Raw genomic sequence first — 144,179 nt, 5'->3', positions numbered from 1 at the left:
TTAACGTTGCTTATTTATGGCTTTGTCATCATTGGCAATTATTCACTGTGCTTTTCAGTCTCTGCTGATGAGACTAGAAAATGTTCCTGTCACCACAGGAAACACGTAATTACCCTTTGGGGATTCTTTTCTTTTCTTTCTTTCTTTTTTTTTTTTAACGTTTATTTATTTTTTGAGAGAGAGAGACAGAGCGTGAACAGGGGAGGAGCAGAGAGATAGGGAGACACAGAATCTGAAGCAGGCTCCAGGCTCCAAGCTGTCAGCACAGAGCCCGACGCGGGGCTTGAGCTCACGATGAGATCATGACTTGAGCCGCAGTCGGATGCTTAATCGACTGAGCCACCCAGGTGCCCCTGGGGATTATTTTCTTGAAAAAAAAAAAACCAAAAAAAACTTGATGGAGTTTTTATTCCCCAAATAAGTGGACAGGAAAATCTTTACAGGATGCAATTGCAAAATGTAGATGAAACAGCCATAACATTGAATGTATTGTGAAACCTGGAGAAAACCCCTCAAATCCTATAACGAGAGTATCTTTCTGAAAGCTGGATCTTTGTACCCAGAGATACAGTTGGGCCCATTTATTACTTTTTTAAGGGCTCTGCCCACAATGTAGCTAGAAAACAAAAATTAAACAAAGAAAAATAAAATTAAAGGAAACCTTCAGCTCCAAATGCATATTAAGAAATGACTATTTCTCCCCAAACCAAGGTTACACCAGGCTAAATGTGGTGACTAAAGAAGGCCTTGTCCTCCAGGACTGGCCAGGCCAGAGGCAAGCTTGGGCAATAAGAAGCGTGTCCCTGGAACACTCACTCTGTCTCCAAACAGCTCCCTTTGCCCTTTGTAACCACCTCGCCTCCTCTCTCTCTCCTGCTCTCAGGGATCTCTCTGTCCTTGGCTAAATTTTGCTCTCACTTGGCAGCTAATTAATGGGTAAGAGGGTACATTTGTAGAGAAAACTGTGCTGCTAAGGATTTACAATGTCTTTATATGTTTCAACGTCTTTCAGTTATTAGAAACAGAGAGGAAAATTCGAGTTCGTAGAAAAACCAGTTTGGCTCTGGGTCAGTAAACCCATCTGGCAATTTAATAGAATCAAACCTCAGTAATTAATTTTGCATCGTGTTGTGTTAAACGACCCTAAGGATATCTAAGCCACAGAGATAGGAGAGGGAAGGTAAAAGTTAGCAGCGCTCTTGGAATTTTCTTTTCCATAGGGTCAAAAAAGGCATGGGATCTACCAGAGACTGGAAAAATTGCTATTTTCTCTTTTGATATTTAGTGTGTGGGGAGGACCACCACCAGGAGAACTGTAATTGGAAAGTTTTGGTCTTGTGGGGGTTCAAATATAGGCTTCATAGGCTTAAACATCAGGAAAATAGAGTTTAAGCACTAGTCACTTCCCACCGAGCATAAACAAACAGGCTGAAAGATGGTGGATGGAAAGCTTTAGTATGTCCTCTGGCCAAATTCTATATTTAACAGGGTGAAACCCACATTTGATTAGACTCAAGAGTAAAAAAAATTAAGTCAACATAAGAAAAATGTTAGCTTAGTTAAGTATGAATTTTTACTAAGATGTTAATTCTTTTACATCCTTCTTTAAACAGGACATTTTTCATAGTTAATTATAGCTATAAGTTATATGGTTATATTTTCCTAATGAAGAGTTTAAATTGCTGAGGTAGTTTCCTGGTGCTTTAGACCACAGATCTTCAAAATTCTTTGCATATGTAAGCCTGAAAGAATTTTGAAAAATATAGGGTCCCTTCAACATTTTACATTGATATCTAAACATATTTACCTTAGGTTTAAGTCACTGTGAAGAATGTACTTCCTGGTGTGTTGTAATTTGAATATACACTTTTGCTTTTTATCATGTCGTTGGAACTGTCAGTTTCACTCGTTCAGTTTATGAAATGTCATTTTCTATATTTATTTGTGTATATATTTTATTTCTTTATATATTTATTATATATATATTCCTATAGTTATTTACATATATATAATTTTTGAGGATAAGTCATAGATACATATCACTTTTTTTAAGTTTATTTCTTTTTGAGAGAGAGAGAGAGAGACAGTGTGAGCAGGGGAGGGACAGAGAGAGAGGGAGAGAGAATCCCAGGCAGGCTCTGTGCTGGCAGCTCGAACTCACAAAAACGTGAGATCATGACCTGAGCAGAACCAAGAGCTGGACGCTCAACCAACTAAGCTCCCCAGGGGCCACTATGTATCGCTTTTGAAGCCAGTTTTGTGGTCAAACCAATCAGCTAAACCAGACTTACTGTCTATCATTATAATATTTAAATGATTGGGAAGATATCATTTTGAATCTTAATTTCACCGTGACAGAGACAGAGGAGAGATAGAGAAGGCGTGGAGACTTGCCAAGAGTTTGTTGCCTAGATAAAGTAAGACTTTAGGGCTTTTTCCTGGGAGGTTGCCCCCTCAGAGGCAGTACAAGTTTTGTTATCCACTTGGAGGTTCCTCCCAGAGTTTTTAGAGCCCAGAGCAATGCGCCAAGATAAGACTCAAGTTGGAAGAGAACTATGTCTTCTGTGAGGTGGGAAATGGGTGAATTGAACATGGAAAGATCTGGCAGGCCTCTGGAGGAGGTCTGTTGAGGAAAGAGACAAGTGGAAGGTGAGAATCTGGAAATTGCATTAAAACAATCTAAGCGCCATCTTTTTAAAGTTTATTTATTTTGAGACAGAGAGGGAGAGAGCACGGGGAGGGGCAAAAGGAGAGGGAGAGAGAAAATCTTAATTAAGCAAGGCTCCATGCCCAGTGCCCAGCTCAGAGCTCCACGCAGGACTCTTGGTGGATCTTACAACCATGAGATCATGACCTGAGCCGAAATCAGGAGCCAGATGCTTAACTGTCTGAGCCACCCAGGTGCCCCACGCCATGTGTGTATGGGTGTTTTTTTTTAAGTTTTTTTTATTTTTGAAAGAAACAGAGACAGGGAAAGTGGAGGAAGGGTAGAGGGAGAGGGAGACCGAGGATCCCAAACAGGCTCTGTGCTGTCAGCAGAGAGCCCCACATGGGGCCCGAACCCATGAAATCGCGAGATCATGACCTGAGCCAAACCCAAGAGTCTGACTCTCAACAACTGAGCCACTCAGGTGCCCGGCCATGTGTTTTTAACGTTTATTTATTTTTGAGACAGAGAGAGACAGAGCATGAACGAGGGAGGGGCAGAGAGAGAGGGAGACACAGAATCGGAAGCAGGCTCCAGGCTCTGAGCCATCAGCCCAGAGCACGAAGCGGGGCTCGAACTCACGGACCGCAAGATCGTGACCTGAGCTGAAGTCGGACGCTTAACCGACTGAGCCACCCAGGCGCCCCCGGCCATGTGTTTTTAAAAGGAGACTCTTCATCTATGCCAGGAGTATGAGTACCCAGCGCACAGTCTGTTTTGGAAGAGAAGTGTCTGTGCTACAAAGATACAACCTACAAGGTAGCCTTCCAGTGGTGAGACACTCAAACAGCCGTAGGTATTCCACAAACTCACTAGGTCAAAGGGAACTATTTTAATGCTTCCCATTATCGGAATAGTTCGCATTCCAAGGCCTAAGTCTCATATTTGGACACAGAATTTCTAGAGATGAAAAAGCCTATGAGACACAACATTATAAAGCTAGAATAGTGGCAGCGAGGAAACGGCAATGAGATTATTTAATTATTATTTTTTGCCTCTGCCTAAGCAGCACGAGTCATCTTTTGATTTGATGTTTCCACTGAAGGTTCTAAGTTATCCTATCACGTTAAGCAAAAACTTAAAGTACTGCCACAGGTCAGAGGGGTTGAAAGCATGCAAAAATTGTGCCCGACTTAGAGAATGCCAAGTGTATGAAAATTTAAGCTTCGTAAAAGAAAAGCTAATATGTCAAAGGAATGCTTCGAAGGACATCCTTCGGGATTCCTCTATGTTAAGTAAGTTTCCATTTTACAATTCTTTCCCACAGAGTGTAACTTTCTCTGTTATTCTCCAGGAATTGTAAAAACATCCAAAAAGAAAGAACTAGTCCGGAGGAAGGGCCGGGTCTCTACTGGTAGTAGATGTTTGCTGCTTTTGTTTTTCTCGGCACTGCTGTCTTTCCTCTTCGGGTACTATTTCCCCATTTCCTCTGGAGGAAATTTCCATTTCCCTCACTTCTCACAGTTTGGGCGGCCACTTACACTCCTCCATCATAGAAGTTGGCATGTGGTATAGGTCTAGTTGGTTATACTATCCCATCCTCCTGACCATACACTGGTCCATGGTAGGCACATGCCCATGGCCGGCCAATCATATAAATTGGGATCACTTCGATGACGTTGCCCAAATACAAAAGTCCTCAGTTTTGTTCAGTTTCTTCTGGAAGATGATAAAGAATGGAATTTTTCCACTGGGGTCTAATATAGACCAGAACCTAGCAGCCTACGTGGATATACAGTGGACAGTGAAAGGTAGAAAGACACAAGTAAGGACATATAAATTATAAAAAGGGCACGAGCTTTCCCAGGCCCTGGACTGGTATTCAAATATTTACTTACATCACAGGTAAATCTGAGACAGGGAGGCTCCCCGTGACATATAGATGACAGGGTCTAAGAACCAGTGGTCAACAAGTAGAAGTGGCTGGGATGGATGAAACAGGAAAGGCCTGTTATGTCACTTTTAGGCAGGCAGCATGCCAACAGGCTTGCTCTTGCTCGCATGGATGGAATTTCCTGTGCTGAAGGGAAGTATGTCTGCAAGGGGAGAGGGATGCTAGGTTTTTAGAGGAGATGTAGGCTGGTTCACTGTCAAGTTTTGCAAGGCTGGGAGCAAGCTGGGGGATGGGATGGGTGTATGGAGGGGTACTGAGGCAGCTGTGATACCTGTGTTTCAATAGTGCCACCATGTGGCTGTGACACCAGCAACAGCCTAGCCTGAGCCCAATATTCCACCTTGATCAACCAGCTGAATTTCTAGTTTTCTCTTCTGGAGGTCTCTAGGTAGGGCTAACCATCCAGTCCCCGAGGTATGGATTTCTTGTGGTAGGAGATGGAGAATGGTTAGAGAGCAGGCATTACGGAGAAGAAAGATATTTTCACAATATCCCAGAAGTATTATTTGGATAACAAATGTAGATGGGTCCTCATTTTGATCCCTAGGTCAGAGAAGTGGAGGTCATAGGGAGTGGTGTACTGGAGTTGACTTGTGCCAATTTGCAAGAGCTGATTGTTACATTTGCAATAATTCTGCAAGCCAGTTGTTAAGCAAAGCTGTAATGAACAATTGATGACATGGGTCAGATCTAATGACAATAGATTTATTAGGAAAAGAGCAGATTGAGATGCAACTCCATTTGCCAAATCATAGTCCAACCGTAACCATAGGTTGGCTGCAGATACAAAAATTTAGCAAAACTCAACAAAAGCATTCTCTATGAACTCATTGGCTATGTGGAAGTTACAATAAAAGTTTTTGTTATTTATGATTTTATTGTTATTTATAAATTGTATGCCATGCATCCTTTATATTATACACATTTATAATAAACATATTTATACTTTTTTTTTTTTACCCCTGAAGAGTTGGCTGTTAAATATTTACTATCACACCATTGCTCATAGGTTATATGTTTATAATGGATTGCTAATAATAACAAAATATAAATAATGCATCATTTCATTCCACTCGCCCACTTAGTTCCAGACTAATATGACTTCATCCCGAATCATACACTATCAATGCTACAAAAAGGTCAGGCTGTTACTAATGCTTAAAAGGAATACTCATTCAGTTATTTCCTTGAATGTTTTGATAGTAAATAGGCAAGTAGATTCCTATAACGTCTATGGTAATACTTTATTTATTTTTTTAAGTTTATTTTTTTTGAGAGAGAAAGACAGAGAGTGAGAGAGCAGGGAAAGGGCAGAGAGAAAGGGAGACAGAGAGAATCCCAAGCAGGCTCTGCACTGTCAGTGCAGACCCCGACGGGGGGCTCAAACTCACAAACCACGAGATCGTGACCTGAGCCACAGTTGGACACTTAACCGACTGAACCACCCAGGTGCTCCTGTGGTAATACTTTAAAACAATTGTGAAATGCTAAGTGCTTAATATTTCCAAAAGATGACATTTTATTCCCACCCATATAGTTCAATTTTACATGACTACACAAGTGGTTAGATTTCACCACGGGCTACTTTCTCGTGGAAAAAGTAGACAGGTGAATCCTTGTCCATGATAACAACCAACGCAATTATTTTGAGGCTCTAAAAAAATCAGAAGGGTTAGGGAGCAGCTTCCCATTTGAATGGCAAACTGCACTGTTTGATCTGGATGCAATTCATATGATAGTAAAGGAATAAAAATCAAAAAAGGAAATAAAACCACAAGAATGAAGAGAGTAGGATGAGACTCACCAACGGATGACAGTTTTGTTTTGTTTTGTTTTGTTAATTTATGGAAGTCAGAAAAGAGATGGAACAATGTGATGGATTAAACAGAGGGAGGGAAGCCACAACCCAGATACAATCAGTGGCAGGAGGAGTAAATCTGTCTAGTGGAATCTCAGAGACGTTCTGGAGTTCGAAACTTGGAGTCAAACTGTCAAGTGAGCAATAAAACAAGATAAAGATATTCAAGGACTCAGAGCTCCCTTTCATGAGAAGTTACTCATTGTACCTGAGAAAAAACAAAGAGGGAAATCAGAAAGAAAATGACCTAGAATACAGAAAACATGGAACTACTCAGTCTTTAGTCAACAGATATCCGAAATGACTGCTAATGCTGCACGTCTAGAAATAAGTTTTTCCAAATTAGAGCAACTATTCAGTGGAAACTAAAAAAAATATATACTAAAAAATGTAATTAAAAAGGAATAAATTCTATGCTACACATAGAATAAATAAGGTGTTGGAAGATATTTGGATGTGGTGAAGAAGGCATGTTCCATTTCACAAAGGAAAAAAAAAAATAGAAAGCAAGGCAATTAGAAACTCCAGGAAAACAAACAAAACTCACATAAAGCCGCAGTCTGTTAATCAATCTAAAATATAGTATAATTTTGAGCAACTGGAGTGGTATAAGGAAAAAAAATCTATTTGACTATGATATAAAAAATGCATGCATTTTTTATTTTAATGGAAGAGGATAAGGAAAAACAATCCATTTGACTATGATGTTTAAAAAGTGTATGCATCCTATCAACGATAGCCGAAGTATGGAAAGAGCCCACATGTCCATTGGCTGATGAATGGGTAAAGAAGATGTGGTATACATATATACAATGGAATATCACACGGTGATCAAAAAGAACGAAATCTTGCCATTTGCAACAATGTGGATGGAACCAGAGTAAATTATGCCAAGTGAAATAAGGCAGTCAGAGAAAGACAAATATCATATGACTTCACACATATGTGGAATTTAAGAAACAAAACAGATGAATATAGGGGAAGGGAAACAAAAAATAATATAAAAACAGAGAGGGAGACAAACCCTCAGAGACTCTTAAATACAAAGAACAAACTGAAGGTTGCTGGTGGGGTGTTGGGTGGGGAGACGGGCTAAATGGGCGTGGGGCATTAAGGAGGGCACTGTTGGGAAGAGCTCTGGGTATTACATGTAAGTGATGAATCACTAAATTCTATTCCTGAAATCATTATTACACGATGTTAACTAACTCAAATTTATATATGTATCTGGCTCAGTGGAGTGGATCTGTGCTGTGTTGGGCACATGGTGCCCACTCTCATGTCCAGAGCTGAGTCCTAGGTGGGGACAACATATCAACTGCCAAGCAACCTGCTGACATTGGCTACAAGATCTTTACCTCCATGATGCTCTTCGCTGTACATGGGGACTACTTCTGCAGTGCCCAAGCCTACCACTATCCCCGGTGGCACCGCTCCCAATGCCAGGCTGCAGAAGAACAGAAGACCTCAGGAGTCCTGTAGAACTGGGGGGCTATTTTCCTTGAGCAGAGGGGCCTGAGGCATGCTGTGGAATGATCTCACCTGCAATCATTTCCAAGTCAAGAGAACCAGGGCCTTAATATTGCTGAGAAAAAGTGCCCATGTTTTCTCTGGTACTGCCAGTTTGGGGAGGCTGTTGAATCACAACAAGAATGGGAGGGTGAGGCACATCTACAGACATTAAATATTCTGCCATGTAAAAAACAAGTGTATGCATCTTTTATTTTAATGGCTACTGCCAAAGCCCTTGTAAAGGGGTTCTACCAATTTGACATAACCATTAAATTCTAAAATGTATATACTTTCTGACCCACTTATTATATTTCTAGAAATTTATCCTCACATGTGTACTCACATCTTTTTCAAATATGTCAATTTAAGGATGTTCATTTCACCATTATTCACAGTGGCAAAAAATTAGAATTAGTTAAATGAATTGTGGTGCATCCATACAATAGAATATCATGCAGCCTTTAAAAAGAATGAGATAGGGGCACCTGGGTGGCTCAGTCGGTTGGGCGTCCAACTTTGGCTCAGGTCGTGATCTCACAGCTTGAGGGTTGGAGCCCTACTTTGGGCTCTGTGCTGACGGCTCAGAGCCTGGAGCCTGCTTCAGATTCTGTGTGTATGTCTCTCTCTGCCACTCCCCTGCTCACATTCTGTCTGTCTCTCTCTCAAAATAAATAAACATTTAAAAAAATTTTTAAAGAATGAGCTAAATCTGTACATGTGATTTGAAATGATCTCCGTGAAACGTACCCAAAGTACAAAAAGCAAGATGTTAGAACAATGTGTATATTCAGCTTGTGTTTGAATAGAAACAAGAACATATACATATACATGTGTGAAATGAGTCCATGGTTGACTCTAGAGAGGTGGACGATACCTGAAATGAGATGGACATTCGCTTTGATTGTCCTTTCATGCTGCTTGAATTTTACCGTATGCTTGTAAAAATTTTTATAAAGCTTCAAAATACTTTTTTTTTCAACATTTTTTTTTAATTTTTTTTATTTTTGGGACAGAGAGAGACAGAGCATGAACGGGGGAGGGGCAGAGAGAGAGGGAGACACAGAATCGGAAACAGGCTCCAGGCTCCAAGCCATCAGCCCAGAGCCTGATGCGGGGCTCGAACTCACAGACCGCGAGATCGTGACCTGGCTGAAGTCGGACGCTTAACCGACTGCGCCACCCAGGCGCCCCTCAAAATACTTTTAAAGTGAGTGGCGCCACCTCTATTAAGAAGATGGCCTATTTTTTTAAATTCTTTTTTTCTTTTTATTAATTTTTTTAAACGTTTATTTGTTTTTGAGAGAGAGAGAGAGAGACAGAGTGTGAGCGGGGGGAGGGACAGAGAGAGGGGGAGACACAGAATCTGAAGCAGGCTCCAGGCTCTTGAGCTGTCAGCACAGAGCCCGACGCAGGGCTCAAAGTCATGAAACGAGAGATCGTGACCTGAGCCAAAGTCAGACGCTTAACTGACTGAGCCATCCAGGCGCCCCAAGAAGATGGCCTATTAAAAAAAAAAAGAAGATGGCCGAAATCTGAAATATTCTAGCACTTGGTTCATGGATCCTTGGTCATCGGTGTAGGGTAGGGGGAAATCGACTTGGACCTGGATTTAAAATGCCTTACAAGTATGAGCTACAAGTATAAGGGCTCTGTAGGAAAGGAAACCATTTGGTGGTCTATGCTATTTCACCATATTTTGCAGGTACATGGTTCAGGTGCATCTTGCAGGTGCATGGTTGAGTGTTGAGTGCCAAGCATGAGCGGGAACAGGTGATGGATAAATTATCTTTATCAGCAGCCCCATCACGCCTGAGATAGGCCCACAGAAAAAAAGATGGTTTATGATTAAATTGTATGACACTATCCCTAGCAGGCTTAGGGGACAGGAAAAGGAATAAGAGCTCCCTGGGAATCACTGACTTATCTTTTGGTCAAGAGTATCCTTTATTTGTCTGACTAATGAAAGAAGTTATGTTGCATATGGGACTATTAGATTCCCTAATGAGTCAAATTAGTTCTCTTGAAAGGGTCCCAGTGGCCCTCTCAGTTTGCATCCTGGCACAGCAGAAAGGCCTGGATCCAAGTTTGTCTGCTGGGACATATAACTGGCTAGAGTTGTATGGGAGGACTTCCTTTCTCCCAGATCACACTGCTGTCAGAGTTTTTCCACAGCTTTGCCAAGCACGGACAGATGTAGGAACAGTTGGCTATATGTTATGGGAATACTGTCCACGGAAGTCAGCCTCTGTGATACTCAGAACGGTTGCTTAGATATGTGTCAAACACTGTAGAGACTTTAGACTCTGCCTGGTACCAAAGAAGTTGGAACAGTGGAAAGGGCGAGGTCCCCAAAACTGGCATGATCCTGGCTTTCTAAGACAATACTCACCTCAGTGACCAGCCTCAGGCTTTCTTCCCTGATGTGTCTTTGCCATGGTGTGGGGCATCTGGAGAGCATTTGTCAGACTTGACTCTGTAGTTTTAAGCAGTTGATTCAGCTGTGCACCAGGAGGGGTACCGTGGGCACACAGTGGCATTTGGGACCAATCGCCTCTGATCAAAACCATCAGTGGGCTTTAATTCAATCAGGTTCCTGCTTGCTTTCCCATCTTTGGTTTTCTTTCTCATTCACTGTCTGGCTGCAGAACCTTTGGACTTGACAATATATCTGGGGGCTGCAGATTCAGACTCTTGGCTCTCCCTCAAGGACTTTGCCTTAAACGTGTTCTACCAGATCTCCTTTATTTGTGCTTCCTTAGGTATTCAAAAAAGAGTTAATTCCGCAGACCAAATGCTATCCTTTGAAAAGTATCCTTACAAGGTTAGCCCTTGGTGAGTGCCTGAGATCTTGGATTTGGGAAGGGTTCCCACCATCCTAACTAATAAGAATGGCTCACTGAACCTAAAGTGCTTGTACTGATGATGTGGTTAATGCTGAACACCTGCTTTCCTTCTGGAGTCTAGAATTTTGTCCTAGGTAGTGGATGCCTATGTGACCAGCCTCCAGTAAAAACTTTGGGGACTGAATCTCTAATGAGCTTCCCTGGTAGACAACATTTTACATATGTAATCAGAACTCATTGTTGGGGAATTAAGTGTATCCCATGTGACTCTGTTGGGGGATGATTCTTAGAAGCTTGCATGTGGTTTCCCCTGGATTTTGCCCATGTACCTTTTACCTTCACTGCTTTTGCTTTGTATCTTTTTGCTGTAATGGATGTCTTAAGAAATACCATTTTTTGAAGTTTATTTATTTGAGAGAGATAGAGACAGCATGAGTGGGGGAGGGCCAAAGAGAGAGGGAAAGAGATAATCGTAAGCAAGCTCTGAGCTGCCAGCGCAAAGCCTGATGAGGGGCTCAAAGTCACAGAACTGCAAGATAATGACTTGAGCCGAAACCAAGAATTGGACGCTTAACTGACGGGTTTAATTTGTTAATGGGAAGGTGACCTGATTTTTTTGAGACAGAAAATGAGCATGGACTTTAAAATCAGATTGCTTGGTTTTGAGTCCAGTGTGACCTTAGACAAATTAATTACCTCTTTATGCTCTGATCATCTCATCTTAAAATGTAAATAATAATTATAATTACTTCCTAGGGTTGTTGAAAGGAAAACCTGAATTAATCCATGTAAAGAACTTACAGTGCCTGGCATATGGTACACATTCAAAAAATTACAGATGTTATTATTACTGTTATAAGATATAATTACTGTTTTCTTAGAAAGTGAATTCACGGGATGTTCTACATACTTTAGGGCTATCATGATATGCCCTGATAACTAGTAAAGGAGATAAAATAAAAAAATCCAGGAGTTTAGCTATAAAACAAACAAACCTGAAGGATAGCTTGAAGGCTCACAAAACTGCGGTGTAACCAGTTTGAAGTTATTATCACATCTTAAGAATGTGTCAGTCAATGGGGCGCTTGGGGGGCTCGGTCGGTTACCGATGATCTCATGGTCTGTGAGTTTAAGCCCTGCATCGGGCTCTGTGATGACAGCTCAGGGCCTGGAGCCTGGAGCCTGCTTCAGATTCTGTGTCTCCCTCTCTCTCTGCCCCTTCCCCACTTGCACACTGTCTCTCTTTCTCTAAAAAAAAAAAGAAAGAAAGAAAGAAAGAAAGAAAGAAAGAAAGAAAGAAAGAAAGAAAGAAAGAAAAGGAAAGAAAAAAAATGTAAAAAATTAAAAGAAAAAAAGAATGTGTCAGTTGTTCATCTGTGGGAGGATATAGGGTTAGGGTCAGGAAAAGGAAGCCTTACCTTCTGCCTTTGACCTATTTTTGCTCCCAGCTGCAACGTCATTTCAGATGTGAAGATAAAGATAAGAGATTTGGGGGTTTTATTTTACTCCTGTCACTCCAGTTTCCAAGGTAAAGGGATCATCGCTATACATTTACCTCACCTGTTTCCTCTTGTTTTGATTTTATGCTCATGAAGCCATCTTCTAGATTCCCGTCAGGTCTCCCTCGGAGGGGAGAACGAGTTTACCACATGAACTTTACAATTTTCTGGCAAGTCACTGAAACAACTTCTGATGAATTAGCTTTCCGTGTAGCTTGGTTGTAGGGGGAAGGAATGTGCTGATTATGCCTGCATGGGTGTTGCTGTTTTAATTTACCTAGTAAATTAATCAATTTGCATTCTGGTGTCAGCTTTGGTCTCTTGTGGTTTTTAGCCAACTTGTCCCAGGGTGTCAGGGCCTGGAACTCCTAGGAAGTGAGAAAGTGACATTTCTAAGGCGTGGAAGCAGCTGCTCTTTTCCATGATGATACCACACATGCACTGTTCCGTTTTCAGAGTCATGCCTTATTTACAGATGTTTCCAAGGAACATATAAAGAAGGACAATGGCTTTATTAATCAAGGGACAACTTCCTGCTGCAAAAAAAGATTTCAGGGTATAGGGACTTAAATGTATAGTCTAGGTAAGAGGTTCAGGGCTATCCATGTAATCCTGGTCCATAAGAACAGAGGCCCAGGTTCCATTAGAGACGCAGGTTTTTTTCCATCACTCCCTGGGTATTATCTTCAACCACATGGTTCAAACTCAATACATGGGGGAATTAGAAAGAAAATGTCCAGGGCAAGGAGGTCCAACTTAATGAAAGATTTAGAAGTGGCACACAGCACTTCAGCTCATAGCCTGTTAGCCCAAATTTAGTCACATAGCCATATTTAGTTGCAAACGAGACTGGGAAGTTCTGTTCATCGTCATGCTCTGTGACCAAGAATATATAAAACACCTTGATTTCTTTGAATAATTTGTCTGAACCTGTAAATGATCCCCATGAAGTGTGTCCTAACCTTAACAAATGTACATTCTCAGGCACACTAGGGATATGTGCTTAGTTTTTAAAAATTAGCTCCAATGGGGCACCTGGGTGGCTCAGTTGGTTGAGCATCTGACTCTTGGTTTCGGCTCAGGTCATGATCTCACGGCTTCGTGGGTTCGAGCCCCGTGTCGGGCTCTGTGCTGGCAGCAGAGTCTGCTTGGGATTCTTTCCCTCTCCCTCTGCCCCTTTCCCACTCTCACTGTCTTTATCTCTCTCAAAATAAAAGAATAAATTAAAAAAAAAAATTAGCTCCAAGTTGTTCCTTTTATAGAACTCTTTTAAATTATAAAATATACCCACAAGAATGTATGATATATACATGTTTAATAATGACATTATTATTATTATTTTTAATAATAATAGTTAACATTTATTAAATTAACTTTCAAAAATCGTACAAACTGAAAATTATCCATATGTCATCCTCTCTCCCAATTCCCATAGAAAACCAATCATAATATTTTTCTGAATATTCCAGTAGATACCATCTTTTTTGAGTGGACATGGTTAGAACATTTAATATTTACACATAACATTTGTGCCTGGCTGTATTTGAATATTATTATTATTTTTAATGTTTATTTATTTTTTTTGAGAGAGAGATACAGAGTGTGAGTGGGGGAGGGGCAGAGAGAGAGAGGGAGACAGAATCTGAAGCAGGCTTCAGGCTCTTGAGCTGTCAGCACAGAGCCCAATGTGGGGCTTGAATTCACAAGCTGTGAGATCATGACCTGAGCCGAAGTCAGATGCTTAACTGACTGAGCCACCCAGGTGCCCCAATGACATTATTATTTAAAGAAGAATAAAACGATTGCGCATATCTATCGCAAGCTTAAGAAACCGAACTTCACTGAGGCACCTGGGTGGTTCAGTCGACGAAGCGTCCAGCTTTGGCTCAGGTCATGATCTCGCGGTTGCTGCGTTCAAGTCCAAGTCAGGCTATGTGTTGACAGTGGACAGCTCCTGACTTGTTCTTTCTCTCTCTCTCAAAATAAATAAATAAACTTAAAAAAAAGAGACAGAATTTTGCTAATAGCTTTGTAGGTTCCCATGTGCCTCTTCCCAATCATCCTGCCTCCCCTTCCTCCTGTTCAGAGGTAACCTCTACACCAAAATTGGTGTTAATCAGTCTCTTACTTTAACATTGTTTTACTACGTGTGTATATAATCATACAAAGAAATACTTTTTGTTCTGCCTGTTCTGAGCTCTATTTTTTCTATTGGGGTGCCTGGGTGCCTCAGTCGGTTAAGTGTTGGACTCTTGATCTCAGCTCAGGTCTTGATCTCAGGGTCATGAGTTCAAGCCCTGCATTGGGATTCACACTGGGCATGAAACCTACCTAGAAAAAAAAAAAAAGGTATTTTTTCTTTTGCGACTCACTCAACATTGTTTTTGAGGGTCATGCATGTTAGAACAGTGATTTGCATTCATTCTCACTGCTAAAATGACATTCCTTTTTATGCATATACCACTATGTATTTCCCTGTTCTGTTGGATATTTGGATTGTTTCCAGTTTTTTGCCACTGGAAGAATAATATTATGATTTTTCCTGCACAGGACTCCTGATGAACATATAGATACAGTTCACTAAACTGAATATTTAAGAGAGGAATTACTGAGTTTAGGCAACTTTACTGGGTAATGCCAAAGAATTTTCCAATGTTGTTGACCTAATTTACACTCCTTCTACCCGTGGTAAGAAAGTTCCAGTTCCTCCACCTCTTCATTGTGATTTTAATATACATCTCATGATTATTAATAAGATGCCTGTTTTTATCTTTTACTTCTTTTTCTATTGGTTGTTTATGTGTTTCATGTTGATTTGTAGGATTTAAAAAATTTATTGTGGTGGGGTACCTGGCTTGGCTCAGTTGGTGTCGCATGTGACTCTTGATCTTGGGTCTGTGAGTTTGAGCCCCACATTGGGTGTGGAGATTACTTAAAAAATAAAAACTTTTAAAAATATATTTATATTTTGGATACTGATCCCTTGATCGTTTTATGTGTTGCAAACATCTTTTCCCAGTGGCTTGTTTCTTTATTTTTTGCTATATTTTGATGAGCAGATGTTCTTAATTATAATGCTATTGAATGTATTAATACATTTTTTATTGTTTGTGTTTTTGTGACTTGTTAAAAAAATTCCTCCTGTGGTGCTTGGGTGGTTCAGTTGGTTGAACATCGGACTTTGGCTAGGTCATGATCTCGTGGTTCATGAGCTTGAGCCCTGCGTCAGGCTTGCTGCTGTCAGTGCAGAGCCCGTTTTGGATCCTCTGCCCCCACCCCCCACCCCGCCGCCCCTTCCCTGTTCGTGCTCTCTCTCTCTTTAAAAAATAATTAAACATTCGAAAAAAGAGAAAAAAATTTTTCCTTATTCCAAAGATACTCTTCCATATTTTCTTCAAATAGCTTTAAAGTTTTTCTTTCCATACATAACTCTTTTATTCATCTGGAATTGATTTTTGTGGATGGTGAGGTTGGGAAGGTAAAGAAAATCAGAGAGAAGAAAAAAACATCCTTAATCCTACTTTTTTCCTATGCATATATGTATATACTTAATATAATACAAAATTGCAAAACATTGCAAGAACAGTTTTGAATCTTGATTTTTTTTTCACTTAACATTATATAAGGGGAATTTTCCTGTACTACTAAACATTTTTAGGAAACAATATTTTAAATGTTTTCATAGGGGTGCCTCGGTGTTTCAGTCAGTTAAATGTCCAGGTCGTGATCTCGCGGTTTGTGGGTTTGAGCCTCATGTCAGGCTCTGTGCTGACAGTGGGGAGCCTGCTTGGAATTCTCTGTCACCCTCTCTCTCTGCCCCTCCCCTGCTCGCACTCTCTCAAAAATAAATAAGCATTTAAAGAAATAAATACATAAATACATAAGTAAATGTTTTCATAAACGTGTATGTATCTATAAGTTAGCAATCGATTTGTCTGTGAGTGACCCAAACCACAAAATAACAATGAGTTAACAAGACAGAAGTTAAATTCTCTTGGTTTCTACTATGCTTATGTCCCAATGGCCAGAACTTAGTTATATTGCCAAACCTACCTGCAACAGACGCTGGGAAATTCAGTTTTTATGCTAGTTAGCCACGTCTCCAGCTAGAAATTCTATTATCCTGCAGGAAAGGAAGAACAGATATTAGGGGAGAGGGCTCTACAGTCTATAGGTAACAGAATATGTTTAGTCTAGTCCTTCCTTTTTGTATACTTTTATTGTCCCTCCTTTTATAAATAACACTTCTATGAACATATCCTTCTATGATTATTTCTTTCTGGTAGATTTCTAGCGTTACAACCTATGGATCAGAAAGCATGCTTTTTTTAAGTGCTTCTTAAAAAAAATTGGAACAATAGATAAATATAGTCTCAATATATGCTTGACCAAAAGTTATACTTTTGATCTGAATGGGCACCCAGAATGTTACCTATGTCAAGATTCATTTCCCTAAGGGATGAGTACTTAGGGCAGAAAGTCATTGAGTAGACTGGGGCTTCTGCTCAACCCATGGTCATTTTCGTATCATCGGGTAATAGAAAACAGGAACCATAAGCGAACAAGAATTGGCAACTAGTTTGTCCCTCTGATTAGAACTGTAATCAATTCTTTTTTTATATAAAATTTTTTTAAATTTAATGTTTATTGATTTTGAGAGAGAGAGACAGACAGACAGAGTGTGAGCAGGGGAGGGACAGAAAGGGAGGGAGACACAGAATCGGAAGCAGGCTCCAGGCTCTGAGCTGTCAGCACAGAGCCCGACGCGGGGCTCGAACCCACCAACCGTGAGATCGTGACCCGAGCTGAAGCTGGACACTCAACCGACTGAGCCACCCAGGCACCCCTTGATCTATATTTTTAAAAGTTATTAGGGCACCTGGATGGCTCAGTCAGTTAAGTGTCTGACGTTGGCTTAGGTCATGATACTGTAGTCTGTGAGTTTGAGCCCCGCTCGTGCTCTGTCTCTCTCTCTCTCAAAAATAAATAAACATTAAAAAAAAAAGTTATTATACTCACTATACTGTGTTTGTAGGATTTTTCTGGAAAGAAAATCCACAGCTTTATTAACTGAGGCTTTCTACATGCTTTCTTTTGACTACAGGTCTCACATAGAAACTAAACGAGAAAGAATTTTTTTTTTTTAATTGAAGAGGAAGAATCCTGGGGATTATTCAGTGATAACCCCCAAACTATTATCTACCCGCATCCCCTCCTTCAACTCAGTCTCCTTACTTCTTCCTCTTAGCATTTAAATATACTCAGATGTCTTTCCCCTTTCAAATGAAAACAAATAAATAAAAGCCTCTGTTTGAATTTACTTCCCTCTCATTTCTTCCTTCCTTCACGGGCCAAGTTTCTTGAAAAAGTGGACAGTAATCACTGCCTTGATTTCTCCATTTTGCCATGTGTCATTCTCTTCTTGACGTACTGTGATCTGGCTCCATGGTTTCACTATATCTGCTCTCCCTTACTAAAGCCAACACTAACTCTTGGTTGCAAAAGCCTACAAAGACTTATCTTTGCACTTATCTTACCACTTATTTGATAATAACTGCCCCCTGTGAAATACTCCCCCCTTGAACTTTTTTCCTGCCTTGGACTTTTCTCTGATGCTGCTCCCTGTTTTTCTCCTCCTCTGGCCCCTCCCTCTGTTTTCACAAACTCTAATTCTTCCTTAGGGTGTTCTCTGGAGTTTTATCATCAACCGGGTTCCTTTATTGTTTTTTTTTTTTAATATTAAAAAAAAATTTTTTTTAAGTTAACTCTACCCATAACATGGGGCTCGAATTCATGACCCAGAGATCAAGAGTTGCTTGCTCTAATGACTGAGCCAGGCAGACGCCCCAACCATGTTCCTTTAAAACTCTCATAATGAAAATATAAAAAATAAGATGTTCATAATGATGCCATTTATACTCATGACCTACATTACCATCTATTAGCCCGTAATTTCCTTTTTTTTTAATATATGAAATTTATTGTCAAATTGGTTTCCATACAACACCCAGTGCTCATCCCAAAAGGTGCCCTCCTCAATACCCATCACCCACCCTCCCTGCCCTCCCACCCCCCATCAACCCTCAGTTTGTTCTCAGTTTTTAAGAGTTTCTTATGCTTTGGCTCTCTCCCACTCTAACCTCTTTTTTTTTTTTTTTTTCCTTCCCCTCCCCCATGGGTTTCTGTTAAGTTTCTCAGGATCCACATAAGAGTGAAACCATATGGTATCTGTCTTTCTCTGTATGGCTTATTTCACTTAGCATCACACTCTCCAGTTCCATCCACATTGCTACAAAGGGCCATATTTCATTCTTTCTCATTGCCATGTAGTACTCCATTGTATATATAAACCACAATTTCTTTATCCATTCATCAGCTGATGGACATTTAGGCTCTTTCCATAATTTGGCCATTGTTGAGAGTGCTGCTATAAACATTGGGGTACAAGTGCCCGTATGCCCCTATGCATCCCTTGGGTAAATTCCTAGCAGTGCTATTGCTGGGTCATAGGGTAGGTCTATTTTTAATTTTTTGAGGAACCTCCACACTGTTTTCCAGAGTGGCTGCACCAATTTGCATTCCCACCAACAGTGCAAGAGGGTTCCCGTTTCTCCACATCCTCTCCAGCATCTATAGTCTCCTGATTTGTTCATTTTTAGCCCGTAATTTCCAAATATGTATTTCTAACTTGGATTCTTCAACTGGCCAATTGCCCCTGGACATATCTATCTCAAACTCAACATGACCCAGTTCCCTACATGGGGCAATGACACTTTCATTTATTCAGTCACCCAAGCCAAAAACCTAGGGCTCTACCTAGAATATTTTTCTTTCAAGCGTGCTTCAACTTCCGGAAGTAATTGGCAATAACGGTTTGCCTCCCAGGTATATTTCATACTTGTCTTTTTTTCCTCTATGCCCACTGTCACTGCCAGCATGATTAGTTCCTAAGCATCTTTTATGGCTTTCATTTTACTATGGCTATGGCTCTCAGTATTCACTGTGCAGCAGAATCATTTGAAGAAATTAAAAACAAATTCAAATGCTCTATGACTTACTCCAGAAAATACTTGTGGACAAGAACTGAGCTTTGGTATTCTGAAGACAGTTTAACATGCATTTGGGATTGCAAACCACTGATTTATACTCTTTACAGATGTAGAAATCATCTGAACGGGAAATATCAGAGTGATTGAAGGCTACCAAAATTATGTCATGGGCCTCTCTGGTAATTATATCTTTAAACAGAAACCAAACAAACAAAGCAGAGCCAAAAATCTCTATTATGATTTTTGTTATAACTGGTATATGGCATAATGACATCTTTCTTTTTTTAATTCAGTTTGAGGTATTCCTAGTTCTTGGTATGATGAATGAATTTCAGCTGAAATATGGATATTTGGTATTATTATACTTTGGATCTTATTTAAACCACCTGTTTTAGCTGGCTTCCCCTGACACTTCCCTGGCAAAGGAATAGAGGGTGCATGGTCTTTGTCAATGCCAGGGAAGGGCAGAAGTGTAGGTTCCCTCTTCTGCCCATGTAGACATTGAGGGATTAGGGGTGGGGGTCCTCCTTATTGGTGGGCTAGGCTCCCACTAGGAGCTACAACTCCCCACTAGGCTTCCACTGATACTTCCTTAGCTGGGAGGGGTAAGAGGGCCTCATTACTGCTCCCTATGTGGCCTCCACTGGTGTTATAGTGGGGATGCTTGGCCTCCTTACAGGAGACAGTGGCGAAAGTCCTGACTCTTGACTCTCAGTTAGGTTTCTCCTCTGACTGCATCTCAACAGGGAGGAGGAGGGGTGTCTCATTACTGTCAGGTAGGGGTGGAAATCCAGGTTCCCCATGTAGTCTCCAATGGCACCGTGAGCAACGGGATGGGGACACGTGTGTGGAGGGGTACTTGTTATAATTCAGCAGTGGGGATAGAAGTCCTGGCTCTCGACTTGGCCATCTCTGACACCACACCAGTGGGATTGAGGTACAGGGGTACTGGGGTATTAGGATGTTGGGGTGTTTCATTATAGCCTATAGAGTGTGCAAGTCTAGGCTCCTTGCTTGGCCTTTGTAGGAATGGGGGGGGTGGGTCATAGGTTTTGACTGTTGGTGTTTATCTACAGCAGAGTAGTTATTTTCTAATGTCTTGGTAGGCTGTCCTTTTCTCATCCTCTGCCTAAAGGGGGTAGCCTTTTACTGGGGCAGTTCCGTCTGCGTCTCTTGGCATTTTTGGGTTTCTAGGTTTTTGTTCGTTCGTTTGTTTGTTTTTTAAGTAGACTCCACACAAAGTGTAGAGCCTAATACAGGGCTTGAACTTACAACCCTGAGACCAGCACCTGAGCTGAGATCAAGAGTTGGGACGCTTCACCAACTGAGCCACCCAGGTGCCCCAGGGTTCTAGTTTTTGGCTTCTCTAGTACACAATATGGGAGTATAAGGCTAAACAAACACCCAGGAACTTACCTCTGTGTTCCTCTTTGGGTCCTGAGGTCCCTAGCTAGTATGCTGTTTTTCCTCTACTTTTCGGAGTTTCTTAAATTTGTTTTATATATAATGTCCAGAGTTTTTAGTTGTACTTTTCCGGAGGGATAGAGAAAAGTAGACTTACTCCATCTTCCCAGAAGCAGAAGCGAAGAGCCTGTAATGTATTGAAACACAACTTCAAACAAAACTACTTGGCAGAGATCTAGGGAGAAGTTGCAATGCCCTTCAAACAAAGATATCAGGCAGGCAATCAAATAAAGCCAGCCAAAGGCAGTAACAGCCTTTGCAAACACAGTAATATCTGCAAGCACCTCCAGATAGTAATTACTTAAAAATCATAACGCTTATCATAAACATCTATGAAAATCTTAGAGCCTTAATTTGTGAATCAGTATCGGGCTTCTGGGAGGAGATATTGCACTACATGATGTAGGGATATGGAGAAACTGTGACTTATCTCCTGGTTCTGGTTAAGGAAAAAAGAGTCAAATATTTTTAATGCACTCATTCCGTTTTCAAAGCCATCACATTAGTGTTTTCTTTTTTTTAAAGAAAGCACAAATTAAAAAGACCTCATGCCCAGCTTTAGTTCTGCCTGCTCTTTTTTTCTGAGCCCCTTCCCCCTTTCTCCCTTTTGAGTCCTAGTAAAATGTTGTTCATAGGAGGCAACCTTGTGTAAAGAAATACTCATTTTCAAGAAAAGATCCCTATAAACAACCTAGAGAAACAAAAACAGTAGCTCACAATAAAAATGACAATAACAATCTGCTTGGATATAAAATCTCAAGAGGACTGGGATATAAACTTTAGGAGCTAGAGATGAATTGATAGGTTGTCCTGTGTTGCAAATAGCTCTGCTATGTAGGCTGACATAGTTGAAAGGCAGAACACATTTCAGCAGTTAATTATAGAAATCCGTAGGGCTATGTTTATTGGTTGCAGGAGGTTTATCCCAGCTAAAACCTAAATAAACTGCAAAGAGAGGATCTGGTAGGACATGCTCCAGAAACCAATAAATAGATTTGGGTGAGAACCCAAATCTAGGAGACTGTCCCAGTAGCTGGAATGATTTTTCCCCCTTGCTTCCTCCCTTCTTCCTTTTGGTTGGTGTAGGGTAGAGGGTTGGGGTGGAGAGACAGCCAAAGAAGGGAAATTGTTTTCATACCAGTTACAAATCTGAACCTTGCACTCTGTGCCAGGTTCTGGAAACATTGCTAGCATGCCCAGAAACATGACTGAATCTGCTTGGAAATTATTCAGTTCCTTTCCTTTCTGTAGGCACTTCCAACTCTTTGCTTTGACGTGAAGCAAAAATCAAGGTCAAAGTCAAATCTGTTGATTCTGCTACTTAGATTAAAAGGTTGGGTGAGCACAATCTAGGCAAATGATTAAGTAGAAAGAATTTAGGGAGGGGTGGACACCCTGGGATTTCTATTCTCCTAGCCACTCCTCACTGTTTTTCTTCCTGTACTACCTGTCCAGCAAAGGTTGCGAGTCTTCCTTTGCATGTCTCACAACCCTTCGCTGGGGTCAGTGGAGATGGAAAGCCCTGCAATTATTGCCAAAGGGTCCCAAGATTCAAATATGTACACCAAACACGGGCAGAAGAGTGAAGAAATATCTTTGACCCAAACACATTTAGACAACTTTCTGGATTTTCATTTATCCTTAGATTTTGCTTATGAAACGCAGAATTTTCAAACATTAGAGAAATACATATCAGAGAGTACAAGTTGCTAGTAATCCTACCCTTCAAAGAGAACAAGGTTCCCAACTTGTTTTCCTACTCTTTTTCAAATTTGTGGAGAAACTGTTGTGTTAAATAAAATCAAATTAATTTAAAAGTTACTACATTTATGGTAGATTTCTGTTGTTCCTCAACGAACAGATGCTCAAAATACAAATACTAACATCAGGAGATCCGCAAATTACTGAAGTTAAACATGGGTCCCTATACTTTAAGAAAAGCTAGGAATTTCTGCTCTTGCCTAAAAATTGCAGCAGCTGCGAACTAAAATTTCGTCTCCGTCTCAGTGGAAGCAACACACGCCGTTACACCCTCCGAGGGGCGGTTCTGCGAGGTCAAGAGCTCGTTGGAGGCTGCAGCGAGCAGCAGCCACCGCCTCTCACACACCCGCTGCGTTTTGATAAACAAGGAGACCCGCGCCCGCTGTCTGTAGAGGAAGGAGGAGCTAGGGGGCGGGGCCAGGCCCTTGATGTGGGTGGGGCTCGAAAAGCCTTCCTATTGGTGGTTAGCGAAGTGATGGGACCTGAGAATCTGATTGGTCTGGCCCCCTGTTCATAAGCGGATTGACGACCCCTGGCTCGCCGGGCCGCGCCTCTCGGCGTCGCGCTCCTCCCCTCGCGGGTGGGTGTCGACCCCGAACTGCAGAGCGCGTGCGCGCGCGGCCCCACGCCGCGGCGGATCCCGCCCGCTCCGCCGCGCACACTCGCAATCAGTGGGCGAGCCGGGAGCCGCGGAGGTCACCGCGGGGAGGCGGGGGGGCCGGGCAGCATGGCAGCCTACTTACGGCTCCGTGGAGCCGCCTCCGGCCTCCGGTTTTGGAGCCGCCGGCAGCGTCCGGCAGTGGCCAACCTTGCAGTGGGTAAGGACCTCGCGCCTTCTCCCCCAGTCCCTCCTCTGGCTGCCCGCTTCTCGCTCCCTGACGGCAGAAGAGGTGTTTTCACGGGAGGCGCTGCGGTTGGATCCGGGCTTAAAACCCCCAATTTTGGCAGGTCCCAAGGCCTGGCCTCTTCTGCGGCTACCTCTCGCACAGCTAGTGCTTCGTCCCCACTACCCCCGCCCGGGATCCAGATGAATGGCGTTCAGCGTCTTTTTTTCGAGACTTAAGGGGTGGGAAGAGGTGGGGGTAAGGGAGGAGAATTTGGCTCCGGGGCGTGCTTTTTGGAGTTAGGAATCCGAGGACAATTGGAGGGCCCAACCCCAAGGGCGACCGGCCATCTACCCCTGCGACTCCTGGGCTTACAGCTCCCGTTGACCTTTCAACTCCCCCCCCCCCCCCCCCCCCAGGGTGCACCCTGGCAGGCGAACCTTTGGCATCGGGGCTTGATTTTTGTTTAACCACCTTAATCGCGTAGGATGATGGTCTTACACAAGTGGTTGTGTTTACAAACCAGGTGACAAGTCCAGTAAAGTTTTAAGTCACTTTTGATTAGCAAGGCGGGCCGCCCCTGCCGCCCTTTCTTTGCACTGCTGTCAAATTATTAACCAAGACACTTTCAGCGTCCTCAAAATTGTGGCCTGAAGCTATTCTGTTCCTTCCCCCCCATACCGTTTTAAGTTATGACAGCTAATCATCGGCTTAGGAAGAGGCAGGTTTTAGATCCTCAGAGATCTAATCTTTTGTCAGTTTTCTGGTGAAGAGCTGGAATGAATTAGGGCATCGCAGCAGGATTTAGAAAGTGGTTCTTGATTCTTCTTCATTCTTCCTCATTCCTGCATTTCTACTACACAGTTCTACTAATTGAAAAATTGGTTGATTTGTGGGGATACTGCCATTGTAATAGTGGCAGTAATAGTTCTTTCAATTCCTGCTTTCGGTAAGAGTTTGAGAGTTTTAACAATGCATTGTTGAGCAGTTTCATACCCAGGATTTTTTTTTTTTTTTTTAAAGCCTTGGTATTAATTTTTTCTGATCACTTAAAACTGTAGCAGGCTGGGAACTTAGTTCTTAATAGCTCCCCTTCCTCCCGCTGGGTAAAACCTAAGAACAGTGAATTTCCTATCTGGCTTGAGACAGGCAGGCTCCATGTGATTCAAGAGAACAGATGTCTGATACAGAATCACCGTAACAAGATACAAACTCACAGAATCTGCTAAACTTGAGTGGAACCACTGTTTGAGCTAACATGTATGTATTGAGCTACAAAAAATATGCCTCCCACTTTGGAGATACTTAAAAAGTATATGTATTAGTCACTTCTCCACAGTACTAAATGTAGCACCAGTTTTCACATGAATGTGTTATTCTTTCAGTTTTGATTAGCCAGGGAAGACATATGTGCTGTTTAGTGGTTTTACAAGGTGTTCTAATGATATTTTAATGAACCTTTGATGTACCCTTTAGAGTTATGAAAGTTCTTTCAAAAGGGCCGGAGGCCTAAAACTGTCATACTTGCCTCTAAACTAGATGGGTCTACTTCACAATGCTGGCTAGGCATATAATCTTGTTCTTTAGGTTCTTTGACCCAAAGGTGTATGAATATAGATTTATGATAAATTTTAAATATTTCATTTTTTCGTGATGACTTAAAACTTCAACAATTGTTTTTACTCAGTGGAATTGTTTCAAATGTTTCTGTTAACTTTCCTAAATTTACTTTTATGTTAATTTTTTTTTGAAATTGAAGTCTTAAATTTTTTTTTTAAAGTTTTACGTGCAAATTTAGAGTCTAGGGACATAAAGAAAAAGAACATGTTCAAATAGTAACATTATTTAGTGTTCTGAATTATGTGGGATATTTGTTTCCATATTATGTTTAGGATGGTTATATCATGGATGATACCATTGGAAAGATCCATACAATTTATTTACTAAAAAAAAGAAAAGAAAAAAAAAAGACCTAAATGTTCCCGATTAATAGCATATCTTAATTTTAAAATGTTTAAAGCATCAAAAAGGAAAAATAAAAGAAATATTAGGCCGTACATATATTACTATTTTATCACCATTTATTAAAAAGTTTTGTTTTGGGGGGCACCTGGGTGGCTCAGTTAAGCGTCTGACTTGTGCTCAGGTCATGATCTCGCGGTTTGTTAGTTCGAGCCCCACGTTGGGCTCTGTGCTGATGGCTCAGAGCCTGGAGCCTGCTTCGGATTCTGTGTCTCCCTCTCTCTGCCCCTCCCCTGCTCACGATCTGTCTCTCTCTGTCTCTCAATAATAAATAAACGTTAAAAAAAAAATAAAAAAAACCCCTCCCAATTATAGGCCCTTTGTATTTATTGTGACTCATCAGCATGTACATGGAAAAATAATTTCTATCAGGTCATCTTAAAATGACCACCTAACCAAAGGTGGAATGGGAAAATTAACCAGCATCATGTGCAGAAATGGGAATAAGTTTTTAAAATTACTGGCTCTTTTTTGTATGTATGAAATCTGTTTTCGGTTTTCAATTTCAAAATATTCTCTATTTTCAAAGGAACACATACTATAAATGAAATATGTGGCATTTTTCCCTTAAACCTCTAGGGTTGTATACGACACTCTGAAAAGCTCCGTGTTGTCCTTGGACCGAAAGTTGACCTTAGGCTGGTGAGATTACGTAGGGAGGATATGTATTTCTAAAATGTCTTGACTGAAATGATAAAGGTCTTTGTAGAGTAAGTCACCACCCTTAGTTTGGTAATGGTATTAAAGCAAATAATATAGTTCTGACATAATATCATGTGATAAAGTAGGATACAAAGTCGTGTATACCATATAATCTCACAATATAATGAGGAATTGCACTTAAAAGACTGGAAGGGCTGCACAAAATGCTAATAGTGGTTATTTTTGTGTAGTCAGGTAAGCTCTTCCCCTTACCATGATACTTTTCATATTTTCCAGTTTTCTTCAATTTTTGCATTTTGAAATTTAGAGTAGCCTGGTTTTTGGTAGTACTGAATGTTACCAAGACATGGATAGCTTTGCCCCTGTCTCACTGGAGAAAAAGAACATAACCTATAAATTTATATCTGTGGATTTAGAAACTAATGTTGCCAAATTTTGTAGCTGGTTTCTTTATCATTCAACCAATGTCACCTGTGTATTGTGTTGACTGATTTTCTGCCAGCCCGATTATAGCTTTGGTCTAATTCTGCTGTTTCTACACATTGATGTGTGTGGCTTATTTAAAGGAAGATATATTATTTAAGTTTGAAAGCTTTTAGGGTAATAATTCTATTATACTAATTTGAATTTCTACCTTTTTGGGAGCATATTCTTTTTTTAAAAAAAATGTTTATTTCTTTTGAGAGAGAGAGAGAGAGAGAGAGCACACACACATACACACACACACGTGTGAGCGGGCATGGATCAGAAAGTGAGGGAGAGAGAGAATCCCAAACAGGCTCTGTGCTGTCAGCGCAGAGCCCGATATAGGGCTTGATCCCTTGAACTGTGAGATCATGTCCTGAGTTGAAATTAAGAATCAGGTGCTTAACCAACTGAGCTATCCAAGCACGCCGGAAGCATATATAAATATTGTCTGAGCACTCCTGATGCTTCATCTTAACTAAGAGCTTCTTTCTTTAGATAGAGAGCATCCCCGAAAATACTCTCTATCCCTTTTTCTAACACTCTGGCCCTCCTTACCTGCTAGGCAAAATGGGAATTTGGCCTAGGACTTGTACCCCAGTGCTGCTGCTTGACTACTGGATAGTGAAAGTAACAAATACTTATTGACTCTCATGTGCCAGTCACCATTTGACGCTTTACATGTATTATCTCAAGCAGTCCTTAAGTATCTTCAGGTAACCTGAACTAGTTACTCTTGTTGATAAAACTTAATGGTTAAAGTTAAGTAACTTGTCAGTTCAAGGGCCATACATCTAAGAAGTGACCTTGCCTAGATAGGAACCTAGGTCTTCTAAATTCAGAGTTCTTAAATAGGATCAGTAAATACTCTCTTCTCTTTTGACATTAAATCATATAATTATACTCTCCTTTTCTGTCTTTGCTCCAAGCAAAGGTGAAATGAAGAGAACAACTGAGGCCATAGCTGGGCCTTGACTTGAACAACTTACATCAACACTCTACTTCAGCTCATCCAAAATATCATTGCTAGACATTGCTATACTGTCAATATTTCAAAAGTTGAACTAGTCTTCTGGTTAATATCCGCCCCCCCGCCCCCCCATTCTGTTAACCAACATGCTGTATATCATCATCCTTACACTTGGTCCTGTGACCCCCTTTTCTTCCCCCAAATACATAGACACTTTTCTGCTCCCTCGTTTCGTTAAGTTCCTCTCTAGGTTTGTCTCTATCCAGCTGACACTTCAGACTTATTTATAATCAGGGATTTCAGCAATGCCTTTAACAGCATTCTGGGTATTATTTTTTCTCCACCTCCTGCTCTTATTCTGGGTAACTTCTGTTGTCTGTGACCTGTGTTCTTCTTGGCTGCCACTTAAGTAGTGTTACCGATAGTCACAGAAATTTGCTGATTAGATACAATCCTTTTGCTAATTTCTAGTTCATTCTCTCTTCCATATTCAGATTACTCACAGCATTTCCAAATATTTTATTCAGGGCTGTCAGTCTGTGGAACCAGTCAGATGTAGAGAGATGGCATCACAATGATTGGTTTAGTTATTTTTTTTTTTTAAGCTTACTTATTTATTTTGAGAGAGAGAGAACCCAAAGCAGGCTCCACACCGCCAGTGCGAGCCTGATGCAGGGCTTGAACTCACACACCACAAGATCATGACCTGAGTTGAAGCTGGGATTCTTACCTGATTGAGCCACCTAGATATCCCATGATTGGCTTCGGTTATTTGGAACTTGACCCTGGGTCTGGGAGGAAGGGATGTTAGAGAGTCAACCTGCAATGTTTAATGGTTGCTGCAACACATTATCTTTGCTGGATCTACTTTATCACCATCTTTATGTTGTAATTGCTTCAGAACTGACTTTTATCCCCATATGCCCATTTGATGAAACCTCTCTCTAGTCATTCACTAATATAACATTATTAAGCACTCATTATATGCCAATTCATCTATTTTACTTTATTATAAAAGTAGTTACAAAAGTTATATGCACATGGTAAAAACTCAAAAGATTGTAAAAAATAGTCTTTTCTCTAACTCTGACCCATCATTCTACCTCTCTAGATGTAACTGTCTCTTACATATTCTTACAGAAATTTAGTAAAAGTTAATGCATATGTATTCTTTTCTCTCCTTGTACATGGTATGTTATTATGTATAATGCTCTTTATCTTTTTTTGGCTAAATGACCTATCCTGGAGAATTTTTCATTATACTTTTAGATAACACATTCTTTTGAACATCTGTATAATCTGTCATTGTATCGATTTTCTGTGGATTAGCAAGCGTCCTCTTAATGTATATTTGGTTTTTATGAATTAAGTGTCCTGTTAATGTGTTTTTAGTTTACAGTTTTTCTGCTGTTACAAATAATACTATGATAAAATACATTTTTGTGTTCAGAGTTTATATGTAGTATGAGTCAGCAAATTATGGCATATAGCTGGGCCCCTGTTTTTGTAAATAAAATTGTATTGGAATACAAGCACAATCATTTGTTTATAGCTTGTCTCTGGCTGCTTTAAAACTAGAGTGGATGAGTTGAATAGCTGTGACATAGGCCTCTTGGCCCAGAAAGCTGAATTTTTACCTGATCCTTTAAGAAAAACTGTGCTGAGCCCTCAGTATAACATAAATTCCTAGACATGGAATTACTGCGTCAGAGTATGTGCATTTTGTTTTTTTTCTTTTTAAAAAAATTTTTTTAATGTTTATTTATTTTTGAGAGAGAGAGAGAGAGACAGAGCATGAGCAGGGGAGGGGCAGAGAGAGAGGGAGACACAGAATCTGAAGCAGACTCCAGGCTCTGAGCTGTCAACACAGAGCCCGACAGAGTACATGCATTTTAAATTTAAATTTCATAATAAAATTCAGTTGTAGATCATTTTTTTCAAATTGCCATCCAGCAAGCTAACCTCATATGTAATTCTGCAGTGTGTGTGCATGTTTTCTTCAGTCCTTCCTTGCTAGTAGTCTTACCAGAGAAAGAAATTTGTTCACCTGATAAGTGAAAAACAGTATTACATTGCTTTGTTTTATACTATTCCAATTATGATAGAATTGAGTGTACTTTTAAAATTGTGTCATCTACATATTTTCTGTTGTTATTTTGTGATTTTTGTCTACTTTAAAAATGGATTATTCATAATTTTCTTCTAGATTTTAAAGAGCTGCTTGCATATAAACTAAAGTAATGCTATTTCTATTTTGTGTTGCAAGTGTTTTTCCTAGTTATTTCTATTTTGTCATGTTTGTGGTATTTTTTCCATATAGATATGCTAAGTTTTTTTCCCCTTTGTTTTATTATGAAAAGTTTCAAGCAAAAGTATTCAAAGAATAATACCATGTATATCAATGTACTCTTTGGTTAGAGTCAACAATTGCTACCATTTTGCCATATTTACTTTATTTTTTTCCAAATATATTCATATCCTGCCTGTATCATTTAAAAGTAAAATGCAGATATCATGACACTTCAACCTAAATAACGCAGGGTGAATCTCTGTAGAATAAGGACGGTCTTCTCCATAATGAAACTATCACTGAAGATAATTAGCATTTCCATGACATGCTTTTATATCCAGTTCGTATTTAAAATTCCATAATTTTCTTAAGAAGAGTATCTTTTATAGCTTTTTCTTTTCTTTTTTTCCAAATCATGATCCGTTCAAACTTCACCCATTGCATTTGGTTGATGTATCACTTTAATATCTTTTATTTGAGAATTGTCTTGTTTGTTCTGTAAACATGTTGATTTTTTAAAAACAGCTTTATTGCAGGGCATTTGGGTGGCTCAGTCAGTTAAGTGTCTGCCTCTTGATATTGGCACTGGTCATGATCTCATGGTCGTGGGATCAAGCTGTGGCAGGCTCTGTGCTGAGCGTGGAGTGTGCTTTGGATTCTGTCCTCCCTCTCTTTCTGCCCCTCTCCTTCTCATGCTTTCTCTCTCAGTCTCAAAATAAATAAAAACAAACTTAAAAAAACAGCTTTATTGTAATATAGTTGACTTATAATAAACTGTACATATTTAAAGTACACAATTTGATGAGTTTTGACATATGTATTTACCTGTGAAATCATCACCTCAATCAAGATAGTGAACATAGTCGACACTCTTCCAAATTTCCTCCTGTCCCTTTACATACACAAATACTTGTAGTTACGTATTTTCACTGGATATAGATTCCTACCTTGACAGTTGTTTCAGTACTTTAAAGATGATGCTGTACTGTGTTCTCACTTGCTTTGTTTCTGACAAGAAATCTGCCTTATCTTTGTTCCTCTGTATATAATATCTTTTCCTCCGGCTGCTTTTGAACATTTAGATTATGATGTATCTTGGTATAGTTGTGTTTAAGTTTCTTCTGTTGGGGTTCATTGAACCTGCTGAATTTTGTGGTGAAGATTTATAGTTTTCATAAAATTTGGACATTTAAAAATTAAAAATTTTTAAATATTTATTTTTGAGAGAGAGGAATAGAGTGCGAGTCGGGGAGGGGCAGACAGAGAGGGAGACACAGAATCTGAAGCAGGCTCCAGGCTCTGAGCTGTCAGCACAGAGCCCGTTGTGGAGCTTGAAATCCTGAACCGTGAGATCATGACCTGAGCTGAAGTTGGACGCTTAATTGACTGAGCCACCCAGGCGCCCCAATCATTTTCATCTTACACATGGTCATTTTCATCTTGCAGAATTCAATTTTGGGTCTTTTTGTATCTTCCTATCTCTACTTTTAGAATATATGAACTACAGTTCTTACAACTTTTAATATTCTTGTCCTCTAATTTTAATATCTTTGTCAGTTCAGGGTTGGTTTCTTTTTGACTTCTAAATGTTGACATTCATATATATATATATATATATATATATATATATATATATATATATGTACACACACATACACGCACACATACATACATATACACACGTATATATACACATCCCAGGCAGGCTCCACCCTGTGAGCTCAGAGCCCTGACATGGGGCTCGATCTCATGACCATGAGATCATGACCTGAGCTGAAACCAAGAGTCACACGCTTAACCAACTGAGCCATGCAGGCTCCCCTGTTCTTCAGTCTCTTTAATTCTACTCTCATTTGGCAGTTTTATCAACTGCCATGATTTCAGTTCTCACCTTAAAGCAGATTGTTACCAAATATGTCTCTTTCTCATTCTATCTCTGAGATGATTATAATTAGTTATAATATTTCTAAGTCTGTGGGACATCTTCCAGCTCATTGACAATTCACAAGTTACTTTAATTAAAATGGAGATGGTCCTTTTTCGATTTCTCCACTTAGGTTATTGATAGCATTATTTTCTTGCTGTCACCTTTGATCTTTTCCTTATTTTAGTCCATAATCCAATCTACTGCTATGTCCTTTTACTTCTTTGAAACATCTTGAAATATTTCTCATTTCTGTCTTTTCTATGGCCACCATCTTTTATTAACTCTGACCTTATTTATGAACTCAATGTTTGCCCCCCCCCCCCCCCCATATGTTGAAATCCTAATCCCCCATGTGATGGTATTAGGATTTGGGACCTTTGGGAAGTAATTCGGTTCTAAGGGTGGAGACCTAACGAATGGGATTAGTATCCTTAGAGGCAATAGAGCTCATCCTGTCACTCTATGCTCTGTACCATTTGAGGATATAAGAAGATGGCCATATACAAGCCAGGAAGTGGGCTCTCTCCAGACACTGGATCTGTTGCCACCTTGATCTTGGATGTTCTGGCTTCCAGAACTGTGAGAAGTAAATGTTAGTTGTTTAAGCCATTCAGTCGATGGTATATTTGTTACAGCAGCTCAAACGGACAAAGACAGACCTATAGTAGTATTGCTATTATATTTATGGTAGTCTTTGTATTAGTTCCAATAGTTTATTTTTGCTATTGTTACCCTTGAGGAGACATATCTAGAAAAATGTTGCTAAGGCCGACAGTGTCAAAGAGATTGCTGCCTGTGGCACTGCTTCTTGCTTACAAAATATAGTCAGATTGTTTAGCATGCTTCCCAGCCTTCCACATGATGGTTGCATTGTTTGTTTCAATCTTAATTTTTGTTGTTTTGTTTCTTTGTGCATCCTCTAGGAAGAATGGAGGGCAGTGTCATACAGTGGTTAAAAGTGAAGAACTTAGAGTGAGACTTGACTGGATTTGAGTCTTGGCATTGCAGTTTAGTAAGGTCTTGGGCATTTTATTTAAATTCACTAAGTGTCACGGCTTTCAACTGAAAGGCATAGTGATAAGATATGATGACAGTGCTATTTATAAAGTGCTTAGTATCTGGAAAGGAATCAAATTGCCAAGAATATTCATGTTTACTGTTACTAATTTTTTTTCTTGGCTTTCCTATTTCCTTGCATATACTCATGTTCCTTTTTTATATGGAGTTCCCTTCCTTCCTACTCTCCTTTCCATTTGAAATCCTAAAATACTCAGGTCAACTGCTGTCTTCTTTAAGTGCCAACCAGATGAATTCTCCATTATGTCAGCACTGTTTTTTATACTTCATCCTTGACTTTCTTGTATTAGTGTTCATGTACGTAGTTTATTTCCTTTTGGATTTTAAGCTTGTTGAAAGCAAGGACTGTATGTCATTGTGTCTCCTGTGGCATCTGGCATGGTTCATCGGAGAGTTGCTTCATATTTGTTGAGTGTGTGAATGAATTGTGGTTCTGCCATACTTATTGTTTGACCTAGAGTGAGGTGCCTGTTAAATGGACTGTCTACAAATCACAGTCTTCCTAATTTCTAATGTTTTTAGTTAAATTACACCTTTCTAAGCTTAATACCATTGTCTGGCACAATAGTTATTAGCATTATTAGTTATCAGTGTTAGAGTTCTCATACAAAGTATACTTCTCATCTATTTAATATCAAAATAAAATTTCAATTAGGTGTCATTTCTCTGTCATTGAACCCCTGGTGAACCAGAAAGTCAGACACAGGACTCCTATTATACCCACAGTGTTAAACTTAGCACTGCTAAGGTGATGTTGCACAAGAATAATGCCCATATTTAATGGAAATGTTAGAGTCAATCATCAAGTGTAGGAATTAAATAAGCTTCTAACCCAAGAAGACCTCTATTTCTTTTTCTTTTCTTTTTGTTAAAGATTTTATTTTTAAGTAATCTCTACAATGTGGGGCTTGAACTCACAAGATCCAGATCCAGAGTCACACTCTCCACCAGCTGACCCAGCTAGGTGCCCTGGAAGACCTCTATTTCTTAAGCTTTAGGGCTTCAAATAATTTGCTTTCAGTCAGGCTAATTGCATTTAGATTACATTGAAGGAAGAGCAGGGATTCATCAGTTGAGAGGACCTGGAACTGAAAGGGTGACAGTGATTAGTTGGTACGCTACACAGTTTTATCATGGGAGTCTTTGGGAGACAGCAGAAATAAAGCTGGGAATGACCAGGGAAAGGGCAAGTGGAGTTATTTCTTCTCTCAGTAGTCTGGGAGCTTTTTGAGGGCAAGGACTGTATGTGTCTCGCTTCTGTCTTTGAACTCTATCATAGTATTTCATGCAGCAAATATTTGTTGAGTGGAGTCCTAAATCTAGAAATGAAGAAAGAGTGTCTAAGGTTATTTTCATGGCAATGCAAAGTCCCTTTGCTCTCTCTTTCAAAAGGCATTACTTTGAATTGTGTGCCCCAGTATGGTTTCAAAAGGCCTTTTGTGAAAAAAAAAAAATCAAATGAAACAAAACTTGCATGCAGCTCTTTAAAAACAATTTTTTTTCCCCTATAAATGGAAATGCCACTCCTCTGAAAGTGCATGGAGTTGTTAACCCCAGTCACTGAAACTGTTACCCTTGCCATTTAAGGCCCATGGAAGCATCCCTGTCTTCTTTCCTGGAACCTAATTCATAAACTGGTGACTTAGTTGAAATACATTCTCCTGGGTTTAACATTTTACTAAGATTCTTAAAATACCATTGGAGGGGGTGGTTTCCATCAATGTGGGTGTAGGAAGGTAAAAAACTTTTCCATTCTTGGACCTTGTCCAAGATAGATGTTTTATTGAATACCTTCAGTGTTTCATACACATTTAAAGGAGATAATATAGATATGGGGAATCTAGAATACTTCATGTAATAGTTAAAGTACTTAACATTTTAGAAATGATAACCTTTTAAAATTTATTGTTAAAAATGATAAATGGATGTTATAGAGGTAGAAAGCAGGAGAGAGTGCTTAAAACTATGTAGTTGTTTCCTGCAGAACTAAATAAGAAGTGTGTCCGTACATGGTTGATGTCTTTATTTTTTAAAGTTTATTTATTTATTTTGAGAGAGAGAGGAAGCAGGGGAGGGGCAGAGAGAGAAGGAGAGAGAGAGAGAGAGAGAGAGAGAGAGAGAGAGAGAGAGAATCCCAAGCAAGCTCCACATTATCAGTGCAGAGCCCCTTGTGGGGCTCAAACTCTCAAACCATGAGATCACGACCTGAACGGAGATCAAGAGTCAGATACTTAACTGACTGAGCCACCCAGGCGGCCCCCATGGTTGATGTCTTTAAATGTGATTAGATCATTAGTTTAAAACTAGCATTTAACAAAAAAATTTTTTTAAATAGAAAACATATAGGGGCGGTTGGCTCAGTCGGTTAAGCATCTGACTTCGGCTCAGGTCACGATCTTACAGTTCGTGAGTTCGAGCCCTGTGTCAGGCTCTGTGCTAACAGCTCAGAGCCTGGAGCCTGCTTTGGTTCTGTGTCTCTCCCTCTGCCCATCTCCAGCTCTCACTCTGCCCCCCTCTCTCTCTTTCAAAAATAAATAAACCTTAAAAAAATAAAAAAAAATTAAAACAAAATAAAAACAACAATTGACTTTCTGATATTGAATGAATGTTTACAATAAAAAAATGTCACTGCCTCTGTTGAAAGTAATTTATTGAAATCAGTGTGTTCTAGGTCAATGGCATCTAAGACTCCAGTTGGATTCATTGGACTGGGCAACATGGGGAATCCAATGGCAAAAAATCTCATGAAACATGGCTATCCACTCATTATTTATGATGTGTTCCCTGATGCATGCAAAGAGTTTCAAGATGCAGGTGAACAGGTAAGGCCTTTTCTTTATATTTGTTGTAGATTTTAATGTTTAAAAATAGGGGTGCCTGGATAGCTTGGTTGGGCGTCCACCTTCGGCTCAGGTCATGGTCTCATGGTTCGTGGGTTTGAGCCCCACGTCAGGCTCTGTGCTGACAGCTCAGAGCCTGGAGCCTGCTTGGGATTCTGTGTCTCCCGCTTTCTCTGCCCCTCCCCCACTTGCACTCTGTCTCTCTCAAAAATAAATAAACATTAAAAAAATAAATAAAAATTAAAAATAAATGTATGTTTCAATAAGTGACAACTTAGGAGTATACCCAATGGAATTGTAAACCTATTTCACTGTTGATTTTATACATATTATGTATTTGTTGTTATATATATATATATATATATATATATATATATATATATATATATATAGTTGTTGTTAACTTTGATCCAACATCCAAGTGTGCAACAAAGATTGAGAGGGATCTATTCTTGGGCAGGTGACTTGGAGTGTTTCCCAGGTTAGGTCAAAGGGGCTTGCTTTGGCTATGTGTTAGTTTTCTTTCAGTAGCATTATGGACTGTGCTGTGAAACCAGATAGTTTGGTGGAAATAGCTTCCTATGTTATTGAGGGCACAATTTGTCTTAGGACAAGAATAGGCTTAGGTGTTATCATCAATAGCTAAATTATGGAAAAAGCCCAAATGTCCATCAACTGATGAATGGATAAAGAAGATGTGGTGTATATACATATACATACACAATGGAAATACTTGTCATTGATTTAAAAGAATGAGATCTTGTCATTTACAACAACGTGGATGGAACTGGATGGTATTAGGCAAAGCTAAATGAGTCAGAGAAAGATATCATATGATTTCACTTATATGTGGAATTTGAGAAACTTAACTGATGACCATACAGGAAGGGAAGGAAAAATGAGAGAAAAACAGAGGGGGAGGCAAAACATGAGACACTCATAAATACAGAGAACAAACTGAGGGTTGATGGGGGTGGGGCTTGGGGGGGGGAGGGGGAAATGGGGGATGGGCATTGAGGAGGGCACTTGGGATGAACACTGGTGTTGTATGCAAGTGACGAATCTTGGGAATCTACTCCTGAAGCCAGATTAATACTGTATGTTAGGTAACTTGAGACTAAACTTAAACAAAATAAATAACTTCGCAATAAAGAAAAAATAGGCTTAGGGATAGGAAACCTAGTTTGAATCCCAGCTTAGATACTTCCCTGCTGTCTTAGTGGGGGCAAGTTAGTTCACCTCCGCTGGTTTCCTCATCTGTAAAATGGGAATGTAGACAACCTATGTCATTAGAGTATGAGGCTTAAAGGAGAGAATATATGTGAATGTACTTCATAAATATTTTATGGCAGGACTTTATGAATAAATATGTTATTGGCCATAAGCCAGGAGACAACCTAGAAACACTGTGTGCCCTAATGGATTACAGAGCTGAGTTAGGACAGACCTCTAGTGTTTTGTTTTTAGGCTATCGTTTCAAGAATATTTGGACTAGAATATATCCTGTTAGATGATAGCATCCACTGGTCAGGTCTTATTTGGATTTGTTAAAGTTTATCAATAACTCACGTGACGGGAGATCATGTATTAGTAACATGAATTTGGAGTTTTGTTTTTTGAGATATGAAGGAAATTCTTGTACAAGTTGTAGAGTGGTAACTAAGGGCTGAGTGTAATCCCAGAATTGGGAGAATACTAAAAATTTCCTGAGAGATACAGAAAACAGTGAGAGGAAAAATAAAATTAAACAGCTCACTTCTGGATGATAGACTTGATGGAAATGCTAAGAAATGTAATGCTTATGCACAGAGCAAGTTTAGGTTTCCAGAGATTTCTACCTTAGGGCAGCACATGCAGGTCGAATACCTACTCTAGCCGTGCACATAGTGCTGTGGAGAATGAAACAGGTTGAGTTGGATGTGGCAGGGTATTAGGTGCGTCTCAGGTGGCAAGACTAAATAATATGACAAGGGAGTTTCTTTAAAATTGTGTTTGGACTTTAATAAAGTACTGAAGCAGTTTTTGATGAGGAACGAATAATTAACTGTTAAGAGTCCTTTCATTTCACACAGGAACTATAAAAATATTGTAGATAATCTTTGCTTACCTCCAAACAGAAATGGCATAGACTGAAATGAAAGTCACAGAGACAGGATCTCTCAGATCCCTAAATAGAAACGAGAAGATTCTAGGACAGAGACTAGTCATTGGATTTTCCTTTCCCCCACCCTCTTCCTTGAGATATATAAGTGGGTGTGAGGAAGGAAAGAAGATGGATTCTGGGCAGCTACTCCTCCCAGATTAGTGAAGAGTGAAGACTTGCCTCAGCCTCTTGTCTGTAGCTCCCATCCCTGCCCCCGGCACACGGTGGGAAAAGTTCTGTGGATGGTTCACACTGAGGAAACAGCCCGAAAGAGAGAATGCTCTGTTCCCGCATCTTCTCTCCCTCACATCTCAGGTTCCCCTAAGACCTTGGCTCTGTGAGGTCCTCTGAGTGTTGATTGTAAGAGCAGTGGACGGTAGGAGAATGTGAAACTTCGGTGAATGAAAGGAGAAAGATAAAGGCTAAGAAAGCTTTGGGCCTGAGAGGAAAATACCATGCCATAATAAAATGAAGACATTTGTTGGTAAGTGATTTGTGCCGCCAGCCTAAACAACATTTTGAATGGTGGCAGTGTCCTTTGAACAAGTGTGATTTCCTAAGAGCACTACTTTGAAAGGTAATGTTAATATCAACGAATAAGTTCTGGTATATTGAAGTGTCAGTGTTATTATTTCATAGCTATATTTAAATTTGTAAAATGTTGGGCAAAAGAAAAAATGAGTTTCATTCTGCTGCTAAAAAAGCAAAGGCCAGATTTGGAACGGGATGGAAAAATGTAGGTGAAAATCTTGAAACTTCTTGCCGCCGTGCACAACAGTGTAACGGAAGGTTTAATGGTTCAACAGTTCAGAGCCTATTTGTGTTGACGCTTCCGTTTTGAGAACACGTGTCCCCTGCCTTTCTCCCAATATTGCTGTGTCAGGTGAAGCTGATAAAATGGCAGCCAAAGAAAACAAGTCCTCCCCACGCCCCCCCCCCCTCCGTCCCACCCCCCACAAAGGTTGCACAGACTGGCTAATTGGTTTCTAATGTTGACTGTGCTTTCAGTGGGAAATTTGCAGGGAGAGAAAGTCCCAAAATAGAGATATCTGGATCAAAAAGCAACCAGCTGGTTCTAACGATCTTTGGACATTTCCTCGAAGAAGTGCTTTTTCTTTTTTAAAAAGCAAAAAGTGGGGATTTGGCATTTGATGTAACCTAGAGTTGGGCGAGTGGTCCGAGGCACAGTCGAATTTGGGCACAGGTGTAATCAGATTCCTTTCTGTCTGCCTCTTGTCTCTGCTTTGCTCAGCGGCTCACCCCTCTCCTCAAGGTGCAAGATGGACACCTGCTGTATCAGCTGAAGAAATGCTTTAGAATGTTCTGATCCTGCTTCAAGCCTTAGCTAGTGGTAGAAGGGTTATGAAGGAACCCTAGATGGGTTATGAAGGAAATAAAGACTTGACATGATAAAAATCTTTGACATGTTTGATGGTATTTAATCAATGTATTTGTGCCTTTAAATGTTAACCTATTCTAGGGGTGCCTGGCTGGCTCAGTCGGTAGAGCATGAGACTCTTGATCTTGGGGTCATGAGTTCAAGCCCCACGTTGGGCACAGAGTTCATTAAAATAAAAAAAGTTTGGGGCGCCTGGGTGGCTCAGTCGGTAGAGCGTCCGACTTTGGCTCAGGTCATGATCTCACGGTTCATGAGTTCGAGCCCCACGTCGGGCTCTGTGCTGTCAGTTCAGAGCCTGGAGCCTGCTTCGGATTCTGTGTCTCCCTCTCTCTCTGCCCCTTCCCCACTCACGCTCTGTCTCTCTCTGTCTCTCAAAAATGAATAAACATTAAAAAAAAAATTATAAAATAAAAAAAGGTTGACCTATTTTGAAAGGGCATTTATAATTGGTTAAATATGTTATTTGTGGTCATTTCCATAAAAATGTGGGTATTCCTCTTTCAATATCCTTTTATCATATCCCTATTTCTGTTGGAAACTCAGGTTTAACCTACAATGATGCATCATTTCAGCTTTTAGAATCTTTTATGAGAATGTAACCCATGGTAGTTATCAAGCTTTTGTATGTTAGAAATCATGAATTGATAAATTGTGAATTCAGTGATATAAAAATATAAACCCTGGAGGGTTTAAGCTTTGCCTGGGCTTAAATCTCGGCTCTACTATATGCTGGCTGTGTGACTTTGGACAGATTATTTATTTAACCTCTCTCTGCTTAAATTTCCTCATATTATAAAATGGGGATAATAACACTACCTTTTTAGTCCTGGAGAACCTAACACATAGAAAGTGCTGTCTTTGCTGTCGTTATGGTGGTTGTTATATCTCTACCATTTTGGTGTCATCACTGAGTCCAGAGTGCTTTGGAAGAGAGCTAGAGACATATTTTTAAATGAAAGAATGATGGAAAAAATTCAAACCGAACTAGGAGATAAAGTGAGTTGACAGCATCCCAGGTTAAGGATATATTCTGGTCTGTTCCTTCCATCCCACTTTTATTTTGCAAAAGATACTGATTTCTCTTTTTAAGCAGTAGCATCAAGGGCATACGACTTGTGCTTCATTTTCATTTTTGTTGTCTAGGAATTTCCTTGGAGATGCTGCTGATCTATGCCAAAAGGCTTGGGACTTATATCATTTCTGTGTGCGTTTTCTGCTGGATGAACGAGGCTTAATTAGATGGTCTCTTCTTTTGTTTTCTCTTTAAAAACTTGGACACTTCATCTTGTTATTCCTGGGTTGTAAGGCCGAGCATGTTTGGTTAAGTAATTCTCTTGGGATGTAAGCTGGCATCCACTCGGTTCTTGTTAAATGAGAACTTTAAAAGCCTCTTGCTGAGTGGGCTCCATCATGGTTGACCAAATGTTTCAAGATGTAGGCACAAACTGTTTTTGTCAGTTTTTCAAGTGTAGTGTAATTTTGAAGTAACAGTATGCTTTTCTATTTGGAAAGATTAAAAAACGCGGAGTGAATGGTTGTCTGCTTCCGATGGTTATGTGAAAAGGAGGTGCTGTTCCTTTAGATTACTCTGGGCCTACATGCTTTCATCCTCCCTCCTTCCCCCAACCCAGCAAAGCAGATTTTGTCTTTAATTCATCCCTTCTTCTATGCATTACATACCATTACATGCCATTGATGGGTCCTGGCATACAGATGAATCTAAATCCAGAGAAATAGGCGACAAAAATTCTTTTTTAAAAAACATTTTTAAAAATTTAATTAATTGATTTATTTTTTAAATTTACACCCAAATTAGTTAGCATATAGTGCAACAATGATTTCAGGAGTAGATTCCTTAATGCCCCTTACCCATTTAACCCATCCCCTCTCCCACAACCCCTCCAGTAACCCTCTGTTTGTTCTCCATATTTAAGAGTCTCTTCTGTTTTGTCCCCCTCCGTGTTTTTATATTATTTTTGTTTGCCTTCCCTTATGTTCATCTGTTTTGTCTCTTAAAGTCCTCATGTGAGTGAAGTCATATGACATTTGTCTTTCTCTGACTAATTTCACTTAGCATAATACCTTCCGGTTCCATCCATGTAGTTGCAAATGGCAAATTTCATTCTTTTTGATTGCCAAGCAATACTCCATTGAATATATACATACCATGTTATCTTTATCCATTCATCCATCAGTGGATATTTGGGCTCTTTCCATACTTTGGCTATTGTCGAAAGTGCTGCTATAAGCACTGGGGTGCATGTGTCCCTTCGAAACAGCACCCCTGTATCCCTTGGATAAATACCTAGTAGTGTAATTGCTGGGTTGTAGGGTATTTCCATACTGTTTTCCAGAGTGGCTGCACCAGCTTGCATTCCCAGGCGACAAAAATTCTTAAAGACTAAAGATATTGTGATACACATGGGAACAACTCTCCTATACTTAAAATTGAGATAATGGAAAAATAGAGACATCCTAATTCATAATAATTTAAGAGTGAGGCAGTTGGAATTAGCAAGAGATCTGTCTACATGGTTATGGCAGGGCAGAGCCATGGCCCAGAGTCAGACAGGGAGGTGTAGAAGCATCTTGCTAATAATGCTGGACCTTTGTACTGACCACTGTAGATGCAGCCTATCCAACCTCTCCCACAGAGGCTATACCTTCCAAGAACCTAAGGTTACTAAATGTGAAAATTTCTTTGCCTAAGTTTCCTTTCTACTCTGGGATAGAAACCCTTAAAGAGAACCCAAATCACTATTCTTATAGATTCAGAAACTGAAGCCAGAGAGGTTAAGTTATCTGCACAAAGTCACACATTGGCTTAGTGGCTGAGCTGCAACTAAACCTGGGTCTCTTGGGGTGCCTGGGTGGCTCAGTCGGTTAAGCATCCAACATCGGCTCAGGTCATGGTCTCACGGGTGGTGGGTTCAAGCCCCTTGTCAGGCTCTGTGCTGACAGCTCAGGGCCTAGAGTCTGCCTTGGATTCTGTGTCTCCCTTTTTCTCTGCCCCTCTGTCGCCCTCTCTCTCTCTCTCTCAAATAAATAATAAACATTAAAAAAAATTTAAATTTGGGTCTCTAGCTTCCCAAATTAGTGTTCCTTTCAGTGATCCATGCTGTCTTTGCTTATCCATTCAATTAGTAAATGTAATTGAAGGGACTCTAATTAGTTTGGCTCCTAAAGACTTCTGTGGTTAGTGTCAGACTGGCAACAAGGTTTGTCGTCCCCCCTGCCCGCCCCCCAGCTTTTGAGTCATGGCCAAATTTTGTCAATTATTTCAGAGGCTTGAAGACATCACGTGGAAGTCAAGATGATTTGAATAGCTGGACACACATGTCTGTCTATCTGTCTGATAAACACGCCTTCTGTAGTGCAAATTAGAGACTGTTATAATGTACCAAATGTAGATAGTCATTAGATACGGAGCAGTTGTGGCCAGTGCAGTGGTGACATTCCAGCTATCAGTATCATTGTGTGTTTTTTCCGGACCTGTGAGCTTTGACACCACTTTCCTATATAATTGAGGGGTTAGCAGTACTCTGGCAACCCAGGCATCCCAAGAAGCAGATGCTAGGGATGCAGGGGGCTGATTGGGCACCCCATGCACTTGGCAGTTGCATGAATAGGCACTGCCAGTTCATGGGTATGAGAAGCTTGGAGGTGTGAAGTACATTTAGATCTGTGAACTAATTGTTGGTGTCCCTGAGGGCACCTCTCAAGGAGTTGTCTAGGTGAAATCGACTTTCCTTCAATGGAAGAGACTCACCGAATTCCTAAGGGAGAGTCTGAAATTGACTCTTAGACCTCAGGGCTTACCGCAGTCCCTGAAAGATCAAGAGAGTTGGAGCTGATCATGGAAGGAAAGGCCACTGAAAGGTATGCCATCGTCTTGCACTGTTTGTATTACTTCATTTAAGGAGGGATGAACAGAGGAGGCTGTCTGTGGAACCCGTCTTTTTGATGCAGTCCAGGAGTAGAGAAATAGGACTCCTATAGCTTTTCCTTTTTTTATACTCATCTTCCTGAGCTGTTTTTCTTGAGTACACTTGAACTGTTTGCCAGCAAAGAGTCTCCTTCTTTTGAATCTCAGCATTTGGGCGTAGGAAAGGTTTTTACGTAACTGGAGTATTTCTTCGTAATTGCGTGGAAAAAAATTTTTCTTTCAGAACTTTTAGGGCAAATCCTGATGAGGTATCAAAATGTACATGTTGAATGTGCTGCACTGTAGACTCTAAAATGCCATATTGCCTTTAGAATGAAACACTGGAAGAGAGAGAATATCTGTTTTTTTGTCTTGGGGTGTGAGATATTTTATGTTATCGTTTGATATTAATATACAGAATGCTAGGATACTTGACCGCCTGCAATTTTAAAATAGGACTTAGGAAATTATGTTACAACTGCATCTAGAATTTGATTTAGGAGCTAATAGTCTTCTAGGGAAAATTGGATTGTGGTCACTTCTAGCTCACAATATTGAAATCACACACTGCCTTCCCATTCTTTCCCTCTCATCAACTGCACATCAAAGACGAAAAGAAAGCATTAGGTATAATTCTGCCATACGCAAAACAGAGGCATTCCCATTTCCAGGATGCTTACGTTTCCTTCACGTTTCCTAGCAGAAAATATGTCCATTTTTAATACATATGTACACCATTCTACAGAGAAATCTGCAGTTATCCCCCGGGTAGCCGTTTGTCTTTTTTTAAAGAGAGAAAAACCTTTAGAGGAGCTTTTGTCACAATTGGGGTGGTGGATTCTTCCTGTTAAAGGAGAGTTTGACCCAAGAAGTGAACTCCCAGTCTCTTCTGACCTCTTCGGTTGCCAGCTGGCTGGCGAGGCGTATCAGGGTGCACATGGGAGAGAGCGCAAGGGTTTGGGGGAACGTGGGTGAGGGCGTGTACATCTGTGCGTGCATGCACACGTACAGAGGATGGACGGTTACCTTCCTTTACGGTATGTTTGTAGTCATCATAAGGCAGAAATGAGGGCGGGAGTGAGAGAGCGGACCTTGATGCCCGTTTGTATGTCTTGTGTCTGTAGTTTCCACATGTGTCCTGGTAGCTTGGACGCTCAGCCTTTATGATGGTACTTACAGCTGGTACAGTTAAGTGCTCGTGTCCTTGTCCTGACCTTTTCTTTTCTGTACAGGCTTCATTTTTTTCCCCCCCTTGAAAATGGAGACTAGAGAATGGTAGTAAACGGGACTTGAAATTTTACTGGGGGATTTTGCTGCCTATGAAATCACCGGTGAAGCCTATACTTTAGCTACCATCCCCGTTGCACTAGGATGTTTTTCGTAGTCAAAGCATCTACCAAAAAGTATGCTGTTTGAGAATCCAAGTTGGAGGAATCCATGAGAAGTACGTCTGTTCCCAGGACTGTTGGGTTTTGCCCTTTCCCCCTCAACTCACTTCACACTTTTTAAAATAAACAGTAGATTTGATTCCATAGAAACTGCATCTATATGTGTGTAACGAATAGCTTCTCTATTTTAGGCAGTAAGCTTTTTTTTTTTTTTGTCATTTGGAAATAAATTAGTTTTATTCACTGTCACTGTTGTCAGCATGCATAAAAAGTGAATCCTACTTGGGCTCTTGAAACTGCCTCCGTTTTAAGTTAAATAATGTGCCTTTGTAATTTTTTTTAAAGGTAGTGTCTTGCCCAGCAGATGTAGCTGAAAAAGCTGACAGAATTATTACGATGTTGCCCACCAGTATCAATGCAATAGAAGCTTATTCGGGAGCAAATGGAATTCTCAAGTATGTATCTCTCAACTGTGGAAATTTTCTTGTTATCGTAGTTCATGAATTTCATATTTGTTAACACTTTAGGAAATTACAATGATGTCCGTTAAAACTTTCTATACTGTTTTCTTGTTTCTGAAAAGTGAATGGTGTGGTTTCTCTCTCATTGTAAAGGGTTTCTTTTTTCACTGAAAGCAAGAATGTGACTTTTGGGAATAATTTTTTTTTTGCTTCTGTTTCTTTCCTTAACTCTTGGATTAAACATATGCTTTCATTGCTAACATGTTTAAGAGACTTTTAAAGCTTGCATTTTAAACTGTACAAATGTTACAAGCATAATTTTCTTATGGTTTATAGAAATTCAGGAAAAGGTTTCTATGAAAAATAAAACCAAACATTGGAAAGAACACTATTATTTAACATTTTATTATATTATAAAAAGTTATTGTATGTCCTCTGGGTTAGTACATCTGTAGTAAGAACTTTGAGAAGTTGGAATTAAAGGTTAGCAGTAGCTCTTTAAATAAAATATAATTTGGGTCAGAGTTTTCTAGCCAGTGCTTAGCTTCTCTGGCTTTGAGAACCTTTTGGTTAATTTCTGCCTATTGCCAAATCCTTGTGGTTGTGTTAGAATGACAGTGGTTGAATTTCCTATTTAATTTGCTGGTCTCTATGGTTCCTGTTTCTAACTTGTTTTGATGTTGAATTTCAGCAAGGAGAGAACAAACTGGTAGGTCCTGTAGACATACATAGGGCTAAAAGAAAGTGTTTAATTTCATGAAACTGTAATATGTGAAATTTGAGGTTTTTGGAAATTGAATTGTAACTTGCAAGCAAAAGACACTTGGCTATTAGACAGAAAACTGATAAGATAAATGTTTAGATTTCAGGGAAGGTTGAAAGACGCTCATTTTGGACAGAGCCTTGAGGCCCATGGTGTGTGTGGTCCTGAGGTGACTTAGTGGTCTCATTATCTAGTCTGTTCCAGTTATGGCCCTGCTTAATTGCCTGCTTATTTGCCTCTTCAGGAAAAGTTACTAAACTTTTGTGTGGTGACCGTTTATTAATATTCTTTGCTAAGGAATATGGTGGCCAGCTAGCAGAGCAGTTTTGTCTAGGGAGTGCTTTCATATATTGCGGCTTTACATTGGACTATAATTTGCTTTTTATGGGTGGTTCTTTATTTTCCTCTGGGTCAGGGTCATTTCCCCACACTCAGTGCATATGTAATTTTTGAGACACTTTCCCATTTGCTTCAAGATTTAAGACCCTTGGGGCACCTGGGTGGCTCAGTCAGTTGAGCATCCGACTCTTGATTTCAGCTCAAGTCATGATCTCAGGGTCCTGGAATCAAGCCTTGCATCAGGCTCTGTGCTGAGTGTGAAACCTACTTGGGGCTCTCACTCCCTCTTCCTCTGTCCCTCTGCCCTGCTTGCATTCTCTCTCTCTCTCTCTCTGTCAAATTAAAGAAAATATATTTACGATCTAAGGAATGTTAATATCACATAATTAAAATTAATTATTGGTAAACATAATTCTTATGTTTTAGGTTATATCAAGTGAAGCTCCACATACTTATAGTGACCTGTAATAGAGCATGCTATTTCTTTTCTATGGAATATACCATTGCATTTGGACCAGATCAATTCATATGTTTAAAATGGTTGTTCATCACATTTTGTATGCTATTTTTTCTATAAAAAGATTTTTCTTTCTTTCAATAGTTTTTTAGCAATGATTTTCTATTTTCTTCTTCAGTATTTATATTTATTCATTTCTAATTTTCTAATCATAATTATGATTACGTGTCATCTGGCTTAGTTGATCTGTAGTAAGGACTTTGGGAAGTTTGAATTAAAGGTAAGCCATAGCTCTTTAAATAAATTACAATTAAAAAAAATTTACAATTTAGGTCAGTTTCCTAGCCAGTGAAGATAGACATAGATTATAAGGGAACCATGTAGATAGATATAATATGTACTTACAGTACAAACAAAATTGTCTTATTATAAGAATGCCATTTAGTATTGATGTAAAATATGTTAGAGGAAAAGACTGTTTCCCCGCTTTGCCAATGTATATATATAAATTTACCATAAAGAGCAAAAAAACTGTATTTGTGAGATTTCTAGGTTCATTCCTATATTTTCCTTTCTGCCTCTTTGATGTTTTATTTTATCTTTAAAAAGCTGTAATTATTAACGAATATGCCACCCTCGAGCAAATGGCTGAATTTCAATGTTGTGTTTAGTCTACCTAGTGGAAAGGACATGGATATGTGAAATTGGCAACATGGCTTATTAAAGACAAATAAAATACTTTTTAAAGAGCCCAGCTATTTTACAAACAAAAATTTAAATCTTACCAAATAGACCTTTTAAAGTTAACAGGTGTTTTAAATTGCTTACCTATATTATTATGGTATTGTGTATTTCACCTAAAACCAGAATTTATAACATGTAGTTTATTAGATTATTTAGGTTTGTTTGAAAGAGTTTGGGTTTACTTTGAACTTTAATTGATCTGAAAATGAATTTGAGATTTTTAACCAGTTCTAATAATGTTTTTAATATTAAACCAAAGACCTCCTTGATATCTGGCAACTTTTAGTAGATTCTAATTCTATAGGTAGTTGCATGAAATGTTTATGCAGAATTGCAAGCTATATTTTTAAAACTATAAACCTATAATTAAACTATTACTTTTACCTATTTACTTAGAAAAGTGAAGAAGGGCTCACTATTAATAGACTCCAGTACTATTGATCCTGCAGTTTCAAAAGAATTGGCCAAAGAAGTTGAGAAAATGGGAGCAGTTTTCATGGATGCCCCTGTTTCTGGTGGTAAGTGGCAGCTAAAATCTATGCACACCTATTTCTGTTTGTCAGAAGAAGCAATTACAATTTTCTGGTACCCAAGACATATCCACATATTTTTAGACCTGTTATAGGAGTCTCCATTTCCTCACTGAAAACAAAAACAAAACAAAATCACTTCTGTTATTCCGTATGCTCAAAAAACATTGCTTGTTCTAAGTTCAGACAAAAGGATGTCACAACCTTGAAGAGTTGTGAATTTTTGGTCCAAACTGCTATGGGTTGGGCTAGAGCTGTTCCTAGAAAATTTAACTTTTCAGAACAGATTCAAGAAGTAACTAGCTTGAATCTTCTTTTAACTGTTACAGAAGTTGAGGAAATGGTAAAAAAGAAAAAATCATTTTGCAAGGGGAACTTTAGGCCCAGATGATTTTTTACAGGTGAATGTTACCAGAATTTCAAGGGGCAGATCATCTCCGTTTTTCTATGAACTTTTCCAGACAATAGAAAAAGAGGAAACACTGCTCAACTCATTCTGGAGACCCGTGTAACTCTGATACTTCAACCAGAAAGAGAGAGAAATGAGAGAGAAAAATTTTAGGTCTATATCAGTCATGAATACAGAAGTAAACATTTTTAAAAAGTATATTAGCAAACTAAATCCAACCATGCGTAAAAGAGATTAAACACTACAACCAGGTTTGTTTTATCTCATATGTACACAAATGACTTAATGTTAGAAAATCTATAAATATATTTCACCACATTAGCATACTTAAAAATCATATGATCATCTCAGAGGACAAGGATTCTCAGTAGTAAGATTCTAAAAGCATATTATTATATCAAATATTAATAGTGGGGATCTGGGTATTTTGGAATGGTAGGATTATAGGTATTATGATTTTCCATAATTTCCAAATTTTCCAAAATTACTGTGTAATCAGATACCATACACATACATGCATGCACACACACATACATATGTGTGCATAAATATACACGTATGTATGTAATTAGTTGAAGACTTGTTTCTAGCTTGAGACTTTCTAGAAAGGCTGGACTGAAGAAACCAGTCATTTGCTCAAGACCAAGACTAGATTTTTTTTTATTATTATTTTCTGTAAAATTCTAACGTAATCTGAGGAGGAAAATAAAGATTGCTAAATGGAAAGTTGTCCTTTATAAAATCATCATCTCCTTACAGTGTTAAAAAATAGCTAACAGCTAGTGTGGTATGTTGTTACAGTAATGACCTTTAATGACTCACATCTCTGAATCCACTCCGTGTATCCATTCACTCATTGACTCTGAGTTGAGCTATCTGACTTGCTTTGGCCAGTGGTATGTTAGCAAATGTTACACAAGGATAGACTTGAAAAGCACTTGGCCCTGTCTTGCTCATGGGGACTTCTCTGCTGTCACATAGAGAAGCCTGGATTAGCCTCCTAGAGACAGGCACTAACCACCAAGCGTACGAGTGAGGCCATCTTGACCAGCCAGCCAGAGTCACCTTCCCAGATGACTGCAGCTGTATTACTGAGCTCAGGCAAATGAACTGCCCAGCTACAGTTGTCCAAATTGCTCATCTACAGAATTGTGAGCAAATAAACCCACTAAGTTTGGAGTGTTATGTAGCAGTAAATAACTGATGGAGCCAATATAGTTGATATTTCCATTCTTATGTAGAAGTGTTTGTTGCCTAATGGATCGATCAGTGTGCCACCTGTGCTTACATAGTCTTAAGTGTCATAAACCCTTTCTGAAGGAGAATGATAGTACCACAGTTAAAATAAAGGCCAACTTTAATGCTAAAGCTAAGACGCTAAAATGAAGTTTATTATTAAGCCAGTCCAGAAAAGAGTTTTGTTTGCTGCAAACTGGTCCGACTTGTATCTCTGTATTCCTGAGTACAAAGGAGAATGTTTGCCTAAATGCTACTGAAGTAGCCACCCTGGTGGGCTGATATGAGATACCTATATTTCATAAGATCTGGAAAAGTAAGTTGGTAAAACTTCAGTAAATCTTACGGTGTTTTCATGGACTTGCTGGAGTTCAATATTAAATAGTATGTATAGCTTTTAAGTGTCTTTTGTGCTCTTAGAATTTTGATTAGTAGAAGGGACTTCAGTAATAACTTAATTTGACTTTGTTATTTTACAGATGGGAAATTGAGATCGCAATGAGGTTAAGTGGTTTGCCCAGAGTTCTCTAGCTTGATAGCCAATCTAGACTAGAATCTTCTCTCCCAACTCAATCTGAGGATCTTCCCACACACTGTTAGACCTTTTCTTCCTTTAGTCCCACCCTGTGGTGGCCTTCTCTTTTTCAAAGCAGTGGCCTACTGTTAACACCATTTCTAACAATTTTACCTAGTGGCTGGTCCTCTCTCTTCTGTCTTGCTAACTAACTAGCACTGCCGTGTAGTAAAACCTTTGGTGGGGAGGTGAAGGGAGAATTGCCTTCTTTTCTGACTCACAGAGATTGGCTTCTAACCTGGAAGAGGCCTAACAATTCTGTTCCCGTCGTTTGAGAAGCAGTGGTTGAGAGGACATTATTCTCAAATCTGGGGACCTCTGCAGAGATCAGAACAGTCCTATTGTATTCACCCCATCCCGAAATGTTTATTAACTGGCTTCTCAGGAGTCTTTTGTTCTGCTGATGAGTTGGGATAGAACCAGGGTTTTTTGGGTCTTTCATGTCTTTCATGTGGATCCAATGTTTTGTTTAATCAAATAAATGTCCAGAAAAAGAGAAAGTAGAGCAATATTTTGACACATCCCTAACATGTTTGAATGTGACTAGGCTAGGATCTGTTCAGAGGTTTAAGGAGATGGAGTTGACAGGATTATAACCGAAGGCGGTGAAGCTATTTTCCATGCCCTTCTTCTGTGTCCCCATAGTATAGTATCTTTGCCGCCCCAAGGACCATGGTGTGATTCTTGTTTGTGCCTGTTTCTTCCACTGCTAGACTCTGAAGAGGGCAGATGTCTTTCTCCACTTTCTATCTCCAGTGTATATCTCCTGGCGAGCATGTAATAAAATAAAGTATGATGGATTGCATTAAAGATCTTCTGGTTTCTAGTTTTTTAATTTCAAGATTAATGTCAAATATTTTGAGCTTTCCTGCAGTTGTTTCCTCACTCCCAGGCTGTACTCCAGCTTATTTATCTCCAGATCATTGACCTCTCTCTGAAGTTCAAGTATCTGCCTTGCATTGTAACATCAGTAAGATATTAAGTAATTACTGTGTTCAAAATGTTATATTGTAATATTAGATGCCATTGGGAAGTGTGATTATGATCACAGGGCTGGGGGTAGGATAAAAGAAGTAGAATAGTAATTCAGAACAACTTAAAGAGGAAGTTCTTGCATTAGAAGTTTAGGATTTAGGAAAATATACTAATAAAAATGATGTATAAATAGTTACACAGTGCAAAATAATGTAGCACAGCAGTCTTCTCAGTACTTAGCATCCAGAAAGGGAACTCTTCACTAACAGTTTGATCATAGCAACATGTCGGGCATTGTAAAGAAATACTGTCTTTGTCCTTTCTGGGGTGGCTATTAATACTTTGACTTTTACCTGTATGGATATATAGAGAAAGAATAATACCAGATTCGATTTAGACAGTTGATTCTGGGGCAACAGAAGAAGTTTTAGTTCTGGAAATGGAAAGTTTATGTTAAAGGTTAACTACAAACCTCATAGGTGATTGATTCTCAGTTTCATCCACGGGAACGAACTAGTGGAATTTGGAATTAGATTTTACAGTTCGTTAGTGACTATTCTTTAAGCAAAGAAAAAAGGAAATCTGTTAGTTCATACAATTCTCTTATCACCTTTAGTTTCAGTTTTTGTTATACTGTTAACAAATCCAAAGTTCACTTGATATTAGGCTCAGTTGGTTAAGCGTCTAACTTCAGCTCAGGTCATGATCTCGTGGTTCACAAGTTCGAGCCCCACATCGGGCTCTGTGCTGTCGGCTTGGAGCCTGGAGCCTTCTTCAGATTCTGTATCTCCCTCTCTCTCTGCCCCTCCCCTGCTCGCACTCTGTCTCTCTCTCTCCCTCAAAATAAATAAAAATTAAAAAAAAAGTTCACTTGATATTAGGGGTAGCCTAGAACTTTTAGGGAAAGAAAGGAACTCTAAAAATGAAGGTTTAAAAAAACTGAAGGTCTTGTGTTTTTTTTTCAGTGAAATGTACTTAAAATTATTATACAATTCCTGAAAGATTATATACTGTTTTCTGATTATACACTCTTTTTGTTATGCTGACAGTACCTTGATTGCAAGGGACATGCTTCACTCTTCATTTCATGCAACAAACATTTATTGAGTACTTTTATGTGGTGGGTATGGTCTAGGTGCTGGAGTTAGTGCTTTGAAAATATGAAAAGTCTTTTGTCACATGGAGCTTATGAGTTAGTAGGACTAGAGAGAGTAAACGAACAAAAATAATTTTAATGATAAGTCCTATGAAGAAAAAAAAAGGCAGAGTAAACAGTTAATGACACAGACTTAAGGGGAAGGTCTTTTTACATAGAGTGGACAGGATGCCTTCGCTGGGGAAGTGGCAGTTAGGCAGAGACCTGAAGGCACAAGTCTGGGGGAAGGGTATTTCAGCGGAGGAAGCTGCTCGAAGGGCTCTGAGGTATGAACAAGCTTGGTAGGTTTGTGGAACATTTATCTTTGTATCACCAGGACTTGGCAGGTAATTGTATTCAGCGTTCATTGAACTGACTCACCTATAAATTGACTCCCCGTATGTCTAACGCCATGCCTTCGTTTATCTGTGGTTATCAAAGTAAAGCTAACTAGGCTGTTACGGAAGTTAGCCCATGACACTAGCCTCAGATATGATGCCTTAATCTATTTCTCTATCTTGTGTAAATCACATCTGTATGAAAGTTGTAATCCTTTAATAGTCAAATGTTGTTTCGTCACACCATTTTGGATACATGCTCTTTTTGTTTGTTTTTGGAGAGGGTCTGCTACTGTAAGGTTAGTTCCAATTTGATCAGCTCTCGTGTATAATGAATGCTAGACATAAAGCAAATTAAAAACTATTGTTTGTGACTAATGACCAAATACTGTTCAGTGTGTTCCAAGGGCGTAATTAACAGCACTTAACTGTGCTTGAATAATTGAAGAAGAAACTCACTGATTGCCTAATCTGTCTGTAGAGTTGCCCAGAGACCTTGAGTTGAAGTGACTCTGAGGTGGCACTTGTGCTTAGCCCAAGGCTGTCTGAGCCGGCAAGCCTCATTGATTTGCTACACCGGATTGCTCCAGTTAGGGATTAATGTCAAAATTAAATAATTGAACTGGTGTGTATGTGTTTCCCTACCGGGAACCCAAATTTTATACTCTATTTGGCTGGGTTAAGTTTTAGTAATTTGTTTGAGGTGTTCTTAGAACACGGAGTAGTGAGCACAAAACCTATTAAGGGATTTCTGTTAGAGTCCTGGACTTGCTTGCTCAATTCCTCAATGAAAGTCTCACACACACACACCATTCTTGTTTTTAAAACAGTGAACTGGGCATCTACTGTTTTTCCACCAGATCTGTATCTAATTTAGGGTAAAGGGACCACAAAAACAAAACTTATTTCTATTTTGGCACCTAACACCATCATAGTTAAGGATTTGTTGGCATTTCATTAAAACATTTTCTTAGAGAGGTTTATAACTTGGCAGATTTACTTGCCTTTGGGCTGCAGCATTGCTATTTCTGTCCAAAAGTAAATGCTTTCACCAAATTTCATACAACTGAATTTGCGTGGGTATATGATGTGTGGAGAGGGAAGGGCTATCCCAAGAGGTCTTTTTTTCAAGTTGTCACAAGCTGTTCGATTAAACAGTAGTATTGTGTGCGGCATTTACTCTTACATTTTAGTCTTACCTCAGGAAGATTTTATTTTCTTAATGTTTGGAAATAGGTTGATTTAACATGGTTGAGATAATTCATTTTCATGAGTCCTTCCCTTTAAAGAATGGTACTACTATGATTTTTAGTTCTTTTTACATGACTGGCTTCTGTTATAAAATGTGAAAGCATTTTGTGGCGGGGGTGCCTGGCTGGCCCAGTCGATAGAGCATTTGACTCTTGATGGCCCCACGTCGGGCGTAGAAATTACTTAAAAAAAAAAAAAAGAATTTAGTGGCACCTGGGTGGCTCTGTCAGTTAAGCATCTGACTTCAGCTCAAGCCATGAGCTTGCAGTTCATGGGTTCCAGCTCTGCCCTGGGCTCTATGTACAGAGGGCCTTCTTCAGATCCTGTCTCCCTTTCTCTGCCCCTCCCCCGCTTACTCTCTCACCCTCTCTCTTTTTCTGTCTCTCTCAAAAATAAATAAAAATTAAAAAAAAGTTTAAAAAGTGTTTTATGGCATTGACTTTTGTAGGAGAGACTTGAATTACTCGGTCTTGAAAAATATTAGCTAAAATAAGCCTTTCCTTGGCCTGTTTTCGTGGTATTTAAAGCTTTAGTAACTCAAATAATTAAAAATTTTCCTTAACTTTGTTTGATGGACAGATGCAGTTCCTTGAAAGTGACCTAAAATTCATCAATGCCAGCACACTAGAAATGGGTTAATTATGTCAGCCGTTTACATTTACCCACAATTTTACTTATTGCCTTATATTCATTAAGTATCCTTTTTGCCTCTGGAGGATACCTTTTTTTTTTTTTTTTTTTTTGCCTAGGATTTTCTCCAGTTTGCACAAGTAGTTCAGAAATGTTTGGTAAATAAATTCCAAGGATTTCTTTGAAATTAGTCCCTAAGAAGAGGTGCCCATAAAAACCTCTTTTTACATTCTCTGGCAGGCTTAAGACTCCCTACAACATGTCACGGACAGGAGTCCCTATATAAGGTGTTAATGAGTTCTTAACACGTTTAGAGAAGACTGCTGACTCCCTGCCCAAGGTAGCATAGTTGAGGCAGCTTTAATAATCTGTCTCCTAAGAAAATAGTAGAAGAATGGCTTAGAGAAGGCCAGGTGATCAGTTCACTCAGTGCTCGTGTTACTGTTATCATTTATTGTGAGTAATAATTACTATTGCTAATAACAACCTAGTTTATTTCTCAGAATTTACGCTCTTGGAGTTTGCAGTTCCCCATCTCCAAATCTGCAGGCCAGGTTTTAATTGCCGCGCATTTAATTGCATTGACATTTCCAGTCAGGTAACCATTACCAGGGTCGATCCTGCCAGGCTCTGTCCTGTGGTGGAGGGACACTGTGTTCTCTTCACATGGTTATGTTGGAAAGTGCATGGATAAGGCAGGGGTCCTGTCTGAAGTAATCCTAGGGTATTTTTAATGTCCTTTAATTGCCATTCAGGATGTAAGTCAGACCAGACACAACTGGGTCTGGTCACAGTTCAGAACTGCCGTGTGGTGTTTATATAAAGGTAAAGTATATTTAGCAAATAAATCCCTGAAGCTATTCCTTATATAATTTATTTTTTATTAACATCTGTTGATTGCTAAGCAGTGTGAAATTAGTTCCAGTATACGTTGTGTATTATGTCTTTATTTTGTTTGACTTGTGATCCCTGGATAGCACTGGCGGTAAAGCGGGAGGAGGAAACGGAATTACGAATTTGACAAGGGCCTTGTCATTGCCATCAGACCATTATCAGACTTATTTGTGGTTTTCTAGACGTCTGATTTTCTTTTCTTTTTTAGATGTCTGATTTTCTTAAAGATAGCTTGATAATGTTAGCAAATGAAAAGTATAGTAAGTTGAATTTAAATCCTTCCCTCTCTATATTTGCTGTATGGTTCCATTTTGTTTTACATTGCTTTGGGTGTTTCAGTTGTGAGAATTTTAAATTTAGAGGCCCATTTCATAGTAAGGACCCTTCCATTAGGGCCAGTGAAGGGATGGCAGCAGATTTACCTTCTCGTCTTCCTTCCTAGTGATTTAAACTTGACCTGAAGGTAGAAGGTTTTTGTTGTTGTTTCGTATATAGGTCAGATTACTTGTATCACTGTGAGAGATGTGGACTTTTTTAGAGGAGTATTAAGAGTTTTAAGATTTGTCCCTGACATCTTTTTTATTGAGTTATTGACTGTTAGTTATGGTCATCAGAATGTTTATCCCTCGTGGTCTCTGGGACGGCATTGTTCTTAGGGAGGTCTTTAAAAACGAAACATAATATGAGGCTGGGCATACAAAGAGTTTTATCATTAATTACATTTCATTTCCCTTAATTCTTACGTGTTAGGGTAATACTTGTTCTCAAGTGACCAACATTTTTAATGTACTGTGTACGTATATTAAACGAGTAGAAAAACAGTCTTGGCAGACACTGAAATGGTTAATTGGCTTTTCCAGCCAAGATAGGTTTGTAAAACTTTCTGAAAATTAAGAAATGGGAGGGAAAGAATTTTTCTCTTCATTAATGCCATATTTTTATTAACCCTTTACCTATAAAGTGTAGTTTTAGGCCATAAACATCTTCTTGCAGCACTTTTTCATTAGACAAGCAGCTAGAGGAAGAAGAATAGTTGATTTACTGTGATTGTCAGATATCTGCAAACATTACAGTAGTTAAAAGAGTTATTTTGACATGACATCCTAAGTAGGGATGAGATTTTTTTCTAAAAGCGAATGATAATTTTGAGAAAGGAATCCAAGCAACAGCGTAATAATGACTTTGAGATGTGTTATCTTTAGTAGCAAACCTTTAAAAACAGCATTAAGAAATATTTGATGATTTCTCATGATCTTTAATTGGGCTGTATTTTTATATTCTTATTAGTACTTGTATAAAATCAACAGCTTTTCGTGATAAGGCATTTACATGTTAAATTTTGCATACGGCTCTATTAGAAATAGATGGAACAACACTGGATATTTTAAAATTAATAGGAATAGCCTAAATTTGATTCAGAAAAGTTACTTTATATGACATTCAAGGGCGAGTGGACAAGGGCAAGAGAGAGGAGAGAGAGGCAGGCAAGGCAGGAGCACGTGGGGACGAGAGCGCAGTTACATTGTCCTTTTCCATTTTAGCTGGTAGTTTGGAGTAAAACTGTAAAGTTAAACTTTTTGGAATTGTTACTGCCCCGAGTGGGAATATAAACTATATTGAACAAAATGTATTTAGCCTGTTAAACAGTCCACCTAAAACTATAGTTAATTAGTTTACGTTATTACATCACTTCTAGTAGAGGCTCAAACTGGTACAGAGTAAGAGGAGCTCCATCAGGTGAGCTGACTGCTACCCATATGGGGCTTTAAGATAATGATGAGTTTAAATTTCCTCTTAGAGCTAAGTGAGAATAAAACTGGAGGCAATAAATACTCTTGGCCAAAGCCATTAAATGAAAAAGCTGGGAATTCTCCAGCTCTTGACTTAAATTGTTTGTTTATCAGCTGGCGCCTAGTCTGGAGTCGAGAGCTGGAGATTTCTATCTGTGACAGAACTTTGAAACTCTTGCAGGACACTTTCATTTCAACTTAAGGTAACTTGAGTTTATAGCTTTGGCTTTAAAGATTACTAATGATTTACTCATTTCCTTACCATTTAACCAGAGTGGACTTTTTCCCAGGAAGGGATCTGTGTTTATTTAGGGCCTTTGTCTGCGGAGGGATTAAAAGGCAGCCCACCAGCATTGTGAACTTGATGGTAATAAAAGGTCACCAAAACACACCATAAAAACATTCTTACCATGGAATTAATTATACAGTGTAATTTTACAAAGCAGCTCGGTTACTCCATCCTTGCCGTCCCCCTACCCCCGTTCTTAAACATTTCATCTTTTAAAAATTGAAGTTTTGGTATAATTTAGGCTTTTGAAGCAATATTTTGCTGCTGTTATGGTATTTAAACATTGAAGCAATTGTCACCTGAGTTTAATTCCTTAACAATTTTAAGGTTTTTTAAATAAAAACGATCGTTGTTGTTAAACTGTGGGATGAATAACTTGTTTGGGAGAGGGTAGAGTACTCTAAGGGATGGTTGGAGTTTCAACAGCTCAGTTTCTAAAAACCTAAGACTAGTTAAGAGTTTTTTTTGTGCCACCAGGTGGCATTGCATCCAAACCTGCTTGTGATAAAGGGAGGTTTTCAAAATAAATTCCTTTTTGTTCAAGAGAGGTTGTAATCGTTTTGCTAGATTTTGCCTTTGAAGTTGGCTTAAAAATACATCTGATACCAAGGTTGATTAAATGTCTCCAAAGACCTGAAGAGATTTCTGAATGCTGCAAATGTTTGCTTTTAGGTGGTGAATATTGAAAGTAAAATGTTGATACATGAGCAGAGGATTGCTAGTTTTTTTTTTTTTTTTAGGTAAAGCGAACATTTAACAGTTGGTTATTTTTGTTTTGCTTTTCTAAACACCCGAGAGAGGATCCTGCCTATAAAAACCCTCACAAATGTTGCAGAGACTCCCCAATTCGGCAAATCACCCCTTCCCCCAACGCACACACACTCAAACCCACCCCAGCCCTTATAAAAAAAAAAAAAAAAAAAAAAAAAGTGTCAGCAGGTTTCCCTGTATGGGAATTTTTAAAAAGAGGGAAAGACCTCTGAAAGGTGCAAGTGGGTCCTTCTCACAAGCCTAACTATGAGATTCATTAGGCAGTCCATGCTCATGTGTTAAAAGCTGCTTTTGGGAAAGTAAATTCTTGCAGTTTCCTGTACTGGTTTTGAGGGAGTCTTTATAGTCTTTCGAAAACAGCTCATTTTAAGAAAGTGATAATGTAAAAGCAAGAAAAAAAACCCCTCATTATAAATTTTATAAAAATATAATTTTTAAATTAAAATATACGTTGTTCTTTTTTTATGAACCTGCATATATTAATAAACTGTACAGAAACAAATTATTTAATACAACCTATCTAGGTGCTATGATATGTTGAATAAATAAAGTTCAGTGTGCACTCTGTTGATTTTTACCCTTTTAAAAAGTGTATTCACCATGCAGAGATGTTTAATGCTTAGCTTTGATCATTTATCAAAAAGCTTTATGAAATTTTACTCATTTTATATTCCTGCCTCTTCTGTCGAGGCTTCTTAGAAGTGTGCACAACCTGTTTAAGAAATGTATATGTTTTCAAAGTAAATGTTTGACCTCCCACCTTGATGTTCCTGCTTTTAAACACACACACCCATACCCCCCCTTCTCTATATTTTGAATAACTTGATTGAAATGTGTGTTGTACTAAAACTAAATATATACAAATTTCAGTATTACAAAAAGAGAATTGTGTTTTAACAATTATAAAAATTTAAAAGTGGCACATTTGAAAATAGTCTAGACAAAGGTACTCAAGACATTTGACCCTGAATATTTTACTTTTAAACTTGATACAACAGTCTGTTTCTTAGCTTTGTTGTATGCTGATATTCCTACTTATTTAACATCAAAAAGCTGTAGTGGTTTCTCTTTATAGATTGTGCCTGTGTTCTGGAATTGCCTCCTGCTGCCCATGAATTGCTTCTTGGCTTGTTTTGTTAGAATTTCTCACCAGGGTTTTTGTGAGCTATGTAGCCAACATTAAAAAAAAAAAAAAAAAAAAAAAAAGAATTTGATACAGTAGACTGGATTAGTAAAAATTATACTTACTATTCATAATGGTAACTGAGTAAACCTCTTGGATCAGCATATCAGTTTTATGTAATGAAAGCCCATGCAAATCTCATGTAATAATATGCATATATAAAATTGCCTACAATGTCTCTGTTTTTCTAGTTATTTCTGTAATATTAAATGACTTTTTTTGCAGAAATTCCAGAAACCTACTTTTTCATTAAAAAATAATAGGAAAAAAATCCTTACTCGTTTCAGGGTGTGTGTAATTTGGTAATGGAGCATTTAGATTTTGGCTTCTTTCATTTCAGTTGGAAATAGTATTGGTGTAAGTGAGTGTTGCCATGGGAACCTCCACATAGATATAAAAGGCAAGACTGTCTAAGTGGAGGAGGAGGGGCGATGTACTAAAATACCACCGGCCTAAATGATCTATTTTATATGTATGTTGGGGGGTGTAGGGGGAGCTAGTTTGAGAAGAGAAGAAAAAGTGGTGCAGAAAGTAAATGTTAAAAGTTAAAATCATGTACTCATACTTATGGAATCGCACAGTTGGAAGTGTTGTAAATTTGAAATGTGATTCTTAATGATTTGTGTCATTTGCGTGTGCCGGGAGTCTTTGCATACCTTATTTTTAAACTGTTGACTAAACGTGTTTAACTTACGTGATTTTAGATAAAATATTTAATAAAGTGAAATTTGGTTGGAAGGTTAGGATTTGGGTCTCTGAGATGGTTTTAATTGTAACTTTATTAAAGATAATTATCATACTTTATTCTTTTTCAGATATCTGAACAATTTCTTAAATCTACAATTTTTGGAGACTTGGCTTTCAAAGGAAAGCTGGCTTTAGAATATTTTTAATATTAGATTTCAACATTTAAATACTTTTAAATATTACTCAAGGAAACAATGACTTACTGTATTTGCATGTATAATGTATGGTTTTCTGGAAAAAAAAAAAAAAAAAGGATGGAACCAGCAAAAGCAAGCATCAAATCCTGTCCTATCCTTTTAGCAGCGCATGTGTTGCTATTAATCAAGATGGTTAGAGAACGGCCAATTTAACTGCATATAAAATAACATTTTTGGTTTTTGTATATTTAGGTTACAAAGAACAGTGAAATTGTGCCCAACATGAGTTAGCGTGGTAAAAATGCACCATCATCATTGTACTTTTAACACTATAGATTCTGGTTGTCAGATGCACGTGTAAAAAAAGAAAAGACATTAACCTGGGGAAAACTGTTTAAACTTACCTTTTTAGTGAGTCCAGAGAAAAAGTGAAGCTGCCAAGGTAATAAAACATCCAGAAGTTTTTAAAATAAAAAGGGTAATTTAAATTAAAAAAGGGAGGCGGGAGCCGGAGAAGAAAGAGGCTAAAAAAGACAGCACTCTGCTCCCCAGGCCAGGCAGCATCTGATGTAAATTAACCCCAGTGGAAGTGTATTGTTTCCAACTCCGCAAACAATGCCGGGCATCTCTTCTAGAGGCGTGGGTGTTGGCGTGGACAAGAGGGTGTTGAGAAGTTGAGAGTAAGAGGTGGCGAGTTTAGTCATCAGGGGATTCTGTGGCATAGAAAACAACAGGGTTGAGCGCAAAGAATGAAAAAGTATGTTTGCATATAAAGTTAACCAAGTTTAACCTTCAAGAGGTATGAAATAATTCATAACTGTGAGAGAATGCTTAGTTGTCAATAATCTTTTAAAGAGACTGAGACCTTAATCTGCAAAGTGTTCAGCAACCAAGATACCCACTCCGAGGTGTGCTTTGGCGTAGGGTATCTGCTTAGTTTTAGACTTCTTAAAACAAAACAAAACAAAACAAGAAAAATACATTTCTTGGAAAAATAGATAATAAAAGTGATAAAAAGTCAAGCTTATCAACAAAATAAGAGAATGAAAGTAACAGCAAAAACATCTGTGTTGTTTTTCAGTTTTTGTCTCCTGCCCCCCCAGCCCCGCTCCCATCCTCCAGCTTCCTTGAGAAAAAAATATGACTGTTTTAGAGTGGAAAGCATAAAATTGTACATGGCCTTATCAATAAATGGATTCAAAATAGCATTACTTTAATTTAACACCTTAAAAAAGTTTCATAATATAGAATTTTCTAGGAGACAGCAACTGATATTTATTATTAAGTACCTTTGGTGTTTCAGGCTATGATGCTGGGTAGTTTATGTATTTTAAACCATTTAATCCTTATAGCAGCCTCATGAAATGCAGATTACCCTTATTTTTTAGTGAGGAAGTTGAGGCTTTTTTAGGAAGGGACCACATGACAACATGTACTTACTGTAAGAATTAGCCTGATGTAGCAAAAAGAAGGCATTTTAGGTAGAAGATTTTAGAATATTGTGACAGGACTAATAACTTCAAGTGTGGCACTTGTTTAGGTAGCTAGGCTTTGATTTGTTTATTTAAAAATGGAATCAGTAGAAATGCTTTTTCATGCTCCATTGATAGCACCATTGAGTGACATACTCCGCCTCAAATCAAAATATAGAAGGAATTAGTAGTCGACTAAAAAAGTCCATGCAAGTAATTGAAAGCAGTTTTGTTTTTGGTCTCATATGCTTGAATCTAGTCAACCACAGGAATAAGAGACAAGAAAATGTGGAACCGGAAGTAAAAGCCATTAAGTTTTAAACCTAAAATAACTTCCTTGGAAGGTCTTTTAGAAGTTGGGTGTTAAAAAGAGCCAAAGGGTATCTTATACAGGACAGTTTCACATATGCTTTCTCTTTTAACTTGTGTTTTAAATTTGTTATTTTCCAAAATAAATTATTTAGTCACAACTTTTTAAATACCAGAAATTGGCCTTTGTAAAATATCCATTTTCAGTGTGCATGTAGCCTTTTTTGGTATATTTATAGTATTCGACATTAAGACTTAAGACTGATAGTGTATAAAGCTTATTGTGCAATAATAATAATAATGAAGTATACTGTTTAGTCTTATTTGACATTACACCTACCATTTGGTGTTTTACTGAATTATAATGTGTTGGGAATTGATGATTTTTATCTTCTCAATATTTTTTACCTTTCTCAATATGCACAGTTCTTCAGTCATATTACTAAAGAAATCCCTCTCAACAGCTTTTAACAAAAAACCTTTAACAATAGTGCAGGTGTGTGTGTGTGTGTGTGTGTGTGTGTGTGTGTGTGTGTGTTGTGTGTGTTTTAACAGTTTTATCCTGAAGGTAACTCTGAAAGATACTTTCTGCACCTAGTTCAGATTATGTTAAAAACAGTGAACAAACAAACCCATACTCATCATAGTCTAACTATACGACACAGGTTTCACTGAAGGCTGTAAGGAGATCTGAGGTTTATGACATTTTGCTTTGCCACTTTTTCTCTGAATTTTAAAAAGAAACCAAGTTTGCCGAAGTTTGAAATGCTAGTGCATATTTGGAGAATAAACGGAACCCTGAGAATTTTAGGTGTTTAAATGGTCTGATACGTCTGGTTTCATCCTTACAGATTTCTAGCTCCAAACATGATTGGCGGTAGTTAGGAAAGACAAATGAAGAGGAGGAGCCCTTTCCCTCATAGTGGCATGTTCAACAGGGAAAAACAAACCACTACTCTTGTTACTATAGCTTACAGCAGTGAAGAAGAGCCTCATACCAATTCTCAGGGGTTTTTTTTTTGGTAGTCCTGTGTGAAGCTTCTTTTATTTCACTTTGCTCTCTTTCTTCTTTTTTTAAATTTGTTTTTAATGTTTTTATTTATTTTTGAAGGAGAGAAAGAGACAGAGCATGAGCAGGGGAGGAGCAGAGGGAGAGGGAGACACAGAATTCGAAGCAGGCTCCAGGCTCTGCGCTGTCAGCACAGAGCCCCATGCGGGGCTCGAACCCACAAACTGTGAGATCATGACCTGAGCCAAAGCTGGACGCTCAACCTACTGAGCCACCCAGGCACCCCTTGCTGTCTTTATTCTTAATATTTCCCACTTGTTATATCCAAATTGTTTCTAGAAATGCTTACTAGATAGATTGTTGTGAAAGGAAAGGGTAGAAAAGGCAGAGCAGAGAATAGTGGCAAGAAATTTCTGGCAAGAAAAAAAGCGCTATTCTGACTCTGGCCCTTACTGGGGTAAAGTTCCAAGAGAGTAAGGATTATTACTGGTCAGCAAATCATCCAACTGGATAGTGATGAAAACTGGAGTTTAGCCAAATGTATTTTTGTGTGGTTTTCCTTTTTTCCTGCTTTTGGTTGTGGGTCATCTGATTATGACAGGATGAAGTTCAAATTTAGTTTTGCTTAACCTCAGTGATGTTATTTTTCTAACCAAAGTGGCCAATGATAATGAGATTCTTCATCAGAAAAAAAAAAAAAAGAGCAATTCTTGCTCTTTATCTGTATATCAGTTTTATTTTTATTTTTTTTATTAAAAAAAATTTTTTTTAACGTTTATTTATTTTTGAGACAGAGAGAGACAGAGCATGAACAGGGGAGGGGCAGAGAGAGAGGGAGACACAGAATCCGAAACAGGCTCCAGGCTCTGAGCTGTCAGCACAGAGCCCGACGCGGGGCTCGAACCCACGGACCGTGAGATCATGACCTGAGCCGAAGTCGGACGCCCAACCGGCCAAGTCACCCAGGCGCCCCTCTGTATATCAGTTTTAAATGGTGATGTGGTTTTTGAAGATTGAGGTTGTGATTTTTAAAAGGGTGAACTGTGATATTTCAGGAAGTATGCTAATGTGAGCATACAGCAGTGCTCTTGTGTTCTTCCAATGTTAATGGGGAAACTGTAGTAATGAGGGTGAAGAAAAGTAAGGACCCCAAAAGAAAAATATCCATTTTGTTTTTGTTGTTTAAGGGAGAGAACTAGAGAATTTATAAGTACTCTCAATTATATGTGGATGTAAAGTTTAAAAAAATGGGGAAAGAAAGCGCTTTAGAATGCTAATTTTGATGTCCATGCTGAACATCCTTATGAAGTCTATTTACAAAACAGTTGAACCCCAAAATCAACTCGAAATAAATTCCCAAGTAAGGAGTTGCTGGTTTTTATTTTACTTTGCAGTATGTGTCCTGTGGATATGAGGCTCACAACTGGGGAATGAGTTTTGGGAGAAGGTGCTGTGGAAATGAGCTGTTTGTGGTTTCACGCTCTAACCATTTAGTATTTCCCACTTATTTTCCATTGAGAATCATAGACGTGCATCTGTGTGGGTGTGAATCTTCACCTGGCACTTCTCCTCTACCCTGCCAGACAAAATGTTAGCATATAAGAAATAGGAGGTTATTTTTCTGGTATTTTCCTTCACATCCCATAGTAACTTAAGTTGAATTTTTTTCCAATCGATAACAAAAATGAAGGTTGATAGACTTACCTTTTACTTATGTCTGATTTTAAATGTTCTTGAATTTTTTATATGATACCACAGTATGCACAATTACAAAGAGAGGACCAACAGATATCTACTTACAATTTTTCAGGCAAATCTTTTGTTTTTCATGCAAACATTTTTTTTGAAGGGAGAAAAAAACCTTTCTGAATCCACCCCCCAGTTTTTGAGTCATTGATACTTAATTTTTATTTGCATTATTTTACTTTTCCCTGCTGCATTTTAGTCGTAATTTTAAAAACTAAAAAAAAGTAAATGTAAAGGATTCAAAATGAAGTTTAGGATGAAAAATTTATCTAATTGCTTCTGTGTTTTGTTTGTTTGTTTGTTTATTTGTTTTCTGTGTTTCCTACTGAAATTCCTTCCTTTCAACCCTTCTTTAAATTGGACTCAAGGAAGGCATTTAGTAAACTTTTTTTCCTGGACCCCAAACCACAGCTTTGATGGACTCTTAAGGTCATCTACTCAGATGTGAACTCATGTCTTTGATATTGTGTTTGCTTTATGATGGGCTCCTTAATCTTTCCCAGTGATGATTTAAAATGAATGAATGGGATCATTCTCATATTCTGTTAAGGTGTTCTGTATCTGATCTTGGTTTGACAGGGGTGATTGTGTTGTTGTATGTCTAGTTTGAGTTGTACTTACTTTTTCTTGATTGTGTTTCTGAATGGGCATACTCTTTGCTTTACTTTTCAGTGTTCACTCAATACATAATTATTGAATTGAAATGGCGATAAAGCCTGTGTGGGAAAGAAGTCCTCGTTTCCTGTCTTTGTTGGCACTGTGGGTTCTTAATCTCCTAAGAGTCTTGGGATGTAGATCTGTACATCACAACTAGGGGTGGGTAGTTTTTATGGCAAGGAAGAGGGAAAAAGATAGTATTGAAGCAATTCCTGTCTAGGTCTGCAAAGTGCAGATTGCATTTCTCTTTCAGTGGTGTTAGGTTTATGGCCCTTTTTTTGGAAAGTGCTATTAAGTGTTTGGAGACCTTTATCTTTCTCTGTTTTGTTGTAGCAGATGGAGTTGTCCTCTGGTGGTTTTGCTAGGTATGATAAATGTTGTACTAAAACTGCTTGGTGGAAGTTTGATCTGGAAAGATTACTGTTTTTTTGTTTTGTTTTGTTTTGTTTCAGTTTCCTGAAGAAAATGGAGTCATAGTACTCAGACTGTTGGAGGGCAACAAGCCCATCAACAGATCAGCAATAATAACATGTACTTTTCATTGATGCTTGTGATTTTTTCCTCTTCTTTTAAAAAGGTTTAGGAGTAAAAATGAGAAATGATCAGTTTTGTCTGCAATAATATAAATGGCAGAAATTATCAAGCCTTTTCCCTCAGAGCATACAGGGAAAGATGTCTACATGATGAAGAATTGTTCCTAGTTTGCAAAATAAGAATGGAAGCAAAGAGGTTATGCAATTATCTTGTGTTTCCAGAAAGATTATTCAAGGGATATGGTGTCCTTAGTTTTATTGCTAAAGAGACTTCTTTGTGCATATTTCTAATATTCTAAGAGGCGTGTCTCTCTTTGGCCATACTTTTTTTTAGTTTAATTCTGATTAATTTGACTAGTATAACTTTTATGATATCTACTTCTAATAGCTTTTATGCACATCTGTGGTTTATCCACACTGGAGTTGAGAGGTATTAGCCACCACTTAGATATTGTATTGAAACAAATGCTTGCTCCAATCCTTTTGACAAATAAACTTGTCTCTAAGAATAGGAAATCCTAACCTAACTACCTGGCTTTTGAAGACTTTTTTTTTTTTCCTTTCTTTTTTTTTTTTTTTTTTAATTTTTTTTTTTTTTAACGTTGATTTATTTTTGAGACAGAGAGAGACAGAGCATGAACGGGGGAGGGGCAGAGAGAGAGGGAGACACAGAATCGGAAACAGGCTCCAGGCTCTGAGCCGTCAGCCCAGAGCCCGACGCGGGGCTCGAACTCACGGACTGCGAGATCGTGACCTGAGCCGAAGTCGGACGCTTAACCGACTGAGCCACCCAGGCGCCCCTCCTTTCTTGAGGGATTCTCATTCTAGATCAACTGGATGCAATCTGGGTATAAAGTTGTAACCTGAACTGAATCTGTGGGGTGATGTGTAGATAATTATCATCCTCGATTTCAGTTATTTGCATTAATGAAGTGTTAACTTAGGGAATTAAAAGCTGACTCGTTTTTGTATCTGAAACTTCCTTTTCTAACTCCTTTATCTTTCATGTTCTAGCTTTGCTTTTATAGCAGCAACGTAGTGAAGGATAGTAGGAGTGTCCACAGTCTTGAGCCCCTTCTTTTCACTAGTGTTGAGGAAAAGTGGTGAACCATATTTGGAATACTAGGTAGTCTCAGTGGTGTCTGAAGCGCACTCAGGTCTTTGTGGTTACAACACCTGAGGTAGAGGATGCAAATGAATCTGGTTTATTCTGGCAGCGCTTCCCACAGTGGAGGGTTAGTAGCATGTGTACCTGTTGGAAGATTATTGGCTTGCAGTATCAAGTTTTTCCTTTTATTGAGGTCGCTAGGAAATCAAAGGTAGATTTTGGCACCCAGTAATAATCATCATCTTCCCAGCCTTCCCTCCTACTGTATGGTTTCCATTCTCACTCGTAGCTTTCACTTATCGTGTATTTATTTAGTCCTTACTGTCTGCCAGACACTGGGATACATGGTGAGTGTGAAGCACCCGCTTTCCTTCCGCTTAGTGCTTACAGTCCACGTGTTTGTGTCATAAACTATCTCAGCATCCTTTTTGGAGGAAAGGATATGCATTAATATGGATTAATATTAATTAATATGGGTTCCCAGGGCCATCAGCTTTTTTTGTCACACTTCTCTCTATTTAAAAAAATCTTCCTCTGTATACTTGTATTCCTCCTGCTTTTTTTTTCATGTTGTTTGCTTGTTTTTCCCTTCAGAATTTTTTCATGAAATGAATACTCTTATCTCCCATCTCTTCCTAAAACTTTTCTGTATTCTAGTTGAATACCTCATCTTTGTATTTTAAAAATATTTCATTATTTGATTCTGCGTATGCACACTTTTAAAAGACAAAAATGGGATTCTTTTTTTGCAACTTGTTTTTCATTTAATGTAGCTTAATACGTCATAATATATAAAACATTTATTTTATGCTTTTTAATTATTCTGAAACATTCTATTAAGTGGACAGACTTCTGCTATTGTGAAAAGGCTACCCTGAATATTCTTGAACATACATCTTTTCATGTACAGTATATGTATGAATTTATCAGTAAGAGAAATTCTAAGAAATGGAATTACTGGGTTAAAAGCTTGTGTATCTTAAGTTTTGGTTGATGTTGCCAATTTTTTCACCAAAGTTTAATCTATTAACAGCATAGGAAGCTATTTATTAATGTTCTTGTCAACACTGTCTTTACATTTCTCTTCCAGTCTGATAGTGAAAAAATGGTACAGCGTGGTTTTGATTTTCTTTCTTTCCTTTTTTTAAATTCCAAATTATGAGTTTGAGCTTTTTAAGAATGTTTCCTGACCATTTGTTGTTTTTTTTTTCAGCGATTGTGTCTTCTTATCCTTTGAATATGTTTTTATTGGATTTATTCATTCAGCAGATATTTGTTGAGTACTTAGGTGTGCTGGGCACTGTGCTAGGCATTGATTGCTTCCAGTTGATGTGTATGAATGTCAAATGCTCATTCATTTATTCAACAAGTATTTGTCAACTTATCTACCATGTACTATTAGTCTAAGCCTGGGAAAACACCAAAGAGAAGTAACCCCCCAACACTCACATACACATTCCTGCTCTTAGGGAGTTTATATTTTAATGAAAATATGTGTAGGGAAATATATACGTTACAAATCTATTCAGCCAGTTCTTTTTTCTGTATTCATTTTGTTTATAGTACTTTTTGAAATACAGAAGTCTTGAATTTTTAAAAAAAATTTTTTTTAACGTTTATTTATTTTTGAGACAGAGAGAGACAGAGCATGAATGGGAGGAGGGTCAGAGAGAGAGGGAGACACAGAATCGGAAGCAGGCTCCAGGCTCTGAGCTGTCAGCACAGAGCCCGACGCGGGGCTCGAACTCGTGAACCACAAGATCATGACCTGAGCCGAAGTCAGAAGCTTAACCGACTGAGCCACCCAGGCGCCCCAGAAGTCTTGAATTTTTATGTCATTGAATTTGTCAGTCTTTTAGGGCTTCTGACTTTTTTTTTCTAAGAGCTTTTCTTTTATATTGTTTTGCTTGTTTATGGAGTTACCATGTCACTGTTTTTAATTTTATTTTTAATTTTTTAAAATTTATATCCAAATTAGTTAGCATATAGTGAAACAATGATTCCAGGAGTAGATTCCTTAATGCCCCTTACCCATTTAGCCCATCCCCCTCCTAAAACCCCTCCCATAACCCTTAGTTCTCCATATTTATGAGTCTCTTCTGTTTTGTCCCCTTCCCTGTTTTTATATTATTTTTGTTTCCCTTCCCTTATGTTCATCTGTTTTGTCTCTTATGGTCCTCATATGAATTAAGTCATATGATTTTTGTCTTTCTCTGACTAATTTCACTTAGCATAATACCCTCCAGTTCCATCCATGTAGTTGCAAATGGCAAGATTTCATTCTTTTTGATTGCCGAGTAATACTCCATTGTGTGTATGTATGTATATATATTTTCTTTATCCATTCATCCATCGATGGACATTTGGGCTCTTTCCATACTTTGGCTATTGTTGATAGTGCTGCTATAAACATGGGGGTGCATGGGTCCCTTCGAAACAGCACACCTGTGTCCTGTGGGTAAATGCCTAGTAGTGCAATTGCTGGGTTGTAGGGTAGTTCTATTTTTAATTTTTTGAGGAACCTCCATACTGTTTTCCAGAGTGGCTGCACCAGCTTGCATTCCCACCAACAATGCAAAAGAGATCCTCTTTCTCCGCATCCTCGCCAACATCTGTCGTTGCCTGAGTTGTTCATGTTAGCCATTCTGACAGGTGTAAGGTGGTATCTCATTGTGGTTTTGGTTTGTATTTCCCTGATGATGAGTGATGTGGAGCATTTTTTCATGTGTCGGTTGGCACATGATGGGTTGTCTTCCTTGGAGAAGTGTCTATTCATGTCTTTTGCCCATTTCTTCACTGGATTATTTGTTTTTTGGGTGTTGAGTTGGTGTTATCGATTTTGGATACTAACCCTTTATCTTATATGTCATTTGCAAATATCTTCTCCCATTCTGTCGGTTGCCTTTTAGTTTTGCTGATTGTTTCCTTCGCTGTGCAGAAGCTTTTTATTTTTTTTTAATGTTTTATTTATTTTTGAGACAGAGAGAGAGACAGAGCATGAGCAGGGGAGGGGCAGAGAGAGAGGGAGGCACAGAATCGGAAGCAGGCTCCAGGCTCTGAGCTGTCAGCACAGAGCCTGACGCGGGGCTCAAACTCACGAACTGTGAGATCATGACCTGAGCCAAAGTCGGATGCTCAACCAACTGAGCCACCCAGGCGCCCCAGAAGCTTTTTATTTTGATGAGGTCCCAGTAGTTCATTTTTGCTTTTGTTTCCCTTGCCTCTGGAGATGTGTTGAGTAAGAAGTTGCTGCGGCCAAGATCAAAGAGGTTTTGCCTGCTTTCTCCTCGAGGATTTTGGTGGCTTCCTGTCTTATGTTCAGGTCTTTCATCCATTTTGAGTTTATTTTTGTGTATGGTGTAAGAAAGGGGTCCAGGTTCATTCTTCTGCATGTCGCTGTCCAGTTTTCCCAGCACCACTTGCTGAAGAGACTGTCTTTATTCCATTGGATATTCTTTCCTGCTTTGTCAAAGATGAGTTGGCCATACGTTTGTGGGTCCATTTCTGGGTTCTCTATTCTGTTCCATTGATCTGAGTGTCTGGTCTTGTGCCAGTACCATACTGTCTTGATGATTACAGCTTTGTAGTATAGCTTGAAGTCTGGGATTGTGATGCCTCCTGCTTTGGTTTTCTTTTTCAGGATTGCTTTGGCTATTTGGGGTCTTTTCTGGTTCCATACAAATTTTAGGATTATTTGTTCTAGCTCTGTGAAGAATGCTGGTGTTACTTTGATAGGGATTGCATTGAATATGTAGATTGCTTTGGGTGGTATCTACATTTTAACAATATTTGTTCTTCCTGTCCAAGAGCGTGGAATCTTTTTCCATTTTTTTTGTGTCTTCTTCAGTTTCTTTCGTTAGCTTTCTATAGTTTTCAGCGTAAGGGCTTCTCACTTTTATGACTTGTTTCGAAAGGCCTTCTCCTCGCCAAGATTGTAAAATTAAAAAAAGATTTACACATTTTTCTTTTGCTTTAGGTTTTTATTTTTAAAAATTTAAATTTTTGATTCATTTGGGATTTATTATGGTGGAAGGAATGGGGTGAAGATCTAGCTTACTTTTTCTTTTTTCTATTTTTTAAAAATATTTATTTATTTTGGGAGAAAGAGTTAGAGAGAGCTAGTGGGGGAAGGCCCTAGAGAGAGAGAGAGAGAGAGGATCCCAAGAAGGCTTAGCACTTGTCAGTGCAGAGCCCGATGTGGAGCTTGATCCCACAAACCGCAAGATCATGACCTGAGCCGAAGCCAAGAGCTGGCAGCTTAACCAACTGAGCCACCTAAGCACCCTCAGATTATTTTTTCTTTTTTAAATCAATGTATTGAGGGGCGCCTGGGTGGCTTAGTCGGTTAAGCGGCCGGCTTCGGCTCAGGTCATGATCTCGCGGTCCGTGAGTTTGAGCCCCGCATCGGGCTCTGTGCTGACAGCTCAGAGCCTGGAGCCTGTTTCAGATTCTGTGTCTCCCTCTCTCTGACCCTCCCCCGTTCATGCTCTGTCTCTCTCTGTCTCAAAAATAAATAAACGTTTAAAAAAAATTTTTTTAAATAAAAAAAAATAAATCAATGTATTGAAAAACCCATCTTTCACCATTAATTTTAGAAACTCCATTAATTTCATATACTCAACTCCCACATATATTTGGGCCTATTCTGAGGTCTCTCTACTCATATTTATATCTCCTTGTTGATTCTTTCATAAGTAGGACATTTTTTACTTTGTGTCGCTTTCTTTTCCTGTTTACCCTACCTGGGAGGGTAGCCTTTTATTGGTCGTTTCTCCTTTTCAGAATTCTCCGACTATTTTTGCTTGTGTATTCTAAATAGACATGAGAGTCATTTTATCATGGTCCTCCCAAAACATTCTATTAATATCTTGATTGGGATTGCATTGAGTTTATGGATTAACTTATGGAAAATTGATATATCTACACAAGCAAGTCTAAGAGTAACATTTATTCATTACTGGTATCTTTTATGTCTCTTACTAGGATTTTAAAGTTTTCTTCATGTGTATCCTGAACATTTCTTGTGCAGTTTATTCCAAAGTGTTTTTATCTTTATTATTGTTGTTGGTATACACGGAGCCCTCTCTTTTCCCTTTTTTAAAAAATATTTCCAACTGTTGTTTGCAAATATGAGAAGTATTGATTTCTACATATTAATTTGAACTCAAATTCCTTTTTGAATTCTCTTACGTTTTAGTAGTTGTTCAGTTGGTTCTCTTGGATTTTCCAGTTCTAAAAATGATAATTTTGCTTGTTTTCTAAATTTTAGATCTCTTATTTCTCACATAACTAATTACATTGGTTGATATTTCCAGAACAATGTTGAATAATAGTAGTGATAATAATGTTTGTCATGTTCCCGATATTAATAAGAATGCTTTTATAGCTTTGATCATAAACACAATGGTAGCATTTGGTTTGAGGGAGATTTAAAAAAATATGTTAAGGAAGTATGCCATGATTTTTACTTCATGTGTGTTTTCATTATTCATTTCCTCAACAGATATTTACTATGTTTCTAGTATGGGTAGACACTACCTTGGCACTAGAAAGTGAACAATCAGCACAGGCACGGTCCCTGCCCTAGTGGAATTTATAATCTAGTTGAGGGGAGACAGATACTGATTTTATCATGAAAAACTGTACAGTATTTTTGTTACTGTGGTACAGTGGGGATACATTGGGCCAAAGAGTATATAGATAGGGAGATTCTCTTGGGGGTCAGGAAGGTCTTGTTGGACAAAGTAACCATTGATTTGTGGCCTTCAAGAGGGAATGAATTAGGCACAGGAGAATATTCCAAACAGAGGGTGGCACATTTGCAGGGAAGCGTGGTGTCGTTGCTGCTCAAGAGTTGGGCTGGCCTTGAGTCTTGCTACTCATTTTGTTCTTTACACTAACAACACTGGGAAACCTTGAACATGTTAAGCAGGGAGGCAACATAATCAGATTTGGATTTTCTAAAAGAGAGTAAAAGCTGGGAGACAAACTGGGAGCCTGTGACGATAGGCCAGGCACAGGAGGATGGTAGCTTGAGCTAGAGTCATGGCTTCGGGAAAAGTGGTAATATGATTGTGTATTCGGTTGTTTTCCTCCAAGTACTTTAGATTTAGGCATTACAAGGTCAGCCTATGAAATTCACTACACTAAGAGTAACTCCTAGCTTGGACGGAGCCAGGTAGAGGTGCAGCTTTTGGGATAAAAAATAGACAAGTTGGTGCCAATAGTTTGCTTTATTGTTTTTACTCCTATCCTCCATTTCTTCCCATCTTTTCTCTTTTTGTTTCCTGACTAAAAATCCACTCCCTTTTCATCATATTTATGTTCTTTATTCTTCCATGTCCCTTCATCCAGCAAGCATTTATTGAGCAGTTCCTGTGTATGTCCTATACTCTGCTGGGTGCTGGGAAAGATATGAATGGGCTCTCAAGGTCATCATAATGTATTAGACGAGGCAGATGCATATTCATAAAGCAACACATTGTATTAAATGTAACATACACAACATTCAAAATGAAGTTATTGATCTAGTTAGGGACATCTCATGATTGACTTTTTGGAATAGATGAGGTCTAAATTACATTTTAAAAGATAAATAGAAATTTGCTAAGGGGAGAAAAGGAGGCCTGTTTTCAGGCCGCAGGAATACAGCACGTGCAAGGACACAGAAGCATGCAGTAACATGTTTTTGCTTAACTGTGGCAGTTTGATTCTTCTGAATTTTGACATTTCTGGTTGTAAGGGGAGGGGGAAGTGGCAAGAATGAGATGGGCCAGATTGGCGAGACACGGGAAGTTTCTTCTAGAATCACTGTATTCACAAAAGCATTTACATAGATTGGGGGGAGCGGGTAGAAAAGGATCGTATGAGAAATTAAGGGAGTAATATATTTAGTATTTGGAAGCCCCTAACTGCATGTTAAAAAGGTAATGTCTCTCTTCCTAGGCTAACAAGCAAATTGTTAGACTGTTTCAAGAAGGCAGATTTAGTTGTACTTTTGTAGAAAAATGCCCTCTTTGTAAATGCCTTCCATTGTGTCTTATGCAAATACTTGCAGGTAATAAAAGTAAATGATGAAAGCACCTGTGTTGCTCACGGAGGCAGCCAGAACTTGCCGGCAGCTCAGTGACATAGAAATGAGTTGACAGGGCCCAGGTCCTCCCCAAACTTATGGAGAGACCTGAGATTCAAGAAGTGTTTAAATGATAATTGTGATTTGTACTCAGTAGAATTTATATAGTGTCTCTGATTAGAAAAGCTGAAAGCTAAGCTTAAAATTGAAAATAGAAGACTTCAGTGAGACCATTTGGTACCAAAATACGATGGTGTTATCATTTTAGTCCCCTGAAAAGAAAAACTGATTCGGCTCTCTTGCAGTAATAGCATTTTCCCTGAGCTATTTTCTCCTTCTGTTAACCATTTCTCTGTTCCTTGAGGGAGATTATTCAAGGACAGAAACCACTAGGCTGCCTCACCGAAAGGCTGGAAATATAATTTCACTTGGCCATTCCTGGTAGTGTATTTTAACTGTGGTAAGAAAGTGCTGTTCTAATTCCAGGTGCTAATATTACAACCAGCCTTTGAAGAAAGTGATCGCTCTGGTGTACAGAATTACGTGAGATCCTTACCTAGGACTCTGAAGGAATTCACAGATAACCTTCAGAACTAAACAGCTGAGGTGTGGGTGTGGAGCTCTAAAGGGATCAGGTGGGTGGTGGCTAAGTGATAGCAGGTGTTCCTTTTCAAATCTGTGAAGTACTGTGCTTGTTTTGGGCTGACTTTGTTCCGTGGGGAACCTGTGCGTTTGTGCTTTATGCTTCTGAAAGAATCAAGAGGAAACCATCCAGATGATTTAGAATCTGGCAAACGGTATTTGGTGCTTTGTAAAGTGGACACATTTACATAGGAAGGAAGTTCTGATTAACTAATGGGGCAGCAAAGTAATTACAGAATGAAAGCAAATTGGGTATGGTCAGAAGAGCACTTTATAGTAGGAATCTGAAGACAGATTTGAGTTCATTGTTCCCACTACCTGTTGTGTGGCTTAGGGTAAATTATTTAACTTCTCTGAGCCTTGACTTTTCTAGGTGTAGCTAAAAATGGTTAGAATATTAATACCGAGTCTATCTGTGTTGATTATTTTGAGGCTTAAATGAAGTAACCTATAAGATGAAAACTCTTACCGATCTGTAAAAAGACGACCATTGAATCTCCCGAGTGAGCACATTCCTTACTGTAACGCCATTTTTAAGGCCTTTCCTTTTTGTGAAAATCAAATAATGGGATTTCTAGCTTTCCTTTTCTATTTCTCACCAAAACCCCACCTTCAGGGTTGACTTTACCAGAATGGTCTGGTAATCAGAATATAATCGGAGTGGAAAAATATACATTACTTAGGAATGTTGAAACCCAAATCAGCACTCTGATTCGCAAAACAGGACTTTTAGAGCTTTGACATGAGGCAGTTCGGTGTGATGCGAAAGGATCATGGGATTTGGAGTCAGGACTCAAGTTTACGTTGCTGACTACATGTATAGAAGTGGGCAAGTTCACTCATTTCCAGAAATGAACCATAGAATCCCTGCCATCGAGAAAGCCGCTGTCATAACTGTCCTCAGTTTAATTTGTATTCAGAGGCATATTTCCCAAGACTACATTTATAATCTGGTGATGGTCTTACACCAACTGGTTGATTTCTAGTTTTCTCTTAGTTTCTGTCATAAAATGGAGGCAGAGGAGTTCAAGTTAGTTTCCCTGCTGCAAACTGTCCATATGACCTTGAGCAAGTTACTTAACATTTCAGTTCCTCAGATTCTTCATCTGTAAAATGGACATTATAAATAAGACCTACTTCATAGGATTGCCTTTAGAGAAAGGTATCTATCTGATCCATAGTATGGTTTCAATAGTGTTAATTACTCTTATTATTTAGATCACTGTTGGAATTATGAAGGAGGAAAAAAATGAATTTCTCAGTTGACAAGAATTTGAGAATCTAGCAGAGTAGTTTAAGGATGAGTCCTAGTTACTGATTTTCTACTTTATATAAAAAGATTTGGGAGAAAGGTTTTTTTATTCACTGTAGGGGAGAAAAAAAATTTTTTTTTTCCTTCCTCTCTCCTGGGGCTGGGGCCCTGTAAAGGAGACTGACAAAGGACAGATTAACAAGAGAAAAGTGTACAAGTTTATTTAATATGAGTTTTATATAATAGGGAGACTTCATAAGGAAGACAACCCCCCCTCCCCTTGCATGGTTAAAGCTGTTTTTAGACCACGTTTGGCAAAAAGTGGGAAGTGGAAAAACATGATAGGACAAACGGTATCACGTGAGAGTAGTAAACTGGGGGAAACTTCACAAGGCCTGTTCATTGGGATTCCTCTCAGAGTCCCTCTGTCTTTGGAGATAAGGATGTTCCGTTTCTCTAGGTATAGGGAGGGTACCTCTCACATGAGGGTCTTATAACCTACCTCAGGGGAGAAGGGGAAGGCCAGAGAGTTCTCCCTGCATCTGCGGGTTCTCCGATTTCATCATATGTCAAGGTGCCATATTTTGGGAGAGTGTGTTTTGAGCTCTATCACCACCATAAAAATTAAACAATTAAAATAAATCTTCAGTTTCTCCTAATTAAAATATAAGCATCTTAGTGATTTCTAAATGTAACAGAAGTATACTTCACTTACCCTTTTTTTGTTAATTTGAATTTAGAAGTAGAAGTATATAGAAATATGCCATGCTGATGAAAATATTTCATTAGCTAAAAACACGTTTTCAATATTACCTCATTTCCTAATATTGTCATTCCCACGTTAAAAAAAATGTCTTACTGTGAGATAGCTATTTTTTCTTACAAATATGAATGGTTCCTGATTTGTATACATAGTATATTTATACTTTTACATACTTGAGTGGAATAATTTACTTTCTATTTCAATTTTAACTTGTGTAAATTATAGTTAAACCTTCATCTCCCCAAAATTAAAAGATACTTGGTTTTTAAAATCATTACAAGTGAAGCATTTGAGAAGCAGTTTTTTTTTTTTTTTTTTTTTTTAAATTTTTTTTTTCAACGTTTTTTATTTATTTTTGGGACAGAGAGAGACAGAGCATGAACGGGGGAGGGGCAGAGAGAGAGGGAGACACAGAATCGGAAACAGGCTCCAGGCTCCGAGCCATCAGCCCAGAGCCTGACGCGGGGCTCGAACTCACGGACCGCGAGATCGTGACCTGGCTGAAGTCGGACGCTTAACCGACTGCGCCACCCAGGCGCCCCGAGAAGCAGTTTTTAAAAAAATTTGATTTTAGGGGTATAAGGGTAAGCATATAGTCACTACACTTTTTCTTATTTGATCAAGATCAGGGTAAAAAAGTAAAAGTAATTAGAGAATATAACACCTTATGCTTTTAGAGTGTTGATCCCTTGGATGTAATTGAGGAAATGTTAGTAATTTCTAGAAGCAAAATGAAAGAAATATGAACTAGTAAATTATCAGGTAACAAGATGATTTTGTGATATGTTTGAATATACTATATATTTTACCATAGGTATCTAAAATACTATATATAGATACAAAGATACTGTATGCACTGATATTAAAAATATCATGTATATATATTGACTTAACAAAATTCTTTGCCTTGTATTTATCTGGGACCTCCTTTCCTTATTTCTTTCCAGGTTTAGTTAGAAAATGAAGGAAACCAAAAAACCAGTAATCCTCCTTCCCTTGTCTTACAGACTTTAAACCTGAAATATGTTCAAATTTGGCTTTTGCCTGGCCAGCTGTCTTCATTTTTTCACTTTTGCAGTCAACAATGAATTGTTATTTTCACAGTAAAGATTCTAAACATTCCTGTGCTAGAAACATTCCTTGGGGACTGGGGTCCAAATATCATTCTGCCACTCTGTAATACCTGTTTTAGCTAAATTTGTGTTGGTATTTGTATCATTGCATGATTCATAAGCAAACATTTACTTAGACTCTTTTCCTCCTAAGCTGCATTTAGAAATAGTTAAATGCCTTTGAATACTCCTATCCAAACAATCTCCAAATTATTCGTTGGTTAACATGAATTATTGAAAGAGAAAGAAACCCAATTGTAGGGTGGAGGTGAAGAGGGTACATGGAAAAAAGGGCGGAAAAATGCCTGGAGGGAGTGCATGTGGGGGGTGCATGGCTGGGGAGGGCGGAAGGGAGTGGGGAACGTAGGCAAGGCAGTGCGCCACCAACATGAACTTTACCTGAAATTTCTTGTCACTTCTTTCCTTTTTATTTAAAAGTGGGTATTAGTAAAAGTACTACTACAGCACTTTTCTCCTAATGATTCTTTTTTTTTTTTTTTTTGGTCCAGTATAACTTGTAATACCAGATTTTCCTTTCAGTCATTAAGATTTAAATTTCCTCTTTCTGCTAGTAAAACCATCTCTGTCAAGCGTGGGGAGGCTGCAGCTTTAACACCACCTCATGTCTGATTAGAAGGTTTTCCTTTGCAATTAATTTTCCTCTGCGCTCTTTGTGGAGAACAGTAGCCCACTGCAGAGAGGTTAGAATGCTGTGGACTTTGGCTGTTCAGCTTAATGATACAAGGGAATAGCAAAGCAAGGATAAATGAGGTACTTTTTGGTGAGCAAAAAATGTGAACTGACTGTCAGTGTGAGATTGGTTCTAGGAGCAGTTAGCCGGCAGTAATAGGGCACACTTGAGTAATTGAATTTGCATAACAAGGCTTGCTGAAGCGATCTGACAGGCATAGAGATTTGTCTAGCTAGAGAGCTCCAGATGGACGTGACCACGCAGCAGCTGGGTGGCACGTTCATCAGCATGGACAGCACTGCCCAGACTGGCAGCTGGACCCTGGCGACTGCAGGGCTGTGGCAGGCCAGCTGGTGGCTTCTGACAGCCAGTGGCCCTGTTAGAGAGCCTTTTCATAATGGCCTGTCAGGGTACTGGACCTGCGGGGACCGGCAGGAGAATGTCACGAGTCACCAGCGAGGGTTGTTAAGCTGGAGAAACCTGCCCCGGGGAAGTAGGGGTGGTCACCCACCGTGACATCCACAAAGCTAACACCTCCCAGAGTGATCCCGCTCCTTTTGAGAGCCGGTGGGCCTGTTTTTACACGTTTGCTCTAGACTGCAGTCATTCTGGATCATGTTGGATTCTTAAACCTCGAAACCAAGTTGGCCACCTTCCCGAGAGCCCATGTTATCCGTCAGTTGAGATGGAAAAGAAGATTGCTTTTCTTTTTTTTTTTTTTAATTTTTTTTTTTTTAACATTTATTTATTTTTGAGACAGAGAGAGACAGAGCGTGAACAGGGGAGGGGCAGAGAGAGAGGGAGACACAGAATCGGAAGCAGGCTTCAGGCTCTGAGCCATCAGCCCAGAGCCTGACGCGGGGCTCGAACTCACGGACCGCGAGATCGTGACCTGAGCTGAAGTCGGACGCTCAACCGACTGAGCCACCCAGGCGCCCCAGAAGATTGCTTTTCATGTTTTCCCCGGGTCCTTGCATATTTGCAACAAGGGCATGTTTGTTTTTTGGGAAACATGGGTCATCACTTAATAACTTATCTCAGATTTATTGCTCACAGGAAAAAACCCGACTTGTTTAAAGAATAAACTGCAAAGAAAATAAGTGAACTGGTATGAAGTCAATGTGTCCAGGTTACCCTCTCTCCTGTGGCCAGGTGGACTGAGTTTATGTGGAGGAATTCTGTAACCACCCCGTCTTCCCAGATTGGAATAAACACGGAGGGAGGCCAGCTTTGTGATTGCTATTAAAAAGTTTACATCTGTATTCTTAAAATGAGAATTTTGCCATCTGATAACATTCCCACTCTAAAAAATCATGTAACTGGACAACTGTTTTTAAGGGCAGGAAAACACTACTTAGAAGCATTTTCCAATGAAGCGAGAAACTTGCTGTTACAAGCTCCAAGCTCACTTTTAGTACAACCAGATTCTGGTGAAACACAATAGTGCACACTGGAGCAACTTGGACATCGTGGCAGCAAGAACAGTCCAGAAGAGTTACCGTTTTTAACTTTCAAATTGGCAAAGGTGCAGAAGTCTGTTTTTAGCAAAGGTAGGGGAAATATATAGCTGCATAGACTGCTATTGGGGATATAAATTACTTCAGCCAATTCAGAGAACAGTTCGGCTGCGTGCATCAAAACTTAAAAACATATATACTATATAAAAAAAATAATAACTCCTCTAATAATTCTGCTTCTAAGACTTCATCCCCCAAGTTAAGAATGTGTATCAAGAGGTAGCTCTGTGAATGTCCTTTTAGCATTGTTGAGAACACTGGTTCTCCATGTGTTCTCTGGTTCTCATGTGTTCTCGTGGACCTCCAGGGGGGCCGTGAGGTCAACATACTAACATTACGCACAGGACAAATGGGATGCTGGGTAAAACTACAGGCCCTTAGCACAAATCAAGACAGTGTCAGCGTACTCTTCGCCGTCACACACATGTAGTTTCACTTAAGAATGTCCTTGATGAAGCCGTAAAATGTACTAATTTTATTAAATCTGGGCCTTTGACTTTGGCATACACGTGTTTTTTTACTTGTCTCATGAGAAATGGAAAGTAAAGTATGCACCAAACACTTCTGCTGCAGTAGGTACTGTGGTTGTCTTGAGAAAGTACTTTGTGATCGACTTGCCAGTGGAAGCATCGCTTTTTTGTGGAACTCCGTTTTTATTTGAAAAGAATAACTGACAAGGCATTTTATACAAAAAGAACAAAGTGAGCCTCTTACTTCGAGGAAAGCAGCCGAGAGTATTGGTTGCCAATGATAAAATTGGACGTTTTAAGCAAAAATCAGAATTTTTGACAACTTGCATCTGATGCTTCAAGCCTGATGGCTTCCTAATGGTAAAGACTTATGATGAGATTTGTTGTGCTGTTAAAGAATGTGAATTCCTAATATTACAAATTAGGAGTCTGGAAGATCTGTGTAACCCACTGAACCACTATTTGCCAAAAGACCATTGGACTATGTCACAGAATTATGCTTGAATAAAAGATGCACTCAAAGTGCAAAATAGATCTATGTAGATGTAACAGACTAAAAAAAAGTTCATTGATAACCATTTGAGATTGCCCACTGCACTTGTCTTTAATAAACCACCACATGTCAAGCTTTGGTTTAATGTCAAAGCTATCCCAAATTATCTGAAAACATTATGGAAATACTTCTCCATTCATCTCCATATGAAGCCAGCTTTTACTTTATATACTTCAGCCAAAACAACATATATCTGCTGCTGCATTCAAGCTGCTACGAAAATCCAGCTGTTTTCTGTTAAGCCAGAATTAAAAAGATCTCCAAACTTGTAAGACAAAGATACTCTTCTCGGTAAATGTTCTTTTGCTTTGGAAATGCTTGTTATTTTTTGATAAAAGTATGTTAACATGTAGTGGTTTATTATTTTTGATTAAGAAATATTTTAAAATTTTCTATGTTTTCTAATACAGTAAATACTGACAAATATAATCCACATAAGCAAAACCTTTGGGGTCCTCAATAATATTTAAGACCCAAAAGTTTAAGAACCACTGATTTAAAGTTATGGCAACTTGGAAGAACCTGATGCCCAAGAGGAGGGAATTAATAATTAGGGATTCAATTACATGATGAGAACCAAAATGATAAACACTTGACATGAAAAACTTTTACAGTGTTTTGTTAGGAAGAGGGGGTTATAAAACAATATATGCAGTATGATTCAATTTTTGTAAAAAATTATTATAGATACCGTATTTATTATGAATGTATTCTACGACACTAAGGTATTAAGCAGTTTTCTCTGGGGAAGAAGGTAGAAAAGGTTTTAAGACTGTTGTTGGAAGCTTAGGCTGTATCACAAGATACTGTTTTCCTCCTGGCTCTTGATGAAGACATCTAGTTCTTTACTAGGTTTGTGACATTGTCCAAATTGCTTAAACTGAAAATTCTCCCCTTATTTATTTGTTTGTTTGTTTATTGGAGAGAAAGGGAGCATGCACAAGCAGGGGAGGGACAAGCAGAGGCACAAGCAGAGGGAGAAAGAGAGAGAGAATCTTAAGCAGGCTCCATGCTCAGCACAGAGCCCAACATGGGGCTCGATCCCACGACCCTGGGATCATGACCTGAGTTGAAAGCAAGAATCAGATGGTTAACTAACGGAGCCACCCAAGCGCCCCTCCCCTTATTTTAAAAATTGAGACAACAATAGCTACCTGTCAGGCTTGTTAAAAGAATTGAGGTGTACTATGTCTGGGATGTAAAAGTCGATCAGTATACACACTTGGCTCTAACATCTGTCTCAGCTCTAAATTCTGTACACCAGCAGTGGGTCTGTGACATTCAGTGGTCAGTAAAGCTCCTCTTGAAGTCATAATAAGGGTTCTTTGGAAACAAGAAAAGCATATATTACGTGAATATCACTTTATCTTGGTGAAAAAAAGTTTTATGGAATAACAGCTGTAAGACAGGAAGTAACATCTTATACCTGCCTTCTGGTCAAGATAGGTTAAGGGAAACTAATTTCATGAGCTGCAGTTCATGATAAGTCCTCAGCCAGGTACTTTTATAAAATAGCTGGGTGCTTTACTGACATCATGTCATTTAATTCTCACAATCCTGTGAGGTAAGTACTGTTTTTCCCCCCATTTTGCTAACGTAAAGACTAAGCAAAGAGGTTGGGGAACATGCCCTAGGCATTTGTGGAGGTGGAGCAAATTCAAACCCAAGCTTGGCTGACTGTAAGGTTTGTGCTTTTTACCCATGTAATAATACGCTACCTCTGATTAAAGAGAAATGAAAACCACCACACAGGCACAAGGAATGGCTGGCCCAGCTCCTCACTCTGGCAGACCAGCTGGATGGAGTCTGAGGTGGGGAAAAGCCTGGATTAAGGTTCATAAATTCTAAGATCTCTAGGACTTAAAGACTCGTTCCTCCATGTTCAATTAAAGTAAAATAACTTATATAAAACAGTGCCTGGTACATCAAAATCACTCAGTAAATGGAGGTGAATTATTATTAACTCTGTGACAAAGCCAGAAGTTTGGGTTCTTGTTCCTAAAATAAGGAAAAAAAAAATCACCATCAGTCTATGATCCCTTACTTAAAACTCTTAGAGCCACGTGAATTTTTTGATTTCTTAGGAAAGATACTAACCTTCTATTTACCATATATCATGTAACATCCCTAACAGTAGGGTCCAGGACAGCCCCCTGTAATCAGACATATTAATGATTTCTACAGTGAAATAAATGAATGTTCTAACTAAGAATAAGTGGAGCCTGTAAATAGCTTTGCAGCAGGGGCACCTGGGTGGCTCTGTTGGTTGAGCGTCCGACTTGGGCTCAGGTCATGATCTCGCAGTCTGTGAGTTCGAGCCCCGCGTCGGGCTCTGTGCTGACAGCTCAGAGGCCTGGAGCTTGCTTCGGATTCTGTGTCTCCCTCTCTCTCTGCCCCTCCCCTGCTCATGCTCTGTCTCTCTCTGTAAAAAATAAAACATTAAAAAAATTAAAAAAAAAAATAGCTTCACAAAAGTTCAGGTGAGGTTTTGCTGTAAAGTGAGTATAGAAAAAGCTTTTGCTTCTGGAGGTTTTTTAACAGTTGTAGAGAAGGGGTTGTGGACTCATAAGGCGTACGGTGACATTTCAAGGAAAGTAAGGCACGGATTACCTGCCAGTCGAGGAACAGAGAGTCAAGTGATAGTTCTGTTCAAGAGAGACTCTAAATCCTAAATCATAGCGGTAAGTCTTCCTGGCCCCTAATCTCAATTACTAATTGTACCCAAAGGGAGGAGACAAGTACCTGTTCTTTCATCTTCTCTCAAATGAATATGCTTCACTTTAAATAAAGCTGGGGACAAAATCAGGTACCTTTTTTTTTCTTGTAAAGGATTATACCTTTATCAAAGAAACCAGACGAGGCCAAATTTGTTTGACTTGGCCTGTTTCTCCAGATTTCTACTAAGAATAGACTTTTTCTTCCTTTGTGGCGAAAGTGGAAAAATGATACTGCGTGTCTTGGTCTTTACATGCTGAGAGCCCCACGCATGCTAACTTGTCCTGAACGAGGAAAGGCAAAATAGGACTGCAGGCTGTCCTCGGTCATTCCTGAACAAAAGCAGCCACGCCACCTTTTGTAAAAGAAAAAGAACGGAGTGATTTTGAAAGGAGGGAATTTCGGAGGTTAGGAGGATAAGCAATATAGTTAACATCAGTGCTTGAGGGAGAAGAAGAAAACACCTCTTCTTTATCCCTGTCTTCCCCATTTCCTTTCCTATCCATTTTATGTCCCGTGATGCGATTATAAATACTTAGCTCTCGTGTTCCTCTTTCCCCTTGTTGAATTTGACCCCATCCCTGACCGAATCCAGCCATTCATTTGTCCTGTACCTGCCCTTGAGTAACTGAACATGGTGGAGTAAGTGGGTGACCGTGTTGGCCTGGTTTCCCTTGTAAATTAATGATCACTGATCTCAAGTGGGCCCTGAAGGCTCTGGACAGTTCTTCATGTCCTTGTTCATTCACGCCTTCTCTTCTCTCTTCAAACCGCTGGTACCCTTCGCCACTGTCAGTTGATGGTCTTCCTTCTTACTTTCACCGAGAAAATAGTCCTCAAAGAACGTCCACATGATCCTGTCACCACAATACTAGCCTGCATGTACTCGCTCTGCCTTCCTTCCCGTTCCTGCACGAACCAGGATTTATCTGGGGTTTATCTAGAGCTAACCTCTTTCACTCTGTTTTCTACCCCACTTGCCTTCTCCCCACTTAAATCAGAATGTCTAAAAGTTGTGTCTCAAATGCAGTTTGAATCAGTTAACCACTCTACTAGACTACAAGCTCTACAAAAGTAGAGATTGGTTCTGTTTTGTTCGCTGCCGTATTCCCGGTGCCTAGATCAGTACCTAAAAGATAGTAGGCAGACTTGGGTCGAATGGCTAGATGAGTGAATGGATAAATGAATCTTTCTGAAAAGAAAAGATATAAATTACAGTATGAACTCTGAAGAACACAAAACATGTCTAATAAATCACTTTTCCTGTATTTTGCCAAATTGGAAGCTAAAATCTCTTCACCAAAAATCTGGTTTAAAGAGTTTTCTACCGAATTCCTACAAATATGCCTCTCTGAGAGTTTTTCCTAGAATTTTTAAGGCACATAATTCTAGTTATCCGCATAGTTTCTGGTTACTGGGAACGAAGATGCAAGTTCTTCAGATGGAGTTCATTGGTGGCAGTTTCACAAATGAGTGGATCTGTAGAAATCCCAATGTTCCTTTTACCCAGCACTGCTGCTCAGAATGGATGCAACTGCCTGCTCTATCCCTTTTTCTCATCTATTAAGGAGGCAAGGGATGATGATTCTTATATTGAGTTATGTCTATTGTGGTCTTAGTATAATCGATTGCATTTCATTTGTTAAAATCAGGGGAAGAGTTTAGTTTTTTTTTATTATTAAAGTTTTATTTTTATTTATTTTGAGAGAGAGAGAGCAGAGTGCAAGTGGGGGAGGGACAGAGAGAAAGGGAGAGAGAATCCCAAGCACTGATAGTTCGAACTCACAAACTGTGAGATCATCACCTGAGCTGAAGTCAGATGCTTAACCTACTGAGGAAAAGTCACAGGAAAAGCAACCACATGTATTCTAATTTGGTTTTCTATCACTTGGCACCAAGCCCTAATTTATAGAAATGTGGCTATTCAAACAGACTTCTGTGTATTTTGAAAATGTACACATGCAGTGTAGTTTTAGTATGGAAGTGAGCATTATGGGTTTACATGAGCTGTAACTCAGTAGCTTGCCGTGTGTCATAGAAACAGTCTGTCAGCCTTCCAGTTTTTCTTACTAATGTGACTCAGATAGTAGTAGGATAAAAATACCTAGCTTCTTTTTTTGGTGGTTGAGTTTTTATTAGATGGAACTCAGCTAGGTCATTTCCGTACATAATGCCCTGGTAGATAACCCAAGAACAAATACCATTAGTGTGGTTACTCATTTACTTGGGCAGCTCTTGCCAGGGAAGACTCAGAGCTATTGGACAGAAAGCATGTATATAAACCTGACTGTAAAAAGGGAGATACAGAATAGCTCAGCAATACAATAATGTAAGTTAACGAAGACTTATTCAATGTAGAGGACTTTGACTCAGATTTCTTAAGAAAGTATCTTTTGTAAGTCAAGCTGTATGTATTTATCTACATTGGTCTTGGGGTGAGAATTTTTCCTCCCTTACCTCCTGCCTTTATAAAAGACCGTGAAAGTAGAGTTCATGGAACATTTCTAAATAACCAATATATAGAGATTCCATTTATATGTGGATCAGTGCTCTGCTGTCTAATTAATTGTTCTGTTTCTAATTTCAATTTATAGGCTCTCCCCTCAACTCCTCAAACTTTTTCTTTTTGGCTGAAACATTCACCCACACCCAAATACTGTTAATAAGTCTCCAGAGAACAGGGACATTCTCCTTATGTAACTCCAAGACTACTATCATAGCCAAGAAATTTGACAGTGATTCAGTGTCATCTAATAAAGAGTCCATATTCATATTTTCTCAATTATCCTCCAAATAAGTGAGCTTTTTTTCGTTTCTTTGATCCAGTGTCTAGTAAATGTTCATGCATTACATTTCGTGGTCATGTTTCTTCAATGTTCTTTAATCTAGAGCTATTCCCATATGCTCCCTTTTAAAAAAATCTTTGATGCTGACACTTTTGGAGTCAATTATCAATTATGGAATCTTCCTTATTCTGGATTTGCCAAGTAATTTCCTTAATATTGGTCTCAGGTTAAACTCTTTTGGTTACCGTAGCCTGACTTAAATAAAAATTTTAAAAGGCTGACATTCAGTTGTAGAGAATCTTGACTTCTTCGGCCTGTTGTCAGATGCTTTTCTTATAGTCCGAACCTCTCAACCAGGTACAAAGAAGCAAGAGTTGATTTACTTTTTGTAGATGCTGAAAACCTAGCCTATTGTAATGAGGAAAATTTGGTCCTGTTCTTAGTAAAAATCAGCTGTCCATTGTACAATCTAATGAGTTTTCCTGAAACCTGATTAATAGAATGTGTGCTTTTCTCTTCTCTTGCCTTACAGGAATCTTAGAATGACAGCATTAAATAATCTCTTCTGAAATTCCAGGTTTTCAGGGTCACATACAGTCAGAAATGGCTCATTGTGTAAAACAGAAACAGGCTGAATTACGAGTGATACACTACAGTTGCACCGAGAAAAAGGAATCTTTCATACTAACATCCTTATACTAGTGCTCATGGAAGGAAGTATGGACATTCCAAAATTTGTTTTTAGATCCTTCTGATCTTATCTCTGGTTTTTTCTGAAACTCGTGTTTAAGAAGTAAGTTTACCAGTGAGCTTGTAACCAAAATGATATCTTACTCTAACCTTAGTGAATGCTGTCTGTTTAAAAAGATAAAGTAAATATTTTAAATGGCGCAATGAACTTATAAAATCATGTATCTCCAAAAGAAAACATGTTTTCCTTAGTTATGACCAATGTGTGTATTTAAATGTATTGTCTTCAGTTCTACCTTTTCAGAACCTTACCACCTCTCTTAGCAAATTTTGCATACTGAAATCTCTAAAAATATTGTTTTTACTTAAAGATTTGGTTTTTATATTTTCATACTAAAGAACAGTGGATGTTAATAACATTTAGGAGTGAGTTTTCTTTCTTTTTTTTTTTTTTTCTTTTGAGGTCAGCAGTGTTTATATTAATCAGGTTGACATTTCTTACTGGTGGGTCATGAACTGTTGATAATAGCATTAAATGGTGATTCGGTTCTTACAGAAGGTATAACTCATTATCCAGCTACTATCTTAAATCATCACAGGAAACAACGGGCACTCCTCACCCATGTGTTCTGTACAAATAGTACATGAAGCAGTATATATTTCTTTTGTTTACATCTTAGACTTATTGGAGGCTTAATCACATTATCTAAGTAAGCTATGGCATTGCCACTACTTTAGAGAACCAGGATCATTACCATGACTTATTTGAGGGGGATGAAGGTGTATACATACAATTCTTTTCATAACACACCCAAAGTCTTCTTTTTCATATTGTAAGCCTTTCTGAAACCTTAACAATGAGTATACCTGGGTAGCAAGTAATAAAATCAGATATGTTTACAGCATTCTAAGTTGGGTTTAACTTAAAGTGCTAGTATAGGCATTTGAATAATTTAAAAAGATAATCACTCTAAGAGAGAGATGATGCTTGGAAAGTTTGCTTTGTGTTATAGAGGTAGATTCCTTGAGAAACGTCATTATTTTAAAAACTCTAGGGGCACCTGGGTGGTTCAGTCAGTTAAGCGTCTGCCTTTGGCTCAGGTCGTGATCTTACAGTTCATGGGTTCGAGCCTCACATTGGGCTCTGTGCTGACGGCTCAGAGCCTGGAGCCTGCTTCAGATTTTGTGTCTCCCTCTCTCTCTGCCCCTCCCCCACTCGTGCTCTGTCTCAAAAATAAATGAACATTAAAAAAATTTTTTTTAAAAACTCTAAGAAAAATTTAAGAAATGAGCTAGGTTTTTTTTTTTTTTTTTAATTATTAGGCAATTTCCTTTCAAGATAAACTTGAGTAGTATGGTATGTGGTGATCTAGAATTACCAGTATCTTTGAATTTTAAATGAAAACGTGTTTTCAGCATGTCCCATGTGAGTACAGGCAGTAAGTAGATAGTAGCATGACTGCCCTGGTAATTTTGATTTAGTTTCTAATTAGATAATATATAATGAATGAAGTCAGTGTCCAAAGATTAATAAAATACCCCGAACATCCAGGTTGGGGTCCTACACATAGGGGCTCAGTCATGATTTGTTAACGAATGTGTTTCCGGAAGCAAGAGAGCTTTTTTAGCACTTCATTTTTGTGACACAGGATGTTATTTTAAAGAGAGAAGATTGAGTGAATGCATTATTTCCTTTTATAGAGGAAAGGGATATTAACATCTTCAAAGTAACAGCCTTATTTAGGGTAAACAGGTTCTTGGAATGTATGCTGAACTGATTCTTTAAGAGAAACAATATAGCATTAGAAAATTATGGGCCACTAGAGGTCACTGTTTAGTAATCAACTTTTAATGAACCAGAACAGTCGGGAAAGCCAATAAATTACACTGTGGATTTTTCTAATTATGAATTCATATTTAATCATTCAATGACAAGTTAACTGTGGCAGTGGTTCTATGTATTTTGCATATGTGGTTATGCTAATATACTATTACATTTCTCGGAGGCTGGTCCTCCATCATTAGAGTAGTACATTGCCTAAGGCTTTGTTATCTAGTCCTAATGACTAATTATGAGACGTAATTAACTTTGTTACCACCTCCACCCCTTTCATGGGCCAAAAGTTCTTTTAAAAATAAAGTCTCACTATAAATGAAATTTACGTTTTCACGATCACAGGTGTAACTGTTCTGGTCCATTCCTCCCTCTTTCCCTCATCTAAAGTCTTCATATTGATTCTTGGTTTCTCTTGCTCTTTGCTGTGTTTCACCCGATTTCTTTCCTCCCTCCTTTGGGTTCTTTTTCCACTTTAATGTGAATCAGCTGCCTTGTTTTCTCAGAGACTGAATGTTTCTTTTCAAGTTTCCCAGCCTTGATTCAGTGAGTAGTAGAATGTGACTCTTACTGCACACCTTAAAGGAATCCCAGGGCAGGCAGCTTGGGCCGAGCGAGCCAGCAAGGGAAGATTGGATGCTTGCAATCAAGTGCGCTGCCCTCGTTCTCGCTGCTGCTGCTGCTGCTGCTGCTGCTGCTGCCGCCGCCGCCGCCGCCGCCGCAAGCAGATGGCTGTCCTCAGCCTGTGCCGCCTGGAATTCATTCAGGAAAAGGCAGATTTCCCTACTCATGTGATAAAAATTTGTTTTCTTCCTTAAAGGTTAGGCTGGTTGCCCAAGAGGAGGCCTCTGAAACCTAGGGAGAAACTGAACACGTGCACATGTGTTTCCTTTTCTTGCGGACACAATTATGCATTCTGGGGAGAAAGCAGGCACATCAGCACATTGCTGCTCGGGTTTCCTCCGCTTCTTGCTGCCTTTACCACGCCTGCTGCTAGGCCTGTGCTGTGTGCTTATGTCACTCTCTGCATCAGACACAGAGCTGATGCATTGTTTCCCCAGGCCTGCCCAGTCTCCTCAGCCTGCCAGCCAAGGCCCTCCACAGTCTGGATCCGGCTTAGTTTTCTGTTGTTATTTTTTACCGCTTTTCTCCACATGCCTTAACTTCTAGCGAAACTAGACCATTCACGATTTCTGAAATGCATCTGTCATTCACTCAAGTCTCGGGTTCTTGTTTATGCTTTTCTTCTATTAGGATTTTAATCTCTTCCTTATTTTTTATCTGCCAAACTCAGCCCAAACAGATGCCACTTCCTGTGATTTCCTCTTTAGGCAGAGGTGATCCTTCCTATGAATCACCATTACGTGTAGGCACTTACCACCCCACTCGGATGGTAATATGTGCACCTGTATTCTCTCTTCAGCTACATTGTATATCCATTAACTCCAGGGATTCTTGGCAACTAAATTAAAAATACTACAATTCCCAACCAAAAAACCCATTTGTCAGGGTGTCTAGCTTTTATAAGGTTTGTAAGTTGTGAGATATCCTTCGCTGGAAATTTTTTTTCACAAAACACAGGCCTTTGTCCATTAAAGTGAGTTCTTTCTGAACTCGTGTAAACTAATAATCAACTTGCCTTTCTTGATTACCCACTTTATAATATCACTGGGACTACAATAGTTCTTTATTAAATCTCCTGGGAGAAAAATATGTTTTATACTTTGAAATGATGCTCCTTACATTGCATAATTCTGTTTTGAAGAAATTGAGAGTTTAATTAACAGTAACCTTTTGCTTATAAATGCTACAAATTTCTTGTGTTTCCATAAAAACAAAAAAATGTGGAGAACACATGGATTTTGAACTTGAACCATTTTTTCCAGCTGTTTTTCAATTATTATTTCCACATATTATAATTTCCATTTGTCCATAATGTGGTATGTAAATTCCATATTATTAGAGAAGTATCTGTCGTGGCAGAGTAATAAGTAAAGAGTGCCCCGTGCCTAAACCTGTGTGTGCACTTTATTATAATAGAAACTAACTTGCAATGGTTGTGTTTGTTTATAAATCAAACACAGAGAGAGTTACCTGTTTGAATTCAGAATGTACTTTTCCTTGGCAACATTTTCTAATATATTTAGGTCCCTGTTTTCAACCTCAAATATATTCAACTCCGAATATCCCGAAATGATGATGCTATTAACATTATGTTGCTGCAGGTAATCATTTCAGAGCTCCAACTTGGGATGCCAGCTAGGTTGCTAACCCTTCCTACCCTTTGAGAAAACCTGCATACCCTCTTTTTTCTCCTTCTATGCTGTAAAATTTCCTGTGGGGACTCACCTACTCTTTGAAAATTTCAACCGTCTCATCCCTGTATAGTTTTCCTCATACTATAGTCCCATCATAGACTGTTCTACTTTCTAGACCTGCATTTTTTTAATTAAAAAAAAATGTTTATTTATTTTGAGAGAGAGAGAAAGAGAGAGAGAGAGAGAGAGCCAGGGAGGGGCAGAGAGAGAGGGAGAGAGAAGCCAAAGCAGGCTCCATGCTGTCCGCGCTCAGCCTGACACAGGGCTCGATCTCACGAACTGCGAGATCACAACCTGAGCTTGAAATCAAGACAGTTGGATGCTTAACCGACTGAGCCACCCAGGTGCCCCCTAGACCTGCATTTTATCTCTTGGACCCCTTAAGTTAAACTCATTCTCTAACCAATCCCATCTTTTCTATAAAACTAGTTCTTCCTTTTTGATTCTCTTATTATAATGTACTACAGTTTCAAATGTTCTGATCTTTTTGGTTTGAACTCTGAAATCAGCACTATTCAAGAGAAATGTAATGTAAGCCACATGGGTAAATTAAAATTTTCCAGTAGCAACACTAAAAAGTAGTAAGAAACACAGCTGAACATAATTTTATTTATTTATTTATTTGTTTGTTTATTTATTTATTTATTTATTTATTTATTTAAAGATTTTATGTTTAAGTAGTCTCTGTACCTCATGTGGGGCCTGAACTCACAACCTCGAGATCGAGAGTCACATGCTCTACCCTCTGAGCCAGCCAGGTACCCTGAACATCACTTTAGTAATATATTTCATTTAACCCAATGTATCTAACTTATTATAATTTCCTTATGTAATCAATATAAAAATTATTGAGATGTTTTCGATCCTTTTTGTCCATAATAAGTCTTTGAAATCTGGTGTGTATTGTATATCTAAGGCACATCTTATTTTGAACTAACTGTATTTCAAGTTCTCAACAGTCACATGTGGCTAGTAGCTACCGTACTGGACACTATATAGCCTTAGAGTCTGTTCCATAGACTTCTTATCAGCCAGGGGTGCGTTGTGGGGTCTTCGTTGTCTGCCAGAGTTCTTTCAGTGCTGGCATGGAAATTTACGAATTTACAGGCTTGTCATCCTTCCCTTCTTCTATGCTCCTTCTATTCCTGTTGTGAGGATTTTTTATATACTGTGTTATATATTTCTTACATACTAAGTCATAGTCCTTGATCTCAGGAGCTCATACTCTGGTAAGTGAGGTGGACATGGAAAAAGATGCTGCATTACAATGCAGATTGATAATTGCCATAGGAGAGGCATAGATGAGTTCCACAATAAACTGACGCTATAGTTTGGGTTATTTGCATTTATCGCATCTGACTTCTAGGCCAGTTGCTTACCTGAAGGACTGAGAGGTGAACCTCATGCATTGTGGAGTTGGGTGAGGATGTTCCAAGAAAAAGAGGTAGTTTTCAAGGCTTAGAATTAGAAAAGCACATGGCGTATTTGAAGAAGATCAAGTTAGAGTCAGTATATCTGGAGTTTTAATTGTTCCGAATTCAGCTCTTACTATTTTTTTTTAATTAAAAAAATTGCTTTCAAATGTTTGTTTATTTTTGAGAGAGAGAGCATGAGCAGGGGAGGGGCAGAGAAAGAGAGGGACAGAGGATCCGAAGTGCGCTCTATGCTGACAGCAGTGAGCCTGATGAGGGTCTCAGACTCACAAACCGTGAGATCATGACCTGAGCTGAAGTCGGACACTCAACTAACTAAGCCATCCAGGTGCCCCAAGTTGCTTAATATTTTCTAAACAGGTCTCATACTTTTATGCCTTTTTGATTCACTTTGCCTGGAATTTCTCTTTCTGCCCCAAGCCACTCCTTGTCACCTTGTCATGATCTTAATCATCTTTCATGGCCCATATTTATCTGGTCTTTTCAGTAAAGTTTTGCCTACTCATTTTTACTAGTTTCAACCCACAAATGACTGTGATGTTTTCCTCCTTTGAGTTTTGAACACTTTTTATGGAATTAATTTTCTTAGTATTAAAGTTAATTTTATAGTGCCGTAACTCTTGTTTGGATCACAAAACTTAATTTGAATGGGAATCCTGTCTTAATTATTTTTGTACACCCAAAGAACCAAGAATGTGTCCCTCCTATGTAGAAGATACTCAGTAAATATGTTGATTTGTGTATGGTAGATATTTTTTATGAGATGTTTAAAACAAAAATGAATAAGTAAAGCACAAAATTAAAGTGATCTAGAGATTCCCAGTCCCTAATGTTCCTTTTAGATTACTTTCACAGAAAGTATTCATAAACTTGATTGACTGCTATATCTAGTGGGATGAAATTTCTTGATTTTACTTGTAAAAGTAGATGCCATAAAAGCAACATTCTGTTGTAAATTTTTAGTGTAATACAGGTACTAATGGTAAAGATGAAACCTGTTTTATTATCAGAAAGAGTTAAAGATATCCTGGCATAAAAATAAGGTGGAAATCAATCTTTCTTTTGACATTTAAAGACCCATTTTGTTTCTTTACGTAACCATCTACTGCTCCTGGCAGTATGGTGGTTTAGATATGTTAAAATACCTTCCTATCATAAAACACCCAGGTGCTGGATAAAGTATAAAAAGCATACTCTTAAGTGGATTTTGGATTCCTCAAAAAATAAGGGAAATCCTCAATGACCAAATAATTGAATAGTAACCTGAAATCAGGGTGATAAACCCAGAAGCTCTGGCTGCTCTGGGGGCAGTGTCGATTCCAGGAACCAGGGGCTTGGGTATTAATGTTCATGGGCGAAGAATCATGGGTTTAATGGAAAACTGGGCCTTGTGCTCAGACGAAGTGAGTAGGCTGATCCCTGCATCCTATTCTCTCCCTCCACAAAGCCAAAATCCCCAGAGGCTGTTCCCTCAGGGAAAAGGGTGGCCTGTAGATAATCTGCCTGCTGGTAAAGGGGACTAATTGGTAAATCTGTCTATGCTGGTTTTAGGTTATAGGAAATAAAATACATCAGTCTCCCCTGAATCTTTGTAACAGTAGGTCGGATCTCGTGGGTATAGAGTTAAGATTTAAACAGTGCATCTAATTGGGAGAACACCCAACCAATAAATTTAAGGGCTTTTGAGTTGGTAGGCCCTGTCACCCATAGAAAGAATAAAAACCCTTTCTGGAGAAAATCATCCTCAATCCAGGACTCTCAGAATTCACAAATATTAAGCTCAGTAAATATGAGCTCACCAAGAAGGGGGGGGGTGCCGGGGAGAAAGGAAAAAAATGAAAAAAAACAAAAACAAAAAACCAAGACACAGAAGAAGATAAGTCACTAGAACAAGTGTCAACAGGAACAAATTTAATCCCTGAGAACCACAGATACTGAAATTCTACAAACAATACAAAAAAACATTTGAAGAAATAAAAGATGGAATCAAAAATAAATGAACAAAGAAGAAAAGAATATCAGAAAAGACTAATCAAATTTGGAAAACAAAAACATTGAAATTAAATATCAATAGATAAGTTTAATGGTACATGGGAACTAAAGAGAAAATTAGTGAATAGGAAGAAAGCTCTAAAGAAATAACCCAAATTTAATACAGAAAGATTTGGAGATGGAAAATATGAATGAAAGTTAAGAAACAGGTATACATGGCTAGAAAGAAAAAGTCAAACATGCATCTGAGTAGACTTCCAGATGGAATGATGGTGAGAAATGGTCAACATGGTAATGTCTGAGAAGTTTCCAGAATTGACATAAATCCACAGAAACAGGAAGCACAAGATATAACAAATAGGAGTGTTTTTTTTTTTTTTAAAGAAATCTTACTAACTACATCGTTGTAAAAGTATAAAATACCAATAATGAAGGCAAAAAGATTTAAAACAGCTAGAAAGAAAAGACAGGTCACCTACAAAAGAACAAGAGTCTGATACCAGACTTTCTCCCAGCATTATTGAGGTATAATTTGTGTATAATAAAATTCACCTATTTTAAGTTTTAGAGATTGATAAGCTTAGACAATTACACATAGTCATGCAATCATCATCACAGTGAAATATAGAATATTTCTATCATCCCAGAAAGTTCCCTCATGCCTCTACACCCAGTATGGGCCTTGAACTTACATCCCTAAGATTAAGAGTTGCCTGTTCCACTGACTGAGCCAACCTCGTGCCCCTTCCCTCATTCCACTGATTGAGCCAGTCTGGTGCCCCCTCCCTCATGCCCCTATGTAGTCACTCCTCCCAGCTTTAGGAAATCATTTAAAGCCTTTCTTTCACTAAGTTTTTGTCTATTCCAGAATATGTAACAATATAAAGTAAGAGGGATTCATACAATATGTAGGGTTATGTGTGAATGGCAGCCTTTTTTTTTTTAATGTTTATTTATTTTTTTTTAAGAGAAAGAGAGCAGGGGAGGAGCAGAGAGAGAGGGAGACAGAATCCTAAGCTGGCTTTGCAGTGCCTGACACGGGGCTTGAACTCACAAACTGCAAGATGATGACCTGAGCCGAAATCAACAGTTGGACATTTAACTGACTGAGCCACCCAGGTGACCCTAAATAGCAGACTTCTTAAGAGCAACAAGGGAAGCCAGAAGACTGGAATAGTATTGTCAAAGTACTGACAGATAACTTGTCAACTTAGAATTTGCATCCAGCAAAACTATTCTTCAAGAATGTGGGGTAGGTTACAGTTCTGGTTAAGATGGAGTTAAAAACCAAACAAACAAAATAAAAAACACTGCCCTTTCCTACTGAAAGTGTTTGAAAACCTTGGACACAATGCATGAAGCAGCTATTTGAGACCTCCGAAAAGTAGGTGGTAGCAGGTGGATTGGAGAAGGTACAAAAGCTCTGCTAACAAACTCCCTGAAACCCTTCCCCTAACCTTTGTGTCTCCCAGCCTGGATTCAAAGGCAGTTGTGAGTTCTGGAACCATGCATGGGTACAAGCAAACAAAGTTCTAAGAGAAAGGATCTTTCCAGTGTAAGAAGCAGTAAGAGGGGCCCTATGGAAATTCACTGTTTTCACTCCCAGCATTGCCACACTGACAAGCCTTACTTGCAAAGCTGCGGTTTTACAAGTGTGGCAGGCATGCGCTTAATATTCTGAGCAGGGGAATCCTTCTCTCTGACTAAAAGAACTGTGGTTCAAAGAGTGGGGAGGAATCCCAATTGCTTTTTACTTTTTTTATTCTTCTTTTCCTTGGCCCCAGGTACATACGTGGTTTCAGGAATTGTAGGACTTTAGAGTCAGAGGGCCATAAAGGGAGGATTGGAAGTGGATGTACTGGAGTGTTAGTAGGGGGGAGTTCATAGGAGGGAACTCAAGAAAGGGATCCCATATGTTGTATCAACTGTTGGGATCTCCCAGGGCTGGGCAGCATGGATTTCATTCTAAACAGCATACCAAGGGAGGTAAGAACTTAACTGCGGGTTAGACAGCCTTCTGAGTATCAGACCGGCCCCTGACTGATGCACATGTAGAACATATTCAAATAGTACTGCCAAGACTTTGAAAACTGAACTGACATTGGGACCACAGCCCACAAAAGGCATGTTGCAATTTGTTTGACCCTAATCTGGTCAATTGCCTGGTGAAACGAACAGACAAAACCCCAAACACAATATTTTTCATAGAATTTGAACAAGACCCAGAGTCTCATAACACATACTATTCCAAAAGTCTATGATGAAAAATTACTTGACATAGGAAGAACAAGGAAAGTCTGATAAATTCTCAAGTGAAAAGACAATCAAGATGCCAATCCTGAGATTACCAGGCAGTGACTTTAAAACAGCTATTATAAATGTGTTCTAAGAAGCAAAGAAATAGAAGCAATAAAAAAGAACCAAATAGAAATTTTATAACTGAGAAATACAGTTAACTAGAAATTTGAAAAAAAAAACCCACTGGTTGTGTTTAAAAGCAGAGTGAATATGACAAAGGAAAGAGTCAGTGAATTTGGAGGCAGAAATGACGTGAATAGAAATTATCCATTCTGAACAATACAGAGGAGAAAACCTTAAAAAAAAAATTAGCAGAGCTTCAGGATCCTATGGGATAATATCAAAAAGTCTAATATTTGTGCCATTGAAGTTCTAAAAGGTTATGAGAGTGTGGTGCAGAACAAATATTTGAAGAAAAAAATGACTGAAAGCTCACCAAATTTGACAAAAGACAAACTTAGAAATCCAACAAACTCAGTGAGCCTGAAAAAGGATAAACTCAAAGAAACCCGTGCCCAGATATATCATAATCAAACTGCTGAAAACCAGAGAAAAAGAAAAAAAAACTCTTGAAAGCAGTCAGAGAAAAGTGATGCATTACAGGGGAACGATGATTGGAATGACTTCAGAGAAACCATGAAGCCCAGAAGGCAGCGGAACAACACTTTATAGTGTTGAAATCAAAATTCTATATATGGCGAAATATCCTTCAAGATTGAAGGTAAAATAGGGATGTTCTCAGCTAAAGGAAAACTACAAGAATTTATCTCCTGAAGACCTGCTCTAAAAACATTAGGTACTGCATCTAATAGAATAACCTCAAAACGTATAAAGCAAAAAAGTGTAGAACCACAAGGAGAAATTGACAAATGTGGGACACTGTCATGGTGGGACAGTTCGGTATATCTCTCTTGAGCAATTGATGATCAAACAACAACAACAAAATAAGGAGATAGCTTTGAATAACACGAAGAAGTTGGTCAGGAGGACGTATATAGAACCTCTTACCCAGCCATCGAAGAAGAAATATATTTCTCAAGAGTTGGAAAAATTAGGGGCACCTGGCTGGCTCAGAAGAGCATGTGACTCTTGATCTTGGGGTTATGAGTTCAAGCTGCATATTGGGTGTAGAAATTACTAAAAAAAAAAAAGTCTTGGAAAAATTATTAAAAATTAACCACACAGTATACCACAAAGCAAGTCTTCAATACCAATCTATATTTTATAGACTGCATTCTCTAACCACAATACAATTTAGATACCAATAGCAAAAATAAATAAAACCTTCGATATATTTGAAATTAAAAATCACATTTCTAAAGAATTCATGTTGTTTACTCAAAGAAGTTAAATAAGAAAAAATACTTAGAACTTAATAAAATATATATATTAAATGGGGATACACCTCACACAGGACTTTTAGGAAAAAGTAAATCCAAGTTTTGAATGGAAGTTGAAAGTATATTACAAGGAAGCAAGTGGAGTATGACAGAAAACTTCTAAAAATTAAAATTTCCTAAATAAAAATAAAATACATGTTGAAGGATAATATCAAACAATATCAGCAACACAACTCAAATAACCCAATTAAAAAATGGGCAAAGGGGTGCCTGGGTGTCTCAGTCGGTTAAGCGTCTGACTTCAACTCAGATCATGATCTTGAGGTTTGTGAGTTTGAGCCCTGCATTAGGCTCTGTGCTGACAGCCCAGAGACTGGAGCCTGCTTTGTATTTTGTGTCTCCTCGCTCTGCTCCCTCCCGTGCTCATGCTCTGTCTCTCTCTGTCTCTCAATAATAAATAAACGTTAAAAAAATTTTTTTTAAATAAGCAAAGGAAATAAAAAAGAATGAGATCTTGCCATTTGCAACTACATGGATGGAACTAGAGGGTATTATGCTAAGCGAAATTAGTCAGAAAGACAAATATCATATGGCTTCATTCATATGAGGACTTTAAGATACAAAACAGATGAACATAAGGGAAGGGGAGCAAAAATAATATAAAAACAGGGAGGGGGACAAGACATAAGAGACTCTTAAGTATGGAGAACAAACAGGGTTACTGGAGGGGTTGTGGGAGGAGGGATGGGCTAAATGGGTAAGGGACATTAAGGAATCTACTCCTGAAATCATTGTTGCATTATATGCTAACTTGGATGTGAATTAAAAAAATAAAATAAATAAAAAAAATAAAATAATGGGCAAAGGACTTGAGTAGACACTTCTCCCAAGGAGTATACAAATAGCCAATAAAACAATGAAAAGATGATCAACATCACTCATCATATAGAAATGCATATCAAAACCACAATGAGATACCACTTTGCTCTCATTAGAATCTAGGCTATTATGGGGCACCTGGGTGGCTCAGTCAGTTCAGTGTCCAACTTAGGCTCAGGTCATGATCTTACGGCTCTTGGGTTTGAGCCCCATGTCGGGCTCTGGGCTGATAGAGCCTGGAGCCTGCTTCAAATTCTGTGTTTCCCTCTCTCTCTGCCCCTCCCCCGATCACACTCTTTCTCTCTCCTTCAGAAAGAAAGAAACATTAAAAAAAAAAAAGAATCTAGGCTATTATGAAAAGACAAACAACAGAAAACAACAAGTATTGGTGAGGATGTGGAGAAACTGGAATGCTTGTGCACTGCTCGTGGGAAGTAAAATGGTGCACCCATGTGGAAAACGGTGTGGTGGTTCATCAAAAAAACATAGAAGTACCATATGATCTAGCAGTTTTACTTCTGGGTATATACCCAAAATAATTGAAAGAAGGGATTTGAAAAGATATTTGTATACCAGTGTTAATAGCAACAAGTTTCATAGCAGCCAGAAAGTAGAAACAACTCAAATGTTCATTGATGGATGAATGGGTAAACAAAATCTGTATACATGCAATCAAAAGTTATTCAAACTTAAGATGGAGTGAAATTCTGATACATGCTATAACATGGATGAACCCTGAGGATGTTATGCTAAGTGAAATAAGCCAGACATAAAAGGATAAAATATTGTATGATTTCTCCCTACCACCACCCACTCCCTTGGCAATCGTCAGTCTGTCCTCTGTATTTATAGGTCTCATTGTGCTTTTTGTTTATTCATTTGTTTTTTAGTTCCCACATATGAATGAAATCATATGGTATTAGTCTTTCTGTGTCTGATGTATTTCACTTAGCATAATACTTTTTTGGTCCATCCCTGTTGTCCCAAGTTGTAAGATCTGGACTTTTTTTATGGCTTCATAATATTCCATATTGTGTGTGGGTGTGTGTGTGTGTATTTACATACACACACACACACACACACACACACACACACACATATCTCCTTTATCCATTTGTCTATCAGTGGACACTTAGCTGCTTCCCTGTCTTGGCTATTGTAAATAATGCTGCAGTAAACGTAGAGGTGTCTATACCTTTTCAGATGTGTGTGTTCATTTTCTTTGGTTAAATACACAGTAGTGGAATTGTTGGATCATATTGGTATTTCTTTTTTTAAACTTTTTGATGAATCTCCATACGTTTTCCACAGTGGCTACACCAATTTACATTCCTACCAACAGTGCATGAGGGTTCCTTTTTCTCCACATCCTCACCCATACTTATTTCTTATCTTTTTTATTTTAGCCGTTCTACCAAGTGTAAGGTGATAACTCATTGTGGTTCTGATTTGCTTTTGCCTGGTGATTAGTGATGTTGAGCATCTTTTTATGTGTCTGTTGGCTGTCTGTATTTTGTCTTTGGAAAATGTCTTTTCAGGTCCTCTGCCAATTTTTAAATTGGGGTATTTGGTTTTTTGGTGTTGAGTTGTAGAAGTTCTTTATATAGAATTTTGTAAGTCATACTGTACAGATTTCTCTGATTTTCGGCACCCTCTGTTTTCATTAACAAATCAGGAAAAAATTTTTTTAACAAAATGCTATTCATCGTTTTCTACACTATTAGACTTCCTCTACTTCTCTTTTTGCTGGAAATTTCTTACTATCAATTTATTATATGGCTATTATGCAATGAACTCAGGGTCTAGGGGAAGCAAACAGGTAAACAACTATGATAGTGATGTGATCAGTAACAGGGATGCAGATAAAATGTGTATGGAGGATGCACAGAATGTGGGATGGAGGTTGGAAATGACATTTGAGCCGAATTTTTGAAGAATAAGTGGATTTTTGCTAGCTAAGCAGAGCCTGAGATGGGTGCTGGAGTAGGGAGTAAATGTGGATAAGCATACCAGAAAGACACAGCATGAGTGTAGGAAAGCAAGAAAGATGAAGTTCATCTTTTGCATGTGGGGAAAAGAAGGGGTCATCTTGTTTGGCTAGAGTGCCAGGTGTTGGGTGTCAGGGGCTGAGAAATTAATCTAGAAAGGCGAGCTGAGATCAAGCTTGGAAGAACCTTGCATACCATGCTGAAAAACTTCTAATCTTGGGGTAAGATGGAGATCTTGAAAGATTTCAAGGAGACAGATAAGATGAATGGTTTTCATGGCCTTGGTGAGAATTGGGTTCAAGGGAGAGTGTGCAGAGAGAGGAGAACCAACCAAGGTATTGCAATCTTTTAGGTGAAGGACGAGCAGAGCCACAACCAGAGCCAATAGCTGGATATGGAAAGAAAAGAAAAATTGGAGAAAAATATGTTCTGTTAAGATAGTAAATTCATGTTTTGATGCACCTTTTCTGTTCTAAGTGCATGAAAATCATAGAATATAGCAATCAAATACATAAGAAAATAAATAGGACACAGTTGTGCTCCAAGGTAAGACACCTGTCTCCGTGGACCAAAACCAGAGTGGAAATATAGTACATTGAGTGATACTAAAGCCATCAGCTAGCTAAGCTGTGGGTCCAGTAGTGGCTGGGAGTTCTGTTCCGGGGTAAAAAGTACTCCATGTGAGTAATGGGGGCTGGTCCCAGGCACACAGCTGGCAGACTGTGAAGCTCAAATCCCCAGCTGACCATGGCCCAGGGCTACGGTTTTTAGTAAGCTTTGAACCTAGGACATGGAAAGACATTACAGTGGTTAAGACCAAGCCCTGAACCAAGCCATCTGTTGGCTCCATGTCTGGATCCGTGGCTTCCCTAAAATCCCTTAAGAGCGGGCACCGAACCCCCAGCCACTGTAAGAACCGATCCTAAACTGGGGCCCGGGAAGCCAGAATAGACAACTGTAAAATCATATACAGGGAGAAGTGAGCACAGATGGCTAGGGTAGGGGGTAGGGAGTAAACAAAATTTCTCCATTTACAATGAGCTTGCATCCTGAAATTCTACACACATAAAAGATAGTTAAAAAATAACCCTACCTGAGGAATTATTAAATGATATACTTTAGTGAGGAGAAAGATTCAATCTAAGGAGAAAGGCAAAGAATATCAGAAATAATCATGAGCACAAAATGATTTTTAAAATAAAATTAAAAACTTTAAGTACTGACTATTTAAAAAACCTGTTTTGTGTGTTTAAAAAAAAGATAAAACTAAAACTCTGGACAATAAGATTTACAGCGTAGGGGGGAGTCGCGTGGTATCCTGTGGCTTAACGCATGTTAAGGTTCACATCATGTTTGAGAGGAGAATGGAATCCTGAAAAACCTTAGATGTTACTGGAGGAATTTATAGTTAGTGATATATGTTTAAAGTTTTTAAGGATTATCATTTAGAAGAATAGAAAAGTGATCGATAGATTCCAAAGCCCACAGGAAAATGAAAAGGAACTTAGAAAACTTTTATCAGTTCAGCAGAAGGTAAGGGAGGAGGAAAAATAAATTCAAGGGAAAATGAAAGTAAATACCAAAAATGTGCTAGAAATATGTCTAATCATAATAAATGTAAGCAAATTCACCTTTTTAGGAAAATTTTTAAATGTTTATTCATTTTTTGATAGAGACAGAGCAGGGGAGGGGCAGAGAGAAAAGGAGACACAGAATCTGAAGCAGGCTCCAGGCTCTTAGCTGTCTGCACAGAACCCAATGGGGGGCTCAAACCCATGAACCGTGAGATCATGACCTAAGCCGAAGTCAGACATCTGGTGGCAGTCATATTCTGGGGAACTGACCTTGAGAAATGCCGCCACGGGATTTGTAGTGTCTGTGGATAATAGTAATTACTATCTTAACTGAGATAGGAAATGCAGGAGGAAGAACCAGTTTGGGGTCTGCGTGAGGAGAGAATGGGAAGATAGAAGTTGTTGGAACATGTGGAGCTCATTAGATCGGTGTATTTTGTTTGTTTTGTCTTGGTTTGGGAGATTTTTGAGCCTAGAGACTATTACAGTGCTGCCTTGTAGTGCCTGGCCTGGTGCTGTGTGCTGTAGTAGGAGTTCAGGAAGGTGGAATGGATATATGAATTAGCTGAGATAAATGTATTGATTTACCAATGAGTGGAATTGGAGATGAGATTTATTTTCTAGGTGACGGCACTGAGGCTCCAAGCCACTGATTTGCACAAAATAATACTGTTCGTGTCAGAACCGGAGCTTGAACTGAGGTCTACTGTGTTCACCTGTGCAGGCCATGCCTCTCTGAAGAGACCTGAATTGAGGGTGAAATTCAGCTTGACCTCCATATGTCAGACTTGGTCTTCTTACCTCCTCAAGGCTACTTGCCTGCTTAGGGTAGAGCCTTTTTCTGATTTGCGTATATGCAAGGGGCTGCCTTTTTGTGGTTGGTCTACCTTGAATTGTGACATTCTACAGTTCAGACAAAGGCACCACCATTTCTCATGCCTGTAAGGGAAAGAGGAAATTAAATAACCGTAGCCTCTTGGCCTAAATTTGGCTTCGTAATTAGGCAGACCAGCAGCCCTCACTTTGTTCCCAAGTATTATCTTGGGATTATTGCCTTCTCTTATATCTTTGAGCCGTTTCACTTCACTTTACATCCTCTCATTTTACACTCCCACCTTTCACCCCAACCGGTGCCAGGACCCTAGGCGGTGTCTCATTTTTATGAATGTTGGCATGTGTGTATGTGGCACATATAACATGTTGGGGTTTTTTTGCTACTACCATGTTTGTGGCTTAAGTTTAAATACCATTTGTTATGGGTTTATCATCATTTGCTTCTTTTGTTAGCCTAAGCTTTTGGTTTAACCAATTCTTGATTGTAGGTCTTGTGCTTTGTTTAGTCTCATGTTTTTTTTCAACTTAACTCCTAGATGATCTGTCAGCAGAATTTGTGCATCCTTCCTGTCTTTGGGGAAGCAATCTGGCCTAGTGCAGTGAGCATACTATTGGAAATTGGAGGATCTTAATTTTACCTGTTTGCCTAAACTGGATATATTTGCTTATTGTCTATGAACTGTTATTTTTTAAACGGAGGTTATAAGACTAGTATGGCTTTCCTCAGTTTTCTCTAGATAACTACATTAAGGGTTCATAAAAATCATTATAATTAGGGGTGCCTGGGTGGCTCAGTTGGCTAAGTGTCCACCTTAGGCTCAGGTCATGATCTCATGGTTTGTGAGTTCGAGCCCCACGTCGGGCTCTGTGCTGACAGCACGGAGCTTATTTGGGATTCTCTCCTTTTCTCTCTGCCCCTGCCCCAACTTGCACGCATGTGTGCACATTCTCTCTCTCTCAAAGTAAATAAATAAACAGTAAAAAAAGTTACCATCTTAACCATTTTTAGTATACAGTTCAGTTCAGTAGTATTAAGTACATTCACATTTTTTGTGCAACAATTAAAGACCATCTATCTCCGGAGCTCTTTTTATCTTGCAAAACTGAAATTATGTACTCATTAGATAGCAACTCCATATTTCTCTTTCCCCCCAGCCCCTGACAATCACTATTTTACTTTCTAATTTTAATTTTTAAATTTTTTTTCTATTTCATCTTAGAGAAAGAGGGGAGAGAGAGAGAGAATTCTAAGCAGGCTTCATGTTCCACATGGAGTCCAGTGCAAGACTTGATCTCATGACCTTGGGATCATGATCTGAGGTGAAATCAAGAGTCAGATGCTCTACTGACTGAGCCACCCAGGAGCCCCAACTTCCTGTCTTTATGTGAATTTGACCATCTGGGTACCTCATATAAATGGAATCGTGCAGTATTTGTCCTTTTTTGACTGGCTTATGTCACTTAGCATGATGTCCTCAAGGTTCATCCACGTTTAGCATGTGTGAGAATGTCTTTCCTTTTTAAGGCTGAATAATACCCCATTCTATGTATACACCACACTTTGTTTACCCATTCATCCTTTGATGGACATTTGGATTGTCTCTACCTTTTGGCTGTTGTGAATATTGTGGCTATGAAAATTGGTATATAAATATCTCTTCAAGACCCTGCTTTTAGTTCTTCGGGATATATATATCCAGAAATGGAATTGCTAGACCATATGATGATTCTATTTTTATTTTTTTGAGGAGCTACCATACTGTTTTCCATAGAAGCTGCATCATTTTATATTCCCAGCAGCAGTGCTCAAGCATTCTAATTTCTCACATTCTCGCCAATACTTGTTATATGATTGGTTTTGCTTTAGAGTAGTCATCGTAATGGGTATGAAGTTTTCTTTGGTATTCTTACACAATAAATTCTGATTCATATATATTGAGCCTGAGTCTAGACTTGGAATGGCAGGTTGACTGTTGTCTTTGTACTTGACACACTGAACAAGTTACAACCATTGGCTGTTCATGTAGACAGGAGATAGGATGTATTAAAGGGTAAGGAGGGAAGGCCGTCATCTATGATAGGGTGATGCACATGGCTTATTTTTTATTTAAAAAACAAGGGGCAAGAAATATTCCTTTTTGCTATGATTCGTTCTTATGAAACCAGATAAAGAGTCCTCCCTGCTTATACTGTCAACATTCAGTAGTTGCCTTTATCACATATTTGGTCTCACAACACTTTGTAAGAGTTTTATTATGCAGGTTTTAGTACTTGAAGTCGACCACAAATATAATGAGTCTTTATTACTTCCTATAGGAGTGTTTTCCTACGCAATAAGGAAATAGGTCCAAACCCTGTGTAAACAGCAACATGTCCTTGATCCTTATGCAAATCTAGTTACTTTTCCTTAATGTTATGTTGTGCAGCATCAGAAATGGTTGCACAAAGATATGTAATAGCTGAGGGCTTAGAAAAAATGAGAGCGGACTAAGTCCAGCTTACATTTAGAAGTGCCACTTCTTCAACGATACCCACTCCACAATTCAAGAGTCCAGATTCTCACAGGGACTCCCGCGTGGTTCCCAGAGATAATAATTCCTTGTTAGTTGAGTGGAGCTTTTTAGCTTCTCTTTAGTTTCTTGCTATCTGCAGTTTACTCCAGTTTGCCGTGAGGTTATCATCTTGCCTTTTCTTACTCCTTCTTATTCTCTACCCTCCTTCTCTATCGGCCATCACTTCTTTTTACCTACCCCCAAAGTTGCAACAGTATAGAGTCTATGCGGACAGTCAGCCCTCTGTAAATAGAGGGCAGCTGATCTTGGCGCTTGTTTTTCCTCTCAAGCAGGCTGGAGGGAGACAACCCCAGAGTAGTGGTGTGGGATATGGCAGCCGTTGAATTACGCAGAATTTGGTTGTTGGCCTTGTTTTACTTTGTGACTGTTAATGCTGAATGCAAGGAGTGGATAGAAAATAGCAGATTCCTGTCAGAGAAAAATGTTGCAAATTACGCAACTCCTAAAGAAGGTAAAATAGAAGGACATGAAAGTTACGAGCTTATCTAACGAACAGACTTTTTTTTACTTGGCTTTTAGAAATGATTTTGAAAGCTGAAAGATACATTGTCTACAAAATGGAGTTTTTTAAATCACATTCTCCAAAGGCATTAAGTTAACTTTCTCCTTGGACACCAGGCATCAAGCTTTCGGAAGCCCAGAGTTTCATTGCGCTCCAACACCGTGCACCGTCTTCATCTGGGGTGAATGTCGGGGAGCTGGTTTTTACAGCGATTTTCAAAATGAAAGCAAACCATTTTGTTCTGTTTACCCCACCCTTTAAAAACCCCACTGTTTCTGTCTGATGGCTTCCGTACTGCACTCACTGGTCCTTCTCAAGCCAGCCCAACTCCATGCGGAACGTTCTGTTGCTCTTTCAGCATAAGCAGGTCTATTGTGATATTTATCTGAATTCAAACAAGGCTAATTAAAAGAGCTGCTGACAGTTGTTGTGATCTGACTTTGACTGCAGCTTGATGGTCATTATGGGTAAATAATGAACCAGGCCTGCAAATGTAGCAGCTGCCAACTTGGGATAGAAGAACGGCTATTGCTTCCAATTTAAGGATCTATCGACCGCTTCCCTTCTCCCTGCAGATCTTCTGCAGAAAACTAATGTTTTCTGCTGCTGTGTATTGTGGTTTCAGCTGTTTCAGATATAGCCTATAATTTCCCTCTTTAATATTTAACTTAGGACATTATTAGCTTTCAGAGTTAACAACTTTTCTATTTTGAAGAAGTTCAGCTTTGTCCTTACGCATGCTGTCACTAGCTAACCAGCTGTGGTTTATTTATACGTGTTTCATTTATATTATGCAGGAAACCGCTAGTCTTAGAAGAACAAGGTATAGCTTTATGAAGATGTTTCAAAATCCTGTGTAGATGTTTTGTTTTTGTTTTTTGTCTTTAGGAGCTAGATGCACGTCCCTTGCTTTATTTTCTTAAAGATAGACACCTGCTGCCACACCTCAGTTTTGCGTTTTGTTCACCTCACCAGTGACTTTTGAAATACTTTGGTGCAAAGCTCCATCAATACGGAGAAACCTCAGTGACTTTCATTACCATGCGATATTGAATGTATCGTCACTCCATCATGAGCTTTCCCGTGTCCTGTTAGCAAGTAGGGACAGGTGCATTAAAAGTAAGAGAAAAGGCACCTTGTATTCATAGATTAATACACTTTACTGCAGATTTCCCACACTTGTAAAATATAGCTTCTGGATTTCAAAGTCACATTCTAGAATTTGACACCAGGCCAGTACTTAATGACACATCTGTAGCATTTGTTCACCTGCCACGGAAAAGGCTATCTGCATTATGTAAAGCACGAGGACACGGTGGCGCTTTGTGCATAATGCAGCAGAGCTTCGAGATCTTGCTGGGAGGAAATGATCCCAAACATGCCCCTGAAAGACAAGTCTTACTTTGAAAAATAATGATGAAAAATTGCTTATTTCTCCCATGTATTTGTGTCTGTGTTTATTTCAGGAAAAACTAACTAAACTTTGTTTATCTGACTCTAGAATAGTGTTGAGAGTGTTTTTGCTTTTCTGTTTCCAGCATGGATGATGCCAGAAATAGTGTTAACAAGGGGTTATGTTATGCTGGCTTATGTTAAACCAGATCACCCCCTAACATGTGCAGAGCCATTCATCTGTGTCACCAAAACCCAAGAGAACATCTGACATGGACTCTGAAACAGAAACAGTGATCACTTACAAATCAAACATGGCACGCTCTAAACTGATTGTGCACGGCAATCTTTTCTAGAAAGGACAACTAATTGAACATGATAAAGTGTAAAGTTAATTAACACCCTTAAATTTGTTGATTACTTTCACGGGATTATATTGTTCGTTGAGTAGCAGCTTTCTGTCCCAGCTGTCGCCTTTTTCAGCGAATGTCGCTGGTAAACAATAGAGACACCATAACAAGTCGTAAATGGTCCCTGTGACAGCAGCCCCTTGTGAGGCTGCATCTGTAGAAAATGATTAGAACAATTGCATTTTAAAGACGGCTCACATTGCAGCCCAAGTCCCATTGGTCCTCTTCTTGATCTCTTTTGATGGCAGACTGGTTAAAACATTTAAGTTCTTTTGAGTAAATTAAGTGATTTACTACGTTTTGCTATATATCAATGAGAGCACCTTGGTGGCAGGATTTTTGCAGTATCATAAACAAATATAATTTGAATGTACTTTTTTAGATTTCTTCCCTCTCTAGATTTGACGGCCTCTTTCTGGTAGTTCTAGAATTGAAAATGATCTCCTTATTTGTGACTTGTAAATGGTTATTCTAAGTTATCAGCACTTGAGTAATGGACTTTCTATCATAATCCTTGGTTCAGCTTCTCAGTAAGGCTAAATTCCAAATTTCACTTCTTTGCTGTTTAGGCCAAAGACCTCACGGTATTCAAGCTGAGTAGATTTACTTGTTGTTATATTTAAAATTTTTATAGCATTTGTGTGATAACCGTGTAAAATACCTTTCCAAAGTATTCTTCCATTTGAGCTTCAAGGTAAGTATGGCAGGTGGTTTTATCAGCAATTTCAGATGGAGGAACCAAGATTGAGAGGTGTTCTAACTTCTCCAAGTGGGGCAGCCTTCAATTGTGACCTCGCTCCAGGTCTCTTAACTCAGAATACATGCTCTTCAGTTTTTTTGTGCCTTCCTAATAATGTGTGTATACATGTGCACTTATTATGCTTCTGCACGTTTGTGCAGCAGTAAGTGAACGTACCATTGCCACATGTAGAGAACAGTTCTCCAAAGTTGAGCTTTTTTGATAAGCTAGAGAACATTGTCTTACTTAGTCTTAATTAGTATTCTTGGTTATTTTAGTAGCCATTGATTTCTTCTCTGCCTACCTCCTAAACAGACAATGAACATTTATCACACATGTGATATATGCTGGGTGCTAAGATTCAAACAGCGCTTGCCCATAAGAATCCTTACAAGACATACCAGAAAAATCACTGATGAGAGTAGTATACATGCTTTATTACAAACATCACTAGAAATGTTATTAAAAAATAGAGAAAGGGGATTATGGTCATGCATTGCTCCTTAGAGTGCACATGAGTTGAGTCTTGAAAGATAAACAGGAGTTAGCCAGGCAAAGGGAGGCAAGGGAATCTCATACAAGGGAGTCACCTAGGAAAGATGTGGATGCATAAAAGGAAAAAAATCATTGCACATTCCAGCTACTGTAAATAGTTCAGTACACATAGCATGATGGTTTTTGTTGCAGGGAGTAGATAGGAAACCAGAGAAGAGTCCAGTTAGAGTCCATTGACAAGAAAAGTAAAACTTCAAAAAATCAGAAACCATTTAAGGACAAAAAAAGAGAAAGTTCATTGCTTCCCAGGACTCAGGACAGATACAGTAAGTTATGTAATTCTTCTTTTTGGTGAACACGAACATGCGAATATTTCAGAAAGAAGAACTTTTAGCAGAAAACAACAGTGAGGCGCTATGTAGAAATGCTGAGTGATAGTGAATAATGTCTTCAGCTGCTGGTTATGTTCATGTTGATGCATAATTTGAAACTTAAGCCTGTTTTGGTTCTCATAACAAAACTGCCAGACATTGGGACACAGATAAACGTAAATATTAGACTGAGGTGGTTGTTGTTAATGAGCTCTGTTGCAGGTGGGCTAAGATTAGAAAGAGATAAAAAACAAGAATTGAATTACTTTGAAAAAATTACTACTGCTTTTGTTGTGAAAATGTGACGAACATCATCTATTGTTTCACTTACTGTCTCCTGATTGAAGTTCCAAATGTGAATTTTTTAAAACACGTAACTCGATGAGGCTCCTTTATTCCTCTCCCAAATAGTGTTTGCCAAGACCTTGAAGATACTCAGACCCATATTTGAAATTTATTGTGAAATCTTATGGTTTCATTTTTGTATTTGTTCTTAATTCTGATCCTCAGTTTTCTGATTGTTTTCTTCTAATAAGCAAACTCACATTGGTTGTGAAGAGAGATAGGCTTTTATGTGTGTGTATTTAATTAGATAGTAGGCAGAACTCAGTGTCCGTGTATAAAACATACAAAATTATTTGCTCAGCTCATGTTTTAAACTGCTCTGTTTGATTTGCAAACAGATTCAGAATACCTATATTCTTATCAAAGCTTTCAAAGCCTACCCACAGTTGATGGCAAGACCGTTACTCTTTGAGAACAATTTGTTTCTTTTTCTACCCTTTCTCTTTCTGAGAACTCATTATTCTTTCAATGACGGAGGTCAAAAAATGGAAGAAAAGAGGGAATCAGGATTTGGTGGCGATTGTCCTTGTCCATGACACTTGGTATATGATGCTACCTTTTGGCATTTATTTCTGAGTATATGTCTCTTTTCCCGAATTATGGTTTAGACCTCTTGAGGGCAAAGACGGTGTTTCATACCTACTGTGACCTTATATTCTGGACTTTCTGGAATAGTTGTATTTCAAATATTCTCCTAAGCCCATGGGTTGGAGGAAATTGTTAAAGGCACCGAACAGTTAATTGCTGATGATACTTTTCTTCTTTGCACCTCCACGTGCCTATGTGTAGACCTCTCCTGTAGTATGCATCTGTCTTTTACTATTTATAATTGTCTGTTTGCCTTCTCTCTTCTCCCATCTCCATATACATGTACACACTCACCTCCACCACCACAAACACTAGGTTTCAAACTCCTTGAGGACAAGGATTGTTTCCTCTTATTCCCCAGGGTTTCCTCTTGTTCCCCACAGACAAATGGATCTCCAGCGGTCAGATTTTTTTTATGTCAACCATAAGTAGGAGTGGAAGGAAAGAAAGAAGATAGTTTAGATAATGGAGACTTCCTGTGATGCCTTTGAGAGAGAGAAAAAGAGAGGCTGACTTTGAGACTTTGATTAGATTTAAAGTGTTTCTCCGCTCTAAGGTTGATCGAAATTAAAGCAGTTCCCAAGAGAAGTGGTAGACGCCTGTGCCTTTAAAAACAGGGTGGTCCGGGCACCTATTTTGAATGATTTGGGCCTTTGCCTTTTCATCTGTACAGATGAATTCAGTCTTTCTGATTCTGGAGTCATGGGAAAAAAGCACTAGGGGCATCATCACAGGAAGGAGGCATCATCACAGGAAAGTGTCAGATAAAAGCATTAAAGACAACCACAAATATGTAGGCTTATTAGATTTAATGTGGTTACACGAGAAAACTCATTTTCTAATTCGGAACCATTCATATATCGTAGAAAATGACACGTGCCTTGGTTTTATGCATTAACATGATAAATGTGGTGGGAGGGTAGATATTTTGTGAACTTGGCAAGTTCAAATGATGGAATTTCAAAAGCTTAAAAGCAATTCAGTGATAATTTATCTCATCATCTCCCTTTCTAGATGAAACAACTTAGGAGCATTTAATGACTTGCTAGAATGGCAGCTGCTTGGTCTGTAGTCGTTAGCCTCTTCTGTGTCTCTGGGAGAACAGTTACCACCCAGTACTGCGCTCAGTTGTTTCCTTGCTCTCCCCTCTGTCATTGCCTCCTCCTGTCTGTCTTTTTGAACAAATGCTGTGTTTGGTGATGGACCAGACACCGTGCATATGGGGTGAATAAGCCAGTAGAGCTACTGCCCTCATGGAGCCAATGTTCATGTGGGGAATATGGACCCAAACCAGATAAATAGAAGAGTTAAAATAAATAGGTGGTAATAAATAGTGTGAATGAAATTAAAGCAGAAAAGGGGATCGAGAATGGTGGGGTGCCTTTTTCGATTGTCAGATTAAGTGGTCAGGTAAGGCCTCTCTGAAGAGGTAAATTTTGAGAAAAAAATCTGGATGCGGTGAAGGAAACAAGTGACGAATATCTAGGGGAAGAGCATTTTAGGCAAAGTGCAAGTCTTTGAGATGGGAATGTATTTGACTTGTTTCAGGAACAGTAGGAGTTCAGGATGGTGGGAAAGCACTGAGCGATGTAGACAATGGTATGAGATGAGATGGGAGAGGTGGCCAAGGGCTGCATCATAGAGGGCCTTGTAGGGCTTTGTAGGACTTTGAATTTTATACCGAGAGTGATGGGAAGCATTAGGAGGCTTGAGAGTAGGAAAGAAACGTGAACTAGACTTATGTTTTAAAAGGTTCCCTTGGGGGCACCTGGGTGGCTCAGTTGGTTAAGCATCCAGCTCTGGATTTCGGCTCGGGTCATGATCTCACAGTTCGTGAGATCGATCCTTGCATCAGACTGTGTGCTGACAGCACGGGGCCTGCTTGGGATTCTCTCTCTCCCTCTCTGTCTCTCTGCCCCTTCCCCACTTGCATGCGCACGCACTGTTTCTCTCTCTCAAAATAAATAAACATTAAAAAAAAATGGTTCCCTCTGGCTGCTTTATGGAGGGTAGACTATGGAGGCAAGAGCCGAAGGGAGAGCAAGTGGGAGGCTGTTGCAGTAACCCAGTGAGACATGATGATGGCTCAGTCTAGGGTGGCAGTGATGGGTGAGGAGACAAGTGGCTGGATCACAAGGGTGTAAATTCTTAGGAGCAAGGTCACATACACTCATGTGTATGCATACACTCATGTGTAATTCTAGGACTTATCACAGGACCTGATTCTTTTTTTTTTTTTAATTTTTTTTTTTTAACGTTTATTTATTTTTGAGACAGAGAGAGACAGAACGTGAATGGGGGGAGGGTCAGAGAGAGAGGGAGACACAGAATCGGAAGCAGGCTCCAGGCTCTGAGCTGTCAGCACAGAGCCCAACGCGGGGCTCGAACTCGTGAACCACAAGGTCATGACCTGAGCTGAAGTCGGACACTTAACCGACTGAGCCACCCAGGCGCCCCAGGACCTGATTCTTAATAGGTTCTCAGTTTTGTTGAACGAGTGAAACAAATGCGGCATTCTTGTCACCTTCCCATATACCCTGCTGCCGCTGAAAGGTTTTACTAGAGGTCTGCGCTGTAATTTTAACATCACTGTCCATGGACCACTTTAGTACTTCCTAACCTGGGCCGGCCTCCTTCCAGTGTTCATAGGTGTCGTCCAAACCCACTCGTGTTTAGCCAGAGAGGCTAAAATTCTCCTAGAGAAGACAGCGACTAAGACGACCAGATAGGAAAGGACTTGAGGTATCATGTAGGTAAAGATAAAACTCCCACTCCACAAACCCACGGCATAAAGTAGTGAGGCCTGACATCTAAGTAGCATGTCATATTTTACAGCATATATGTGTTCATATATTCACAGCCACTCTGTAAAGAAGTTATTAATGCTTTTCCCACGTTATATGCTGAGAATCACACAGCCAGTGAATGGTACATCCCCTAAACCACATATTCCATCTCCAGATTTTTACTCTTTCTATGAACTTACGAATTACTCTTTCTATGAATTTGTATGAATTTCTTATGAATTTATTTATCAAACAGCCATCTATTGAATGTATCATGCACTGTGGTAGATAATGGGAATGCTGACAGAAACAAGACCTCAGTGCTGATCTTGTGGGAGCTTGTAGTGTAATGGAGGCATCAGGTAAGAAAATCAAACATTGTAATAAGGTGTTATAAATGCTGTAATAGAATTAAGCACAGGATATGTTTTGATTTTGTATACATAATTAGTAAAATGTAGGGTTAAAATAAATCCCTCTCCCGGTATTCTAGAAACTGCCTGAGTTCTATGTTTTCCTATTCGGGGAAGTGGATTTGAATTAAAATGGCATGGCACTGTAATAAATTTATTGTTTATTATTGATAGACCTCAAACGCTGTACAGTGTCTTCTGAAATCTGTAGGATGTCTTACATCCTTTAGAGTTCCACCTTCCTAGATATTATTTCCTAAGCTTAAAATGGTTACGTTTATTTTAGGATTACTTAGGTCTTAATTTTTTGCCTTCACGATGGGACTAGGCTTCATAGTGTCACACGCTTAACGGAATATGTAAGGAAAGACAGGGTTTGGTCCCAAGGAATGCCAAAGCTTTAGAATTGCCCAGGTTAGACCCTTACATTGGCATGTAGGTTATGCAAAAGTCCTAGTAATTATGCCACCACAATGAGATGAGAGTAGAAATACCACAGACATCTGAGTTAGAAGATGAATTATTCTTTTTTGTGTGTGATCTTCTCGTGCTTAAGTAACTTATTTCTTCTTTTTGAAATATGTGTTTGAACAAGTGAGAAAGTACACCTGTCAAAAGATTAACCAGCTGAGAACCATTGTCAGCATTAATTTTCCTTTAATAAATGACTCTCTGAAGCTATTTAGCAATCCGTAATCTAGATACAAAGCTATTGACCTATGATGGATAGTGCTGGATTTGTTTGTAAGCTTTGACTTAAATCGTCTACTTAATTTTCCTAGGTCAGATCAACAGGATTAGGAATCAAGATGGTTATGTGGTTTGAATAAAAATGGCTATAGAAATTGAGCAAAATAATTGTAAAAGAGTAATGATCTACCATCTTGGTGAAGTAAATTAGAAACTAACAAAGTGACAATCACTTAAACTTCAACATTATCAGAATGTTCAAAGGACACAGACTGGCTAATTAAAAGCATTTGTTATAATTGGGTTTTTGTACATAATCATTTCCGAAGTGTGTCTGAAAATACTGTGAAATAATGTAATTTAACCTTATGTGTGAGTATCCTCGGCTTTCCTAACATGTGGGCACTTCCTCTTCCACAGTTATTTGGCTAACATAATGCTGACCCTCTTTTGCTTTTGATAACTAGTTAAAATAGCATAAACTAATAGAAAGGCTGCTTGATTTGGCAATAGCAAAATATTCACAATTTCAATGAAAGAGGAGTCTCTTCACTTGGGGTTTTTATATATAAAAACGGTGTATTTCATTGACTAAATTAAACTAAAAAGTAGGCCATTATTTGTAGTTATCGATTCTAATGGCCAGATTTGATAAATAGACAATGATGGTTTCTTTATTCCTAGCCATACTGTAAAATCAAGTGTAAAGGCAAAAACTGTACTAGCTTTCTTCCACACACTTTCCTGGTTTTGACCAACAAAACCCAACTTGAAAATTATGAATTAAAATTTTTTTAATACTAAAAGCAGCAATAATACTCTTGGTTTTCTTTTATAGCTGATAAAACGTTAGATGAATGAAGCTTCCCCTCCTTTTTTTAGGGACAAGTCTAGGGCATGTTTTGTGTGCTAACCAATCATTTCAATCAATGACCATGCATCAGACCTTTCTAAAGAGCTAGGAAGGAGTAGCCCAGCCACAGCTCGTTTCTTCTCCCTGCTCATATCACTAGGAATGAATTGCCCAAACGGTGTATAGGAGGAGGGAAAAGAAAAATCAAATAATACTGGGAAGTGCACATCAGATTTACCGGTCTAAATAAGCAACTGTTTTCTTTAACTTAAAAAAAGACTCTTACCATCTGAAATGCCTACTTGTTTGTGGGAGAAAGAGCCAGGTCTTCCTCTTTGTAGATCTCATCGGTAGATAGCATGTGTGGAGCAAGCAAATGGACTAAAGACACCCAAATCCCCAGAATAGCAGATCCCTCTGGCTCTTCTCGTGCTGGTCAGGGCACAAGGGCCTTTTTCATATACTTTCTATTGCTTGAATAGGTTTCTTAGAATAAAAGATGCATGAGAAGGACAGATTCCATATGTTTTCACTCCTGTGTGGATCCTGAGAAACTTAACAGAAAACCATGGGTGAGGGGAAGAAAAAAAAAATGGCTAGAGAGGGAGGGAGCCAAAACATAAGAGACTCCTAAAAACCGAGAACAAACTGAGAGTTTATGGGGGGTGGGAGGGTGGGTGGGGTGGGTGATGGGTATTGAGGAAGGCACCTGTTGGGATGAGCACTGGGTGTTGTATGGAAACCAATTTGACAATAAATTTCATAATAAAAAAAAAGAAAAAGAAAAATAATTTTCTTGTAAAAAAAAGAATAAAAGATGCATGTGAATAATAAAATGCACATTTCAAATTACCATATGTCTCGTGCTATGATTATGCCAGATATTTGAGATGAATTGAGAATAAGAGTTTGAATCTGTGTGTTCTTTTGGGTTATTATTAAACTCCACAATACTTGATTTTTAAAATATTCCAGGAGAGGGGCTAGCTCGGCCAGTAGAACATGCAACTCATGACCTCAGGGTCATGAGTCAAAGCCCCACATTCGCTGTAGAGCTTACTTAAAAAAAAATATGTATATGTATATGGTATATATACATACACACACACACACACACACACACACACACACACACACACACACGCACACACGCACACACGCACACACACATTCCAGGAGAGATTTAGGGTATCTTATATACGCCTGACATAAATACAGTTTGGAGGCAAGGTGTTTTCATTTGTTTTGGGGCTTTTCTCTAATTTTACTATCTACCTAAACACTTGAAGAAATGTCTCCTTTTGTTCTGTCCCTTTACCCCCAAACTATTCAGGTGTGGGAGCTGCTCGGTCTAGGAACCTCACATTTATGGTGGGAGGAGTCGAAGATGAATTTGCTGCTGCCCAGGAGTTGCTGGGGTGCATGGGCTCCAATGTGGTGTATTGTGGAGCTGTTGGGACCGGGCAGGTAACATTTTCACATTAATGACCCTGACTTGATGATATAAAATTGGCTAAGGTACATTTGTCTTTCCTGACCATACTATTATTCCAACCCCACTCTGTTCAATCTGTGGATTCTTTGTTTGCTCAGATTTTCTTAAATTAATTTGGAATAAATTAGTTTTCCATCATTCCTGCTGGAATTAAGCTGACATCAGCCAATTAACTTATTAAAAAAGATACTGAAAATTTCATCATTCACATTCAAATTTCATCATCCTACTGACCACGAAAATCATCCTTAAAAGTGCTTCCAGGGGCGCCTGGGTGGCTCAGTCGGTTAAGCGGCCGACTTCGGCTCGGGTCACGATCTCGCAGTCCGTGAGTTCAAGCCCCGCGTCGGGCTCTGTGCTGACAGCTCAGAGCCTGGAGCCTGTTTCAGATTCTGTGTCTCCCTCTCTCTGACCCTCCCCGGTTCATGCTCTCTCTCTCTGTCTCAAAAATAAATAAACGTTAAAAAAAAAAAAATTAAAGGAAAAAAAAAGTGCTTCTATAGGAAGTGCTCATGGTGTCTCAGTTGCTGTTTTCCTCCATCTAATTATGTACTGCAGCTCTGTTTGTAATGTAGTCAGGAAGAAGTGATCTGTGCACTTTTATCTTTTTCTTGAAAAGCGAATAATTTTCGGGGCACCTGGGTGGCTCAGTTGGTTAAGTGTCTGACTTTGGCTCAGGTTATGATCTCACGGTCTGTGGGTTCCAGCCCTGTGTTGGGCTCTGTGCTGACAGCTCAGAGCCTGGAGCCTGCTTCGGATTCTGTGTCTCCCTCTCTCTCTGCCCCTCCCCTGCTCCTGCTCTGTCTCTCTCTGTCTCTCAAAACTGAATAAATGTTAATTTTTTTTTTAAAAGAAAAGCAAATATTTTCATTTAGAAATATATCAACTCTTTAATCAGATAGAGGTGAATGGCAACCCTGAACTCAGAAATCAAACTAGTTATCCCCCTACCACCACCACCACACACACTCTCCCTCCATCTCCCCTCCTCTTAATGCTTGGTCCTGGTCGCTGGCACCCTCTTTATCTTATTCGAGACTTTAGTATTGTCTCGGATATACCTATTGTCTCCATTCTCTTATCCAGTCTCCAGTTCTACTGATTTTTGCTTCACTGTCTCTCCTTGTTGGCAGTCTTGTCCATTCCTCACATTACCTGATCCAGTCTTCTCCCGTTGTCTCCTACCTTGCGTGCTGCTAGAAAGCCTGGATGCCAGGTTTGCCGCTCTGCCAACACTGTAACCAAAACCAACTCCGTCAAGATATTTGCATCATCATACACTTCCCAACTCTGAAACTTGGAAGAGATGCCTGTTTCCGGCCGTGTCAAATTTGAACTCTCCACCCTAGCTTTCATAGCTCCTACCCCAGTCTTAACTACCACATTTCTTACCATTCCTTAAAACATAGGCGCATGAGTCAGTTTTCTTACTGTTCTCCCATGCTCTGATATATTTAATCCCTCTTACGTATTTACCTTTCCCTATGCTCTCCTTTCTCCCTCTTGCCTATTTAAATTCCTGCCTGGCCTTCCAAGAGGTGGTTTCAGGTTCTACTTCCTCTCCTCAGTGATCTTGTTTCTCTGAATTCTCACTGTCTCTGTCTTAGGGCCGTACAGTTTTCCACTTAATTGTTTTTGTTTATTTGTTGCGTTTATCTTCAGTGTGTTACTCCATTGCCCCAGTTAGAATGTAAGCACCATTCTATGAAGAGTAGGCGTGTTAGAGATGTTATGTACAACATGATGACCAGAGCTAACACTGCCATATGATGTATATGAAAGCTGTTAAGAGAGCAAATCCTAAGAATTCTCATCACAAGGAAAAAACGTATATATTTTGGTATCTATATGGAATGATGGATTTTAACTAAACTTACAATAATTATTGCATGATATGGGTAAGTCAGATCATTGTGCTGTACGGCCCAAAGTTATACAGTGCTGTAGGTCAAATATACCTCGGTGAAACTGGGGGGAAAAAGCAGTCATGCCACACAGGTCAGTATTCCCTGTAGACTGTGCCCACAGGAGGAGCTCAGGCACCACTGTAGGTTTCTTACCCAGTGGAAGAGACTCCCCAGTCTGCTCCCAGATAGCCTGGCAGACTCAGGAGGAGGCATGCAGCACCATGTTCCTTTCCCCATTTGAGAGAATCAGTAGTTACACACTCTTCTAGAAAGAAGCCTGTGGGGTGGGTGAAGAACAACTTCCCGTGAGTTACAGCTTGAAAATAAAGATATTTAATATGTACTCCATTTATTTTCAGGCTGCAAAGATCTGCAACAACATGCTGTTAGCCATTAGTATGATTGGGACTGCTGAAGCTATGAATCTTGGAATCAGGTTTGTCGAATATATATTTTCATGTACTAACAATTTTTATGAGCTTTTCTATTTGATTTTCTGATGTTGAAAAAAAAAAAAAGGGTCCGTGAGAGATGGACGAGTTGATCTGGGAACATTTTGAAAGTACTTCATTATTGAACTTTAATAGACTTTGCTTATTTGACGACCACTGGGCCCTGGAGAGCACGAATATTCTTTGCCATAGCCATAAAATGTGTTGTGCTGTATATTCGAAGTTACATTATCCTTTTTATACGGGAGCTCCATTTCTTCTGTTGTATTGAAATGCAAGAAGCACTTTTACTGTAAAATTTAAACATACTTTGGCAGTGTAGGACAAATTTTTGTAAAACGCCGTTTGAATGTATGGCGAATTCAAGTGTTCTGCTACCACATGACTGGTTTTATGTATCTGTTCACTACAAGGGCTCTTGGTTGTTTAGTCTTGGGATAAACTGGATGGCATTCATAAAGCTGCAACTCATGTACATAACTCTTTCATTTTAACTGGCTTGTGGTTTTGTTACTTTACATTAAGGATATGTCTTTCCATTAAAATAAAATGCATCCATACTCTGCTGAAAGTGATGCAGGAGTTTTGTTTCTCCTATGATAAGGATCATCTTTTAGAATGCTTAAGGTTAATGTCTTAAGTTTAGCCTTTAATCTTTTGGGTTAGGAATGTTACATATGATTAATCACCTAATTAATTGTTTGAATGTTCGGTATTTCATGAATATAATAAATATACATTTCTTACTTTAGAAAATGCTCAATTAGCAAGATGCTTTATTCAGGTGTTTTCTTCACATTTCCCCAAACTGCTTACCAGGGATATCACAAATCAGAGTAGTGTTTCATCTCACAGCTTTTGATAAAAGCAATAAAAGAGCCAAAGTGCTTGAGATATTTTTTAAAACACAGTAATGGATTCACATTTCCTCTTAATTACCATATCAAGATGCTGTTGTTTATTGAATTGCCCTTGTCTCAGATGTTAAACTATCTTGACCTATTAAGTTGTCATGTTGTAATTGAGATAAAAGAGGAATTTGCTTTGCATCAGTGCTAATTGGTTTATCAATATCCTGTACCATTTACATTTTAAAATTGAATGTCTGTAAGATGCTAAGGCATATCTGTACAAAGCCTTAATAAAACTGGTAGTATACAGGGAGCTGTTCAGAGTGGTATGTCTGTACTGTAGCCAGTTTTAGGCTATGGGTCACTTAATCATAAATGAAAAACTTGTTACTAGTGACTCGTTTTCATGTCCATCCTCTAGACGAATTTCACAGAAGAGGAAGATGTAAATTTCTGGAGCCAAAATGGCATACAAAATTAATTGGTGTTGACAATAGGATGGGAGCATTAGTGTGCATATGCATCTTTAGAATTTTATCTTCATTCTTCTGGATATAAATGAATAATAATAAAAACAGAAAAGCAAAAGCCTAGATAATCTAGGCTATGTTCTACTGAAATTTCCCTCTTCATCTTTGCTAGTTTGTTTTATATTCTGCTTCTTACTCTGAGCGTCACTGGTTTGAGATATTCCTTAGGCCTAGCGATGTATCCTCTGGCTTTCCTCAGCTAATTTTCCTAGCAAACCTCCTACCAGATGATCATTTGCTATTCTAAAATGAACTTTTTGTGTGGTTAGTGCTGATAGAAGTCTAACTCCAAACACCAGCTAATAAAGAATAGTATGAAAGTCACTTGAATCAAGTGAATGGAATAAAATATATACAATGAAATACGTACATTGACTACTACAGAGAGTTTGTGATCAAACAGAAGATGAAAAGTGATAGAATTCCAAATAGAAATGTTAAGAGGAAAAGCAATAACTTCCCTTATTATTGGTCTTGATCCACTATGATAAAAATAATGTTTAGAAAGATGAAACTTTAAATGTTTAATTTTTCTGAAACTCTACATACGTATATTGCTATCACATATATAATATTTGCATATATCATATATGAAAAATGAACCCAGAGTAGGAACTCCCTAATTTTACTTAACTTGTAATCATTTATAACTTTCTGGTGCTTCAGATTATACTAATGAATTGCTTATTTTCATAACATTAGAATTTTATTAGTTTATCTCGACAAAGATTCTCAGTGGCTTGAAAGTCCTAAAAATGATTGCCTCTGCTATTGTCTTTTCTCCATGGTTTACAGACATGGTTTAAAGTGACAGGATTGTTCTCTAATAGAGTATAGAGAGCGACCACGATTTATTGAGCTTTGCAAGGTGAAAGAGAAAATTGGCATCAGCAAGCATAAATTCCCAAGTAGTAAATTCCCACAAAGTAGTACAGCATCAAAGTGGCTCAGCCACATTTATATTCTGTTCACTCTGAAGTGAATTTTTTTTAAAGCATTAATGTCAACATTTACAAATAGAGTCACCTGTTCCTATGAAGTGATCATTTCTGATTAATTTCATTCTCATAAGTCAGTGTTTTTTCTAGAACAGTGTTTCCCGTTTTTTAAAAAAATTGAAGAATAAAATCATACAGTTTAGAACTCTTATTGACCCTATGCTCTTTTACAGTAAAGATGGATATAAGGGAAATTTTAAATGCTACAAAAAAAAAGTAAAGCATAAAGAATATGGGTATACAACATATTTTTGAAATTCTTTTTTTATTAGACCTTTGTACCTTCTAATTGGGTTCTAATTAGGACTCAGAACATAGTTTTATTGGCACCGAAGGTGTCCTGCTTCCATTAGAGATGTTTTGCTCCCGTGTGTCACAAAGGAATGGTGCTGATAGTGGAAGCTTTGTTGTTTAGTTTTCATAAAATTTTGCTCCACTGGGAATTGTCTTGTCTTTTTCTTCAGTACTGGTGGTTATAACAGGTCATTTGCATCACCAGTCAGCACCTAGGACCCTAGCAACGACCATCTTGTCTTCTTCCACCTTAAAAGAAACTCCGGACGGTTGAACTTTTCTGGCAGGCTGTTCAAGATGAGAACTTTCCCACAAGTGTCATTTTAGTTTCTTGGCTACTGCCCTTAGACAGTGGTGCGTTTTCATTTAGGTGATGACTTGAGTCCCCTTAGCTGTAAACCTAATACATATGCAATAGATGTAAACTTAATACATATGGAATAGATGATGTAAACCCTAATACATATGCGATAGATAACAAGTGGCAGAAGGTTTATAATAAGAATTTGACCACATTTCTTTTTTTTTTTTTTTTTTTTAAGTTTATTTATTTATTTCGAGAGAAAGCACACACATGTGTGTCAGGGAGAAGGACAGAGAGGAAAGAGAGAATTCCACGCAGGCTCCGTGCTGTCAGTCCAGAGCCCAGTGCAGGGTTCGAACCCACAAACCACGAGATCGTGACCTGAGCCAAAATCGAGAGCCGGATGCTTACCCAGGCGCCCTGACCAAATTTCTTACTAGATTGGTAAAGCACTGTCATATTGGCTTATTGACTGTTAAGTTGCCCACCCACGTGATCCAGTGAGACTCAGCGTGGTGGGAGTTTGGTGTCGTAGCTCTGCCATAGACTTAAGTTTTTCTCGTCTATAACATGACAAAAATAATAGTATCTGTCCACAGAGTTTTTTGTGAAAACGAAATGAGTTAATCTGTGTAAATCTTTTAAAACAGTTCCCGGCACATTGTACAGGCTCAGCGTGGTAGTTATTGATGGTGGCGGTGGTTAGTACTTGAATTGAATTGTAACGTTAAAAGTGGTTTCTTTATAACACTTCTCACCAGCTGGCGTGTGTATGTATGTGTTTGTTTATTGCCTGTCTCCCCAACTAGAATGCAAGCTCCCTGAAGGGGATTGGCTTTGTCTGCTCATTGCTGTGTCTTAAGAACATACCTAGCACATAGTAGGCACTCAGTGAAGACTTGTCAAATGGATAAAGGGGCGAGAAGGGGGAGGGAGGCAGTTCTCCTGCCTCAGGTAAAAGTTAACGTGTGTGTGTGTGTGTGTGTGTGTGTCTGTCTGTCTTAAGTGGCTCATTCCTGGATGGCAGGCACAGCCTTTTCTTAGATTTTTACTATGTCTCCTTGGCTCCAGGCACAGCACCTGCGCGTGGCAAATCTGTTAAACATTGATGAATAAGTGGACGGTCTGTTAAAACTGACATAGTCTTAGGGCACCTGGGTGGCTCAGTCAGTTAAGTATCCAGCTCTTGATCCCGGCTCACAAACAGGTTCATGAGTTCAAGCCCCGCATTGGGCTCTGCGCTGGCAGTGTGGGGCCTGCTTGGGATTCTTTTTCTCCCTCTTTCTGCTCCTCCCCTGCTCGTGTGCGCACTCTCTCAAAAATAAATAAACTTAAAAAAAACTGACGTAGTCTTAGGTATTTCATTTTCACATCCTGTGATACAAACATCTCAGTTTAGTGACATAATCTGCTTTGTTCTTACGTACAAAAGACAGTATAGATACTTCTATAGAATATAAAGTGAAAAAACTTTTTTGGCCCTTAACAGCCTTGGTTACAGTGAAGGCAAACATTTGGATTCTGTTTAATTTTTTTCACGGTGTATGCATCATTTTTACTTCTCTCAAAAGTTCATTTAAAATTCTTGTGTTTTAAAGGTGAGTAGATTTGACACAGTGACGTTTATTTGAGTTGCATTATATATGCGGTCAGAGCAATGAATTCATTCTCTGTTTATATCAGAGAACATTCCAGCAATTGTAAAGCCACATGCATGCACGCGCACACTCTCGAACCACATCCAGTGGCAAGTTATTATGGGGACTGACAGACTGTCATCCTTTTGATGGCTTGAGCTGTATATCTCCTGAACAGCAATGGGGCTCTTATGCAGAAAGTATCATATGTTCCCAGCCAATTTACAGGGAAACAGCAATAACATTTTATCATGGTTGAGAGCCCAGTAGCTGCTTCCTATTAAACTTGCCCTTTCAGATACCTGTCTTGGATTAATTTGTTGATTTCAAATGGAAACTCAGTCTTCTCCAGTGAAGCATGACGTTCTAGGATAGACTCTCTGAATGACAATTACTGTGTATTCTAGCTGGTTTCAGACCATTACAAGCCTTAGGCACAGTGGAAGACAGAGGACTTCAGTAACTGATTTTAATATTATGTCTAATTTTAACTGTCAGTTATATATGTGCCAGTGAAAGAATCCTCAGAAAGATGAAATGCAAAACACTTCTAACTTGCTCTTTTTAATGATACACTTTGCCGTAGGGTGGGGAGTCGGGAGAGGAAAAGTGGTGAGGGAGTAGCCATCTCCTAAAGGGGAGTCAGCACAGCGGGGAAGCATCAGATTTGAAAAGTGAGCACGTAACAACTGCCACCTCGCTTTTTTGCGTGCCCCTCAGGATGCTTCTAAATAGTAATATGTTCACCAAACAGGGTTCCATAAATCAGTGCCAGTATTTTTCCTTGAACACTCAAGAAAAATGAAATGTAGGGTTTTACAAAGGATAATAAGCTTTGCCCGCCATTTTGGTGAGTACTGTACATAGAGCATGAACCGCTTTAGCAGTAAAGGCTGTTGTGAGGTTCTCTTGAGTATAACCAGGTAGGTTATAAAGAGAACAGTAACTCTGCTGCTTTAAATGTGATGAACCATTGTAAAAGAAAAATCTAAATTCAGAAGCCCTTGAATTATATTTCAAATGGAAGGGAAGAGCGTTATTTTGGGGTCCTAAAAATATTCCCTACTCATGGAGCACATTAGACATAGACGTTCTTGAACCTTTGTGCTTAGGGAATATATTTGCAGTTATAGCAGATTAATTGTTAATGTGTGATTTTTACTTTTCATCGTATGCACATTGGCTTTCTCTTTCCCAAGTCATCTGCTCTAACAGCATACTGATAGCCTCTTTTTATTTAAAAATGGAAAGAAAGCATCAGTAACAAACTACACCTGTAACAAGCTTGGAATTTTGTAAAGGAATGAATGAAACTGTTGGATTTCTTTCGGGCAGTCTACCATTGAACGGAATGTATGACAGCCGATTAGAGTGAATCTTCTCTGTCTGTTATAATCCTTAAGAAAACTCCCCATTGTAACATGGTCCACCACTTGATTTCACACATGTGGCATGCCATATATATTCCTCGCACCACACCTACTTCTTGAAAACCTGATTACGTAACAGTTGTATTATGTGCGATGTCCAGACATACACTGGCTGTCAGCCTTAGCCCCCTACTCCAGTACTGGAAAAATGTGTACTGGGTCATGATACTCACATTGGGAAATAAACAGACACAGAGGAAACAAGAGCTTAAGCAAGGCAAAATGCACAATTTGTTTCACACTGATACGTGTCTCTTTTCAGTTGTTTTTTTTTTTTTTTTTTTCCTTTTCTGGAAGAGATTGGTTCTAAGGAAAAGCAGAAAGCTTTTATGGCAATTATTTTATAATGTCTCTTTGTATGAAAGAAACCAGTCAGTTGCTGGGTAGAAAGTTTTATTTGAAACTTGATTCAGTGAAGCATGCATTTCCCTTCTCTGCCACCACCAAGCCAAGCTGTGCTTCCCAAACTGCACTCAGATTCTCAGAATCAAAATAATATAGCATTTTGATTCTATTTTTTCTCTGGGTCCACACTGCACAGCCGTTGATGCCCTCAGCTCAGTGATAGAACAAATGATGTTTCCGCTTGGGCAAGCTTTGTTTTATCAGGATCAGTAACCTTATCAGCAGTTGACCCAGAACTATAATGCATGTCTCTGAATAGATAGCATATGTCACAGCTCTGTGCAGACTTGCTTCATAAGCAAGATCGTCTAATGAAGATTTAATAAATAAGGAAAAGTTTGCAGCAAGAAATGTCTTCTTTTATAATGATAACTTCTCTTAAGCTCCTTTTACTGCTCGTGGCTCATCTCTTGTATTCATTCTCATAAAAGCTAAAAGAATAAACATACATATAAATGCATCCACACGGACTTCCATGATGCATGGTTTATCTGTCAATATTTCTTTCTGAAATATACCATTTGTGAGTAAAGAATGTAGAATTTAGATTATCATATTGGTTTAAGGTTCTTATGTGACACATAAATGCAACGATATCCAAAAGACTAGAAAACCCATGTGTGTGATAAACCAACAACTACACAATTACGTGTTATTTCTTAAAAGTAGGATATAGCACAGGGGATTTTCTCCCAGTGCAGAATGTCCTGGCTCAGAAGTGTTTCATCACGAACTTTTAATACCCTATAATTTAAGACTGGGTTCTTTGCCCTCATCAATCTGCTTTGATTTTTGAAGACATACAATAAATGGAGAAGGAAGATAGAGCATCCTCATACGTAAATAAGTCACGCATGACTTGTACATTTTGACATTTAACACTGCTTTTCTTTGACCTTTGACAGGTTAGGGCTTGACCCAAAACTATTGGCTAAAATCCTAAACATGAGCTCAGGACGGTGTTGGTCAAGTGACACTTACAATCCTGTACCCGGGGTGATGGATGGAGTGCCGTCGGCTAATAACTATCAGGGTGGATTTGGAGCAACACTCATGGCCAAGGTAAATGCAGAGACTCCCTCCCCAAGACAGAGGGGAACAGATGTTTAATGGCCTAATCCCCCACTCCCCTTTAACAAAGCATATGTCTACCCTAGACGGCAAGATTACTAAAATTGCGATTCACTTACTCATTGGAAGTGAGTTAAAACTTAGCTTAGATAAAAATCCTTATTTTGTTTGTTTATATTCCTGCCCTTTCAGATGAGAAGAATAGGCTGGGAGTTTTATTTTGTGCTTGGGTTTGTTTGTACTGTGAGATGGGCGAGATTTTGTTCTTCACAGAAATTTTCGTTATTTTACCAAGTCCTTAGAATGGAAGCAGTAAGAATTTTCTGGATAATACATTGACATTGGGTACACCTATCACAGAAGAAGAGAATATCTTTCTCACGATACTAGGTTTCTAAATACGTCTTCCCGCTTTAAGAATATGTATGTACTTATGCGCAAAGTCATCTGAAAAGCAAATTGTTGGCCTCCTCCTATTTGTGATCTCAACTTTAGAAAATACTGTGAAGAGGAACAGACTTTGAGCTATTTCCCATCCCACTCTGCCCCCATAGTTGACTTTTTTCCTGATTACAAAAGTAATAAAAACATACACCTGGACACCATACTCAGTTTACTTTCCTTCATTCCCCATGGCGTTCTGTCCATTCTACTTCTTGACTGTGCCTTGAATTCATGCATTTCCCTTCTCTGCCACCACCAGTACATTGGCTGAGCCTCCCTTGGATCATACTAAATCAGTCCTTAACTGGTGTCCTATCCTTTCATAATCCCCTCCGGTTCATTTTCTACCCCGGGGGAGGGAGCGGGCTTCTGGACACGTAGAAACCGGAGTGTGCCATTTCCCCTACTAAGTCTCTTTCACCGTTTCCTGTTACTTGTAGTTTAAAGCCTATCTCTGCAAGTTGTCTCACGAAGCCCTCCATGATTTGGCCTTTGCTCGTCCCACCAGCTCGTTTCAGCCTTCCCAGCTCATCTTTTGCTTCCACCATAGTGAACTCATTTCTGCCCGTTGTTGTCTCTTTTTTTTTTTTTTTTTTTTAATTTTTATTTATTTATTTTTGAGACAGAGAGAGACAGAGCATGAGCAGGGGAGGGGCAGAGAGAGGGAGAGACACAGAATCTGAAGAGGGCTCCAGGCTCTGAGTTATCAGCACAGAGCCCGACGCGGGGCTCGAACTCACGGAGCGTGAGATCATGACCTGAGCTGAAGTCAGACGCTCAACCGACTGAGCCACCCAGGCGCCCCTCGTTGTCTCTTACTTGCAAACCTCCACGCACGCTATTCCCTCTGGCCTGCATCGTTTGTCCTTGCCCCCCCCTCCATCCCAGCTTCAGGCACAGTACCTGGCATATTGCCAGCACACTTTAAATATTTATTGGATAAAGCAGTGTTTGAAACTACATTTCTTATTTTGCAGTTTGATTTCTCCTCCTGTTTCGTTTAAGAAAATATTTATTTTTATGCGAATCCATATCCTGTATTTAGGTTTGCATATAATTTAGGATTTTGTAATTGTGCTGTGTGGCTGTTGCTAGAAACAGAAAGTAGCTCCTTAAGTGTACTGTTTTCATCGAAGCCGCAGGTGATTTATTAGGGCACACGGAAACATGAAAGAATCGCATTTATGCTCAGTTTCCATTCTGTGTCTGTGTGAAGTGGGTTGTGAGCTGTTAGCTTATTCGGTTCCACTAATACGGCTAATGGCTCAAACAGAGGAAGTGGCTAACAAGTAGAGTGTAATAAGAAGTAGGAGGCTTCTGATCAAAAGGATCAGATGAATTTGTCTTTTTGTAGTGCTGGCTTTGTCTGGGGACTCCGCCCTAGCTGTCCTTCACTCTGTGGTACACGTGTGCTTTAGCCATTTTCTGCAGTGGCCCTGCCCACTGTCAGAGTCCTTCCTTTGACATGATTTTCTTGGGACGCCTGGATGGCTCAGTCGGTTGAGCATCCAACTTCAGCTCAGGACATGATCTCACGGTTGGTGAGTTCAAGCCCCATGTCAGGCTCTGCACTGACAGTGGGATTGGGATTCTCTCTCTCACCTCTCTCTCCGCCCCTCCCCCGCTCATGCTTTTTCTCTCTCTCTCACTCTCTCTCAAAATTAAATAAGTGAACTTCAAAAATAGATCAGATGATTTTCTTGATCATGAATGACAGTGTTTTCAACTAACAGTGTGAGACAGTGCAGGAGTCAAACATATGGGTGTTACCGGTGTCCTTCCCTCAATGAAATGCAGTTGTGATCTCCCTTACAAAGAGGAAGACTTCTTAATTTTGCTTGGAATGAGAGTACTTAGAAAGGAACTTAAACAAATCTTTCATCACCTCAGATTGCTGTTAACAAAAACACACCATAGCTAATTAGGTTTGTGTAGAGAAACTGATGGAGATTAAAGAACTCCCCATCGATGCTGCGTTGATTAAAGCAGTCTTAGCATTGTGATTCTGCTTGGACAGATCAAGGCTTAGCTGCTAAGAGAGGTTTTGTTCAATTGCCATTAAATTTTATTGTGCTAGGGGATGTCATTGAAGTAGAGGCTTGTGCATTTATTTCTAGGTCTTAACATCATAAAATTCTAATATGTTGTGTGTATATAATCAGAACATAGTCAGTATGAAAACTAGATCATTCTTCTGAACTCTCCAACCTAGATGTCTACTTGTGATGGCCGCTACAGAACAGCATATGGAAAATCACGATGATTCTTGGTACTCCCTCAGTATACCCATTTCCTCATAAAACATAACAGCTTGGTCCTCCGTTAACTCGTTGAACCTTATTGCCATTGTTGTGTTATTTTTTCCTGAATTACCCACTTAGCTCATGGATTCATAAATATTTTATTTGATGAATGATGTGGAAAATCTATTTATTTTAAATTATACATTATCAGCTTCAAGGGATGCCTTCTTTTTCTAACATTTCAAGATACAGAAGCCTCTCAGGTTTTCAGAGACTAAGCACTGTTCATTTTTTAGAATGTCCATCCTTTAAGGTAGTGGCCACTAAAGCAATTTCACTTTCTGATTTTTGGTTTGGACAGATTTTATTTGGGTGTGTACTTGCCCCTTTGAAAAACTCTAGACCTTTCTTCTCGATAGTACTGTGTTCTCTTTAGTATGTTATGTTAACTCTGAGTTCTTCTGTTCTAGTTTGTGTTCCAGTTAACTAGGTTAAAAGTTAAATGCAGTCTATGTAGATTTTCTCTCTGTCATTTGAAAATAAATGTATCTTGCAGATTTGCTGCAAAATGATGTCAACCAGAGAGGTTTGTCTGGGTATAAACAATAGTGTAGCTGTATGTTTGTTAACTGTGCAGGACACAATTCAGCTTGCTTTTTATTTTTAGGAAACTATAGAAGAATTTAAGGTTAAGCAGATTTTTCAGATCTATTGTCTACATGTGAAAATTATACAAATAAGCACAAAATAATGTTTGCAGTTATACCATCATACATATTTAAGAGGCTGGAGACTTAAAAGTTTTCTGAAGCTCTCAGGATGAAGCATTAGCTCGCCAAGATGTTAAAGGGTTGTCACGAGGGTGGATGTCCCATTGCACTTACAATAAAACCCAAACTCCTTCCTAAACGTACTAAAGCTTCTGTGTTTTACGTGTGCCCATGCCCGGCTCATTTCTCTCCCTAGCCCCCTTGCTTACTCTCATTCAACCTCACTGGCCTGCTTGCTGTTTCTCGAATATTCAAGCCGTGTCCCAGCACCTTGCTGTTCCATCTGCCTGCGTCTCTGTTCCCCCAGCTCTCCAAAGAACCCACTGCTCCCTGACATTCAGATCATAGGTCAAGTGTCTTCACCTCAGAGAAGCCTTCCCTAAACATTTCCTCTATCAGAACTCTCTTCCTTCCACTCCACCGTTGCTGTCCACCACTTCCCAGCCCCTTCCCCTGCTTTATTTTTCTTCATAGTCCTTGTCCCTGTCTGAAATTGTAGTATTTGTTGTCTGTCTTCCCCGAGCGTCACAAGAACAGTGCCTTGGTTTCATCATGCCTGTGTCACTAGCGCTTGGGACAGTGCTAAATACTTGTTGAATAAAGAGATTGCATGGATATTCGGTGATTCCATGATGGGGGGCTTGTCTTAGGCTTACAGGCTTCTGCAGATTTGAGAAAGCATTTCCCTGTGTGATCTCATTTATCTAGTAACCCTTGTCCGCAGTCTAAACAGGTCTGGGTGGAGGAGTGGGGAGGAGACTCAGAAATTAAGGTTTCTGTCCAGAGCAGTTTTGCCCTATGTGAAAGTACTTACAAAAATATTTATAACCCGCCACAGTGTTTGTAAGTATCTTATTTTTTTCAGACTTCGTTCCTCCTGCTTTGAAAGCAAAGCATTAGGAGCCACATTTGCAAAGTGAGCCCTCGCTACCAGTCTCAATGTGTTCCTTCCTGCCCCTGTTTGATTTAGGATCTGGGGCTGGCACAAGACTCCGCCACCAACACAAAGAGCCCGATCCTTCTGGGCAGCCTAGCCCATCAGATCTACAGAATGATGTGTGCAAAGGGTTACTCAAAGAAAGACTTCTCGTCCGTCTTCCAGTTTCTCCGAGAAGAGGAGACCTTCTGAGTTTGCCCTTTGGCCGTGGACACTGTTGGAAACCGACCTCCGTCTTGGAGCCTCCTTATAGCTCACTCCACAAGTAAATGGGCTTAATCAAAGGTCACCTGTCTGCTTTTGACTGTCTAGGTCCCAGTAAACCTTAGGATTTTTCACCCATTTTTAACTGCTTATTTTTTTATCTATTTAGCAAACCTGTGTTCTCTCCATTTTTTTTTTTCCCCCTGTAAGCCACTGATGGTCTCTGCTAACTAGCTGATTGACCTTTTTCAAAAGTTTGACTCCTGAGCATCTTCAACTAAATCGTTGCATACTTCAATCAGGATAGTATTTATCCCACTTTACAAATAAAACCAAATATTGTCAACAGGATGAAACCTATCTTAAAGAAATTGGTGTGGGGAAAGGAGTTAGAAAAAGGGGAAGCATAGTGAATTATTACCTGTGTCCCTCGGGAAGTTTGTCCTGTTAACCAAGTGGTGGTATTCTTGCGTTGCTGAGGTTACTGATTTATTTTCCAGGGAGTCGGTAAAGCTAACTGAACTCCCTGCTGCATGTTTATAAGTTGGACTCTGTTACATTATCTTACTGTGTATCCTTCTTGTTACAACTCCCAATACTCAGCAAACTTGTTTTTTATATTTTTGCTTCCTTTTACATTCTTACTACATATTTTTTGACTTTAAAAGAATGACATCTTTAGAACTGTTTCAGAGCCAATGATGATATTTGCTTTAGATAATTATTACATTATTCTAAATATAACCATATTATTTTGAAATCAAATAAATTTCTATGCTGATAATACTTTCTTGGAGTTTTCGTGTCTCCACAGCCATTTGGCGAGCAATTAAATGATCTGACAAACTGGTATTCCAGACTGATGGGGGAACGGGTGGGAAGAAAAGGAAGGGAGGGGAGGTCAAAAGGAACCGAGTCTGAATTGGCCAGTGGCAAGCCAGCTTCCTGCTGTTCATCTGAATCCTTAACGGACATTCATTTGAAAGTTTTCGGTTGTGGGTTCCATCGGAATCCAGCCTGCGCAAAATGGAATATGCCGCAGTATAGACTTTCCCCACCACAGCCCCGAGAAGTCTTCTTGGTGATAGACCTAGGTGCCAAATCTGGCAGAACTACAACTACTTCCCTCAGTTTCCTGGTGATAAAACATCCCAGGCACTGTTAGAAGTGCTGGGGCTACGGTGACGAACAGAATAGACAAAGTCTTGCCCTTGTAGACTATAGATTCTGGTGTCTTGTGTGTGTGTGTGTGTGTGTGTGTGTGTGAGGGGATGTGACAGACAAAAAAATACATGTTTACTGCATATGTCAGATAATAATAAGGAAAAAAAGCAGGACAAGGGGGATGGATGGAAGGTGCCCAGGGTATTTTGTTATGGTGGTCAGGTTGGCATTTGAGCAGAGAGAAGGAAGTGAGGGAACACTCCACGCAGATACCTGAGAAAAGAACATTCCAGGAACAGGGAGCAGAAAGTACAAATGCTAGATATGAGGAAAAACAAGGAGGCTGTAAGTAAAGTCCCAAGATGAGGGGGGCCAGATCTTGTAGGGCCATGTTAGGACATTGGCTCTTATTCTAAGTGGGATTGGTTGTGTATCAGTTAGCCAGAGTGGAAGCTAACTGATGATACGTTGCCACCTCAACATTCAGCGGCTCAAAATAACAAATGTTTATTATTTTCCAAGATTCTCCAGGTCAGTTATATTATTCTTCTCCCCTGGGCTGGCTCCTCTGGAGCTGGAGGGTCTAGTTTGGCCTCACTCAGCTGGGACAGCTGGCACGGTTGGGGCTTCTCTCCACAGGGTCCAGGAGGCTAATCTGAGCTTCTTCACGTGGCGGTGGAAGGGCTCTCAGCGGCAACGCAGGACAAGACCAATGAGCAGACACTTGGCTGGGTTCTGCTTGCTTCGTGGCTGTACTGCCCCCTTGGCCGAAGCAAGTCACATAGCCCAGCCCAGAGCCCGTGTAGGAGGGGATGACATAAGAGGGTGGACACCAAGGCATTACGGTGGCCATTTTGCAAATATCCTGTCACGGACAGCCCATTAGGGATTTTGTTAAGAGGGTCGATGTGGTCTGACCTAGCCTTAAAAGGGATCACTGTGGCTGCTGTGTGGAGAATAGAATGTAGGGCGAGGCTGGAAGCAAGGAGACCAGTTAGGAGGGGATGGTAATAATCCAGATGAGAAGCAATGAGGGCTGGGACCAGGATGTTAATGAAGAATTTCTGTCTCCTCGGGCAAGAAATGGTCAGATTGGAACATAAAGACAGATGCACTAACTAATGGATTGGGTGAAAGAGAAAGGGAGGAGTCAGGGAAGAATCCAAGGTTGGTGGGGAAAGTGGAGGGCAGGCGTTACCATTTACTCTGGGGGAGATGTGGGAAGTTTAGGAGAAAAAAACTCCTAGGTGGCCTGGAAGCCACCCAGGGGGAGGAAAGGCAAAGGTCCAAGACCACACCCTGTGTTACTCTCACTTTCAGTGGTTGGGAAAAAGAGCCAGCAAATGAGATGAGGGGTAACAGTAAGGTGACAAGACGGTGGGAGCCAAATGCAGATTGTGTCGGAAGGAAGAATGATTATTTGTATCAAAAGCTACTGAGAAGCTGAGTAGCAAATGTAAGAGCTGAGAATTAGTGATTTGCCTTGGCAAAATAAGTGCCTCTGACGGGTGTTCTGGGGCACGTTGGAAATGACATTGGACACGAGGGAATGGGAAGCGTTGACTAGAGACAGCTCTCAAGACGTTTTGCTGTTAGGAGGAAAAAACATGGGATAGATACTGGCAGGGATGTGGGGTCAAGGGAAATTTTATTGATGTGTCGTTAAGATTGGAGATACGATGGGATCATGCTGATGAAGTGGAATGGTCCAGTAAAGGAGAAGGAGGGGTGCATGGAAGAAAGGATGCTTGCCAAGGGCTATCGTTTATGTATGTATGTTTATTTTTGAGAGAGAGTGTGAGTGAGTGGGGGAGGGGCAGAGAGAGAGGAAGACGCAGAATCCGAAGCAGGCTCCAGGCTCCGGGCTGTCAGCACAGAGCCCGACGCGGGGCTCGAACTCCCCAACCGCGAGACCATGACTTGAGCCGAAGTCAGACACTCAACCGACTGAGGCACCCAGGCGCCCCTTTGTAGTTTTCAGCATAAAATAACATTAGTGCTGGAAAGGATCTTACCCACCTCTCAGCACGTTGTAGTCCCCCTCCTCTGACCATAAGTTTTCTCACCTATAAAGTTGTCATAAACAGGGGCCCCTGGGTGGCTGAGTTAAGCAACCGACCCTTGATTTTGACTCAGGTCATGATCTCATGGTTCATCAGTTGGAGCCCCGGGTTGGGCTCTATGCCGACAGCGCAGAGTTTGTTTGGGATTCTCATTCTCTCTCCCTGCCTCTCTCTTTCGCAAAGAAATGTAAAAATAAATCACATTGGCATAAACAACGTAGCTGAATAGTAAATGCTTACTCGGAAACTTGAAAGCAAAAAATCTGAGGGACAATCTCAAGTGTTGGCGAGCACGTGGAGACGTTAAAACCCTCATACGCGACTGCCGGGACCATACAGTGGTGGAAAAGAGTGTGGCAGTTCCTCGAGAAAGTAAACACAGAGTTTCCGCAGGACCCAGCGGTTCCACTCGATCCTTGAGGATAGATACATACACACTCGAGAGGAACGAAGTTAATGCGTCCGCACGGAAACTTGTACACGAATATTCGTAGCGGCATTATTCTTAAGAGCCAAAAAGTAGGAACGGTCCAAATGTCCCCTGACTGATGACTGCGCAAACAGAGTGGCACATCCATGCCGTGGAAGAGTGGCCATAAAAAGGCATGGAGTACTGACCCAGGCCACAACTTGGGTGAACCTCGAAAGCATCATAGCAGGTGAAAGAAGCAAGACCCGGGGGCCACAGGCCGTGTGATTCTGCGGGGAATGGCAGACCAGGCAGATCCCCAGACCCAAAGTAGATGAGTGGTTTCCAGGGACTAACAGGGGAGGGGGAAATAGGGAGTGACTGCTGTTCTGCGTGGAGTTGCTTTCTTAGGGTGATGAAAACGTTCTGGAATTAGATAGCCATGGTTGCATGACTTTGTGAATGTGTTAAAAACCACTGAATCGTATGCTTCTAAATGGTGAGGTTTATGGTGTGTGAATTGCATCTCTAGGCAAAAGAAAAACTAAGGAGAAAAAGTCACGAGTTACAGCCTCTCTTCCCTAGTGGTTCTCGACTGGGGCAAGGTTGCTCTGAGGGGACGTATGGCAATGTCTAGGCGTATGTGTGGTTGTCATGTGGGGGCTGCGGGGTGCTCCTGGCGTTGAGCGGGCGGGCGTATGTCGGGGACACTGCTAAACAGTCCACAGGGCACGGGACAGCCCCCGCAACATACGCCCCAAATGTCCATAATGCAGGGTTTGAGAAACTCTGCTCAGGTGTGTGTTCCACAGGCACCTCAAACTTGGTGTATCGGGACCTACGCTCCCCCATTCTCCCACCCAGCAGACCTGCTTCTCCTCCGGGTCCCTGTCCCATCCAGGTTCCCAGGAACCATCCCTGACTCCCCTGTCCCCTCCACCCGCTCTCCACGGTGAGGTCTATCTATACCTCTGGCGCCTACGTCGGGCCCTCATTGGTTCTTGTCTAGGATACTTGAGTATCTTTGGAATTGTTCCTTTTTTTGTTTGTTTAACAGCTTTCCTGAGGTATAATTTATATACAATGGAACTTGCTCGTTGTAAATGTACAGTTCGATGACTTTCAGTAAGCTTACAGAGTTGGACAGTCATTGCCACAATCCAGTTGTAGAACATTTCTATCACCGCCCCGCCCACTCTTCTTGTGCCCATTTACTGTCATTGACTGTTCTCACCACGCACCCTCCAGCCAAAGGCAACCACTAATCTTTCTGTCTCGATAGATTCCAGCTGTTCCTGGGCCACCAGTTTGGTTCTTCAATTCGTCCTTCACGACACTGCAAGAGAGATCTTTCTAAGACTGAAATCCAGTCCAGTCATCCCCCTGCATGAAATCCTTTAGCCTTGGTTGCCGTCTGAACTCTTCAGCGTGGTGTTCGTGGCCCTTCATGCTCTGGCTCCCATTTTACTTCACCAGCATTATTGCCCTTGGCTTTCTTTATGGCATCCCGGGTGTCAAAGGTTGTGAACCACTCGCCATTTTTCAAGCATGACACGTTTCTCACACCCCAGTACCTTTGCACATGCCACTGCCTTCACCAGAAATGCCCTTCTCCACCCCTAATTGTGTCATATCTTCTGAAAGATATCTTCCATATCTTCCTCATCCACTTCAGGCTGAGTCACTTCCCCTCTGTTTGCATAGCTATTTGATGATATCGCTTGTATCATAGGACTTGCCCTATTACACTGTCTTTGCCGGTTTGCCTGTCTTCCATACCAGTCCATGAGCTCTTTGAGGGCACAGAATGTGTCATATTCAGCTTTGAGTCCCCATGTTGAGTTCAACGCCTTGCATCGAGTAAAAGCAGAGTAAATGTGTGGCTGTGTGAATGACTGAGTCGTGGAAGCTATGGCATTGCATTCGTGAACTAATTGCGTAGACATTTTTCTTAAAGATTCTTCCTCAGCAGGAGCACCTGGGTGGCTCGGTTGGTTAAGCATCTGATTCTTTTTTTTTTTTTTTTTTAATTTTTTTTAATGTTTATTTATTTTTGAGACAGAGAGAGACAGAGCATGAACGGGGGAGGGGCAGAGAGAGAGGGAGACACAGAATCGGAAGCAGGCTCCAGGCTCTGAGCCATCAGCCCAGAGCCCGACTCGGGGCTCAAACTCACGGACCGCGAGATCGTGACCTGAGCTGAAGTCGGACCCTTAACCGACTGAGCCACCCAGGCGCCCCAGCATCTGATTCTTGATTTCGGCTCAGGTCAAGATCTCATAGTTTGTGAGATGGAGCCCTGAATCAGGCTCTGCGCTGACAGCATGGAGCCTGCTTGGGATTCTCTCTCCCTCTCTCTCTCTCTGTGCCTCCTCCGCCTCTCTAAATAAATAAACTTAAAAAAAAATTTTTTTTTATAAGATTCTTCCTCTGCATGTCAGGTTTGTTTTACTTTGTGTTATCAGTGATGCAGTTTGTTACACATGGTTGCCCAAGATGTCTTTGCAGAATGTGAAACTTTGAAAAAGTTTTCTTAGTCCAAAGATTAGCTTACACTAGGGCGCTTGGGGTGGCTCAGTCAGTTAAGTGTCCGACTTCGGCTCAGGTCATGATCTCACGGTTTGTGAGTTCGAGTCCCGCGTCGGGCTCTGTACTGACAGCTCGGAGCCCGGAGCCTGCTTCGGATTCTGTGTCTCCCTCTCTCTCTCTCTGTTCCTCCTCTGCTTATGCTCTGTCTCTGTCTCTGTCTCTCTCTCTCTCTCTCTCAAAAACAAATAAATATTAAAAAGAAAAGAAAAGATTAGCTTACACCGTTTGAAGAAACTTCTGAGGAAAAATACGCACGTTTGGTAGCAATATTTTGTCTTTTGGTTTATATACCTTTTTTTTTTTTTGAGAGAGGGCACAAGTAAGTGAGGGTCAGGGGAGGTGAAGAGAGAGAGAATCCCATGAGGGGCAGAGAGAGAGAAGTGGGGCTCACCTGAAGCGGAGCTTGAGCTTACCCGATGCAGGACTTGAACTCAGGAACCGTGAGATCGTGACCTGAGCCGAAGTCAGATGCTTCACCAAGACTGAGCCACCCAGGGGCCCATCTTTGTCTATGTGCTTTAAACCCCGACTTGCTTGCACATAAAGCATGCACACCTTCCCCTTCAGGAAGCACAGCAGTTTCAAACATCATCTTCGATAACATGCTACCTGGACCCTGAGGCGTGCAGTGAATTTCATAACCACACGGGTTTGGCTTATTCAAGGGATTCCGCAAACCGTTAGACGTTTGGGAGAATCTTTTGCTATCCTGTTGACCCGATGTCATGATGACGAAGCGTATGCCCAGCCACGGCTGAGTCCAGCTTTAAGTGAACTCCAAGTGGGCCGGGCCTGCTCCTCGGCCACTTTTCTCATTGCACGAATTTTGATCTTGACTTTTCTTGCAGGCAGTCAGGGATGCGTGCGATCTGTCCACGTCTTGGGGGAGGGGGAGCGGGCGGCGACGGGGAGAGGCACGCCTGAGCAGGGCACGGGGCAGCGTTATCCATGCACATTAGTTATACCCAGGCTGCTGTCAGAAGCCTGCTGCTGCTCGGGAAAACAGCCCGCGTTCCTGCGGGCCTCAGCCTCAGCCTCAGTTAACCGCACCCTCGAGCATTCTTAAACGGCCGGCCGGTGGGGAGTTGCCTGCCCGAGTGGGGTTCTTAGCCGTCCTTCAGTTCAGTTGAAGAGGAAGCTTAAGGACATCGTAGGGATTTGTAATGTTCCTTGCAAGGTGTCAGGCCCATAAACCAGCGTGTCCATTGCACCCAACGCGTGCGTGGCATCGTCTCTCGTCGGTGGCCAAGGGATGGAAGATGTCACCTTTTGCTATTTAATGGTGGTCACCATGTAATGATTCAGGAACACCTAAAAGGGATGTAGGCTTCTTCGCTCAGGCTGGAATCAGCCTCTTTGAGAACATTAAAAGGAAAATACGATAAAGCAGACGCATTTTGCAACCAGCCGGCAGGGAGTGCTTCCGGGTGTCTTGGTTACCGGATCTGTCCTGGTTAGGAGACAGGAGACCCGCCCTAGGTCAACACTAACCTGCGCAATATCGTGGGTGGCTTCCTTTGTTTGAAAACGAGAGCAGCGCGCAGATCTCCAAAGTTTGTTTTAGGTCTAAAATTCTGATGCCTCTTAGTTAAGGGTTTAAGAAAATGGGAGGCATGTGCTTCTGACAGTTTTTGGATTCTCTCTGTTTAGGTATTATTTATGGGTCATATAGCCATCTCATCTATTAGGGTTTTTTTTTTTTTTTTTTTTTTATAGCCGGAATAGATTCAGAGATCAATACATTTTTATTAATGATAGTCCGTCATGCCTGGTAAAGAGACAGCAAGAGAGCTCATCTAGAATGAGCCACTTGAATAAACCTGACACACAAGCTTAGCTACGAGCTGCATTTTGGCAGGCCTCTCTGTGAAATAATGACATTGGCAGAGGGAAAGACGATGGAAACCTTCCTCACAGCCAGACTCATAAAATCAAAGGGCAGGTTTGGGGTGTATTTCCCAACCCTGGCTGTATATGCAAATCCCATGACTTTTTGAGCATAGCATTTTATCTTCCAAAGGACAAAATTTGGCATTTGCCATAGTCATTAAAAATGATAAATGCCTAAAATGCTTCAGAGTTGGGATTGTTGCAGGTTAGAACAAATATTGCGTCAGTGTCTTCAGAGTCGAAAACTTCTCACTGATGTTGTCAAGCCAGAAAATTAAAAAAAAAAAAAAACAAAAACCTTCGTGATTTTCCTTTCAGATCATATGAAATTGGGCATAATTGTTACCAGTGCTGCTGATAAAAATGAATGGTCTGGGCCTTTTGGAAGTGAATTATTCTTCCTGCCACCATTAAGAGATAGCCTTGTGCCCCGAAAGAGTTAATCCACTTCCAGATGGAGCTTTTCAGCCCCTCTAAGCAGAGTTCAGATGATATCAAGTTCACTCTTCTTTTCCATTTGTTTTGGGCCTGTTGAACTTCGTTTTCATTCCATTTATGGATCAAAGTTGAAATATCTTACGGTAATTTTAGACTATGTGAGGCCCTTCCCGGAAATGTCACCTTAGAGTTCCAATCTCAGAGACCCTAAAGAGCAAATGTAGCTTTAATCCGTGTCTCTCTCCTCCTCTCAGTGACCTTAACCCTGACCCCAGGTCTGCTCTCTGTAAGTGCCAAACATGATTCATTCTCCTTGCTTGATTTAGTTTTGTCCCTTTAATGAGCCAAGATGGCCAGGGAGGCCTGATAGCTTATTTGTGCTAATGTAAGTATGCTCTTTCTAGTTAACTCCTAACTCATTTATTTGGCTCTTACTTTTGCCTAGAACTGACCCTTTGTCCCAGAGGTCCCAGGTCCGTGTTTTTAGACAAAGGAGATTCGAGCGGTGAACGTTAACAAACGCCATCAGGGGACAAGACACTGTCCTTGAGGGAAAGAGAAAGCACACTTAGAGAACAAGAGAGACTCTATATTCTGTGCCTCAACTGCCATATCACAGACACAGTCTACCTGTTCCCTGAGCACATATTTTATGAATTACTGCTTACCGCTCCTCGCCTCCGGAGTTCTAAGACTCAGGATGTCTGCAAGTTGCAAATTTTTGTGCTTGTGTCTTTGCGGTCTGCATGTCTTATTTCTGCAGCCCCTCTAACACCATTTCTGATGACTGTTTGTGCAGAAATGCATTTCTGACTTTGCGTTTGATACATCATATCCTCTGATTTTTTTTTTTCCCCCAATGTTGCAGTGGTAGAACCGGGCCATCAAGGACACGCAGAAGGTGATAAGCAGGAAGAGACTTTTAAAAAGAGATTTACGATAGGGTTAGTTTCCCTGTCGTCCAGCTTACCACTTTCAGCCCAACTCATTTTGGGTTGGTAGGGATCTGACCATGGGGTTCTGACAAATGTGTTTTTATCATTGTGAATTTATGCTTGCCTCGGTGTCCAAAAAAAAAAAAAAAAACTATTAAAAAGTGATATGACTTTGAGCAGTGGCTCAATCCTGATTATGGCCCTTCCTGGCCATCCCATTTAATTTCTGGCTGGCCCAACTAGGGACATTAAAAGCTGCCCCTTCCGAGGTTGGGTGTACCCTGCATTGCCCTGCACTCAAAGCAGTTCAGTCTGGCTCCTTCTATAGGTCGTTGACACCCTCAAGCTTGTATACACCTGTGTCACCACAAATCTTAACAGATGCAATTTTCTCAGCTGAATAGGAGAGTGGGAGTGAAGGACGGGGCTCTCATCTCGGTTCAGACCAGGAGGGGCGGGCACCTCTGTCCTCCCTCACACGGGCCCCCCCCGGAGGCTGCAGGGCTCTGAGAGGGGGATTCAGTTAGGGGTTCCAGTCACATGCTGGAACTTTTGTTTTTGAAAACAACCTGCTTATTCTTTTCTGAAAACACCTCATCGTGCTTCTCCTGGAACAGTTGTCCACCGTACAGCTTTACATAGTCACTCTCTTCAGAAGAAATAAAACTTCAGGGGCGCCTGGGTGGCTCAGTCGGTTAAGCGCCCGACTTCAGCTCAGGTCATGATCTCACAGTCCGTGAGTTCAAGCCCCGCGTCGGGCTCTGTGCTGACAGCTCAGAGCCTGGAGTCTGCTTCTGGTTGAGTCTCCCTCTCTCTCTGCCCCTCCCTTGCTCATGCTCTGTCTCTCTCTGTCTCAAAAATAAATAAAAACATTAAAAAAAATTAAAAAAAAAAGAAATAAAACTTCAAAGACAATTCTTCTCAAGGCAGTCAAAGAACTACCTAATCTCCGGCTCTTCAGAGTTGGGGCATCTTTTCTTGTGTTAGCCAGACGGCTTCCTCTTCTTAAAAAGAAAAAAATCATAAATGAATTCTGCATGGTCAGGTATTGTCATCTTTGCAGAGAATTTTCTTTGCCTAATGTCCTATCTGATGGGCCATTCTAGTATTATATGCTACATAATCTCCACAAATGTATACTGTGGACCATAAAACTGCCATACTGTTTTCAGGAACTAGTAATTCACAAAGTAAACCTGAGACAGTGCTGTTAATAAACACAAATTGCAAACAAGAAGGTAGTAAGTGGAAATAATGCACTCATTTAGGAGTAATAAAGCCTTTGATCTTACTTTGAAGGAAAGAGTCTATGTTTAAACTGCCCATTCAGGGACAGCCAGGTGCCCATAAAGAGAAATGCTTGGCTTTGATAGAAAATCACTGAGGCCTGTCTAGCAGGTCTGGTTTGTAAACAGATTAGTTAAGGGCTCATCAGGACTGATTTGCATAGGATTCAGCAAACCCCAGTCACTTTTTCAGCCTTAATGAGCAATGCCTTTTCCCAGTTGGAAATGACACCGTGCTTTTTTTGGTTTTGGAGGGGTTTTTTTTTCCTAGCTAGAAATCTTAGGTAATTATTTTGTGGGAAAGAGAAAGAATATTCATATAAAGTGAATCCTTGCTGTCCTCAGCTAATGGGGAAATGATGACCAAAGACTAGTTTTGTTTGCCCTACGTGGTGAAAGATAGAATGAAAGAAATGGGTTATGAGTTTCAAATTCGTTTCTTCCCTTTCTCTGTTATTGGAGAGATAAAGGAGGATTAATCCGAATTATAATAGAAGTCGGAACACGCAACTGCGGATTCAGACCACAAATATTTATACATCTATAGATGTTTCCGGAGGGACCTCCTTGGAGCCAGGCGTGCCTTGGGGGCTCGGCTCGAGGCAGGCAGAAGGCCCCGCCTTCCAGAGCAGGGAGCCTACCTTCCAGAGCTACCATTGTGGAGAAACGAGAGCTGTTGAGGAAAGGAAATGGGCCAGGAGAAGCACATGTTCTGAAATTTTCACCAGTTAGCAGCCATGTCTTTTTTTTTTTTTTTTTAATTTTCTTTAATGTTTATTTATTTTTGAGAGAGAGTGAGCGCTCGACAGAGCGTGAGCAGGGGAGGGGCAGAGACAGAGGGAGACACAGAATCCGAAGCAGGCTCCAGGCTGTCAGCACAGAGCCCGACGCGGGGCTCGAACTCACGAAGTGTGAGATCATGACCTGAGCTGAAGTCAGACGCCCAACTGACTGAGCCACCCAGGCTCCCTGAGCAGCCATGTCTTTGAAAGATGGCAAGGTCAGTATTTCCTGGGAGAAAAAAAAAAAAACAAAAAACCCTCTGATCAATAGAATTCCACTCTTTTTTTTGATTTTCAGAACAATCGGTGATCGATAATGTCAGTAATCAGGAATATCTCCTTTTTTTTGTAAAACTTGGCGTGAAGAAAATATCAAAACCTTTGCTTACTCTGATGACTCAATAGATAACGAGAGGAACAGCTCAGGAGAGACAAAGGGTAACTTTGAAAAGAAGGAGTTTCTAAATAAAAGGAGGTGATGCAGGAGGTTTTCAACTCTGCCCTTCCAAAAGTGCAGGGTGGACAGTGGTCTATTTCTTTGGCTTGCTACCGCATGGTTGTGCTTGCAAGAGATGTTCTTAAGCACCGTAAACATCGGTGACACTAAGTTGCTCAGTTGGGAACTTGGGTTTGAATAACAACCTTCAGCCTTTGTGTCCTGCCTCGTCAAGGCCAAGGACCTCAGCCTTCCGCTGCTTCCTAGACGTGAGATCCAATCAGCAGACTCCTATAAA

The 144,179-nt window shown here is 39.5% G+C and overlaps 1 protein-coding gene and 1 non-coding gene across 3 annotated transcripts; both read left to right on the top strand.

Moving 5' to 3' along the window:
• The first annotated feature begins 23,193 nt into the window (after positions 1-23,193).
• HIBADH (3-hydroxyisobutyrate dehydrogenase) lies at positions 23,194-132,673 on the top strand. Of its 2 annotated transcripts, none has more exons than XM_042920833.1 (8): positions 23,194-23,405; positions 35,487-35,647; positions 44,866-44,975; positions 47,681-47,802; positions 117,251-117,384; positions 119,679-119,755; positions 127,126-127,282; positions 131,719-132,673. In XM_042920833.1, exons 1-8 carry the CDS (start codon positions 23,315-23,317, stop codon positions 131,875-131,877), a joined length of 1,011 nt encoding a protein of 336 aa, XP_042776767.1. In that variant the 5' UTR covers positions 23,194-23,314; the 3' UTR covers positions 131,878-132,673. The 2 variants fall into 2 exon arrangements, with proteins under 2 accessions (XP_042776767.1, XP_042776775.1); XM_042920841.1 differs by lacking the exon at positions 23,194-23,405 and adding an exon at positions 24,582-24,671.
• On the top strand, positions 39,293-39,365 carry TRNAK-CUU. Its single transcript has one exon. It is a non-coding gene; the product is annotated as a tRNA-Lys (tRNA).
• Positions 132,674-144,179: the final 11,506 nt, after the last annotated feature.

Source organism: Panthera leo, chromosome A2 (genome assembly GCF_018350215.1).
Source record: "Panthera leo isolate Ple1 chromosome A2, P.leo_Ple1_pat1.1, whole genome shotgun sequence".
Taxonomy (NCBI): Eukaryota; Metazoa; Chordata; class Mammalia; order Carnivora; family Felidae; genus Panthera; species Panthera leo.
The sequence above is the reverse complement of the archived record's forward strand: the minus strand, read 5'-3'. Positions and strand labels throughout refer to the sequence as shown.

Coding starts and splice junctions, on each gene's coding strand:
- HIBADH (XM_042920833.1), top strand. CDS start 23,315: ATGGCAGCCTACTTACGGCTCCGTGGAGCCGCCTCCGGCCTCCGGTTT. Junction 23,406..35,486: donor AGTGGCCAACCTTGCAGTGG/GTAAGGACCTCG, acceptor TATTGAAATCAG/TGTGTTCTAGGTCAATGGCA. Junction 117,385..119,678: donor GAGCTGTTGGGACCGGGCAG/GTAACATTTTCA, acceptor ATTTATTTTCAG/GCTGCAAAGATCTGCAACAA.